At 35.5% G+C, this 130,666-nt stretch overlaps 7 protein-coding genes, 1 long non-coding RNA gene and 2 pseudogenes across 9 annotated transcripts; 5 read left to right on the top strand and 5 right to left on the bottom strand.

The window, feature by feature from the left end:
- Positions 1-2,332: 2,332 nt before the first annotated feature.
- LOC131014546 (uncharacterized) lies at positions 2,333-5,368 on the top strand. 2 transcript variants are annotated; one of them, XR_009098255.1, is made up of 3 exons: positions 2,340-3,527; positions 4,442-4,525; positions 5,129-5,368. It is a non-coding gene; the product is annotated as an uncharacterized LOC131014546 (long non-coding RNA). The 2 variants fall into 2 exon arrangements; XR_009098256.1 differs by having other exon boundaries at positions 2,333-3,527; positions 4,442-5,368.
- An 8,646-nt stretch (positions 5,369-14,014) lies between these two features.
- On the top strand, positions 14,015-17,605 carry LOC131014543 (sorbitol dehydrogenase). The gene is made up of 6 exons (XM_057942544.1): positions 14,015-14,206; positions 14,282-14,349; positions 15,011-15,247; positions 15,707-15,997; positions 16,946-17,133; positions 17,217-17,605. The coding sequence occupies exons 1-6, from the start codon at positions 14,116-14,118 to the stop codon at positions 17,407-17,409; spliced, it is 1,068 nt and encodes a 355-aa protein (XP_057798527.1). The 5' UTR covers positions 14,015-14,115; the 3' UTR covers positions 17,410-17,605.
- Positions 17,606-18,157: 552 nt separating this feature from the next.
- Positions 18,158-24,982, bottom strand: LOC131014548 (zinc finger CCCH domain-containing protein 63-like). The gene is made up of 9 exons (XM_057942552.1): positions 24,131-24,982; positions 23,810-23,905; positions 22,870-22,959; positions 20,670-20,771; positions 20,262-20,408; positions 20,018-20,137; positions 19,869-19,928; positions 18,773-18,870; positions 18,158-18,648 (listed from the first exon to the last, which is right to left on the bottom strand). Exons 1-9 carry the CDS (start codon positions 24,581-24,583, stop codon positions 18,507-18,509), a joined length of 1,308 nt encoding a protein of 435 aa, XP_057798535.1. The 5' UTR covers positions 24,584-24,982; the 3' UTR covers positions 18,158-18,506.
- A 9,112-nt stretch (positions 24,983-34,094) lies between these two features.
- On the top strand, positions 34,095-35,219 carry LOC131014549 (uncharacterized). The gene is made up of 2 exons (XM_057942553.1): positions 34,095-34,698; positions 34,768-35,219. The coding sequence occupies exons 1-2, from the start codon at positions 34,246-34,248 to the stop codon at positions 35,041-35,043; spliced, it is 729 nt and encodes a 242-aa protein (XP_057798536.1). The 5' UTR covers positions 34,095-34,245; the 3' UTR covers positions 35,044-35,219.
- Positions 35,069-41,334, bottom strand: LOC131014547 (ABC transporter B family member 28-like). The gene is given in 18 exon segments (XM_057942551.1): positions 35,069-35,387; positions 35,462-35,559; positions 35,561-35,752; positions 35,984-36,040; positions 36,143-36,199; positions 36,277-36,411; positions 36,721-36,810; positions 36,884-37,032; positions 37,304-37,580; positions 37,662-37,724; positions 37,870-37,998; positions 38,101-38,151; positions 38,245-38,345; positions 38,474-38,564; positions 38,831-38,932; positions 39,109-39,132; positions 39,393-39,580; positions 40,718-41,334. Coding segments are annotated over 17 exon segments (2,169 nt in total). The 5' UTR covers positions 41,136-41,334; the 3' UTR covers positions 35,069-35,387; positions 35,462-35,514.
- A 2,400-nt stretch (positions 41,335-43,734) lies between these two features.
- LOC131019028 (uncharacterized) lies at positions 43,735-46,639 on the top strand (annotated as a pseudogene).
- Positions 46,640-47,176: 537 nt separating this feature from the next.
- Positions 47,177-47,800, bottom strand: LOC131014550 (dehydration-responsive element-binding protein 1C-like; annotated as a pseudogene).
- Positions 47,801-59,076: 11,276 nt separating this feature from the next.
- LOC131019029 (uncharacterized) lies at positions 59,077-60,663 on the top strand. Its single transcript, XM_057947714.1, has 2 exons — positions 59,077-59,547; positions 59,638-60,663. The coding sequence occupies exons 1-2, from the start codon at positions 59,077-59,079 to the stop codon at positions 60,661-60,663; spliced, it is 1,497 nt and encodes a 498-aa protein (XP_057803697.1).
- Positions 60,664-62,639: 1,976 nt separating this feature from the next.
- LOC131014552 (ethylene-responsive transcription factor ERF025-like) lies at positions 62,640-63,565 on the bottom strand. Its single transcript, XM_057942554.1, has one exon. It carries the CDS (start codon positions 63,475-63,477, stop codon positions 62,914-62,916), a length of 564 nt encoding a protein of 187 aa, XP_057798537.1. The 5' UTR covers positions 63,478-63,565; the 3' UTR covers positions 62,640-62,913.
- A 22,950-nt stretch (positions 63,566-86,515) lies between these two features.
- LOC131014553 (ethylene-responsive transcription factor ERF025-like) lies at positions 86,516-87,433 on the bottom strand. Its single transcript, XM_057942555.1, has one exon. The coding sequence runs from the start codon at positions 87,303-87,305 to the stop codon at positions 86,664-86,666; it is 642 nt and encodes a 213-aa protein (XP_057798538.1). The 5' UTR covers positions 87,306-87,433; the 3' UTR covers positions 86,516-86,663.
- Between the last annotated feature and the right edge of the window lie 43,233 nt (positions 87,434-130,666).

Consider the following 130,666-nt stretch of genomic DNA (forward strand, 5'->3'; position numbering starts at 1 on the left):
ACTCACACTATGTAGTTGTCACAATAAGATCTTATTTTACCACGATAAGCACAGTAATGACTAGAATGACTTAGTTTGCTGTCAGTTCTCGAAGTACTAGAAGGTGATATTCTCACAGTTAGAAAGATACACTAAGCATCAACCTATCTTTTGACCGACAGTCGGTAGAAACAAAGCAACTTCTGGAATCCCAAGTGGAGAACCAGGGCAGATAACTAGTATGATAGAGTTTTCAACAAAATGTCAGGACGTGCTCCAAATGTGGTGGACACTTATGAGAAACGCGTGAAGGAGTTCGCAAACGAATGGCGTCATGAGATATTCAATTCCCCTACCAAGCCAAAGAAATATTACGTAGGAACAACCAACGAGCAAGACTCTCACCATCGAATCACTGCTACCAAGGGAGAATGGGAAGACTCCGACACAATCTGGATATACACCACCTCAAGATGTGGTGAAGGAAAGAAAATGGAATGAAGAAAACAACAGAAAATTCGAGAATAGAAAAAGAATTTTAGAATAAGACTTAAGATCCAACCCAACCTCAAAGCCAACAACCTCACACTAGAAGGGTGATTGTTTCGGCTAAAGTGTCAAAAGCTCCATCAATAGGAAGCAAGTATTTGTTTTAAACTTCAGAGAACTTGAGCACTATGTCTCATTAGCCCCAAAGTTGAATTACTTGACTTATGACTTAGAACTCGTTGTGGTTGTGCACGTGTTGGAAATTTGGAGATGCTATCTCTACTGAGTTAAGTGTGAGGTCCTTATAGCTGACAAGAATTTGAAGTGCTTTTTCGAGCAAAGAGATTTCAATGTAAGACAACAGAGACGATTCGAATTACTGAAGAATTATGATGGTACCATCAATTGGAAATTAAGATAAGGTGTTTCACCACTAAATATAAAGTACTGATTGGTGATTGCCTTATTCGGTTTAGTAATTGTCCACCATCCGGAGACAATATCAAGCTGTGTAGTTGCATCAATAGTTAAGTGTGAATTGCAAGAAAGGATTATGAAAGCACGAAATGAAAATGGATATTGGTGAGAAAATGTGTCTCGCCTCAAGAATAAGAAAAACGAAAGGATTCACGAAAGTCAGGAATAGTGCACTAATGGTTAGTGGAGGATTGTGGATGTATACACTGAATATTACGTCTCGCAGTTAAGAAAGTATGTGATTAAGAAAGATGAGATAGTCCAAGCTCAAGGCTTAAGTTATGGAGAGAAATCAGTTTAGTGACTAGATTGCAAGGTTTAAGTGTTACGAGGCAATAATATTGTTCTCGTCAAGTAGTGGAACCATCACAGGATGGAAAAGGCTACAAAAGAGATGAATGAAACGAATGACTAGTATCACAAGCTAGAATACCAGGTATGCAAATTTCGGGACGAAATTTATTTTAAGGGGGGTAGTATGTAATGCCCCGCTCTTTTAAATACATATTATATTAAATATGTGCATTAGTTATAAAATTCTTTTAATTATTTATTGTGATTATTTTGTTCAGATAATATTATTTCAGCAAAAGTCTGTATAAGAGATACAGAGCTGCGATTTAATATTCAATCATGAATCAAACCAATAATTAAATTATTGGTTTAGCTACACATTGAAACTCTGCATTACCAGTTGATTGATTCAATAGTATTAGAAATTTTAGATTTATAATCGATTTCATAAATCGTGTTATTTAAATCGAATTGTTAGAATTATAACTTGAGCGTATGTGAATAATAATTTTATTATTACATGATATGTGTGTTTAGTATTAAGTCGTGAATTAATTCCGACTTTCACGTATTAAATCCCAAGATTGAGGATTTAATTTATATAAATACGACAAGTATTTAATTAGCAGGAATTGGAAAATTATTACAGAAACGAATAAGAACTAGGAGAAACTAGATCACGGAAAATCAAAATCCTACTATACGTATGTCTCGATTTTTCATCCAACACATCAATTCCTACACTATTCCACCTTCTCCTTCAACGCAACATCATACTGCAACAAGTTTTTCAAGGTCTCAATATCTTCCATTGTTAGTCAAAAAGTTGCAGGCAGAGGCTTCAACTATTGTGGCTAAAGTGTCAAAAGATACTGCCATTATTTTCAACTACATTGTCAAAAGTTGCTGCTAAGTTTTCAACTCTTACGGCTCAGTTTCCCTATAAATGGAGCCTTGCAGCAACACAACTAATACACCAAACCAAAGAAAAAAATTCATCTGCAATCTAGAGAGAGAAAGTAGGAGATTGTTGGTCAAAAAAAAAAGGTGGCAACCACCAAGTCAAAAAGGGGTGGCTTCAAAACAACTTTCCTCCATCAAATGTTCAAGCATTGCGGATGACAATTCCAACTTTGCTACAACTATCTTTTCATATCTTTGCCTATAAATAGCAGCAGTATGTAAATCATACTACACCAAACCAAAGCAGAAAATATTCATCTGCAATCTAGAGAGAGAGAGGAGCAGGTGAAGGGTTGAGAGAGAAGGTGAATAGTAAAGTTACTGTTCAAGTGAATAGTGACAGTCGCGAATAGTGAAATTCGTGAATAGTGAAAATTAGATAGTAATTTTCACGGGGTATAACGGGTTGTGAGTTGAGTGTTGTGAGTGTTGTAAACACTGTGCATTTTTCTCCCTTTAAATATATCTGCAGCAGCTCCGGAGACGTAGGCATAATTGGCCGAACTCCGTTATCAAATTTGTGTCCTTATTTTTCCGCATTTATTTCGCTCTCGCATATCTGGTTAGAGGGAAATCGCATATAATTTCCCAACATCCATGCAATCCAAAAAGCCAAGATATGAGGAAAAGAAGATCACGAAAGAAACAAAATTTTCAAAGATTGCATGCTCAACCTTCCCCTCCAATTCAAGATTTCTGACTTCAAAGATTTGCAGATTTCTAGCAAATCTTATTTTTTTTCAAAAGTGTAGATTTGCAGCTGACTTTCCTTCCAACTCCCTACACAAATTTCAACCTTCATAATTTCCATTGTCTACGGAATCCACTTATAAATACATAGCATATCAGTTAACACACAGCTCACTCCACTAGCAATAACCACACCCGTGCAGAGGAAGTGAAGCCAACAAGCTTCAAAACAAACTTTGCATACTTCTTAAGCTCAAGTGAGCTCCCTTCGCCAGGCTATTTCTTCGCCGACCGGCCACTAGGCTCTGAACCGAGAACGTGTACTCGTTCCTCCATCTTCAGGCTACCAAACCCAACAATCGAAAGGCCAAAGCCTTCTCTATATTTTCCTGACCAAAGGCCGCAATATCCTTCGGAGGCCAACGTCGAATTCCCGACTTAGCCACCGGCCAACTTACGGCTTTCGTTTCTCACTATCCTTACGACGAAAAAGGATTGAGAAAACACCGTTGTGTAGCCTGATCTACCTCGCACGAGGAAGACTAAGTCGTAGACCTTCGCGGCTAAACACCATCGCGGAACGACGACCAGAAAACCCCGACGAACAACTTCCATTAGTGCTCACTTGGACAAGGGTAAGTTAACGCCCTTATTTCGATGCATTCCCGTTTCTATTATATTATGGGAAATTTCTGGGGTATATATGGGAGTGTGGTAAATATTTGTACAAAGTTTCATGTTATTTGAACTTCGTTTACCACCCTTTTAAAATTTGAGAAGTCTACTGCCCGTATCTGTTGAAACTGTCGTGAGGCAGATGATTAGGTTAATTATTTCAGTAACCATATGTTGATATTTAGCTCTCAAATTTTTATTGTATGAAGATATATGTGTTAGCTATCTTCATATAAAATTTGAGGTTATTCCGGTAACGTTTGCTATTTTTTCAAAAATCTGGACTTTCAGTTGGCAGAAACTGCCGAATCTGGTAGGCGATGGGAAAATCGCTATATCTCTTAAACTACTTGGAGTTTTTCAACATACTTTTTTTTCAATTAAACTAGACTCAAAGAGGTTTTTATTGATATAAAATTCGACTCCATACGAGTTCGGAGTAAAAGCAGTTTATTAGTTGAAGTTGAATCTATACAGTTTTGTTGAGATGGAAATGATTCAAAATAATTCCTATTAAGGATTTTAAAGTTTTATTGTTGATAAAATATCACTTTTAGATTATAAATGAGCTATTGATGTGTATATATATATATTGGTGATTGGCATTATTAAATGGGGAAAAGGAAAACGTTTTATGTTTATAGAATTATTCTTTATTTATAATAGATAAATAAATGAATAATATAAAATGGAATTTCCTACATCCTCAAAGGTACATGAAATATTTTGATAAAGGAAGAACGATTGTATATGAGTTAGATATAGTCGTTTAAGGAAATATGGGTAGTTAGAGAAATGAGTGAATAGTGATTCACTGCATTTGTTGTTATCTTTTCTATTATTCACTCGAACACATGTTTTCGTGTTATCAAAGGTTCAAATAAACAAAAGCGTCTGAGTAACCTATCGCGCTAAGGAAAGAGAATCATTGTCTTAAGTAGCAAAACACTGCAATCAGGTGGGCATTACTTTTACTATACGTATATAGAGATCCCCTGCGTGTCGTAGGCCTCTTATACGAATGAATGCATGAGATGATTTAACTGTTAATTTCAGTTTTATATATCTATCAAACGAATTTAATGTTACATTTAAACAAGATATTTCATTACAAAATCATTGAACTGAAAATTATTTCAATTGTTGTCTTGCCATAAATGTTTAAATTTTAGTATGATATCTATCTGCTTTGGCTTTGCCAATGATGCAATCGAATTCGGGTCCTGAGCAGTTGATAGCTATCCTGCCAGGACTAGTGTACACCAGTGACCGTGAGTCATCTAGCGGGTTGGCCGGTCAAGTGACCGTGAGAGGTGGCCACCTCTCCGGCACACAGTTTCAGATATGATAGATTACAAAAGAACTTAGTCTGATCAGACGAACTTTAAGAATCACAAATGAACTTAGTAAGCTTGGGCCTTTTTAGCGAAAAACTCCCTTGCTGTACTGTTTGTGATGGCATGACAATTTACAGTTTTAGAGCATGTATTTTTATACCTAGGCATACGTGCCCACTGAGTGCTTTTGTACTCAGCCCTGCATATGTTTTCTAAATGTGCAGGTTGAGCTGATGTGATGATGGTGCTGCAATGAGCGGAGTCTCCAGGGTTGTTAATAAATAGTTAACCTGTCTAGAATATGTCTTCATACATATGTCTAGCTACTTTCCGCTGCAAGATGTTGTTGATGTTATAGTATGTTATGTCATACTTTGAGTCTTAAGAGAATGGTTTCATATGATGTATAACTTGATTAATGATATTAATTAAGTTTTATGCTGTCTTTCATAGACTATTTTCAATTGAGTATTCATGAATAAAAATGACGAGTTTTATTAAGATGAGTAAGTTTTACGGCTATAAATGACGCCCCTTTTCTTCCCCTTCTTCTTTAACCCCATCCCTAGTCGTAAATCACTCGGCTTAACTATCCTTAGTTAGGGCGGGCTGTGACAATTTAGTACTTAATAGTAGTACTAGTAGTAATATAATGTAAAGCAATAACAATAAATTAAAGGAGCAAGTGAGTGTAGTGATAGTGTAATTGAAATATATAGTATAATATTTAGTACTTAATAGTAGTACTAGTAATAATATAATGTAAAGCAAGAACAATAAATTAAAGGAGCAAGTGAGTGTAGTGATAGTGTAATTGAAATATATAGTATAGTATAGTATTTAGTACTTAATAGTAGTACTAGTAGTAATATAATGTAAAGCAAGAACAATAAAGTAAATCAATTGAATAAGCAAGAGAATAGCTAAAGAATTATAGAGCAAGAGCAATAGCACATAAAGAATGGAGGAGAATTAGAAGTAGAAGAGAGGAGAGTGTAGAATTGTTAATACAATGGAGTAATTTTGAAGGTGGAAGAAGGGGGGTATTTATAGATGAAATTGGGTGGGGGAAATATGAATTAGATAAAAGTGTGTGGGGTAAAATATAATTATAATTTTGAAAATTTGAAAAAATAAAATACAAAATAAAATTGAAATGTTTGAATTTGAAATGAAAGCAAAGTTTGAAATTGAAATTGAGAGAGAGAGAGTGGCTGGTCAAAGGCCTAGGGACGCCTAGCCCACTGCCCCCCCCCAGCCTGCTTGCGCCTGCGCCTGTGCGGACTGCCCCCTGCGCCCTGCTCTCCTCGGTCCACGTGCCGAAACCGGCGGTTCCGGGCCGAACCGGGCCGGACCGGCGGTTCAGGGTTGGGGAAAATGTGAACCTAAACCGGCCCGGATAACTGGCGGTTCGGCCCTGAACCGGCCCGTCGGTCAACGGTCCGGGCCGGAACAGTTGACCGGCGGGCCGGTTCAGGGTCGAACCGCTGGTTCCGGGCGGCCCTTGGCAGCACTAACCCCTGCCCATAGGGTGCTAAACGTAATAAGGGCCTCCACGTTAGGGATGAAATTGATACTTAACCCTACCAATTATTTGTAGTTTAATTATCTAACTAATAAATTAACTATGAAGAAGCATACAAAAATAAAAATCAGGTATATAACATATCCCATATGTAGGACTGAGCATCGGTTCAAAATCGAATCGAACCGATCTGATTTATAAAAAGCAAAACCAAACCGACTTGCCTAGAAGTCGGACCGAACCGAACTGCCAAAATGCCTAAACCAAAACAATATCCAATCCTAACGTAAGCACCAATTTTTTTTAGTACTCCCTCCGTCCCAATATTCAAGTCTCCTATTCCTTTTTTAGCCGCCCCAATATTCAAGTCTCATTTCCTTCTTTAGCATAAATTAAGATAGAATTAGTTCAATTAATTAACAATTCTCTCTCTCTCTCTCTCTCTCTCTCTCTATTGCTAACCCTAGCCTATCTCGAATCTCTCACTCTCTCTCTTCGCCCTTTCTCTCTAAAATCAAGCGCCGCCATCTTCAGGTGAAAACCCTAAAGCTCGCCGTCTTCCTCCATTCTTTCAATCTGCCGTCTTTCTCCGTTCTTCTTCTCCGCCGTGATGAACCCTTCGTATGGTTGGAAGGAATATCTGAGCGATGAAGTGATTCCCGACACCGAAGATTCTCTATCGTTGTGGGGTGATCCATCACCCGTGTTTTTCCCTTTCTCCCTGTCGGAGACGTTGCCGGCGTCACCTGAGGAGTGTGCATGGTGGTGGCGCATCAGAGAGCGAGGGCGTCCGAGAGTATGAGGCAGATGAGAGTCTTTCTCCTCCGTTTCAACCTCCGATCATTCGACGCCCCGCAAGGATGAAAACGAGAGAGAGGTTCCCTAAATCCTCTGAAATCAAGAGAGATTTCGACCTTCTCTGTCATGAAACTTGGGGAACTGACTTTCTGAGCGAGGAAAACCCTAGATGGCTGGTGAACTCGGAGGAATTGGAGGAACCAAACGAGTGGTGGCCCGCTGCATCCAAAGCCCACCTTCGGATGCTCGCACATATGTTCCCAATTCTGTTTCCGGTGACTTATCCTCCTGTTTCGAATTTATATTTGTTTCCAGTGAGATCTTCCATGTTTCTCATGCTTATTTGGTTTCGGGTGATTCCCAATTCTGTTTCTTGGTGTTCTGGTTTTTGTTTCTCCTGATTAATTGTGTGCTTGGATTTCTTGGTGGCTGCATGCAAGAGCACTAGGGTTTGTTGGTTGTCAATTGGCTCTGAAATGATATAAACATGCTCTGATTGTACTCTATGATGGTTAAATGTGCTGTCTGTGATTTGTGTGTTCGTGTGCTTACATTGTGATGTGTAATTGGCTGCCATCTTCATTTATGTGGGGTGTGTAGTTGGCTGCCACCTTGTTGTTTGGTGGTTGTGTGCTGCCATTAATTGTGGGGTGTGTAGTTGGCTGCCATATTAATTGTGGGGCGTGTAATTGGCTGCCATTAATTGTGGGGTGTGTAGTTGGCTGCCATCTTGATGTTTGGTGGTTGTTCCTGCTATCTTGGTGTGCTGCCATTAATTGTGGGTTGTGTAGTTGGCTGCCACCTTAATCTTGGGGTGTGTAGTTGGCTGCCACATTCATTAATCATGTTACTTTGCTGCATATAGGCATTAAAGTTTTGCATGCTCTTGAACCTCAAGTTATGTGACAGCCTGTCAATCTCTATTGCATCTAAGCAAAACCTCAACCTTAACAACTTATTTTGGGCTGTAAGGTCAGGTTTTAGTGCACTCGTGTGAGCTTTTATCAGACCTTGATCTATCCACCGACTTACGGTGCTCTTGCTGCAATTTATGCCACTAGCTAGTCTCCTTATGGTGGACCTCTTTGTTAAATCTAAACTTGCAATTAGCTCTAGGTCTATTTCAACTCTTTTTCTCCTTGGTCTTGCTATCTTCTTACTTGATGAGTTTATGGCATGCCCTTGACTTTGTTGTTGTTTTGCCTCAGCCCAAATGCGCGAAACAGTCCCCCGGTAGACGTGGAACTTCTCCTCCATAGCTTTCATCTTCCCTCTTGGTGGCTTCCCATTTTTGCTTTCAAGAAGAAGGAATTGAAGTATAGAAGACCTCTCCTCTGTTGTTAAATCTTTTCTTCTCATCCTCCTTTTTTTGGATTCTCTTTTGGTCACTTGATTATGTAAGAATTGTGAGCAAATAATAGCTCTCTTTTAATAGCTGTAGTTGCACGAAAATTGATGTGTTTTCAAATTTTTTGGAATGAAATTGTTAAGTTTGGAGCCCAAATAGTCTCTCTCCGCCTTCCCCCCCTAGTTTTGCCGTTTTTTCCCTTTCTAAATGGGCAGCAATTACTTTAATTAACTGTAATAATTAAAGTAATTCTATTAAAAATAAAACAGATTCAATTTTTAATCTAAAAGGCATTTTATTAGTCACTTTAATTAGTTAATAAAATAACATTAAATAAAGCACTAATTCTGTGGTCCCTACTACTTTTACATCTAATTTAACTCTCCTTAATACCCGTGTCCAAAAGCAAGGAGACTTGAATATTGAGACGGAGGGAGTATTAGATATATCAAATTTTGAACCGGACAGGTTAGCCTGAAACTCAAAAATTTTAGACTAGAGTTGAGAATTTATAGCTGAAAAATTTTCAATTCAAATGACTCGTAACCGATAAGGCTAGCTCAAAACCTGATGAGTTGGTATGAGTGACATCCTTAACTATAATTAAAATATTTTTTTATTTTATAAAAATTATTATTTTCATAAATAAAAAAAGATTAATTATAATAAATATTACCCTAATAGTATCACAAAAATATCCTCAATATAAAAACAATATTAATTCACGTCCATCATTGATCATTCTAAAAAAAAGGAGGAAGAAGAAGAGTGTCACAAGTTCACAACCATATGTCCATATCCGCATTCTTTCTAATTCCGCCGCCTCTTAAATTATATGAGCATGGATTTACCTAGGGATGGCAACGGGCCGGATCTGGATCGGGTCTGGTCAATACCAGATCCAGATCCGTGGATCTGAAAATTTTGGATCCAGATCCGCGGGTCCACGGGTCCAGATCCATGGATCTACTATTTTTAAATTAAATTAAAAAAATTTCACAAAATCAACAACATCTAATTTCCATCATGAAAAATATAACACAAAATACTTTTATCTAATTACTTTTAGTTTTTATTCTTTTGAATATAATTTATTTATTATTTTTAATTTAGTTAATATTATTAGTAAACTACATATAAAACATAAAAAATATATATAAAATAAAACGGATCCACGGGTCGGATCTGGGCCGAATCCGGATCTAAAATTTTAAGATCCAGATCCAGAACCATTTTCAAAACTGAGATTCGGATCCAGATCCAGATCCGTCGGGTCCAAAAAATTAAGATTCAAATCCATAAAAATAGATTTTGGATCCACAAATCTGGACCGGGTCCAAGATCCACTGCCATCCCTAGATTTACCCAATAGGCCAATACACTCCGAGTGTAGTAGCTACGAACTTTTGCGACACGAAGACAAAGAAAACAAGCTAGAAAACCCCTCCACAATCGTATCTAAAATATAAAATTTGTTGTAAATATATATAAAATATATATTTCCCTATTAAATAACTCAACCCTAAACCCTAACCCTAGCTTTGTATCTCCTATAAATAGAGGCATTTAGCCCTTATAATAAAACGCTCCTGCAGATTTATTCTCTCTATGCTCTCTACGTTATTCTCTCTTCTTCTACTTTTCTCTCTACTTTCAACACGTTATCAGCACGAGTCTCTAACCACGAGTCTTTAATCAATTGAACCAATATTTGAAGGTATGTCCTAGGAAAGAATCGTGTCTTTTCATCAAGGTAATTCCTATTTGATTTATAGATGTGATAATCGAATTATTACTTTGCGCGCTGGAGTATTAATTGAATTAGTCTAACTAAATTTGTGAAAGTTTGAAGCATTCGGCAATTTGATTCTGATTATGTGTATATAATTGAGGATTGATACTATTAATTATTGTGTTATTATTATTGTCAGATAGTATATATTATAATGGATTTAGTAATTATAGCCGTTCGTCGGATTGGGAAGAACAATATCCCAATTCTCAAATCCCATGGAGATATATACGTATAATAGATTAGGATTAAGTTTCGTATAATGCAATAGAGGTGGGTACAATAATTAGCAATAATTAAAAGTTGATCAATTTATATTCAAACACGCATGTCTGTATAGTTTATACAATGTGTTGTATTGTTACCCTTTGGAATTTAGTAGCGCCTAAAAATTGTGTTAGTATATTTAACAGTGATAGAATGGAAAGAATCATTGAATAATTCTGTCCTTATTTCGAAAGATTTATGTTGTTCTGTTATCTCCAAATTTTGATTCTGATGAGCATATATTTGATTGATTTATTAATACAGTTCCTGAAGAATTGTTTTGTTCAATCAATTCATGAATTCATCCTTGTGGAATGAATTTATAATTCTTAATAATCTATGAGATTATTAAAAATAAATCGTTGAAGTCTTTAACGAAAACACAACGATATAGCTTCATATTAAATATGAAATATAATGTGTTTCCGATGAACATGTAAGATAAAGTTAATATTCCGGAAGAATATTAAAATATTGAGAATGATTTTTTTAAGCTTTATTTTGATATTTCCTTATTATTTAGTATTTAATTTATTATTAAATTGCTTTACTTTATATTGAATTAATATTGATGCTCCCGAAGTAGCACAATTAATATTCCTGAAGAATATTACATGTTCTTGAAGAACAATTTATATTTTAGGTGATATAACATAATTTAAATATTACAAGCTCTTGATGAGCAATTGATCTTCTCAATTCAATTGTTTTTTGAACTATTATTGAGAATATGAGTTATACAATTAAAAATTGATAACATTTTTGTATGGGCTCCGGAAGAGCTTCATTGATTTTACTATGAGAATTGAATAATTATACATGTCTATTATTTTTATCACATAATCATGTCAAGATGAATTTCAAATTCATACACCCAAATGATTTAAAAATAACTCAAGACTTGAGTATTTGAGTTGTCTACATTACAATTAGTGCGTGATTAAAATACCTCCCAAAGAGGATTTCTCATCTACTAAATTCTTTTATCACCATTCAAATGCACTCATAACTCTATGAAAATTATATGTATACTTTGTGAAAAATACATATATAGAGCCAATAATTGAGGATCAATTCATATGTTGATGCTTTGATTTATCCAACTTAAAACTTTTTTTTCGGCATTAGGGGGAGATATGAATGATGAATTGCACAATGCCGTAAATTTCTCGTTGGATTAATTATGTTAGATTCATGCATTAATGAACTAGAAGTTCAACAAGTTATTATTGACTGCCACATGAGTGAAATCTTATACATATGTCATATTGCACCACAAATAATTGAAGTCCCTGAAGGACGAAATTGATTTAATGCTTATTGACGCCAGAAGCGTAAACGACCTATTGGTGCCCAAGATAAAATATCCGCGGATTACAAATTCAAATAAAGAACTCAAATAATTCCGAAACCTCATGAAGAGGATCGTCCTGAAGACGATAATCCCAATACATTTTGCACGTGCACTAAATTATCGTAATATTGGGATTACGAAACAACTAGACCAAATATTATGAAAAATGGTGAAAATTTGGTTTTACTAAAGTTGCCATGAACTTTGTGAATACGTGAGAATCGTAATAGAAAAATCATAGTTGTCGACAACACTTTTGCCTCAACAAATTGCAAATTCAACTCGAAGATTATTTGGATCCAAAATAGTTATATTAGTGTGCCAGAAGCACTGAAAAATGTAGAAATAATCAATGAGGCAGAGCTGAACTCGCTAAATGAAAATAATTAAGCCAGATTAGTAGCTCAAGGGTTTGAGAAACCCAAAATTAATCAAATATATTCTCATGTTATACATGGCATTATGTTTCGTTATTTATATAACATTTATGGCAGTAATCATTGACATAAATATATCAAGTTTATGGACGTTATGGTTGTATTGTTATATAGGTCATTAAACATGGACATATATGTGAAAGTCCATAATCGATTAAGTGAATTCTTTCTGAAGAAAGAACATTTGTGAATATTCAAAACTTGAGGAAGTTAACTCATGTCTAAAGATGAGTTTTGAAAAACTTAGTTAAAACTAAGTATTGTCTCGACTTGTAGATCGAGCATCTTTTCGATAAAGTATTTCAAACTAATCGATCTGTATTTTATATGAATTAATCGACCTATCGGAAGAAGGCTTTGATGAATATGATTATATCACATTCATTCACCTAGACCAAAAGAAAATAACGAAATTACTTAGGAGCCGAAGTTCCTTACTTGTGTGCTATTGAAGCACTATCATGCATGATATACAATTCGAAGTTGACTTGCTAGCAAGATTTAATGTTTCTCCAAGAAGGAGAATTTTAAATGATATTAACCATGTTATTAGTTATATTTAAAGCAAAATACAATTGGTCTATGTTATGAAAGAAATCGAAATTCAAAATTGAGGGATGATGTTGATTATTTATTTAATTTCGAAAACTATATTGAACACATTCAAGATTGTTATCTTGAGGGGGAGCAGGATCTTTTAAATAGTTTTGAAAATTAGACTTTGAAGGTCAATGGCCCTGAAGGCCAAATGGTTGTACTCTTTTTCCCTTACTAAGTTTTTTCCTACAAGGTTTTCTTAGTTAAGGTTTTTAACGAGGCAACTAGTGTAATATATGAGTAAATATACGTCTTGTACTTTTTTCCTCTACCGAATTTTTTCCATAGGGTTTTTACGGAGAGGTTTTTAACAAGGCATGAACATCTAGACTCTAACATCAAATGAGGAGTTTCTTTGGAGTCAAATTGCATGCAATTCAAAAGATACATGAAGATTCGATCAAGCGATAACATGACGGACTTATTCACAAAGGCGTTACCAACATCAACTTTTAGAAAGTTAGTACACAAGATTGGCATGCATCGACTCAAAGATATACAATGATCATTTTCAGGGGGAGCAGTTGTACTCTTTTTCCTTAGACTAAGTTTTTGTTCCATTGAATTTTTCCTAGCAAGGTTTTAATGAGGCAGCATATTTTTAGGGTTAGTCATTTAAGGGTGAGTGTTGTAAATATATATAAAATATATATTTCACTATTAAATGACTCAACCCTAAACCCTAACCCTAGCTTTGTATCTCCTATAAATAGATGCATTTAGTCCCTATAATAAGACGCTCCTGCAGATTTATTCTCTCTATGCTCTCTCCGCTATTCTCTCTTCTTCTACTTTTCTCTCTATTTTCAACAAAATCAGAGACATTAATTATCAAAACATTATTCCCCTTAAAAAGAGAATCTTTAAATTTGAAACCATAAAAAAATGCAATGAGTATTAAAAAATTTGCGACTAAAAATTGATAAGCTTTATCCACCTCTTGTCTTCTGCTGCAACTTCATCGTTATCATCATTCATCTAAAAAAGATTATAAAAAGAATAAAATCCCTAATTTTAAAGACACCCCACCCCCTTACCAAACTACTCTTCATAACTTGATACTGTAAACGAGAAGGATTTTGATTTTTGAGACATGGGATCTCATGGAGAAGAAGAGAATATGGCAGCTTGGCTTCTTGGTGTTAACAACCTCAAGATTCTTCCTTTTAAGCTCCCTCCTCTCGGTATCTTCTCTCCCTCTCTCTGCTATAGTAACTCTCAATGTGTTTCTGCATATCACCAAGTTTTGTTTTTTTTAGGCCCTCACGATGCTAGAATCAGAATGAAAGCTGTGGGTATCTGTGGAAGTGATGTTCACTATCTCAAGGTCAATCTTTTTTCCTTATCTTAGTAAATCAATAATGATTAATGGGCGTGTGTTTGCTAGTGTTTGTCTATGTTGATCACTTTTTCCTTTAGCAGTTTCTATTTGCCATGTTTGGACCTGTTATCTGTAAACCTCTTGTGATCATTTAATATCTTCTAATCACTAAGTTTGAGGGCTGTTTCTTTATCGAATTCTAGCAAAACAAAGTTTTTCAATCTGATCAATGGAAAATATTATGCTCATTCTATTCTACTTTAGTTAATGATCCATGAGTATTTATTAAGAAGCACTCACCTCTACACTTGTGCTCATTTTGGTCATTTACCTTTGTTTTAGCTTGCAGTTGGTCACTTAAAAAATATATAGATTTTGCAATAATAATATAAATAGTCAAATGAAAACAGAAAGATACAATGAACAAAATGGAAACAAGCACAAAGTGAAAAGGCCAAATGAAAGTAAAAGAGTAAATATATCTTAAAAATTAACAATAGTATATGAAGAGTCTAATTTGAAACCTAAATTAAAAGTAAATGACAAAATGAAAAAGAAAAAAGAAAAAAAGAAGATAGTCACCAAAACAAAAATAAGTTTGAAGCTAATTGATCTTCTATATTAAGATCCTTGAAGAATCTTAAGTGGTGGCTGTATCATGCTTCAGGAAATGAAGTTAGCAGATTTTGTTGTCACGGAGCCAATGGTGATCGGGCATGAGTGTGCCGGTGTTGTTGAGGAAGTAGGAGCTGAAGTGAAGCACCTAGTGCCTGGTGACCACGTCGCGATTGAACCAGGAATAAGTTGTTGGCGTTGTAATCTATGCAAGGAAGGAAGATATAATCTGTGTCCTGAGATGAAATTCTTTGCTACTCCTCCAGTTCATGGTTCCCTTGCAAATCAGGTTTACTAGAGCTGTGCTTCTCTAAATAGAATTTTCCGATTTTGTCTAGTAGTTTTAGTATTATGGCTGCTAGGAAAAAGGTCATTGAACTGCTTTCTTCCAACATCATTGGTTAGTTTTAGCAATTTGCGTGTTCCTCTACTTTGAACAGTGAAAAGTACCAGGAATGAATTCGTAAACTTCTTTGATTCCCATTACTCATATTGTTCTATTGTATTTTTATATTCCGTAATTGCCTTATCCTGTTTTGGAGATTATGAATCCCAAAACTTTTCATTATTCTGTTTAGTGCTGGATATTTGCTTGAATTGGATCAGATTTTATTTTATCATGGCCAGAATTTTGAAAGATTCCACTGCTTCCTATTGCATCGTGTGAAGTTTAATTCAAATATGTGAATTTCTGTGTCATGACTTGGTAATGTTATTGCAACTGAATTCTCTTGACCGTTCCTCACAGATTGTGCATCCTGCTGATTTATGTTTCAAACTCCCTGATAATGTGAGCTTGGAAGAGGGCGCGATGTGTGAGCCCTTGAGTGTTGGTGTTCATGCTTGTCGCCGTGCCAATGTTGGTCCAGAGACAAATGTGTTGGTGATGGGAGCTGGACCTATAGGACTTGTAACATTGCTAGCAGCTCGTGCTTTTGGGTCCCCAAGAATCGTAATAGTGGATGTAGATGATCATCGTCTATCAGTTGCTAAGCAGCTTGGAGCAGATGAGACCGTCAAAGTTTCAACTAATGTAAACGTAAGTCTCTTTTGCATCAATGCATCCAATATAAATTAATCATATTATCAACTGAGCATCGCATATCAAGATTCCTCATAAGCTAGAGGAGAAGCAAAATATTAATCTTTCTATATATGAAAGTTTAAGCTCATTGTGTGGATCAGCTTTCTCCAACGGAGTAGTTGTGGGTCCCTTTTGGTCAAGTACATATTTTGTCTTTATATTTGTCCTTGAAGTTAGCATTTGCAAGAGCTATTCATGTGGTGTTGCAGTATAACCTTTGAAATTTCTAATTTAAGGTATTTTAGCAAATAAGTTTGCTCTTAAAAGATTTACTTAGGCATTTGATTCTGACAAAGTGCTATAGCTGTGGCTTCAATGGTGAATAAACCTCCAAGTCCCTCTTATGTTACTGAAGAATTTCCCATGGAAGAAAAATGTGATGGATTCACACCATTGATTCGTTGCAAAGCTACAAAAAATAATTCTGTTACTAAAAACATTTGAAATTGGACAATGTATTTATACACTGAATATACTTCAAAAGGAAAAAGTTTGAGAGAGGATCTTAGAGATTGAGGTCATTATTCATCAATAAACGTACAAAATTAGCATTCCATCACTAATTCCCAAACAGGCATATCCTCCTCTGATAATAAGGTTAAAATGTAGTGCGTATATAAATACTAGTACGCAGTATTATTTTTACTAGTAAGTGTTATGCGATTTGTAGTTGGAACCAAAAAGTATGAAATACTGTATTAATACTTTCAGTTTGTATATGTCTGGTCTAGAAAATGGAGTTTTACTTAGTCGTCTTGTATGCATGATATGATGAAGTTAATTCCAAAACTACTCGAACTCCTATTGGCAACCAATTGGTAGATGGTTTGAAACAAGTTGAATTGTTGGTTGGATATACTCAACATCATGTTGTGACAGGATATAGTGAGAGTTTTGTAACAGGATGTACGTGCAGAAGTCGAACGTATTAAGGCTGCAATGGGGGCTAGTGTGGACATAGCTCTCGACTGTGCTGGTTTTAGTAAGACGATGTCAACAGCTCTAGGTGCCACTTGTTCGGGTGGAAAGGTTTGCCTTGTAGGGATGGGCCACACAGAAATGACCGTCCCTCTTGCGCCAGCTGCAGTCAGGTACTTTGTTTTGTTGCCTAATCAAATTCCAGAATGCATCTCTTGCTACTTAATTATCCATATTACTCGGATATTTCATTCAGGGAGGTCGATGTGGTTGGCATATTCCGCTACAAGAACACGTGGCCTTTGTGCATTGAGTTTCTTCAGAGTGGGAAGATAGATGTGAAGCCGTTGATCACCCACAGGTTCGGATTCACTCAGAAGGACGTCGAAGATGCTTTTGAGACGAGTGCGCGTGGCGGGGCTGCTATCAAGGTCATGTTCAATCTCTAGTGCTTATTCTGTGGAATGGTGAAAACACAACTGTGAAAGCAACAAATTACTGTGGAACTGTTTTAGGCTTTTCATTTTTATACCTAGAAAGAGATTAAAGATGAATTGAATTGCGTTCATCTTTGGAAACCAGATCTGTATGTGTTGATGAAAGTCTTTTCTACTACAGAATATCTACTACTGCCAACTTTATCTACTTTATTACCACATTTAATGTCTGGTCTTTCAATTTTTCTTTTCATTCTTCCGTCATACAGATACCATCACTTTCTCATGTCCATGTAAAGGCCAAGACTGAGGTGAAGTTATCCAAATGCACCTAAAGTTCTATACTTCTACTACAGTATCTACAGAAAGTCAGAAAAAACCCAACAAAGACCTAATAATAAAATGGGTTAATTGCACATAAATAATTGAATTTTCAATAAACTCTCATTTTGTGCTGTAAATTACTCAATTATTAATCTTTTCTCATTTTATATATTTGGCTATTTTTTGGTCAAACTTTATGCCTAAAACAAGATCGTTTTCATCCAACTATACAATATGATGTTGGTTTTATTTTCCATGCAATCATATTTTAACCACACGAGCACATTTTGGTCACGTCACCACATCGAAAAATGTAAATGAAAAAAGAAATTAATTGAATAATTTTGATACAAATTTTAAAATTAGTGTGCAAAATAAAAATTTATCAAAAACTTAATAATTTATATGCAATTAATGCTAATAAAATTGTATAACATTGACATGAAACCCAAATTGGATTTCTATTAAAGAAATTTTATTCATAAATATCCAATCATGATCGCGTTACACAGACATTTGAGATACTTAAGCAACTAACAAAACCTATCAGAGTAAAGGGAGAATGACAAAAAAACTCAAAACTGGTTTATTTCTCAAACTTCAATTAGGTGAAGTTGTACAATTGACACGACAAGAGAAAAATGATACAATAAGTTGCTTCTCATAATGTTGGTTCTGCTGTCCACTTTCATATTCCGATCTTCTTCGTTTGGAACTGACACGCTCGTTTAGATTCAACACCGGTACTAAAATAAAACCGACTAGCATCCACTACAACCAGCTTCTCATGAAGTAGCGGTTGATTCGGCCGACCACTTCCATACTCTTACTTGACCCGATCCATCACCGGTGAAAAATAAACCACCGGGGCCAATTTGTATGCTGCGGACCTCCTCCTTAGAGTAGATCTTCCCCCTCTCCGAGAATCTAGAAAAACAAGGTGCAAGGAAATTCATATCGCCCGTTCAAAAGGGGTGCAATAGCACAATTTGTGACGAGACCAAAGCATGAATCTTTTTATAAGAGAGGTGACACGAAGTAAAAAACTCACGATGGCAAATCATAGACTCGAACAGAATTGTCATTGCAGGAGCAGAACAACACTGGTTTACTTTCTGAATCATGCATCCCGCATAGAGTGATTAAACCCTGCAACAAAACTTCTACATGTAAACAAGCAAATTTTGTCTCCTATCGACTGCACAAGTAAACAGTAAAATATAGTGTTGTTTAGGAATGTTGCTCTAATGGTTGTGCAAGTGACTGAATTCATTTCATTTTATTAGGATCCATCTTGGTTTAAAAAAGCGCGAAGCGCAAACTGCCCCGGGGCCTAAAGCGCGGGCTTTTCGTAGGCGAAACGCGCTAAAACCTAAAAAATTCTAATATATTTACCTACAATATATTTTATAGCAAAAAACACAAATACTTAAAACCACAAATACTTAAACACACAAATACTTAATTTAAAAGTTTAAAGTAAGCAAGTCTAAAAGTTCGATCAAATCTCAAGCAACTAATCAAAAATCATCATCATTAAGTGCATCATCCCCATCTCCTTCATCATCTTTGTCTTCACCAATGTCCTCTTCCATCTCCTCCCCACCCTCATCCTCATCTAAGAAAAAATGGAAACTTTACCTTTGGACGACGACCGGCGGCGGCGGCAGACAGCTGGCAACGACGGCGGCCGGCTGGCAGCGCCGGACGGTGGGCAGAACAGGTTAGGGTCGCGAGAGGGATGGGAGAAGAGGGGAGGCATGCATTTGTTTTAATGAAATAAAACCTAGTTTTTTTAAAATTTAAAAACCTAACAGTAACATACTAAAAGCCCGCGCTTCAGCGCTTCTCGCCTAGGCGCGCTTTTGTGCGCTTCTCCGCGCTTCCTGTAGGTAAGTGCGCTTCGCTCAGAGAAAAGCCCAGACGTGCGCTTCACCAAAAGCATGCGCTTTTTTGCGCTTAAGCGCGCTTTTTAAAACCAAGGGATCCATGAAGAAAAAATCACGCTCTGTAGGATTTTAACCTACGACATAGGGTTTTGGAGACCCCCGTTCTTATTATTGCAGTTGCTGACATCTTTATAATCATTTCCTACTGCAAAATAAGAAAGGAACTGAATAAGTGACGAACCAGGAAAAAATTCATACCTGTTCCTCTGTATGGGTATATGTTACTTCCAAATTACCAGCCTCAGTTGCAGCCCAGACCTACAAAATCACAAAAGGATAAAACTGCAACTTAGTAATAGTTTACCGCAACTAAGCATCAAAATTGAGGAAAACTAGGAAGTACAAACCTTTACAGTGTTGTCCAATGAAGCTGATAAAAGGAACTGATCCCAACACAAAACAGATGTCACAACATGGTTATGTCCCGCTAAAGTTTGGATACATTGCAAAGTTTCCAGGCTCCATACCTGAAGATAAACATAAAAGAGAAGGAACAATAAGCAATAGAAAGATCTAATATGTTACATGGAAAAACGTTAGCGAGAAGTGGCATACAATAAGAAGCATCCTTAGTTTAAGTGTCCAACTTACTTTAATAGTGTGGTCCATGGATCCAGAGTACATTCTGTTACCACCGACAACTAGTGTCACGACAGCAAGAGTGTGACCCTTGAGTGATGCAGCTGGTTCAAAGCAGTTGGTAGCTGCATTGAATTTCCATGCCAATATTGTCCCATCCTGTATTAGATAACAATGAAAGACAAAAAGGGTAACATTAGAATCTGTCTCCATAAAGTTAAAGCATTCATGCATAAATTTCATTGCCTCCTCTCAGCAACTCATTCAGAAAACAGAAGTATAATTCCACGAATCAGAAACTAGTAGTTGAATTACAACGGTAAAATTATTGGCATAGCACATGACATGACCATAAGATTAACATATACTTGGTTTAGAAAACAAGATTTTTCCAGTACAACCATAAAATCAGCATTATACCTTGTTACCGGCAAAGAGTAGATCATTTCCAACAACAAGGGAATACACTTGTCCAACAGGTCCGCTTAAACTGAGCTCCATTGATGTTTGGACATTCCATGCCTATTACAGAACAAGAAAATGAGAGAGAAATAAATAACACATTGACAACAAAGTAAGAAGCACAATCCGAACCCCACCCAGACCTAGCCCATGTTTTTTTCTGCATGATGGTGATGATGATGCAAAAAAAAAAAAAAAAGAAACAAAAGAGCACAGATGACATTAATTAAAATCAGGAACATGATGAGATAGATTGAGCAAGAAGCAGATACGGCACACTTGGCCTGGATCACGTGGCAGACTGGCCTGAGGATTGTCTAGCTCCAGCAATCTGGGGTTTTAGAGTGGCTGAGGTAAAACTGGAAAACTGAAAGGTGAGGTAGCAGCTGTTTATATTGAAGACTACACAGCATCAAGGGAAAAGGAAAAGGTGACAGTGCCATGTAAGAATAGAGAATCCCACCAGTGTTTAGCAGCTAGGGTAGGTGGCAGTCCTCAGTGGCAGAGATAAGCTGGTACATACTAGACACAGCAGTAAGGTAGCAGTTACGGTGCCGAGACTATGAAAATACGGCGATGTTGGTTTCAAGGAGAGGATAGGAATGGCTACGGTGCTAAGAAAGCAATGGAGAGGTAAAGGACAAAGCATAATGGTTTTGGTTTGACTTAGATCCACAAACACCGACTTAAATTAGGATTGTTATTTTCACAATCGGAAAGGTCAGCCCCGCTCCCCCCTCTAGGTTCCATTCCAGAATCGCTTTAGTACTTCCAGCATGTCCTCGGGTGAAACTATTCCCCTTGACATGTATGACAAAAAAAATAAGTTTGCATTAGCTTTATCTTTGTATAGCTTACATAGTATAGAAGTCAAGCTATATCTATTTCAGAGAAAAGGTGCAACTAAAACCCTCAAACTATTTTGCGGGGTCAAAGTAGCCCTGAAACTACCTTAAATCTCATCCAGCCCCTGAACATTTCAAATTGGTTCTTTTGGCCCCTTATTTGAATGGAAAAGTGAACACCTTTCATTAATGCTGAGATGGCAAAAAATATGTCTTGATAAAAAATTTGAGCCACCACCTCACTCTTTTTTCCCTCTTCACATGCATGCATGCATACATACATACATACATACATACATATATAGGTCAAAGTTCAATGAAGAAGGCCTAAATGCAAAAGAGAAGAGAGAAGTAATCTCATCCGTTGATCTTATCTAATCCAACGGACATGATTCACGCCATGTTCAACGGATTTTTTCGTTGAACATATGGGAGGTCGAACCCCAGAACCCCCAAAAATATTGTATATGTTCAATATATTTGATGAATGTTCAACGAAAAAATCCGTTGAACATGGCGTGAATAAATCATGTCCGTTAGATTAGATAAGATCAACGGATGAGATTACGTCTCTCTTCTCTCTTACATTTAGGCCTTCTTCATTGAACCTAACCATATATATATATATATATGAGGATCAAATGAGAACTCTTATTTAAAGTGTGAACATGAGAACCATTTTTAGCCCTTCGATCGCCAAGACCTACGGTCAATGCATCACCGTGATGGATGAATGCAACGCCAACACCTGGTTACTTTATAGGTTAAGTGCAACTGGTTTGTAGTGTGTACGTTAATAGAGGTTTTTATTTGATTCAATCCCTATATATGTATATATATATCGGGGTTAGTTATTATAAGAACTGCATTTATAGTGAAACGTGATAACAATGCATGGTATTCTTTGCACTAGCCAGCCATTAGCTCAGTCTGTGGTAGTCAAACCAAGGTTTACCAGACACAGCTCTTCTTAGCTTAGTAAAACAATAGCACTCCTCCGAAAAATGAACATCTAAGAGTTTTGGATCCTTCATAATGACATATTATCTCAAATCAATTTAGTAAGGTCTCGAGGTAGGTAGGTTGTCAACAGGTTGCATCAAAAGGAGATGCAATGAACATATTTCAAGTAAATACCAGTGGCTGGAGATCATACACTTTTAGCACAATTTCTAATTCATCTACATTTTCCAACGATTTCACAAAAATATACAGATTTTATGCATCATACCTAAACGAAAAAGAGATTGATAAATGAAATGCATATATAGTAAACAGAAAAAGAAGGGCAACAGTTTGATTCTTTGTCTTACCTTGACAAGATTTGTCAAACCCACGAACACCCATGGACCTTCACTTAGCATACAGCCTACTGAACATCCCAAATTCACTACGCCTGCCAGCTGTTATAAAAGACAACAAGACAGCTTACATTAAACCATTACCACTAGATGGGCCCAAACATAACTTGACTGAAAGCTTTCTGCACTCAATTTCACACGCCTCCTGAAAAGCTTGAGCCTTGTCATAGCAGTTTGAAACTCACAAGTAATACCCTATGTCTTTTATTTGTAGGCCACTTTGGTATTGGTATCATCATTTAGTTAACGATTTTTCCAATAATACTAATAGCATTGTTATTTTGTACAGCCTACCCATCATATAATCAATTAAAATGCTAATAATATATACTCTTATTATTTCACTGAGACAATATAAATATAAATCCAAATTTCTTGTTCTTATCACCCTAAAAAAGAAAACAGAAATACAAAATAGGATTTGCAATAAAATGATTTACATTGATTAGAAGTAAGATAATGACATCTAAATACAGGCAAATTCAAATTTGAGCTTTTATGGCCTAAACTGCATATGATATGAGTGCGGCTACAGCTAAATGGTTTTGAATAGCACTGATTCTGACTCTACGTATAAGCTTCACAAACTCAAGTTCAACTTTCTAGATATACGCATATGAGATTAAATTTTTGAAAGCTCAATCTGAATCTGATTGTTTTGCAACGCCGACGCGAAGAATATTAGTATAACTGCCAAAGTTTAGCATAGAAAATCTCATGCATTTATATACATTTAGACTAGCAGCATAAGCATGTTGGATGGGAATAAAATACACAAAAGTTGAGATATTATATTACAAGAATGGAACTATCCCCAATATTTGCAGAACGCAAACAAGAACAATGTAGAGAATCTTAAACAAAACATTCAGAAAATACACATGGGAACTACCTGACCAGATTGGCAGTCCCAAACTCTGACAGTCTCATCTTCACTCCCAGAGTAAAGCTTATCAGACCCCGAAGGCAAAGTAATCCCTGTGACAGCCTGACAAACAAGTTTTTCTATTAAGAGAAACCTTTGGATAAAACTGGCACCTGCAAGCTCTAGCTCACACAGGGCAACACAGAGATCAAGATATACATGCCTACAAAAACTCATAGTTACAAAATGAAAGGAAAGATCTAGGTAGCGAAGTACTACGCACACAAAATCAAGGTAACTTGATGTAGCATTCAGATATATGACTAGGCTCCATAGCAATTAACTGACCTGTTTGTGCCCCTCGAGCGGCGTCAATAAGGTAAAGCAATCCGTGGACCACTGATGCAAAAATTTACAATTCTCCCCGTATCTACAGCTCCCTTGCACATAATAGTTGCAGATTTTTTTCTCAACTTTCCTAACGAAATTCCTATTGCCACTTGCGGGGTGCTGCGACTGCGGCCTGCCCCATGAATTATTATTACTAAAATTATAGTTCCCGCTCCTCCGTAATCCGCCACCGCCACGGTAATTATCCTCCGCCCCGAAACCTTGGTGCCCCCTCTTGCCATTCGCCGCCGTCGGCAGCTCTGCGTGCAAAAAGGGGCACGGATTTCTCGTGCACTTTCCATTTTCCCAATGAAAACACACCTTCTGCTGCCTACTGTTGTTATTCAGGTTATCACTTGAAGACGACGGTCCGAGGCGGTTAAAAATCCTTCTTCCCCCATCCACATCCATAAGGAGTTACACTGTATAGATAAGATAGTTAAGGAAAAAGGGGAGATTTTTTATTGGGTTTCGGGAAATTTTTATGTGCGAGTTGGTATACGAATCCGATCATGTAAATTAGAATGTTGAGGTGATTAAATAGCGGTGAACAAGACACTAATGGGAGAATCTGATTTCAGGATTAGGGTTTTGAAGGGAATTTTATGAACCCTAATTTTGGGATTGCGGGACGCTGGCAGTGGGTATGGAATTCAAGATTTTCGAGAAAAAGGAATTATGGCGAGAGTAGGAGGAGGAAGAAACACGCCTTTCCTTTCTGTTTTTTTTTCATTTTAATATAAATGTGTGCAATTATTTTGCTGATGCTTAAAAAGGGGAAATTTATTTTTGCGAGGGGAAATTCGAACATTTTTTTTTTGATCAGGAAAATTAGAACAATTAAATCTCTTTCCCAGTATTTCCAATTTTCGCGTTCCTAACTTTTTTTTTTTTTTTGAGATAGCGTTCCAACAATTAAATTTCCTTCCCGTCCTTTCAAAATAAGATTGTAAATTAATTAAATATTTTTATTCTATTCAAAATTTTGATATTTATATTCAAATTTATTGGATTCATATTTGAATAGCTAGTAATCATAGTTGAATCTACGTACATAATAGAACTTAAAACTGAAAATATTACAAAAAAGTGTAGATGTTTTTTAATGTTCTTTATGTTCTCCAAAGTCTTCTTTTTATAGAAATCTGAACCCCTCTATCCTTCTTGAATTATTGATTTTAGATTCTCTTCTTCGTGACCAGCTCGTTGTGATTTTAAAAACACATTTCTTTCTCGGTTATAATTGCAAGGTGCCAAACAGCATTCGCTATCTTCAGATGTCGTCGGGCACCTCCTTTATTATGTAGTTAATAATACTCAGTAGGGGTCGGTGGTTGAGTTAATGGACCATTATTTGTTGATAGTGGTCCTCCTGTAGTTATACCCAATTTTATTATTTTAAGTGGGTATCTTCCTATAGTTTTTTACCCACCTATTTCTTTTTATTTTTAGGTGGGTCTCACCCTGTCTAGAGTCATATGACTATTTTGAATTTTCTCTTTGTCGGGCATATTACTTTTTGGTGCCCATTGTATTTTTGATGAGATAGTTTTCGTACCTTATATTCCTTGGATCAGAACTTCCTCATATCTTTTTGGATAAAAAGCATTTTTCAAACTTTGGTTCCTTCTGATTTTGAACAATCAGAACATATTTTATTGGGTTGATGGGTTGAATCATTGGGATTCTAATCCTCTTATCACAAATTGCAATATCAAATGGTAAATCTATCCTATGAGATAGACTTGATTTAATTTAAGGTAATATAGTTGAAATTATATTAATTAATCTGAATCATATTCTTCAATTAAATGTTAACCTTTTGTTAGAAATAATAAATATTCTTTGTATATAAATTTTTATTTAATAATATTTTAGAAAAATATCAATATTGAATATTTTATTTCATATGAGCATCATCTCGTCTGAATCACCTTGTAGGATCATATCATCATCTAAAGCCCGGAAGACGACATCTAATGTTTGAACCCAAACTTTCGAGCATAATCTCGTCTAGACCTTGCGTCAATTTTTTTAACATCACTATCTGGAGGTTTAAAAATCAAATTTGACTTGTGAGATTGTATGATTTGGAGCTTCTAATATCATAATTAGGGCTGTAAATTCGGGTTGCGGGTATCGGGTATACCCTCACCCGCCCCGATACCCGTGCGGGTATCGGGTACCCGATACCCGCAAAATTGAAGAGGAGGATCGGGCGCGGGTATCAAATCCTCAAAAATCGTGGGTAGAGGGTACCCTCAGGTATACCTACGGGTACCCGCATACCCGCAATATAATATGTAAAAATTAAAATTAAATAATTTTATTTATGAATTTTAGGATTAACCCCCAAAAATTTTATTTAGGAATTTTTAGGAATTAACCCTCGTTGTGCTTGTTTGTCAGCTGTTTATTTATTATTTATTCGTCACAGATTGTATGGATAATCGATGAAATAGAAAGGATATTTCAATTTCTTTTGTGAAATGCGGGACAAAATACCCTCTCGCGGGACAAAATACCCTCCAACGGGACCAAAAACCCGCAAAATTACAATAATAAAAAAAATTGCGGGACTGTGAGGGTACCCTCATACCCGCAGCGGGTATCCGCTGTGGGTATTCGGGTACCCGCAACATGCAGGAGGGTCGGGTGAGGGTGGGGTTTTAGGCGAATTTTGTCCCGCGGGTACCCGAATTTACAGCCATAATCATAACTAACTTGTAAACATCATTTTGTATGGAATTTGAAAAAATCTTGACAAACTTTTATGCATTATTAGCTTCAAATATTATAATTGGGTTCCAAGAATCATCTCTTTTGGAGTTTGAAAGAATAAATTTAACTTGTGAGTATCATCATTTAATTGGGTTCCGAGAATCATCTCGCTTGAAGCAATTCAAATTGTATTAGTCTCAATTATTCCATTAATTAAATATAGATTTTTAATTTGGAGAGCAAGAGCTTCTTCTTGTATAAGTTTTATTTTAGTGAAACCTTATTAAAAAAAATCAATGTGAAATGAGGTGATTTATATGAATTCTTCACACGATTGAAGTTATTATAAATTTAATACATAATTAAAGATTTATAATGTATTTTAACATCATATCCTCTATTGTTCTTTATCTAAATTCTTCATTTATGCATTACTAATTTCATGATTTATTTATTTATTTATTTATTTATTTATTTATTATTATTATTATTATTATTATTATTATTATTATTATTATTATTATTATTATTATTATTATTATTATTATTATTATTATTATTATTGACGAAACTGAAACAAATAAAGTTTTTAGATATGAAAAATATATTTTTCTTCCTTGTACAAATAAAATGTACGAATATGTTTTATAAAAAATAAAATAAAAATTTAATTATTTTGATAGACATAAAATAAGATTTTGTTTTAAAGTAATCAGGTTATAGAATTTGTGCCTTATTATTCAAACATGTAAATCAATGACCGAACCCGTTTATAATTTACATACACGTGCATGTCTCAATTCAAACTCATTTAAAATTGATTTTATTGAAAATTAAGAAGATAAATATTATATATATATATATATAAATTCATACAGTATAATATATTGCAACATATACATATAATATAGGGTTAATTACGTGAAAAATCATGAACTTTGGGCCGATTTCCAAACTTGCCTTGAACTTTTTTTTTTTTATCAAAAATTCCTTGAATTTAAGGACTTGAACAATTTTTCCATGATTTTTATCTCCGGTAATACTTCAGGCTGACATGGCAATTACAAGCTGACATGGCGCCAACTATAACTAAAAATTGACACATGGAAAATAGAAAAACAAAAAAAAAAGACCCCCCCATCGTCTCCCCAATTTTCCCCACCGGCCAAACCCTAATTTCACCTCCTTCCACCTGCCGGCACCTCTCCCGCCGCCGCACCAGTCACCGCCTGTTAGGTCCGGAGGGTCTCGAATAGGTGTAGGGGAGGGGGGAATACACTTATAGGCTATTTTTTACTCAAAATCAGAGGCATCTCAAGATAGAGATCAAAACGAAACTTTACACGCAAACTTAGACGCCTGTTAACTGAAAGGAGTTTTGACCAAACAGAGTTGACGACTGATACTGAAATACTCTTCAGTAAAGAGTTATCAGTTAAGTCACTGGAACTTAAGTGATGCACGTTAAGGCTTCAGTCGAGTTTGCTAAAACAGAGATGTTACAAGTCTTCCTGACTATCAGATGATAGATCAGTCAGACTGATAACATACGCAACGGAAATAACTTTGTTTCGTAATAGCCTTTGTTGAGCACGTTGTTAGTCTTAGGTTTCTCTTTGCATTTAGTCGGTGTTCAGTTTATCAATTGAAATAGCACAAGTAAAAATGTAAAACTGAAAGCTGTAAATAACACAAAGATTTTTACGTGGTTCGGAAAATACTTCCTACATCCACGGTCGGTTGATCAGACCAACAACTTTACTCCGCAAGTGCGTGCACTGCAAACCTATCTGTGTGCTTAGCCGGGTGCACACAACCGAATCAACTGAAGATCCAATCTTCAGTATCAATACTTCACTCGCGCTGGATTTCTCACTCCTAGCACAAACCTGCACTAGGATCTCACGGAGTCAGAGTACCTTCCTGAACTCCTTTTCAACTCAAACACTCGATTCTATCTCTCGAAGGGAGGTTTGAAATCTTGCCAACTAAACTTCAAAGAACAAGTTCTTTGGAGTTAGTTTTGACCTAGGCTTTGGGTAAACAAGGGTTTGCCTAAGGTCTAAGAGAATATATGTAATCAGCAGTGACTGATTTTTGGCTTTGGTATTCTCTTCTTCGATTCAAGCTTTGGAGAGGTTAAGCTTTGGCTGAGAAACAATTTTGGCAGAGTTTCAGCTTATGCCCTTGAATCAGTGAAGATTGAAGTGATCCTCGAGCGCTATTTATAGGAGAGGTCTTGAATAGATCCGTTGGCGGAGAACGTCTTCAAGATTTCTTCCGTTGGAGAGCTTTTCGAATTTGGATTGAGGCTTCAATCTTCGAGGTTCCTTGTTTGGTGAGAACGGCTATGTTGAAGAGCAGGAGATGCGACGTCTCTGATAAATAGGGCTGTCAAAATGGGCCGAGAATGGCCCGGTAGATGGGCCCGCCCGACCCGCCCGTAGTTTTGGCCGGGCTGGGCTTGGATTTCCAAGGCCCAAAAAAATCCGGGCCTCCCTGGCCCGGCCCATGCGGCCCGCGGGCCAAAAAGCCCGCCGGGCTTTCGGGCCCAAATCGGCCCGTCAGTATATAAGGTGAAAATTTCAAAAATTTATATCTCCTCCCAAATCCCAATGAACCCAACCCAATCTAAGTCCATTTCTTCAATTGACGACAATGACGAGTCGAAGTCTAACTTAGGATTTAAATTAGCAATCAACAATCAATATTAAATTATTTTTACTTGAAAGATTTATTTATTTTTGATTATATTTGGTGGTTGTTATTTGATTCCAATTGATTTGATTACCGTATTAATTCATTTGTGAATAAATCGTTTTCAGTTTTTGTTGTTTTTGCAATTAGTTTTTGTTTTTTACTTGTATTCATATTGTTTACATTTAGTTTTAGTCATATTTGTTTACATTTAATTTTAGTCAATTACGTAATTTAGATGTAGATTGTTTAAGGCCCTTTTTATTTCATCGAATTTGTCTTCAATTTTTTTCTATAAATTTGATTTAATTTATTAATTTTTGGAACTATATATATATATATATTAATTTATCAATTTTTGGCTCGTTTTGGGCCCGACCCGCCCGGCGGCCCTTATAGGGCCGGGCTGGGCTTCATTGTTCGAGGCCCGCTGAAATTTTGGGCCGGCCCGACCCGGCCCAAAAAATTGCCTAGGCCCGCTGGGTTGGGCCGGGCCGGGCCGGCCCGCAAGGTTTGACAGCCCTACTGATAAAGTAGCCACCAAATAGGAATGACCTCTGCAGAGAAAGGAAGATCCTGAGATCTCTGCATTTAATGCGGCTGTACTTTTGGAGTACGTAGCTTCCTTTGAACGTTGGAGGTTCAGTCTGAGGAAGAATGTTTAACTGATACTTGACTTTAGTATCAGTCCGCTGAATCCACGTGGCACGCATTAAGTAATCAGTTTCAGACTGATTCTTCAACGGATACTTCAGTTGGTAACTTCAGTCTTCAGTCTTCAGTCCTTCGTCCTTCAGTCTTCAGTCTTCAGAACATCAAACTAAACTAGAAAAGAACTCTAACACTTGAGTTCGAACAGTTCTAGTCTATTACAATTAAGACCTATGGATTTTGGTATCATCAAAACAAGGATTAGGATATTTCAATAAGTTCCCAACACCGCCCTCTCCGCTCTGCTCCGATTCGCGGCCTTTACCACCACCACACCAGATCCGCCGCCCTTATGCTGCCTTTCCCCACCACCACACAAGATTCGCAACCAACCCTACAGATCCGCCGCCTCCCTCACCACCGCCTCCGGCACCAAACGTCTGCTGGTTCCATCGAATTCCTATGCGGATGTCGCCGGTGGTAAGAGACGAGGGCGTGAAGGGGCCGGCGAGAAGGAAAATGGGTGCGAAGGGGCCGTTGGCTTTGGGCTCGATGAACCACCGCCGCTGTCCCCAATTTAAGCAGATGACTTAGTCGCGGAGGAGACGGAGGAAATCACTGGCGACATCACACATGAAAAACGACGTCGTTTTATCACACCTAAACGGCGTCGTTTTATTAATCGTCCGGCAATTCCACATCATTTTTCCAGTAACTTAAAATGTGCCATGTCAGCTTTGAATTTGGGGATTTTAGAAATCATGGAAAAATTGTTCAAGTCCTTAAATTCATTGAATTTTTGATAAAAAAAAAAGTTCATGGCAAGTTTGGAAATCGGCCCAAAATTCATGATTTTTCACGTAATTAACCCTATAATATATACGCTTTTGAGAAATATAAAATTAATAAATAAATATACATTTAATCACTAACATTCAATTAAAATCATTTATTGTATATAAATTATAGGTTTTTTTTCTTGTCAGACATGTAAATCTAATTTTTATCGAGATAAAATAAATAATAAAATTTATTAATTTAGATTATATGTAAGTTGTTATTATTATTATTATTATTATTATTATTATTATTATTATTATTATTATTATTATTATTATTATTATTATTATTATTATTATTATATACATTTATTATTAATTATATTTATTAAGATTTAGAATTTTTATATGAAATGTAATAGTTAATTAATTAATAAATGATAAAAATTATATATGATAATTATTGAAATGAAATAATTCTAAGTATGTCACGTAGGTTAAGGCTTAACCCTATTATAAAGAAGAGTTTAGGCCACCCTAAATTTGAGGGCGTTGGGCCTTTGCTCCCTCTTCACAATAGAACCGACTTTGAATATCAATAAAATCGCTCACCTAATTATCATGAGCATGAGTTAATGTATGGGTAATTCTATTTATAGCCCCCATTTTACTCTTTGTAGCCACTTATTTAATAAAATATTTAAAATATTTATAAAGAGACCATGTTACCCCTTAGCCCCCAACTCCTTTTATTTTCTGGCGTAAACCCCACTTCTTCAACACATTCCATAACCCCTCTTCTTCAACAGTTGTCAGAACAATAACTGACTCAACTAGAAACATCTCTAAGTTGACTTGCAATAGAACAAGGACATCCTACTGATGGTAAGTTGACCTAGTGTCATCTCTCAAGGAAAGTCTTTAAGGGCTTTTAGTAGTATCGTAGGAAAAAGCAATAAAAGAAAGCAGTAAAGAGTTTGATTATTAAACTAAAACTTGGAATTAAAAACTTAATTAAAAACCGAACTTAAAATTAACTAGGCGAATTGAATTATTAAACCATAGACAAGATTTTAAAGAACTTAAATTAAACCTACTTATGAAATTAAATACTTGTAAATTAAAAACCAACTAATCTAGGCGTGAAACTAAAGTGCATAATTTAAATTGCATAATTAAAAAGAAAGCATAAACATGAACGAAAAACGTAAACATGATTAAACAAAATAAATTGAATTGAATTACGAAATACCGTAAAATCCTTGAACGTGCAATTGCTGTCACTCAATCACAATCCAAGAATAAAAACTAAATAAAACTAAATTGAAACCTAACAATTAACATCGAAAACTAAGAAAGCAATTAAATCCTAAGCTTCGGATGCCAACAGATCTCCAAGATGGCGTCTAAAATTAGGGCAAAGTGTATTTTTACAATGAAAAGTATGACCCTATTTATAGACTTCGAATCCCTATGGATCACCATGGAAGTTGCCATGCAAAGTAGAACTCTAAAGGCAATAAAATTGTGCAAGATAAGGCAACTCTCCAGCTGTGACGCGCGCTGCAAGTCATCTCCATTCTGGCCGAATTCGCAGCTCTCGCCAGCGGAACGGATTCCGTCAGAGAAATGGCCTTCGCCAGAGAAACGACTTCCGTCAGAGAAACGGCATCCGCTCTGGCGCACTTGTCTGCTCTGACTAGTGATTCCTCTGCTCTGACTTCTATGCGATGACTTCGCTGTGATGACTTTTCTCCCCTCTGACTTGTGATTTCGCTGCTCTGGCGAATGACTTCTCTGGATCTGGAGCGCTTCTCTGCTCTGGAGAGCTTGGTTCCGCTGCTCTGGCTAGTGCATCTGCTCTGCAGCGCGGGGCTTCGCTTCTCTGACGCGCCAGAGTATGCACAAAAACGTAATTCTTAGCCCAAACTTCTCCAACATTTGCACTCTTCATCTCGAAATCCTAAATCTCCTGCAAAGCATAAAATACACCATAAAACGCACCAATTTCCAGAAGATTATCTTAAAACATGCATATGCAAACCCCTAAAAAATAGAACAATTAAGCATAAATCAATAACCCCCATTCTTCAACAGATTCCATTTTCACTTGCTAATGTGATCTTCAAAAATAAAACCCAGACTTTAAAGGCATACAACCCACAACAAAAGAAAGTTATACCAGAGTGTGAAATTTGTCATGCTTTCGAATCTGATCATGCTTCAACCTAAGGATCTAATCTGTCATCAGGACAAAAAGTGTGAAATTTGAAATGAAGAAATTAGAGTTCTCAACCTTTCGAATCTTGATTTTCCCAAACTACAAAAGAATATTGATTTTCCCAAACTGCAAAAGCTTATTTTATTTTACCAAGGTTGCACGAATCCTTTGAAATCCACTTTCTTGGCTCTACCAACTAAGGGCGAGTCAACTTAATTAGGGGAAGAGGAGTCTGCAACCACGACTCCTTCGAGCTAGCGGCGGAGACTACGCTCGACGATCGAGTTAAATCAGCCGGCGGTGGTAGCGGCAAATGCATTAATTGACGGACGATTTTCTCGGCAGAGTAGAAGTCGAAGGGGATCAGGGGCTCGAGGTAGTGGTGGCGGCACTAATTGAGGATAATTGAGGATGGTGGAGCGGTGGGCGAGGTTTGAGATGAACGGCGGAGAAATCAGGAGTAGCAGCACGCTGGAGAGAAGGGTTGAAGAAGAGTATTTTTATTAATATATTTTTAATGAGGGGCTACAAGGAGGGTGAAATGGTATTTTTATTAATATTTTAATATTTTAATAAATTATAGGCTACAAAGACTAAAATTTGGGCTATGAATAGAATCACCCTTAATGTATTCATCATTGACATGGCAATAGATAGAGAAATCAATTTATCTAGCCATTATATTTAACTACGATTTCAATTGACCTAAACTTCCAAATATAAATTTTTTCCTTATTTAAATAATGGTGAAAACCATAGCAATCCATTCACACCAAAAAGAGGACTCCATTTTTCGTTCAAGAATATCTGAATTTCACCAATAAATAGTTAATGATCTGTGTGTGTGTGAGAGAGAGAGGATGAGGACCTCAACTCATGGTCTCATACTGGCCTCACATTAGACTATCTAAAATGGAAGCTCCGATATATTCTGAAAAAATGTACTGTATTATAGTTTAACGCTCAAACATTCTCTTTTTGCAGAAACTAAACAACACCATATAATGGGGTGCCAAACCCTCCATCTCAATCCTCAATTTCTCTACAACGCACCAAACACAAGACGTTTCTCTCTCCAACCAAACCTTAAACTCCTCAAAACTACCTCTCTATCCTCCAACAACCTAAACGAACCACTTTCAACTGCCACAATCAATCAAACACAAAACCCCACAACTCATTCATCCAACGTTAACTTCAAAACTCTAGGAGATTGCAAGCTCGGCATTTCCCGATACCCTGACTTCGACTACAATGCTTCCGGCGGTGCAGGCTCCGGCACAGCCACAAAGCTTTCTGATGGCCAAGTTTACGTCGAGTTTGACGTAAAAAAGCTCTCCATTCCACCCCTATCCACGGCCACAACCACCTTCTTAGGGCTGCCGCTGCCGCCTTTCCTCAAAATTGACATAGTCCCAGTGGCCTTCCAGGGAGAAATCAACCAAGAATCCGGCAAGGTAAGGCTAACTTCGTCTCAAACTATGAAATACGAATGCCCCCAACCATTAATACTCCATGGCATGTAGGTTGATCTCAAGTTCATAGCCGAGTTCTGCTTCTCGGTCGGTAGCCTGTACAAAGCGCGGCCGCTGCTTGTGGAGACGGTGTTGACGTCGGAAGAATCAAAGGGAAAAATGAGAGAGGGAAGAGGAGAGCGAATGGATGGAGATGGGAAATGCAGGCTTGTTGGGGTGGCGACGGTTGAGCCCATCAACGACCTTTTCATGGACACATTTCTTAGCCTCCCCACGGAATGTCTCGCAAATTTGAATGCTGTTATCTCATTTTCAACCACAGAATAATACCCCCTTTATTAAAAGATACACATATCTCTCAAACTATACTCATGTATTTACCTTGATGAAATATTAATCTGTAACATATATATATGTATGGCGTATGTGATGTAAGCCATGTTCAATGATACAGCAATGTAGTTCAGATATAAAATGAAGAGTTGCAGGTGGTTTTTGCTGCATATATCTATACTATATATATATATCAAAAAGACTATATGAAATAACGGTTTTACGACGTTGTTTTGTCCAGTGTATCAGAAAGTGGCGTTTCACCTTCCATGATGTTAGTGCGGAAGCATTCGCGGTTTTTTCATTGGCGATCCGTTTCAAATTGCAGAAGCGAGTTTCTGGGAGGAAGAAAAGAAGCAGCGAATGAAAATTGATTGGTCTATAAACCCCCAAGAAAACAAGAAAGGCTTACATTTGCATGCTTTGGCAGAGAAATTTTGTGAAACGATCAGTGCATAGTGACTGTCACTCGAATGCAAGTCTTTGGGAGCCAACGAGAGAAGCATATAAGGCCCTTCTGTTCTAACAACTCTGAGTGTGTCCCGAGTTCTGAAATCTTCCCATCGGAGCACAGAGCAATAAGATCAGCATTCTGAACCGTGCTGAGTCTGTGAGCAATCACTAAAGTCGTTCTTCCCTTCATCAGACGAGTCAAAGCATCCTGAACCAGACGTTCACTCACAGTATCCAAAGCACTCGTAGCCTGTAACCACCGGGGTGAGTTAGGCTGTGGACATGATCGAAAGCATCCAATGATATAGAAATAATAAAGCCTTCATAAGAACAACTAAATCAAGATATACATTGCTCTGACATCGAGCAGCAGCATTTCAACTTAAATAGGAACATTCAGCAAAACGCGGCAAATTGAAAAGGTAGACTGTTTCATTTATGAAGAGAGATGAGGAAGAGCCTGAAGTTGGACAGATTTTACCTCATCAAGAATCAAGATCGGAGCATTCTTTAGCAGAGCCCTTGCTATGGCAATTCTCTGGAAATAGGAAGATGGGATCAAATGCTACATATCTGCTCATTGTGCGTGGGTGTGGCACAGAGAGAGGGAGAGAGAGAGAGAGAGAACCACATACTATACCTGCCTCTGTCCTCCACTTAACAACCCTCCACGCTCACCGACCAATGTGTCATAACCCTACAGAAATACAATCAATCAGCAAAGCACGACAAATGGGAAGGGTAGACTATTGTGAAGTACCACACTTCCATTACCTGTGGCAATGAGATTATGAACTCATGAGCATTAGCTGCTTTAGCAGCTTTTATTACATCGTCCTTGGAAACGTTGTCATCTGGGAGCCCATAAGCAATATTTTCTCCAACAGACACGGAGAATAGAACAGGTTCCTACAGCAGATCAAAATATACTGTGTTTAGTAAAGCTAACAAATGCTCTTTATTTGACATTAAATTACTGTCATGTGGGTTTAAAGTCTAATCTGAATCATTTAAGGATCTCCCTCATATGCGCTAGTTACTTATAACCAATAAATTACCCACATGTGTTGGTCTTTGTGGTTATGGTTCTTGGAATTTCACCACTATATATATCCTGTCAAGCTTCGAAATGGTACCAAGTATATAGAACAGATACTCAGACGTGTTATACTTTTGGATATAATTTAAACATTAACGAGGAAGTGTCGAGATAGTTACTTGGTTCACTATGGAAACCGCACGAGCCCATTCACTCTTATCAAATGATCGCAGATCCTCTCCAGCAACAGTTATGCGACCTCTTGTTGGCTGCAATGTCCAGTTACTCGTAAGTAATGATATAAACTTCCATCCACTACTAGAGCTGAACATCAGGTATAACCTCATAAAAGCGAGCTAAAAGCTGTACGACTGTACTTTTCCCGGCACCACTAGGACCAACCAGAGCAGTGACCGTTCCACATTTTAAAGTCAGATCAAGGCCTTGTAAGATTTCCACGTCGGGCCTTAGAGGGTATGAGAAAGAAACATCTGCAATATAACATATCTCTTACAGAATGATGCAAGGAAGGTGTGCATTTTTCCAGCACAAAAAGCCAGTGAACACTTAATGCGTAGCCAATGACCTTATTCAAACTAAAGATTTATGCAAAAGAAATTGTGATGGTAGTACTTCAATCAACCATTAAGATTTTGCAAGAAATATTTTACTAATTTCAGTTTCATCTTGTCTGTTATGCGTGTTATCGGTGCTACGAATTAACTCCAGCATGAAATAGAATTACTAACCCAAAGTCCGTACCTTCAAGGTGAATATCACCGGACTCTGCAAGCTTGCGCACATCACTAGCAGATTTTAGTGACGACATGTATCCCACACTGCTGGTTTGCATTTTCCCGTTGGAATTGGCCAATAGAGGTTCGAGGTTTGGATCATGTGATTTCCTTCTCTTCAAGTCTTTTTCTAGAGCATAAGCTAGTGCTTCATCAATTTCAGCACCAGACAGGACCGAGTTAATTCTTTCAACAGCAGCCAAGGCTCCTCGAAGATCCCCAAATGTGTTCACCACACCTTGAACCTAGAAATTTTGCTTTAGTTTTTAATATTTAAAGAAGGAATATAAGAGAAGATAAATGCAATCCCAAGTGAATATACTCACGGCAAATGTTAATGTAAAAGTGTATCCAATAAAAGAAACCATGGTTCCAACTGCAAGTTTGCCCTACACGCAACAAATCGAGTTCTTCAATATCAAATCAAATTTGCCCTAAATTGAGACATTAGACATGATAACAAGTAATATCCGTTAGGTATCAAGTGAAGATCGGATACAAATTTTCAGGAAGGTCGAAACTTGAAGTTCTTACAGCTTTTACTTTGCTTCCTCCAAGACAATACAAAGCCATTAAAGAGACATAGACGGCAACCCTTGTGATGGATTCATTTATGGACTTAAATACTCCGAGGGTCATGCCACTTCTCTCATAGTCAAGAACCTGACAAGTTCCAATAGCATGTTGAGAAATTCCAGAGATTCTACACTTCTTCCATAACAAAACTTTCTCAAAACATCGGAAAACATAAAACAAAAGCACTACCTGCCGACCAAAAACTGACATTTGACGTTTTTCACCCCCGAATGATCTGACCTGCAATAATCACCAACTCACTATAATTACCAAACACACAATCTCTTGGATGCACAAAAACATTCAGTTTCGATCAAGATTTCAGGAGCTCACAGTACGTATAGCAGCAAAAGTTTCAGTAACACAATCAGCTATAGTGGCTAGTGCAGATCCATGAACTTTAAAGACACTGACGGTTGTTCTCTTATATACAGCTACATAAAAGCATAGATGTCAGTTGAGTGCCCCAATATAGAATCCATACCAAAAAGCCAAACTGTAAATAGGACCCCTTCTCCCATTTGAAGAAAACACTTGGCCAAACTCTATGAGACAATCTTACCAACTACTGCAGACACTGTTAGCATAAGTAGGCCTAAAACTGGCGCCAGCTGGGGGGAAAGAGCAAAAAGTAAGCAAAGTGTTCCAATGACCTGCATAAGGGACGACACATATATATTCTCAGAGTCATCATTCGAAGCAAAGAAAATAAGATTCATTGTAAAGGGCTATTAGTAGTTGCTCTTGAACTTTTACGATTAACACTTAGTTTTTCCAAATATCCATCAGGACAAATAATTGAGAAATACAGTGAGAAAAATGAGGAAGCTTTCTTTGCTACTAAGTCTCCCATTAGAGAAGGTGAGAAATGGTGTCAATATCAATTTAGCTCACTTTTGCTTAGTGTAGAGTAGCTTGCCTCAGAAATTGCCCTGAAACCACGGTCTCTTGATATGTTATCACTAACAATGGTCTTCAGAGAACCCAAATCCGATGTTAATAAGGAAGTCAGTTCGCCAACCTACACGGAGAGCACACAAAATCAGTTATAAAACACAGGGGTCAGTTTATATAAAGTGGAATGGGCTTAGAGAAGAGAAACAATAGATGAATAATGTAACATAAGGTTTAGACTAGTATCATTATTTGCCAATTAATTGCGGTGATGAATGAATAACATGGAAGAATGCTTCATACCTTGTACTTGTCAAAAAACTCCACCTGCAGAAATAAAATAAAACGCTTATTAGGAATTGGACAGAAACATGAATATGAATGCAGTATGTTGTGCATAAAATAGAGGGAGACAGCTCTTCAACAATTTCATTTCACTTCTTTACTGATGAATAAGTATAAGAAAGTGATTTATACAACTGTAAAAGCCTCCAAAAGTACATCATAAATTCTTGAACAACAACTGCTTCTATTTCACAAGCAGTAATCAATTATAATGTCAGCATAGCGCAAGAAAAACGATTTACCTTCTGAATCAACACCCTCTGAAAAATTTGAGCTCTTAAGCTCGACATAACTTTCTCCCATATGCCATTCATGTTTACCACAAAAATAATTGTGAAAATGGGTTCCAATGTATACAGTATTCCCACTTTACTCAGCAGCTGCCAGATAGGTTCTGGTCTTGCCCCAATCAATACTTCGAAAAATTTCCCTGTAATAGTAATATTCGTGTATATCGTCACGATTGACATACTCTGCCCCCACTGATTATTGTGGAAATAAGGATAGAGTTATTTTCATTTATTTATTCATTTATTGGTGTTACTGCATACAGTGTTCAACTTTATTCGACAACAATTCGGAATAGAAGTTCATATTAACAGAGCAGTAAGATATATTGATCACAAGAATGGCCTTTCTAATTCTCCATGGCAATAATGAATCGAGGAAAGTATGTAAAAACATAGGAGGGACATTTTGGAATTGAAGCTCACGTAAATTATATGCTAAAACTGTTCTATAAACAGAATTACACTTGTATATTTTGAAGTATCTCCATGAATACATATGACTGCATTCTAGCTTCCCAAGTCTCCAAATGCATAAAAAGATGTGATACATAAATTCTTAAGGCACATTTGTTGACTTCTTCTTTGACAATTTTCAGATGCACATCTATCATTATGATTTATACTTATAATTCCTGTTCTATTAAAGCATGCACATGGTTTGTGTTCTCCAATACTCTAATAACTGATAGAAGATGTCATTGCTGTGGAAAAATCATGGGTATAACTATCATAATAGAATGGTGCATAACTGTAAAATATGTTAGTAAGAGAAGTCACAATTACAGAATTACTAAGACCTAGTTTTACTCGTCTTCCACAAAGACTACCCAAACTATACATTCAAACATTTGATTAAACATATATGATTAAAACTAGCTTTTATAAAGTAGAGTTACACATTTAGATTCCCTTCCAACTACATTTCATCTAAATGTCCAAGAACTATATATCCGAAAACACCATCATCAAGCAATGCCGCAGTCGACAGACCATACAAGAACGCCCTAGGAAAAACAGTAATTTGCTGTTCACAAAAGCTACAGAACTACATCACATGAATAGGTCTAAATCATGTGAAAACAGATATCACATCCTTTTCTCAAAGCTCAGAAAACATAGAATAGCAAATGTGAATGTGATTAACTTGGACTCGCTAACCTAAAACAACATCCACATAGTTATGATGCATCACAACAAAATCCCCTAATCTAAGAATCAAGATTGCAGCCAACTACTTCACAAGTAAAATTCTCCGAAAATGTACAACTCCCACATACCAGAGTACAAGGGCATGGCCAGTGTACAACTCGTACAGCCGAAAAGGGTGAGAACTGACGCCAAGGCTCTCCATTTATGCCGCGAAACAAGTTTCCACAACAGCCCCCAACTAATTACATCAAGCGGCTGCAGCTCCACAATATAGGTGCCGTCGATTTTGGGGTCAACCTCCGACACGATTGCGTCGAAAGCCGGGCCCGAAACATAGGCCCGTCTGATGATACTTGATGCTGCTAAAGCTCTTGATCCTTTAACAGATACTGGCCGAGAAAACGAAGCGGGCAAGCAAGAAACAGACTGCCTGTTTAGATTGTTGCTGAGCTTGAGCTTCAATCTTGAAGTTTTGAATTTAATCAAGTGTTTGGGGGAATAGAGGTTGAAGGAAGGTGCAAGAGGCGTTGCTGCAGCTGCTGCCATTTTTTTGGTGGTTGGAGAGTGTCGAGTGTTAGTTCATGATTTATAATACAACAAAAAGGCTTGTGAAATGCGTGCAAGAAAAATTTTCTTGATTATCTTCTGAATTTGATTGCAAATTTGATAAAGCAACAACAACGAGTTACTAATTAGATTTTGGATTCTAGTCCTTATTTCGAAGTTCGAACACACATTCATGAAATTAACAGTGAAATCTCCCATTATAGGATTGTATTTATTGAGGAAATGTAGTTTTTTTAGCCACTTCAAATTGAGAAAATTAGTTATTAATTTGATTTCATTTTTTCAGTTCCAATTTTCCATTTTCAAATTTCTTTTTTTTTTTTTAAACAAGCCATTTTCAAATTTCTAGACTTCTTTTTTTTTTTTTGAGAGAAAAATTTCTAGACTTCTAGTGTAGCTTCAAAGTATCTGGGTTTACTAAAGGTTTTGTTTAAATCTAAATAATTTGTTCAGTGGTATTTATGTCATTTACAAAGGTCATTAAAATCTATCTATTATATAAAAACACAGTTTGTAACAAAATGACAATTAAATAATCATATTAAGAGTATTTATAAAACTCAACAAATCCCATAAAATAGAAATACTCAACAAATCTCATATATTTTCTCTCTCGTATTCTCTTTTCATATTTTTGTGATTGTTTTCTTTTTAAAAATAAATTTTATTTATAAAAATTATTCAATATATATATATATCTTAAATTAAAGATAAATGAAGGATCTTTAATTTGGTATGAAAATTATCAAATATGAATTTAAAACAAATAAATTACTCCCTCCGTCCCATTAATAAAGACCTAGGTCTTTTGGGCACGGAGATTAAGGAAAGGTAGATTAGTTGTTAAAGTATTGTGGCCCACCACTATTAGTGTAGTTGATTAATGTCTTTATTAAACCTCAACTCTCTCTCTTATCTGCTCCGACCACCGCCGACCACCAGCGCCGCCGCCGCCGTCGACCACGACCGTCGATTCCCTCTGTTATGCCGCTGAAAATCGAACTCATAAACAATTGCAAATAGAGGATTGCAGAAACTGATTCAAAAATAGAGGATTGCAGAAACTGATTCAAAAATTGAAAAATCGAACCCAGAAACAATTGCAAATCGAACCCAGAAACAAGTGCAAATCAAACCAAGAGATAATCGAACCCACAAACAATAGTAGTGACGCCGGCCACGGACGTTGGCGGAGGAGGGAGGCGGTGGCAGAATTGGGGCGAGGAGATGGGTGGCGGCTGTCGAACCCAAGAGATAATCGAACCCAAAATCAAACCAGAATTGGGGCGAGGAGATGGGTGGCGGCTGTCGAACCCAGAATTGGCAGAATTGCAAATCAAACCAAGAGATAATCGAACCCAAAATTGAACGCTTGCAAACCCTAGCCCCCAGCTCTGCCGCCCTGCAAACCCTAGCCACTAGAACCAGATCTGTCGGAGAAGAGAAGAGAATGGGTGGCGGCTGTTCGGTCGGAGAAGGCGGCGGCGGCAAACACAGAGGTCGAGAGAGAGAGATGAGCGAGAGAGACGAGGAAGAACCGAGAGGGGAAGAGAGAGGAGTCAGACAGAGAGAGATGCGAGGGGAAGAAGGAAGGCGGTCGCGGCGCGGCCCCAGAGCCGCCGTCGGCTGGAGAAGGAGAAGCAGGCGGCGGCGGAGAAGGAGAAGAGAGGGGGAGGGGCGCCGCGCTGTTCGGCGGGGCTAGGGCTAGGTCTCGGCCCTCTGCCCCCGTCAGTGGTCGGAGAGGCGAGGGGTGCTCGGCGGTGGTCGGAGGCTCGCCGGAGAAGCTGGATTGAGAGAGAGAGAGAGACGAGAGAGTGAGAGAGGCGGAGAGGCGGATTGAGAAAGAGAGAGACGAGAGAGTGAGAGAGGTGGAGAGGCGGTGAGAGAGTTTGATTAATTAGTGTATCTTATGCCCTAATTATTTCCTTTTTTGGAAATGTGTCTTTATTATTGGGACAGCCCAAAAAGGAAAGTGTGTCTTCATTAGTGGGACGGAGGGAGTATTATACTTTAAAATTTTGTGTGTGCTTCTGTGTGTTGTGTGTGTGCGTGTGTTTGTGTGTGGAGTTGTGTGTGTGTGTTTTCTTTTAAGTAAATGAATGGGTTGTGGGCTTAGGAATTTAGTATGGGCTTCAGCATTTGGGCTGATTAATTTCACCTTTTGGACTTGAGTTTTGTTTAAATGGGCTGAGATTAATATAATCATTGAACTTCAACCTTGAACTTGAGCCTAGATTCATTAAATGGCTGATTTCTATTAATTAATTTGAGTTTGAGATGGATTTTCATTTTTAAATTATCTATATATAATTTATTTTGTTAATTAGGCTGATATTTTCTCATGTAGAATAACTTTCAAGTTCTTATTAAAATATTTCAAAGCTTGATTAGGCCCTTATATTTTGAACTTATTTGACTAGGTGCGGCGCGACTAGGACGTAACTGTTAATTTGAATTATTCAAGTTATCTTCAAGTGCTAATTTTCAGGTGTGAGATTTATTTAGTACATGCTGTGGTTAATTATTGTCAATTTTAATATTATGTGTTTACCATATGTGAGTTAATTTAAATATCGATATGGGCCAGCATAATTGGTCTAGGACGTCACAGTCCTTGGTATGCCACAATGCGATTTACGTGTTAAAATTTAGGTTGCAACCATAGTCGCCAGGGGCCAGCATAATTGGTCCAGGACGGAAAGGTCCTTGGTATGCCACCGTGCGAATAAATATTATAAATGTTAAGATCGTATGTGTTTACCGTTCTATTAACTTGGACAATTATTGCATGAATTCCACATTTAGTATACTTTGTATGCTCACCCCAAAGTATTTTTAACATTTTCATGAAATTGAAGTTGGAGACGCAGTGGAGAGTCGAATGGGCACATCTAGTCATATTTTGAACAATGATGTCATTTTGAAATATATGTAGTAACTAATATTTTGTATAGTATAAGTTTAGCATCTCAAACCATGTTCTCTTGAACTTAGTTTTGTATCCAATATTTTTGGTGTAGCATAAGTCTTGGATCCTAAACTATTTGTGTATCATGTCCAACGTTTCAAGTTATAATATTAGTTCTTTATGTTTATGTCATGTCTTGAAGCTTTTAAAATTCAAGTTTTATTTGAGCATTTTATTTATTAGTTTATTTACTTTGGAATTTGTTTTAAAATGAGCAAAATTATTTACTTTATGATTTTCCGCGTTTAAATGTTTCTTTAAATTTATTTATAACACTTTAAATAGATTAGGGTGTTACAGAAAAGATGGGTATAAATCTGACATTTCGTTATTAAGGAAGGGAAATTTTGGCTGCAAAAAATAAGTGTGAAGAAATTTGTGGCTTATCGATTGCATGAAAGGCGTGGAGAATTTTCTATATTGTTCTATTGTTGATGTTTGTTTCAGCAATTTGTTGTTGATACTTATACTATGGTGGAAGCTGGTAGATTAAACTTTGTTCGATTTAACCAAAAACAGTTTCGATGTGATTTGTATAAAGGTTTGGCAGATGCTTTGATGCGAGGTGACACGGATCCAGCTATGCATGGACAACGAGTTATTTTGCCATCTTCATTTGTTGGAGGTGCTTGATACATGATTCAAAATTACCAAGATGCTATGGCTATTTGTAGTTGGGTTGGATATCCAGATTTGTTTATCACCTTCACTTGCAATCCAAAGTGCATGGCCAGAACTAAATAGATATCTTGATGTTAAAGGTTTGAAGCCAGAGGATCGGCCTGATATAGTTTCTTGGATATTCAAGATTAAGCTAGCCAATCTAATTCACAGTGTTTGTTATGATCGAGTATTTGGTGTGGTAAGAGCAGGTATGTATATATAGTATTTATATATATATATATATATATATATATATATATTTACATTATTTAAATTCATTGTCTAATTAAATTTTTTGTTTCTTTAGTTGTTTATACGATAGAGTTTCAAAAGCGAGAGGGTTACCTCATGCACATATTTTGTTATGGCGAAAGAGGATAAATATCCGGATGCTGAAGGTATAGATAAGATCATTTCTGCAGAAATTCCTGATCCAATTACTGATCGTAGATATTATGAAGCTGTGAAAGAATTCATGGTTCATGGTCCATGTGGTGCACTTAGAATTTCACCGCCATGTATGTTAAAGGTCGTTGTACGAAGTATTTTCCAAAGAAGTATGTTGAAGCAACAACTCTTGATGATGATGGATATCCTGTGTATAGGAGGCGAAATGATGGACGTGTTGTATTGAAGAATGGTATATCTTTTGGATGTGTGGGGGAAAAGTGCTTTCAACACTGTAATTTTTCCTCTGATGGAAACCCCATTGATGGCCCATGGTATCTGCAGTAGCCACTTTACATTCAGTGGAAGCAATGGGACTGCCGTAGTGACTGTCGTTACCACTGCATGCTCTCTAGAGAAGAAGAAAGACAGGAACTTGGCTACAAGCCTGTAAACTACCATGGGAAGTGGCCATTCAGGCGTATTTATGGGATCCAGGTAAAATGACGCGTTACTTTGTGCAGAAAATGCTCTCCCTCAGTCCCTCATGTACTGTTGTCTTCTAGCCATTATAGTGTTCATGAGTGATTAAGTACACTAAATCTAGTCAATCTTCAAGAACCTGTTTCGGTTGCTTTCTCTGCTCTTAATCTTGCGGTACAGTTTCATGGATGGGTATCATTCTACATCCTTGTAAACTACAAACTGCCCTTTAGACCGAACAAGAAGACATATTATGAATACTTCGAATTGAGTTCCGTTTGTTTTTACTTCAGATAGAAGTTTTTCTTAGTTTTTGAATAGGATGGTATAAGCAGAAGTAAAACTCTGAAAAAATAAAAAATACAAATCTGAAATGGAGGAAATCGGGTATAATTTGCAGTATTCTTCTATGATGATATTACAGTATCCTTTTATAATAGACTGTCTTACCTCCTCTTGATGACTAACAGTAAAATACAAGTGATAATACTGAAACCTTTTATGAAAAGGATGGATATTTGTCTGTCAATGTTGCATAAAATTTATACAACACTGTGGAGCCCAACGAAGATGTGCGTTTTGCAGGATTGAACATGAAAGTTTGCGTGGCAATGGGTGTCATACAGATAGCTATCTGGGTAGTCTGGGGTGGTGTCTCTGGCCACCCTTCTCGTTGGAAGCTGTGGGTGGTTGTACTCGGAGGTGCTCTTGCTTGGGACTTGTTGACGCTCATGCCCTTTGGCATGCAACCACAATTCCGCTCACTTACCTATGGTGGAGTTTCGTAAGGGACGATGCAGAGCATAGAACCTCGGTTCTCCTCAAGAAGACCAAGTAGTAATTCTATTGACCTATTTGTGACGCTTCTCCTTGATTTGCCGTTGTACGTTATTTGTTTTTTCTCACAGTTGATGCATTTCCCTGAAGTGCTACTAATTGTGGGTTTGCTTTGGCTTTGGTTATCTGAAAATATTGAGTTGGGATACTTGTGATAAGGTTAATTGATGACATTCAAGAGTTTAGGTAAAACTCGTGTGCATTCGAGTATAATACATACTCCTTCTGTTTTTTTGTAAGTGTCGTATGGAAAAAAAATACGTATACCAAGAAAGTTGGAGTATTCCTTTGTGCTCATATAATCGTTAATGCATAAAAATAATTTCTAATTTGTGATATTAAAGAAAAAGAGTAAAATAGGAACTTGGTCATTTTTTTATTCTCAAATTTTAAAATAGGACACTTAAAAAGGAACAATAAATTTATCTTAATAGGACACTTAAAAAACACAGGGGAGTATACTCTTAATTAAATTCAATTAGGGGTTCATCCGTTTTCAATAAAAAATTATTAAATCCTTAATTATAATTTCATTTGGATGGCTGCATTGGAATGTGTTTATATTCAGGAAGCCTAAACAATTAAGCATAGTAATATCATTTGTTTTATTAAATGACATTTACAATTTACAATTATTAGATCACCTTATTTTTTTTAAAAAAAATAAAAAATATAGTATTAGATGAGCTCCGCACTTGCCAAAAAAATTATCAAGGTGTGAAATAAAAGAATATTCCTAATCCACCTATATATCAACTTAAAAAGCTCCATAACGACACGTCAGCAGAAACTTCCACGTCATCAGCGTAGTAGTGAGGTGGCGGCAGCATCATCCCCTCCGCCATATTGGTCAGCAAGCCATGCATCCCAAACACTTCCTCCTCGTCCACAAACCACACATTCTCCGGCGACTTTGGCCGGAAAGCCTCCGCTGCCTGGACCGCCACCCTCCTGATCTCCTTGGCGTCCGTGGACGCCGGGACGGGCAGCCACCACGCGGAGTCGGCGAAGTTGAGGCACGCGGGCCGCCATGTCGACGGTGGGGAAGGTCCCCAGCCATATCCTGGACTTCTTGTTGGGCTCCCTCACCTCTTGTTGAGCTCTGCCGCCGCACGCCGCGGTAGACAGGGTGGCGCGTCTCCCGGAACTTCTTCCTCCCCGCGCGCTTCTTCGGATTGTCGGAAGCAAGAATCACTTCGTTTTCCGACGTGGAATGCACACGTGGAAGGTGATTGTCTGAGGCGAACATCTGCTTTCTTTGCCGAATAGTAGAATCTTGTATTATATGCATTGAAAAAGTTGATGAATCGTGTGCAAGTGCAAATGATGGAGAAATGTGTAATTTATATGTGAGGGTGCAAGTGATTAATCATTAAAAAATGATAGATAAGTCATAAATGATACACGGAAATGTAGATAATGCGCCAGGCTAGCTAACTGCCTACGGTTTGTATCTTTTAACACTGATAAGATACGCGAAAGAGTGATTAATTGATTAAAGGGCCAAGTTCTGGAAGCGGATTCATGGGCCACGTGACGAATGCGTTTGGCCCATACCGGTGTTTATTTCTAATTGACTAATGAGGGCAGTATTTAATTAGATAGTGACACTTGTAGTTCACTGCATCACTTTTTAAAGCAAGCAAGAAACCAGAAACTTCCTCCATGCACAAAACTACTATCTTAATCGCACAAAACTAAATTCAAAATTCGTTCATTTTCTATTTTTGTATAGTTTCAACATTGAAAATTTTAATATTGACTGATTAACAGGGAAAATAAGTAATTTAACCCTATAATAGAGATCACTATAATCTTTGGCAACTTATACTCAAAATTCGATCAATCAAATCTTTTATGTTTCAATTTAAGTGCAATTAAGCCTCTTCGCCTTATGACTAACTAACGTTGTTTATTAATTTTTTTTTTGTTATTGTTGCACTGCACTGCACTTCCTTTCTCTCACTCTGTTCCTCGCTCTCCCGCCATTTCAAGCTCGACCTTTTCATGGGCAATGGCAGACTCGAGTAGTTGTTGTTGGAGAAGCGCAAAACAAGGAGTAGTTAGACGACAACGGCAACTTCTTGTTGTTGTTTGCTCCCGGGGCCAAGAATGAGTCGGTGAGGAGGGACCCACGACTGTTCCTTGTTGTTTTTCGGTGGTGAGAGAGAGAGGCAGAGGCAGTGGCTCCTCGCGATTGTCGGCCGAAATAGGAGAAGAGGTAGAAGGTGGCAACCCTGCTAGTTCTGTCGCTAGCGAATAACGATAGTGGAGGCAAGCAGTGGATTCCACCGGAGACGGAGGCGAAAGATTAAGAAAATTTGGGATTTATTTTCAAAAGGATAAATTTTTGTTGGAGAAGAGAAAATGGGGATCAAGAGGTTAAGAGTTTGGCTACGCCAAAAATATTTCTAGTCAACTATAGCAAATTGGAGTCGTACTGCGATGCATCACACATGACGACGGTGGAAGAAATTTCATTGTCACCTCAGATGGGACTCTGATCGCATCATAAAGTCTAGCCATGATGTTGGCAAGATCCTAGGGGTCCTTAGCTCAAGCATTGAAACTCAAAGTGTGCACATCTAATCCAAACCATCATCCACAATTTCAAGTTCATAGAGAAAGAAAGAAAGCAACTAAACTTGGGGAAAAACTCCAACAATAACAATGATACTACATGCTCAACTCAAACTGGTGCAACATCATTTTTTTTTTCTTTTCTTCTCTTCTTTTTTTTCGATTTCTTTTTCTCTTTTTTTTTCTTTTTTTTTTCTTCTGCAGCACCTTTCCTTTTTTTTATATCATCAATCAACATGCAATCATCATCTACAAAAATATCCCCACAAATCGTCTCCCAAAACTGCTCCCGTCCCAAAAACTGAACTGATCAATGCCACTGTTTGGCCACACGGATCACAGATCCTTATCATTTTACACAAGACAGCAGTTTGGGCAAACATCACATAAAAACTCAGCTTAACTTTCTCTAGTAAATGATGGAATGAGGTTCAAGATTAAACATGCATCACAGGGTCAAGAAAAAGTCCAAAACATGCCTTGGTTTATTATTTAGTGACTATTAAGAACAAAAAGGTTCAAGGCTTCAAACACGGCTCACTAGGGTTAATGTTCAGGTAGGAATTCAAAAGCAGGCCAAATGGCTACCCTAGTGCCTTCTATCATGCATCACCAATGACTCACAACATGTCACAACTTCATGAATAACAAACCACTCAAAAAAGAAAAATAGTAGAGAGTGCTCTACTCTACTAAGAGCAATTCTCACTTATATGTGGCTTTTTACTCATTGTTGCTCTTGCTTGTCATTCCAAATTTCATCCAACAAAAACACAAAATTTTCAATCTCAAAATCCCAAATCTCAAGTTCATCACATAACTCAACCGGGCAGCATGCTTATCACTAATATTTCAACAACACAAAGCTCAAAACACACAAAAACAACATAACAAACGGACTCGACAGAACACAAACTCAAAGACGCCCTCCTCACACTTAGATTTTGCTTGCCCTCAAGCAAACAAACAAAGCATAAGCAAAGGAAGGAAGTCACCACAAGTATATAAAAATCGTCTGCCAAGTCGAAGATACTCCAGCCGCAATCCTCTCAATTTCCAAAGCTAGAAAAAGTAATAACATAAAACTAAAACTTGCATGCATAATATAAAACGTACTGAATGATCATAAAAAAGGAATCAAAAAGTCAACTCCTAATTCCCTACTTAAAAATTGCGGCTAAGTCTAAAAAACAAGATAATAACCTAACTCCTCATGCCTGCGGCTCTCTCCCTTAAGAAAATATATATATGGGATTAAAATCCCTAAGTGCCGCCTCTCTCTAACAATATGGGCTTCGGCCCTTTAATAAAACACAACCCAAAATAATTAAAATAAGAGTTTTGGGTATAATTAAATCTAGACTAATTAATCCAAGCTCAATCTCTAATCATCTCCAAAATCAATCAACTTCTTCCATAATTCTCGACTTTCACCAACCTCTTCCATCCACGAGCACCCATCTCCAATCCATCTAATTCCTGCGCCAAAATGTCATAAACTATGTAAAATCATATAAAATCATGGCGAAACACACACCAAACTAAGTAGCTAAAATACACACATCAGGGATCAAGAGGTAGGGGTGAAGGAGCGGCGACGACTATTCTTCATCGTCAATCATTTCATCGAGAGAGAGAGAGAGTGTTACAGAGAGAGAAACATGAGTTTAAGAGATAGAAGTAAGGGAGAAAAATAATTTGGAGGTTTTGCATGACTTAGAAAGGAAAATGGGAGAGCGAGAAGAAGACACTGGTGGGTGGCCGTAGTGACGACACCATTCGTCGGGCAGGAGGTAGCGGCGTGAGGAATAAATGGGAGAGAGAGAGAGAGATTTTTCATGAAGGGAGAGAGAGAGAGAGCAGTACAATAACTAAAAAAAAGTACAAAAGACGTCAGTTGGCCGTCAGAAGAAGGGGTTTAATTGCACTCAAATTGAAACATGAGGAACCTGATTGATCGATTCTTGAGTATATGTAAGGGTGTTTGTGATAGCGGTTAAAAATTGCTACTTTTTCCACATTAATATAAATAATTTTAACTGATCAACTTCATTTGTTATGCATATATATATATATATATATATAAACCTTAGTTATCTAATAATTATTTAATGTGGAATATATAAACAGAATATATATTATAAATAGTAATATTAATCTTAATTAATAAATTTGCTGAAATGGTTATATTAAGTAAGTATGAGGGACCATATAAATATCATGTTTTAATTCCAAACTAGTCCCAAAATAGGTTATGCAAAAAGTTAAAGTAACTCACTAATTGTGTTTTACCGAGCTTGTGTGTTAAATTTCGAGTAGTTCGAAAGTTATGTCACGGTGGACCTTACTTTAGAGCACTCTTTTATGTTTGCGGGCTTTAAAATCAGAACCGGTCATGATATTAAGGGGGCCTTAGATGGAAAAAAAAATACTCGTTAACACATGACATGATTGTCTTTCATACTTATAACTAAATTGGACAATTTTAACATTAAGGCCACGTTTGATAGCCTGTATTAGGCTGTATTAGCAAAGGTATATTGCAATATATGTGTGTTTGATATCCTCTGCACCTATTCCATATGGCCCGGAAACATGCATGGGCCCGGAGATAAATCACTGTTCACTTGGGAAAACGCAACTGGCACCCCCCCTCGGATACGTTTTCTAGCCTTGCAAAATGACACCCAATACCGAATTTGCCCTCGATTTTTTACTCAAAAATTCGTCAGCATCGAAATTTCCCCCACATTTTCGAATCTCAAAAATCTGCTGAATCTCCCTTCAAACTCGGCGAAGAACCCTATCTCTGCAGCATCAACACACGGTAAGAATGGATTGGATTTGTGGATGAAAGATGCAAGAATTGAAAAAAAAAAATAAAAAAATCCAAGAACAGAGATTGTTATGTGTGGTTGTGTGTGTTGTTGTGGCCACGTAAATTCTGTTGGAGTTGATGGAGTCGACGGAAAACGTGAATTTTTTTGGAGTCGACGGGAACGTGAATTTTTTTGGAGGGCAGCCCAATTCTTCGCCGGGTGAGAGATTGGGAGGAAGACAGTTTATGTTGGAACTTGGAAGAAAGGGGATGGGGTTGGGAAGCAAGACCACGTCATGTTCTATGAATAAAGAAAGGAGTTGGAGGTGTTTGGGTTGGACACGTGTTCAATATAAGTAGAAGTGTATTGTTGAACTTTTAATCTCTTTATTTATTTATTTATTTATTTATTTAAGGTTAAAATGGTAATTTATTAATTTAATCTAGAGTAATAAATTATCTACCAAACATATATAAAATAATAATAATCTCACCTAATCTATATAATTTATCTAAGTTTTAATTATCACACTTTATCTCAATTTAGATATCAAACGTACAATAAACTATTACAGAATACATAAACAATTATTGAAATAATTTAGATTTTTAACATTTTGATAAACAAAATCATCAATAACATCTTCAAGATCAAGTTTTTCAAATACCATATTTCTAATACATGAAATTGCTAACCTATTTAATATTTCTTAAAACATAGTACTTGAGCAGAGCAGTGAACAGAGATCATAGAGAATCCAGATATTGAGACTTGAGAGAGGGATATAGACTGACAACTATTTTTTGTTAATAAATCCATTATCCATTAAAGTGAGATATATCTTTTCACTCACAATTCACTCTCATATAATATTTCTTAAAATTTGTGTCACCCACTCCGCCACATATTTTTAAGAAACGGAGGGAGTATTGATTTCACAAGTAAATAAGAATCTTAAGAATGAAAAAAATAGATTACCTAATAAAAGATAGGAATAGGAATCTTGAAAAGATGTGTAATATTCTTTATTTTTAACATTCTTAGCATTTAATAAAAAATTAATCAAACATAAAATATTAAATTCTAAAATCAAATTACTTCTATAAAATCGAAGTCATACTAAACAAATGAACCCAATAAGATAAAATTCATGCTAAATAAAAGCGTCCAACAGTACAACAAATATTCTTATATCTCTAGAATTAATCTACCAAAAAAAAAGTACAATAAAAATGAGAAAATAACATAGACAACACTATGACTTCCTAGATCGTTCATCTCAAAAGAAAATAATACTAGTATTTTTTTTTGAAACGAAGAAAATAATAGTAACTTGATTAGGAAGATCAGCAAAATTGTCTATTCCAATAATGAGTAGGGCTACCAGATGAGCCGCACACGGGATAACGGTTAACACCTGCCAAACCTTCCATGAAAGCGCGTGAAACACGTGCTAAGGCCCATAAGAAAAAACACATTTTTTTAGAGAGAAAAAGACACATCTTAATATTCACTTCATCCACCAAATAACTACTCACAATGGAAGATACGAGTTTTAAGATGAAAAGATAAAAATATGAAAAGACACATCTTAATATTCACTTCGTTCACCAAACAACAACTCACGAGGGAAGACACGAGTTTTAAAATGAAAAGATAAAAAATCCCAACGATACACACACACACACACACACACACACACATATATATATATATATAAGAGGTTAAATAAAAATACTTCTTAAAATATACTCTTTTCGTCTCATAAAAAAATATGTACTCCTTTCGTTTCATAAAAACTTGCACAATTTTCATTTTTCGTCTATCCCATGAAAACATGGATAGCCATTTATGGTAATAATTTTCCACTAAACATCACAAACAATGCGGAACTATTTCTTCACACGCACCACACTTTACAAGATTTCTTAAAACTCGTGATATCCCATATTATGCATGTTTTTATGGGACATATGAAGTATAATTTTCATTTTTCGTCCGTCCCATAAAAACATGCATACCATATTTATAGTAATAAGTCTCCTATTAAACATCACAATCAATATGAGATCCTTTTTCAACTCAAACTACACTTTACAGGATTTCTTAAAACTCGTGTCGTTCCATACTATGCATGTTTTTATAGGATAGAGGGAGTAAAATAGAAATCATTTTCAACCCTTATGTTATCAAGATCTACGGTTGATTCATCACCTTGTTGGATGAATCAATGGTCCTAAATTATAAGTTTGAATCTCATAGGTAGAAAAAAAAAATTAATTTTCAAAATTCATAATTTATACAGCGAATTCATACGTGTTCTACATAAAATTTAGACATTTACACACAATTTTTCAAAGATTAAATCTCAACCGCTAGATTATGAGTAAATTAATAGTGTAAATTTGTTCCGATTTTATAATATAAGGATGATTTTCAGCCTAACCTTTCTCTCTCTCTATATATGGGTGAACTAAAATAAAAATACGTTTTAGAATATAAAATAGAAACTATTTTCGGCCCTTAAATCATGCATATATTTTATTTATATATACACTGCAGATTTTAAATATATGAATGAATAGTCGTTCAAACCTGAGTTCGAATCATATAGGGGCTTAAATTTCACCATATATTAAGTGAATATGTATAAATATTGCATTACAAGCAACGTATTCATGTATTTATATTGACTTATTCGTTATTCTCATTTTTCACGAAAATATTTTCAATATATATATATATATATATATATATATATATATATATATATATATATATATATAGGGAAGAGCTACCTTGAAAACACTTCTTAAAATAAATAAAAACATTTTTCAATGTACGAATTTAATGTAGAACACGTATGAATTCATTCAACATGGTTACGAATTGTGAAAAATAATTTTTTGCTATCTTTGGGATTCGAACTCAGGACCACGAATTCATCCAACATGGTTACGAATCAACCATAGATCTTGACGATCTAAGGGCTGAAAATTATTTATATTTTATATTTTAAGAAGTGTTTTTATTTTAGCTCTCCCCTATATATATATATATATATATATATATATATATATATATATATATATATATATATATATATATATATATATGGGTGCACTCAAGTGATATTTGCTATTTTTCATGAGATCATGAGTACAATGAATAATGCAATATATATTGCTGAATAATACAGTATATACTGATGAATAACGATATTAAAAAAATTGGTAGAATTTTATCTCGCTCCAGGATTCGTACCCTTGTAAAAAATTTCGACATCTAGGTAAATATCAACCATAGGATACATAAAATCAACACCAACAAATCAATTTAAGATCTCACCACATATGAGGGATTTCATTGGAGCGCTCATATATATATATATATATATATAGAGAGAGAGAGAGAGAGAGAGAGAGAGAGAGATGATCCAATGAGAATGGATAAATGTGGTGAGAAAAAAGAATGAATTGGAAATGTTAGATTTTCAAAACCGAAGATTGATATTTACCTGGAGGGGGAAAAAATTTACATGGGTTCAAATCAGGGAACAAAATTTTATCTATTAACTTAATAATGTTATTCAACACTATATATATGGCTGTAAATGAACAGAGCTACTCGCGAGCTATTCGAGATTCGGCTCGAAAAAAGCTCGTTCGGAGCTCGATTCGATAATAAACGAGCCGAGCTCGAGCCTGATTTCGAGCCTGAAATTTTTATCGAGCCGAGCTCGAGCCTGACAGTGCTCGGCTCGTAGACCTCGCGAACATGTTCAAATTCGATTGTTCGCGAACATGTTCGCTAGCCTGTTCACGAACCTTCAGTCGAGCCTTCAATCGAGTTAGTACACGAGCCTTAAACGAGTCGAACTCGAACTCGAATAACATATTAATTAAGAAGATTTTCTTAAATTTATAACAAATTCGAGCTTGAACATTATATATACGAACATCTAACGAGCCGAGCTCGAGCTCAAGCTCGAATTCGACATTATCGAGCATCACCCGAGCCGAACTCGAACCGAGCTCGAGCTTAATATGTGGGTGACGAGCCGAGCTCGATCATCAAGATAAAAGCTCGAATCGAGCTCGAGCCGAGCTCGAACACCCGAATATTTAAACGAGCCGAGCTCGAGCCTGCTTGTATTCGGCTCGGCTCGGCTCGGCTCATTTACAGCCCTAACTATATACCAACTATTATTCAACATTATATACTCCCTCCGTCCACAAACAAAGTCTTACTTGCCCAATAAATATTTGTCCACCAAATAAAATCATATTCTGCTTTTTGTACATTTACACTCTCCCTTCTTTCCTATACTTAATATCCTTTTGTCAGTAAGGCCCAACCCAATTAACTAACTAATACTCTCTCTAATTACCCAACCCAATTAACTCCCCCAAGAACCCAATTTTCCCCCTAATTCTATCATCTGCAACCCTAGCTCATTCTTTCTCTCGTTCACTCCGCCATTTTTCTCATTTACTCTGATGTCTAACTCTCAATCTCGCTCACTGCCTCTATCTACAACTCCCAATATCTTCTATTTGCTTCTATTCAACTCAAATATATCGGTCGAAAATGCAACCCACATCTCTCTAATTTTAATTTATTCATGGGAGTGGGAGACTGTAATCTAAAGGAGATTGTACCGGGAACAGTATTCACGACCGTGAAATCTAGAGTGGAGAGTTTTCAATCCTCTCAATCGAAGAAGATCACTCATTTCTCTGAATCAAAGACAACCACTGATGATTCTATGGAGATTTGTGAAATTGTCATTGAATTTGAAACGATGTGCCAAAACGCCATTGACGGTCATGGAATCTGAACCGGAGAATGTTTCTCTTTTGAATCGGAAAATTTTCATTCTCTCTTTGGCCGGTGATGCCATTTTTGTGAGTGCGTTTTTATTTTTTCTGCTTTACTTTAAATATTGACATTCAAATATTCAAAAATAGCTTAAAAAACAATTTGAGTTAATAAATCAAAAAATATTGTGAAACATATCCATTTGTGTAAAGTGTAACATAGGTAATCAAATGTCATAATCACTACTCCATCCGTCCCACTAGACTTGGCACACTTGCCTTTTTTGTTTGTCCCACTAGAATTGACACTTTCCTAAAATAGTATGTGGTCCCTACTTTCTTTACTCACATAAAATAAGTGGACCATGCCCAACTCAAAAGTGCCAAGTCTAGTGGGACGGAGGGAGTATTATTTTATCTCACTCACAAGTCACAATACCTTTATCAGTTTTTTTGATCTTCACGCTTAGCATGAAATGAGACTTAATTTATTTTGTGGACGAATGGAGTACTACTTTATTCATTATTCTCATTTATCACGAAAAATAATATTCTCACTATAACCTATACATATATGTGAGCATTTGAATTAAATAGAAATCAATTTCAAAATATAAAGGGTTAATAGCCAGAAAATACACGAACTTTCATTGGAATTGCATATTGCACACGACCTTCAAAAATAGCCCCATAATACACCACCTTTTAATTTAGTCGCAAATTGCACCCGGCGAAAGTTCCGACCACAACTATGTTTGACCGGCGATGACGTTGTAATTTTTTTTAAAGACGTGGCATTACGCGTGGCTTTTTTAAACACGGTGGCAAGCCACGCGTATAATACGACGTCGTTTGACTTTGTTATTCCATTTTAATTAAATGAACTCTGATTTCCCAATTATAATGCCCTAATTGTTAAATTAAAATTCATAATTTAGTAGAACACGAAAGGTCATTGTTCATTTGAAGTTGGAGATAAGCGAGAAAGGAGAAGGATTTTGACGGAAGAAGAGGAGGGCCGATCGACTGATCGATTGAAGTTGGAGAGCACAAAAACTAGAGCGCAGAGATAGGGGAGGTATTGCTAACATGGGTGACAGGTAGGTGCTTTCAATCGGTGGTTTTAAAATAACAATTTTGTTTGAATAATCGAATGTGTTTTTGAAATTTTTTCTTTCTTTTTTGCAGTTGCAATTTCACTATCTTTATACATCACGGTGGGACATTTAAGGAAGTACAAGGATTTGATGCATATTCGGGGGGTAAAAAGGTAGGATTTTCTGACCTTGAAGTAGATAAGTTTGGGTTTTTTTATTTGAAGGAGTTAGTCGAGGGTTTGGGTTACTCAGGATGGGGCAAGTTATTATATGTGGAGCCTATGTCATATACATTTAAGGTGATCAAAACTGATAAAGAGGTCATGGAGATGTTGGGTTTCCTAAGTACCAATAATAGATGTTTAAACGTTTTTGTGGAGGGTGGGATTAGGTCAGATGATGGGGCAAATGAGGAAGAAGATGATGGGGAGGGTTTTGGGGCAGCTGATGGGTTAGATGATGGGGCAGATGAGGAAGAAGATGATGGGGAGGGTTTTGGGGTAGTGTCTGGGGCAGATGAAGATGAACATCAGCCTACTCTTAAAGAGTTACTCTCAAACGCAAACTTACCTACATATGATTTTAGTGGAGGGGATTGGGTACTTCAAAGGTGGGATGGAGGAGTGACCACTGATGAAGAGAGTGATTACACTCCATCTAATGAGGAAGAAACTGATGAGAGTGAGCAACCTAATAGAGAAGTTGCAGATGATGAAGAATATTTGGAAATTAGGCAAAAGCAGAAAGAAAGAGGTCCTGCTACTTGGGTTGGGGAGTTAATAGAGAAGTGTCAACCTGAAAAAGAGGAAGAAAATGTATTAGAGTACGAGGATTCTGATGAAGATGTTAACTGGACTGAGAGTGAGGATGAAGGGGAGATGGCTGATGACAAACCTAAGAAGAAAAAGATTAGGTATGATCCAAAGGCTGATGACAAACAGCTTGAACTGAAGCTGGGGTTAAGGTTTGCAGATGGTTATGAATGTAAAGCAACGTTAACAAGCTGGGCAATTGCAAATGGGTGGTTTATTCAATTTAGGAGATTATCAAAAGACCAATGTGAAGCTAGTTGTAAGCCTCCATGTACATGGAGGGTTTATGCCTCTGTTGTGAACAAGGATAAGTGTTTCATGCATGATTAAGTCGATACGTGGAGAGTGTACCTGTAAGAGAGCTACAAGGAACAAATTATTGAGCTCCAAATGGATAGCCAAAAGGTACCTTCCTGTGTTTAGAGTCAAACCAGATTGGGATATAAATGAATTGATGAGGGATATATCTGATAGGTTTGCTACTGATTGCAGTAGAGACAGGCTTTACAAGGCAAGGAAAATTGCCTTAACATTAGTCAGGGGGTCAGTTGAGGATCACTATGCTTATCTCAGAAGTTACATAGCTGAGTTGAAAAGGGTAGATGAGGAGGGTACTTTTGAGGTTGTGATGGGAAGAGATGGTGTATTCCAGGGACTTTACATAGGTCACAGTGCATTGAGGAAGGGGTTTAAAGAGAGTTGTAGACCATTAATTGGGTTGGATGGGTGTTTTTTGAAGACCTACCTAGGGGGTATATTGATGTGTGCTGTTGGGAAGGATGGGAACAACCAGATGTTCCCAATAGCTTGGGGAGCAGTGAGTGTTGAAAATGAGGTCAATTGGGGTTGGTTTGTGAGTTTACTTGTTAAAGACTTGGAGATAGGTTCTGGAGAGAACTACACATTCATTAGTGACCAGCAGAAAGTAAGTCCTATATTAATTCATTGTTCGACATTCATTTGATTTGTTATTATCCTTAAATGCATTGATTACTTATGTTATTCTTGCTAACAGGGACTTATGAATGCTGTGAGTACATATGCTCCTAGGGCCGAGCACAAGAATTGTGCCCGGCACATATACATGAACTGGAAGAAGGACAACAAAGGAGCAACACTGAAAACCTTGTTCTGGAGAGCTGTTAGATCCAGTACAGTCCAGCACTACAATAAGGTGATTGAAAAAATGAAAGCTGAGAGTGTTGGAGCTTATCAAGATTTCATTGGGAGGGAAGTATCTAAATTCTGTAAGGCTTTCTTGTCTTTCAATCCTAAGTCCGACATGGTAGATAATAATATAAGTGAAACGTTCAATGGATGGATACTTAGTGCTAGGGGTAAACATTTGATTCATATGATGGAAGAAATTAGGACATCTATCATGGTAAGGCAAGTAAAGAAACTGCATAATATGGCCGAGATAACATATAAGATTTGTCCTATGATAAACAAAAAGCTTGAGAAATTGAAGTATGAGGCTAGGAATTTGAACCCCCTACCTGCTCTTGGTGATAAGTTTGAGGTTGAGGAAGCTGGGGATAAGTATGTGGTGAACATTCCATTGAAGACATGTTCTTGTAGGATGTGGGAGCTTACTGGGATACCATGTAAGCATGCTATGTGTGCCATTAGATTTTTGAAGGAGGATCCATCAGCATATGTCAGTGAATACTACACAGTTAGTAGGTATTTGCAGGCATACAAGTATGCTTTGGAGCCCCTAAATGGTGAGCTACTGTGGCCACAGTGTGAGGGTGAGAAAATTAAGCCTCCAGTTGTTAAGAAAATGCCAGGGAGACCTAAGAAAAATAGGGTTAGAGATCCCCTAGAGGTTGATCCAAAGAACCCTAGCAGACTGAGAAGGAAATGCCTTGTTATGACATGTGGGAACTGTGGTGAACAAGGGCATAATACCAGGAGTTGCAAGAAGGAGAAGGTTGAAAAAACTACAACTGAAAAGGGAAAAAGGGGAAGGCCAAAGAAGCCAACTGCTCCAGAAGTTGACAAGGGGAAAAGCCCCATGCCTTCGAAGGCAGAGTAGAAGCAAATTGCACTAGAAAGGGCAATTGCAATGTCTGGAGCTGGACTTTATATCAACGAAGGCAGTGGCAATTAGTACTTTCGGGTAAGTATCACATTAATCAACATTAATTTGTCTTAATATCATTGTTTTACTATAACAAGGGCTTTTACTGCAGACACCATCTCAAAGGGGTTTTACCCCTTTAACTACAATGGGCAGAGGTCGTGGTGGTGCACGGGGCAAGGGTCGTGGTGATGGAAGTGGCCAAGGCTCGGGGAGTATAGTGATCGAAGGGCAGACCACACAAGAAAGTTGCAACAAGTGAAGCAAGAATTTTAAGTTTTTGTGTTTTGGATGTTGATGTAATAGCAGGTTTAGGGATGAACAATTTTAGAATCCCTCATTTTGTCTTGGCATTTGAAATAGCTTATAGCATATAACTCATTTTGTAATAGAATGCTAAGTACTATGATTATAACTTCTATATACTTAACAAGTTCAATGAAGATTATGGTTTTTGCCCAACTTGTGTACTCTTTAATTTGTGCAATTCATTGACTGCCATAATCAAGGAAATGTGACATAACTTCAAACCATAACTACATACTTCATTCATATCCAAAGGGAAATCCATAACTACATACTTCATTTCAATCCAAAGGGAAATCTAAGGAAATGTGACATAACTTCAAACCATAACTACATACTTCATTCATATCCAAAGGGAAATCTACAATTTCGAATACAGAAACAAGATGACCACAGCAATCAAAGCAAATGTGAGAGCCCTAATTCTACGTTCCATTGTTTGCAACTTAACATCAATTGAACTTGGCAAAGCTTCGTTCTTCACCATGGAAGCTTCAACTCCATCACCTTCAAAGCCTTCAAACCCACTGGAATTGTCCAATGCAGCATCCCTTTCCCTTCTCATTTTGTTAAAACAACTCTTGTAATATGGTGTGAGCTCAGGATCGACCCACACCCAAAAACCACAATCATCGGTATCTCTCAATCGACATTCAACATACCTCATCTCTGGATTCTTCTCAGTGTGGGAAGTTTTCATAATTCCAGGGATTTTATGCACGCATCTCCTTTCCGTGCCATAACTCGACCTTTCCATTGACGATTAGCTTCGAGAATAACTCATGCTTCTTCGACTCTATTCGCCCCTTTCTTTTTCCTTTACCTCTAGCGGTTTTGCCTTCAATCTCTTCGCCCCTCATATAAAATGTATGGGAGAGTCTGCAGCAAGAACCCTAATTAAAATGGGGAAGACACTTTAGATTTTGATTTTAACTTGTAAACACACGAAACGACGTCGTTTTGGGTGTTGTAATGTAACAACAAAACGGCGTCGTGTTCTTCATCGGAAAATCGTCCACGTCAACAAAATCCGACAGCCACGTCACCACCGATCAACGTGGTGGTCAACGCGGGTGCAATTTGCGACTAAATTAAAAGGTGGTGTATTATGGGGCTATTTTTGAAGGTCGTGTGCAATATGCAATTCCGATGAAAGTTCGTGTATTTTCTGGCTATTAACCCAAATATAAATTAGGAACTATTTTAATTCTTAAATTGTGAATATATATCGATTGTGAATTTAGTATTTTACTAAATGAATTCATAGTCCTAAATTCGAATACTATAAGAGGCAAAAAAAATTCTTTCTAAATTCAATATTGACTACGAAATTTGTAAAACTCTCTCCATCTCATTTCAAATGTCTCAAAATTATAGTATTTTACTATAGTTTTGAGATATTTTAAATGAGACGGTGGGAGTAAATTAAATAATTTTGAGAGATTTGAAATGAGAGGGGGGAGTAAATTAAATTGTACTTTAATTAATGCTTTAAGGGGGACTTGTAATATAACCTTACCTACTACCATAAATGTATATATATGCATTGACAAATGACAAGGAATTTGCAACAGAGAATATATAGAATCCCGTTGTTGTCAAGGAAAAAAGTAGAGTGATAGCCATAATGCAATCATATAACTTACTCACATTGATACTTATAAATTCGTAAAACATGACAGCTCTGCTTGAAGCAGAAATATCCTTCTGTACATTTCCTCAGCTCTTATTCATATAAAACGGGCCGCTACCAAAGCCACATTTAATGCAGCTGTCTGAGGAAATTCAGTGCCGGCGGCAAAAAGACCAACTAAAAACTCACAAATGGAGGATTTGGTCATAAATATTGCGGCCCAACCGCACACATACATACATATATCTATATATATAATACCCTGATCATGGATATTTCCAAAGACTGTCGTTTTTGGAGTAATCCTCCGGCGACTCCTCGTCCTCCGCTGCGGGCTTCATCCGCGGCGGGCTGACCAGCATGCCCTGCGCCATGTCGTCCAGCAGCTTCGGCATTCCAAACAGCGCTTCCTCGTCGACGAACTCATGCGCCTGACTGCTCGACGACGACGCCTCGCCAGCCGGGGGCTGCGCCTGACGTCCGGGGCCGGCATTCCGTGGCGCGATGGCTGAGGCGGAGGCTGCGGCGGCCGCCCTTATGTCGTCGTCGGAGAAGGAGGCCGGCATGGGATACGTCGGAGCGAGGCCGGGGAAGTTGATCACGGCTTCGGGGCCTCTGAGGGCCAGCGCCGCCACGTCATAGGCCGCCGCTGCCATCTCGGGGGTGGGGTACGTGCCTAGCCAAATGCGCGCTGTCTGACGCGGCTTCCGGATCTCCGACACCCATTTACCGCTCCGGCACCGGATTCCGCGGTAGGTGGGATGACGGCCTGACCTCGGCGAGGCAGCGGCTGCGGCGGGCGGCGGGAGGGAGCCGTCTTCAGCAGCCATGCACTCGAATTTGGAGAAAAAAGGGATGAGTGTATTTAGATTTGGTGCGACAATGTAGCCTAAGTTGGACACATAGGATAAATTAGTTGGAGGATCCTTGGGGTATATTATATAATGTAAGACAAAGAGAGAGAAGGCGCGGGAAAATCGTGGACCCTTATTTCGTGGGACAATTCTTGTTTAAGGTTTGCTAATAATTAGCTGTGTATATGATGATTGTCTCACTCTCACTCTCATTTTCACCATCACTCGCACACCCGATCTCTCCCTAACGCGCATACACGGGTGGGACAGACACTTGACACTCTCACTACCTTGAGCATTTAATTCAATCCTTCTTAGAATTTTCTTCTATGTTGTTTGATTAATTTTTTATAATATAATCTTTGAGTCGGTGCTCTAGTGCCATGTGTAGTTCGTCTGATTTATTTTTATTTTTATTTCTATTTCCTCACGTTGGAATAATTCGTTGCCGTATTTGGGAGAAATATTTTAGATCGGTGGGCTCCATTATTCTTATATCACTAAATATAGAGTACTAGTATTATTGTTGCACACGAATTCCAACAGTTGGATTTGCGATTTATTCGTTAAGTATAACCCGAGTGTCGGTAAATTAAGAAAAGTCCGTCTAAGTTCTTTCATGTTGTTTTGTTTTAATATGTGTATACCTCGTTTTGTTTTAATATGTGTAATACCCCTGGCTGAGTTTTAAAATAATTTTAAACTTAAAAATATAAGATGATTCACGCTAGAAAAATAAAAATATTTTTTTATTTTAATTTTAATAAAATAATTATATAAATTTTTAGTTATTTAAATTCTTATGCATTGCATATTTATTTAAGTTGAAGTATTTAATTCGTAGATAATATAAGCCAAACTATTTAATTAGCGGAACCAAAAATATTTATTACAGATTCATAAAACAAGTAAAAAGATTTTGATTGGCATGTCATGTTATGTGATCACCTCCTTATTTTCGGCAACTCTTATCATCATATGATCAATTCCTACTACCACCTTATAAGTATCTAGTGAAAGAGCTCAAGTTCAGACAAGTTCTCCATTTTTTATTCTACACACATCATTTAACAATTCATCACATTTCACTCTTGCATGACAGAGCTCAAGTTCAGACAGAAGCAACAACACAACTTAACCAAAACTCTTCAAGGTTTCTTTCTAACTCAATAACACTTATAAATCTGATCATGGCCCTTTTCGTTTACAATATGATGCATATATTATTGAATAACAAATCTATACATATTCGAACTTTGTATATATAAATGAGCAAGAATTTTGAATGATTAATAAGAACATATATGACTTGAAACGACTAGAAATTGAGCTGTGATGCTGTAGTGAGTGTCTAGCCGGGAGTCGGGTAGAGACGAGGTGGTCGATGATGGCTTGGTATACGGGCAGAAATGACTGAAATTGAGCGGTGGCGGAGGCACCACCTGTTGGCTGTGTTGTCACCGGAGCAGGGTAGGAGCGGGGGACGATTGTGTGGCTTAGTTATGGTTGCCGAAAACCAAAGGACGGCGACGGCGCTCTTCGCGGTTGAAGAAGATATAAATAGTCGATGTGTTTGTTGTGATATGTGACAGAGGGAGGGGTAGAGTTAAGCATGAAATGATTTGCATTAAGTATTTTGTAAATAAAAGCATTTATGATTTAAATTGGTTTACATAAATAAATTCAATTATCAAAGAAAAGTCGAGTAGGGATATTGTTGGTGCCCTTAATCGAGAATTTTAATTTTCAAGATTTATAATCTAATTTTGAAAATTCAGCGTGATGAATCAAGAATAGATAACCTTCACTTTGACTTAAGGCTAGCTTCACGAGACTTATTAACAATAGAATTTCTTGTAAGCTTTGTTGACCAAGAGGATTAACACCAGTTTTTCGAGACTAGTTACGTTTGAACTTCAGGCTTTGCCTATCCAGGTGAGCATATTTTTCAAATGCATGATTGAGTTATATAAGCTCTAAATGTTTCATGAAATGCAAATCTGTTTAATCAATAAAATAATTTGTGCACTACTCTAATTAAGGCTTGTAAATGAATCGATTGAAATTCTCTTTTGACCTAAAAATTCTACAGGCTCAAACCTATGGGACTTAAGGAATAATAAATGATATAAAAAAAAGAGGAATAAAGAAATTAATATTAAATAAAAATGAAGTAGAAGAACCCAGATTCCAAATGAACAAATTCAAACTTGAAAATTTCTGATTCTCGAAGAATGAGGGGCAAGGGGATTTCTATAGGGTCTTTTCCTATTCCTGCTATGTCGCAGGGTTAAAACCAAAAAAAATTTGTTTTTTTTTTCTCGATGTTTTCTGACGTTTTCGATAAAACCTTCTCGGAAAAGTATTTTAACTATATTTTCGGTAATATTAGTAGATGCTATGCGAACAACTCTTTTTCTATCCCCTTCCAAGGGCAGATTCTTACGCGTTACTCACCCGTCCGCCACTGGAAACACCACTTTCCATCTGGCTTGCATGTTCGTGTTCCGTGTACCGCACTGAAGCTTGTGTAGCTTATGCGAAGCAAGCGGGTACAAGATCGAAAAGAATGCATTGGATGGATGCCCGGGCATTGAGAAGGAAGGACGCTTTCACAGGTGAAAGGCAATGAGGAGATACCGTCTGTGATACATAATTATTTGATTATTGTGTAGGTTATTTCCATATTTGAGAATCAACCTTGATTTCAACCTACTGGATCGGGCCTAATGAGAATAGCATAATATTATTCACATTATCAGTAAATTCATATATAGTGAGATCTAGGGCACGATCTCGTGCGTTTATTTTATCAATCCTATGGCTGATATTGTAATTGGAGGAAGAATTTTTTTCGCAGGGTTCGAATCCTGGAGGGAGCAGAATATTTTAAATTTTGTTATTCATCAGTATATATGTCTTGTTCATTACCAATTTTTAAAATTTTATTTTTCATCAATATATACATCTTGTTAGCTAGATATACGTCTTGTTTATTAGTATTATATGTCTTATACTCTTATTCTGTAACATGAGGACAGTGAATAAGATATATAATACTAATGAACAAGACGTATATCTAACGAACAAGATGTATGTACTGATGAAAAATAAAATTTTAAAAATTGCTAATGAATAAGACATATATACTGATGAATAAGACAGTATATACTGATGAATAATGCAATATATACTGATAAATAACACAATTTAAAATATTCTGCTCCCTCCAGGATTCGAACCCTGCGAAAAAAAAAATCACCCTCCAGTTACAATATGAGCCATATGATTGATAAAATAAACGCACTAAATCGTACCCTAAATCTCACTAAAATTAGGGGGTCTCACTGGAGCGCGTCCCTATATATATATATATATATATATATATATATAGGTTCAGGAAAGAACCATAAATAAACGAAGACCGGAGAACCATTTTCAGCCATTCGATCATCAAGATCTACGGTGGATGCATCATCTTGTTGGATGAATGCAGATCCTGGGTTCGAATCCTAAAGGGAGCATTTTTTTTTATTTTTTTGAGTGCATTAATTTTAACAGCGGATGCATTAATTTTTACAGTGAATGCATTAGATTTGATGGTTCTCCCGTTCTCACAAATAATGTAGTTCTCTCTAGAACCACACCCTATATATATATATATATATATATATATATATATATATATATATATAGGGGGCCGCTCCAATGAGACTCCCTAATTTTAGTGAGATCTAGGGCACGATCTGGTGCGTTTATTTTATCAATCCTATGGCTGATATTGTATCTGGATGGTGATTTTTTTTCGCAGGGTTCGAATCCTGGAGGGAGCAGAATATTTTAAATTTTGTTATTCATCAGTATATACTGCATTGTTCATCAGTATATAGGCCCTGTTCATCAGTATATATGTCTTATTCATTACGAATTTTTTAATTTTTATTTTTCATCAGTATATACATCTTGTTCATTAGATATGCGTTTTGTTCATTAGTATTATATGTCTTATTCATTGTCCTAGTGTTTCACGAAAAATATGGGGTCTCACTGGAGCGCGCCCCTATATATATATATATATATATATATATATATATATTATGTATACATTAATTGTTATATTTATTATTTGTTGAGGGACCAAATAATAAATATTGATAACTTGAGAAGTTATAAATTAATAAGGGGTTTGGTCCCTAGGAAACGATATGTTCTATTCTGTATTTTTTTTCCATCAAAGACATACGCTAAACAAGAAAGGTATTGTATTCTTGGAAGATCACACTGTGTCTGTGTCAATCGATTTTCAATTATGGCTACAGGTTAGTGAGTTTGGTCTAAATATTCTTAGATTATCGTCATAGAATTTAGGGTTAATTGCCGTTAAATTCAAAAGCTTTTTGAGATTTCGCGATATTCTCACCAACTTCAAAATCGGCGTATGAATACACGAATTGAGAATCCGTTCTTAATGTTCCCAAAATTAAAAAAATCCGGCGAGATGACATGGCAAACACCTGTGACATGTCAATTAAATGCCAAATAGATATAACATGTCATTTTTTATTTTTTTTAATTAATCTTATTTTAATAAAATATTAATAAATTAATTTATAAAAAAATAGAAAATACCTACCCCCAACCCCAAACACCCCCTTCCCCACCCCCTCCCCCTCCCCTCCCCTCCCCCCCGACCACCACCTCCAAATCCAAACCCCCGGCGCCACCCCAACCAACACCGCGAGAAGAAGAAGGCCGCCCAAATCAGTACACAAAACCAAACACCTTCGACTCCTCCATCTACCCCATCCCCAAACACCCAGAGCTGCCGCCGCTGAAAATCGAAAGAAGTAGTCTGCAAGAGAGAGAGATTTGAAGGAAGGGAGGCAACGATTTGCAGAGGGATTTAGGGTGATGATTTGAAGGAGGGAGGTCGCGATTTGGTGAGCCGGTTTGCAGAGCGGCGGTGAAAGGCGAGAGAGAGATAAACCGGCCGAGATGGGCGGTGGTGGTGGTCTGGTGGAAGTCCAGAACTCTGGCAGAGATGAGTAAGGGAGACGGTGGGAGTCCAGAGCTCGGCGGCGGTGGTGGTCTGGTGGCTGGAAGTCCAGATCTCGGCGATGGTGGTGGCTGGAAGTCCAGAACTCGGCGGCGGCGATGGCTGGAAGTCTAGAACTCGGCGGCGGTGGTGGTGTGCGAGAGAGAGAGAGATTTCTGCATTTTTTTTCCTTTTTTTTAATGTTGTTGGAAATCAAAACGACGTCGTTTTGATTTTTAAAAAACGACGTCGTTTCCTTACGCCGCCGACTATGCCACGTTGTAACTACGGTAGTCCATGTCAGCTTCAAATTTTGGGGATTTTTTAATTTTGGGAACATTAAGAATGGATTCTCAATTCGTGTATTCATACGCCGATTTTGAAGTTGGTGAGAATATCACGAAATCTCAAAAAGCTTTTGAATTTAACGGCAATTAACCCTAGAATTTATAGTAATTATATGACATACTTCTAACACAATGCTGTGATCAATTTCACTCGATCAAAGGGGAAATGCAAGGATGTTTGCTAACAGCCACTATATATTAAAAGTTTATTTGCACTTTAAATTACTTGAGTACTAATGTACATGCACCTTAGCTTGCAGAAATCATAAAAGGTTTACTTAACCTTTTTCCGTTAGTATTGTATAAAAAACTAGTTTGTAGCCCGTCGAGTCGGGATACCATTTTATATTGTAATTTTATTATTTTATATATTTTTTATATAATGAAATTATTTTTATATTTAATATAATAGATTTTAAATTATATTAATCTCAATCACTTATACCAACTAAATGTTAAGAACTAATTATTGATCACATCTGTCTTATGAGCATCATATCATTTTAACCCTGTAAGACCATATCATCATTTAGAGTACGAAAGATGATATCGGACTTTTGAGCATAATCTTGTTTGTACCTTGAAATTTTATCTATGACTTATGATTATAACTGACTTATAAAACATCATCTTATATGGAGCTGATCATGAAATAATTGTGTACATCATCTCATGTGGAGAGCTTGAAAGATCATAATTGAGTTTCGAGCATCATCTTATCTTGAGCGTGAAAGGCGCGCGTAACTGACTTGTGAGTATCATCTCATTTGAAGTTTGAAATATTATAACTAAATTATGAGAATCATCTGGTCTGAAGTTTTAGAAAATTAATTTGGAATTCAAATCATATCATCTTATTTAATATTCCAATTAGTAAATTTTCATTAAAATTATTTGGAATACAAAATTCGTTTTAAAGAATGGTCAAAAAAATCTTATTTTTTTGGCCAAATTAAATTGAAGAATTGATTTATCTAGTCACAACTATTTATTTTTTTTAAAAAAATAGATTAAATTAACTTTTTATTTAACCAAATAAATTTAATCAAATTAAACTGACCATGTAATTTAAATTGTATTAATCTCAATCACCCTACTAACTAAATGTGAATGTTTGGTTTGAGAAGTAGGAGCATCCTTTTATATAGATTTTGTTTTGGTGAAATCTCATAAAAGATTAATATGCCATGATATGACTTAGATATATGAGAATGAATAAATATGGAGATGTATTTTATTATTATTATTATTATTATTATTATTATTATTATTATTATTATTATTATTATTATTATTATTATTATTATTATTATTATTATTATTATTATTATTATTATTATTATTATTCATTAAACTAAAAGGAAAAACAAAAAGAAAACGGATGAATTGTGCTCAACAATAAAAATTCATATGTGCAAATTTCATCAAATAAATAAATTCAAATTTTGTATGAAAAATTATACAAATCAGATTGAAAAAATAATTTATTTTGTCAAAGTATTAATCTCAATCACTCCACCAATTAAACATAGATTTTTGGTTTGAAGAGTATGATCATTCTTTTATATAGGTTTTGTTTTGGTGAAAATCTCATAAAAGATCAATGTGGAATGATAAGATTTAGATAAATGAATATGGAGATCTTTGGAGAATTATTAAGATAAATAAAAATGCAAAAATATAGTGATGCCACATAGAACTATTATTATTATTATTATTATTATTATTATTATTATTATTATTATTATTATTATTATTATTATTATTATTATTATTATTATTATTATTATTAAACTATAACATATTCGATCACAGCTAACTAAAAAGAAAAAGAAAATAGATAAATTTCGCTCGACTATAAAATTTCACAAGTTGTTAGTCCATCTATTTCTTTATCTTGAGCTCATTGAGCCTCAAGAAAATTAAGAAGCCGTTAGACTAAATTGCATTATGTGTCTGCATATGAAGGGATTTTCTTGTTGAAAGTGCCAACAAAGCTAGAGTCGAAGGAGCAGAGGAGTTTCTTGCAAATATACGAACAATGGGCTGAATGAGGTAAAGTTTCCATCTACAAACGAATTCTCTTGTTACTTCATCAACCCAAGCTTAAACTTGCTCTTTTTTTTTTTTTTTTTTATGTTTAGATTAATGAGGAACTTAAGAACTATCCATCCAATATGAATGGAGTCCCTCATTATGTGGTAAGTCTTGCTTCAAATATGTTATTTTTCCTCCGTCCTTCAAGCATCTTCCTAAAGGAGGAGGAGTTTCAATAAAAATTAGTTATGTTATTTGATTAGTGGAGAATGGATCCCACAAAAAGTGAAGATTGTAAAGATAATAATTAGTGAATTTTTTTTCCAAAAATAGGTTAGGAAGATGTTTTGGAGACGAATCAAAATAAAAAGAAATGAAGATGTTTGAGGGACAAAAAGAAACATTTTATTTCCAGTAAATGTTAAGTAGCATAAACATATTATGACAGAGTAATGGCAAGCACCAGTTGAGTGGAGGGCAGCCTCCTGAGGTCTTACTAAGAGCATTTCAGTCTGCTGCTGGCGATTAGCGTCTCGTTTACAATTGGAGATGAGGATGAGAGAAGTATTATGTGTCTGTTATTGTTGTTGTACTAAAAAATTTTAATATGTAACTGGTGTATGAATAGTAAATAGTACTAAAGGGGGAATAATGTCGCCCTCTGTTCTTAATCATATCGTCGTTGTCCATTTATAAAACTATCTTCATAATCATAATTCATATTGGTAGAACCGCAGAAGATATAAGATTAACTTCTTAATCATAATCCAATCTAAGCCATCAAATAATCATCAACTCATTTGTTGCCAAATGACACCATTTTATAGGTGCGTTTAATTTATACTCCATCACTTCCTTAATAATAGTGTATGTTTTTTTGTTTTTTTTGTTTTTTTTTTTGTTTTTAAAACACTATCCCATCACAAATTCCTTACCACACCTTCTCAATTTATTTCTCCACTTATAATGCACTTGTTCAATATTTATTAAAATTTGTGTCATTAAAAGTGATCACATCCTTAGCGGATAAAGGGGGTATTTTGATAGATTTGAAATGCATATATATATTAGAATTCATATATATAATGCATATATATATTAGATTTTGATGGATGTACTACTAAATTGTTGTGCTGAACAGCCTGAACACCATCAACAACACATATAGAGAGAGAAATCTGGCTACACATCAGCATATATACAATGACTTAATTTACACTTTTTTTAGGTTCAGATGTGTTCTTCTTTGTTGTAGGTGGTAGGTTTCATCCACCACCGATTACTTCATGGCTATTTCTTCCTTCAATTGATGCTGGGATGTACTTTGATGTTCAGATAAATAATATCACAAGCAAAAAAATAAAGATTAACAACTATGGTATGCAATGGCAAATTCGAATAATAAACCTAAACACAATGAAAGTTCCCCTACCGGCAGTCTCACGCCATGAAATACAACCAACAATTTAGCAGCACGACCAACAATTTAGTAGCAAAAATCGAATATCGATGAACCGAAGATGACATGTGTTTGATTGTTCGTATATGCGTCGGACTGGAAACAAGTGTGGGGAGGTAAAAATAAATCTTTGAAATCATGATTTATAGTTAAACGTGGGCCATAATCAAGGCTGATTATTGATCGGCGTTGATGAATATTGATTATTGATAATGGAAAGGCTGATAAGGCTGAGATTAAATGCTGAGACAACTATGAAGACTGAGATTACAGAGATGTTAAAAGGATAATGGAGAATTGTAGAAATGCTGAGATTAAGGATTGCCACGTAGGATAGGCATATTTTCGTATTATATAGAGGATAAAGGATTTGCAGTTGTCAATTTGAGAAAAGAAACGGCTCGGCTGATTGTATGAATTTTCGAGAAGAATTTTGAGAAGATGATGTAACTTTTGAGCGAGTAACGGCGGATATGAAATCTTAACTCGGCTGATTGTATGGCTTTGGAGAAGATGAGTTTTGAGTAAGTAACGTAGATTAATGATTAAGAGAAGATTATATGACTTTTGACTTTTGAAAATCTTAATTAGTGATTAAGATTGCCTTAAATAAATAAATACATAACTAAACGGTACATTACAAAGAGAGGAGATAATAGGCGTGAATAGTAGATTTCAAAGAGTAAAAAATGAAGATTTTTTAGAGCACACGAGGGATAGAGAAATGAAGATTTTTGAGAGCGCCATGTGGGATAAAGAATAACTGTGAGCTCTCAAAAATGTAATAGATAGATAGGTTACATAGCTTAGTGATTAATACGCATTATTAGTCCCACAAGACAATGTTAGTAGCAAGAATTTTAATGGTAGAGAGGGGCATGAATATAATGTTTGACTGTTTGTATTGACATTTTGTACGTACCTTAAAATACTTGGCAGATTTATATGTATCACGAAGGTAAAAACAATAAACGCATAATCGACCCTCCTTCAATATAAGCAATTAATAGTGGGAAATATGTAAGCAATTAATAGTGGGAATGGTGGAGTTTTTTAATTAATGGGTTTTGGGTTGGAATTTAAGTTGATATTGGGTTTGGGTTTGAGGTTAGTGTTGAATTAAGTTGGGTTTGGTGATGGATTATGACAAAGTACTATATGGATTGCCTTGATGGGTTTAGGACCGTAGAGAAACGTTGGACGAGCTATATCGGGTTAGAAAATTGAATAACGAGTGGTTGGGCTCACTATTCAGTTACATGAATCCACATATTATTTTTATTTTATCGTAATAGGAGTATATATTAATAAAGGTTTTTGTTAATTATAGACGACCCAGGTGCGTTTAAGTTATCAGTCATAAAAATTAATGGCGCATGCCGGCGAGCCACATCACCGCCACATCATTTTTGAATTGGGGGAATTGAAAAACGAAGATAAAATTGAACAACTGTAAAAGTTTTTAATAAAAAATTAAAAATGAAAATTTCAAAGTTCATTGGCCAAGCATATTTTGACAAAAAATTATGAGTTTACATGCATTTAACCATTCTTTTTACCATGTCCCTAGACGTTTTTTCCTTATGAGGACCGTAAACAAACCAAATCGCTTGCAAGCTATTCGTAGTTCAACTAGAAAAAAACTCGTTAGTGAAGCTCGAGAAATAAACAAACTAAGCTTGAACTTGGTAGTATTCGATTTGTTAACTTGTGAAATGATTTAGCATGAAAATATAAATTATTTTTATGTGTGATTTATATACTATAATATACTATAATTAGTAATAATTGTATTCAATTTTTTATAATAAAATAATGAATATATTATGTTATTAATGGTAATAAAATAATTTATTTTCGAAATAAAATATATAATATGTTGAATAAAAATATAATTAAATTTAGAAAATTCATTTAGACTCGATTAAGTTCGTAAGCGTTGAAGTATTCAATAAATACAGTTTGAGATTCGACTTAAATTAATAATAAATAAATCAAACTTGAGTATAACGGTATTCGACGCAGCTGAGTTTGATTACACCCCTATTAGTCCTCATACTTATTTCATTTTTATGACCCTCCTTTTTCCTCAACTCCCCAAACTTATGCTATGTCGGCATGCTTGTCATTAGGGATGTCAATTTAAATATTCAATGTGAGAAATGTAGGTAATCTTTCTTCTTTCTTTCTCTGACTGCCCAAATCATGGGAAACAACACAACACTTGTAATTATGATAAACATCCCCAACCACAAAACCCATTTTGATTCCCTTTCATTGAATAGTGCATATACCTTGTATATGAATTTTGCAATTGTGAAAAGAGATAGATCTACGATTAGTATCGATGAATAAGTCATTATATCATATAACATAAGAATCAAATTCCATACTATTTGGGAAGGTGGTGACTATCGGGAAGTCGATTAGCTATCAAGTAAAACTATTAAGCTTTGGGACTGCTGGTTCTTCAAGTTCAGTTCCATGGTACTATGATTTTGGCAGCATTGGACTGCAAATTTGTTTGTGGAAAGTTATTTGCAGAGATATAGATTAATTTGGGCGATGGCCTATACGGCAAAATATTAAATTTATAATTATATATCTTTTATTTTTGTTTTATGTAAGAGGTTGTAAATGAGAGTTATGAATAAAATCAGCCGAATAAAAAAGGTAATTTAATGGACCATGTAATTTAAGTTGCCTTACCTCCCAGGGTTATGTTTTTGCTAAGAGATCAGGGCAAAGAAATATATGGACTTTAGCATATATAAATGTCATGATCGTGTTCATACATTTTCCCCAGCTTTATTAATTATTTGCATTACCTTTTTCTATAATAAAAGGTTGAAGATATATGTATATCATAACTCAGATTTTCCTATGCTTAAAATTCAAAAAACCCACTTCCGGAAAAAATCATTACACAAAAATATAGTACTAATATATTTAAATATGTACATATATATATACCAAAAACAGAGAGCCAATTTTGCAAGAAGCAAGATATCATACCCAATTCAGCAATAAAGGCTGCCAAACACAATTAGTATATCAATCAAGAAAATAAAAAAGGCTAGACTCACTTGAGCAAGTATGGTCAACTAGTTATTAAAAAGGTATGATTTTAAAGCAGATATTCTCCCAAAGTGCACAAGATATGCTTTTCTTACTTTGTCGTTTACCGTATGACCTCAAAGTTTCCCGACATTGCTATTTTCATTCGTATATTATTCATGTTCAATTTTAATCCAGCCCCAATCAAATAGTACTGTCATATTCATAATCTTCTCTAATAAATAACTATGAAAGTAGATTAATAAATTCCTTATCATATTCAAGTCTCAAATGAATAAATTAACTCCTAACAGCACATAAAGAATAACCTACTATATCCACATTCAAGTCTCAAGGTAAAACTATATCATGTATTCCTGAATGAACTGAACAATTATTAAATTCAAATCTCAAACTAAATAGCTAGACATGCAAATTCTTGATCAGGTTATTCACAAAAAATAAGCATCAGGAATCATGAATCACAAGTTAAAGGGTAAATTAATATCAATAAATCAAAAACACATATTCAATCAACTATGTACAAACCCTAGCTAGGTTCAGATACAAAACTAGTTAGACATCATGTAATAAATTAAAAGCTTAATAAAGAAGAAAACAATAAAAGAATTGAAATTAATAATTCCTGAAAATAATGAATGTTGAAATCTTCAATCTTGCAAGAAAAGAAATCTAATCTATGAAAATAATAAAATTCCAAACTAAAAATGAAAAATATGAAAAGATGAAGAAGAGAGGTGAAGAGATGTCAAAAGGGTTGTGTCTAATAGGTCAAGAAAATGACATATATATAGACATAGGGGATAAATACAGTATAGAACATGAAAACACCGATAAAAACCAAAAAATCTGTAAAAACGCATAAAAGACAAACGAGTTCGGCGACCCATCCGTTCATCGCTGCCAGGGTCGTCGGGAACAACCAAATTTTGTTCATGAGGCGGTGGTTGCCGCGACTTTCTTGTTTCGGACATATCTCCCTTGGTCGAACTCCGATTTGCGATCTGTTTGCATCCACAAACACGTATCGAGATGATCTACAACTTTTATTTTAAACTATTCTTCTAAATTATGCTTCAATATTTCTTTAAGTTCCATTAAAATTCGAACAAATATTATATTTCACAAGATAAATCAATATAAGCATAAAATAATTATCAAACACTCAATTTCCTGTTAAATTTACATAATATGAACATTAAAATCATGGAAAAATGAGTTTTATCAATGCTAACATTTGAAAGTCATATGCTAACATTTGAAAGTCACAGTTAAAATCAAAATTCACCAAAAGTTGGTGAACTTTAACGTGGCTTGTTTTTTTTATTTTTTATTTTATTTTTGGTGTGTGTGTGTGTCTTTTTAAGGGAAGGAAGGATCCTACTCGTACTAGTCTAAAATTGGAAATATCTCGACCCAGCGTACCTTTATGGTTTTGCCTTTTTTTTGGTCTCTATACCATATCCCTGATACTATGTGCCACCCTCAATCATGATTAATTTATTCTTTGTTACAATTACAGCCGGTAATCATTGATTCCATTACCATATAAGGATATTATATATGATGATTCATTTATTCTTTGTTAATTGTAGCTGGTAATTATTGATTCCGTTACCATATGAGAATATTAAGCAATATATATATATATATATATATATATATATATTACTAGCATTTGCATCTCGTGCACGGGAGAATATTTTTGATTTTTATATTTATATAAAATTAATACTAATTTAATTATTATGTTTATAAATATAATAAAAAAAATTAAATTTAATTGATTATATTTGAATTGAATATTAAAAAATAAAAAAGAATTCACAATTATAAAATTTGATATTATGAAAAACAAAAACAAAAAAAAAGTTAAAAAAAATAAAAATAAAATACTAATTAAAAAGAATTAAAAATATATTTATTCAAAAAAGATGAGAGAGGAGAGAGAAACTTATGAAACTTTAATATTTAAATAATTTTAATTTTTCCATTGTAAATCAAATATTTTCATAAAATATATCATATTAAAGTTCTTATCACGATCTTTAATTTGATATGCGTATTAAATATTTTATAATTAATCGAATTTCATAATTTTGGAAAGAAATGTAACAACAAATAAGAAGTTACAGAAAATGAAAATAAAAAGAAAAATATATAGTTTAAATATAAAATTTCAATTTTATTATAGCTACAAAATTGTCACTCAATTTTAAAATTAATTTGATATTGATTTCAAATTAGAAACTCTTTTTCTAATATAGTATAGATGTATGCCAATACATTCAATGTTCCAATATAGAATTTCTGTATATGCGATGACGATTCCACTTTCGAAAACCATCCAAGTTATCCTTTTTTTTTTTTTTTTTCAATTGGCGTCATAATTAGTTTATTGGGGCTTCTAAAATTTTCTTTGAGTATAATAGTAATTTAAATTCTCCGTCTATAATACTCATTTCGTCTCATAAAAAATATGCATAGGTTGGGACGACACAAATTTTAAAAAAATCTGTAAAATATAGTATCTGTGGAGAAAGGGTCTCACACTAATTGAGATATTTAGTGAAAAAAATTATCATTATAAATGGACTATGTATATTTTTATGAAACTAACGAAAAAGAAAAATTATACATATTCTTGGGACGGAATGAGTACAAGACAAAAAATTCAGGGGAAGTGAAGCATAATAATTGCTATGAATATTTAATATATACTCCGCTTAGAGACATTTCCTCTTTTCCTTTGTCCCTTTTTTCCTTTTGCCCTTTTTTCCTTTTTTTTCCTTTAACATACATGTCTAGTAGTGGTCCTAGATTCTGCAACAACGTCTGATTAAAATAGGCCAATTCATGGCTAGTCAGAAGCCTTTTCAATTTGTTGAGAAAAATTATGTCTTTGGATTAGATAGAAAGATATCTCCTGCAATTTTAACTTAACGAATAACGAGTATTGAGCGAATAATATACAGTTCTGCAAAAACTAAATGACTTTTCAAGAAAAAAGAAAAAGAAAAAAAAATGACTACTTTAGTATACAAAAGGGATAATAGCAGAAAAATACATAGAATTTTTTAATTTTTTAATTTATATCAATACACTAATTTATAATTTATTCGCAATTATTCCACGAATTAGAAATTCACCGCCAAATCAAAGCTGGAATGCCAATGTGGTAGCTGGAATCACCACTCTCTCTCTCTCACACACACACACACACACACTTCACTTTCTCTCTCACACGTCACCTCTCTCTCTCTCTCCTCCTCTCACACAGCTTCACACACACATAGGGCTGTAAACGAGCCGAGCCGAGCCGAATACAAGCAAGCTCGAGCTCGGCTCATTTAAATATTCGGGTGTTCGAGCTCGGCTCGAGCTCGATTCGAGCTTTTATCTTGATGATCGAGCTCGGCTCGTCACCCACATACTAAGCTCGAGCTCGGTTCGAGTTTGGCTCGGGTGATGCTCGATAATGTCGAATTCGAGCTTGAGCTCGAGCTCGGCTCGTTAGATGTTCGTATATATGATGTTCAATCTCGAATTTGTTATAAATTTAAGAAAATCTTCTTAATTAATATGTTATTCGAGTTCGAGTTCGACTCGTTTAAGGCTCGTGTACTAACTCGATGGAAGGCTCGACTGAAGGTTCGTGAACAGACTCGCGAACATGTTCGCGAACAATCGAATTCAAACATGTTCGCGAGCTCAACGAGCCGAGCACTGTCAGGCTCGAGCTCGGCTCGATAAAAATTTTGAGCTCGAAATAAGGCTCGAGCTCGGCTCGTTTATTATCGAATCGAGCTCCGAACGAGCTTTTTTCGAGCCGAATCTTGAATAGCTCGCGAGTAGCTCTGTTCATTTACAGCCCTACACACACACACACACATCACCTCTCTCTCGGCGCTGCCCCCATCCTTTTTCCATCGCCTCCCCGTCTCCAAAATAGATCCTTTGCCTCACACAGAGTCTATGCCCATCTCTCTCTCCCTTGACGAAAGGGCAACAAGGCCCTCCTCAAACCCCCCGGCCCCGCCGCCCTCCCCACCAACAAAGCTCCTCCTCCGCCGCCACACCAACAACCTCCAAATTATAAATCGAAAATCCAAAACAAAATTAATTTTTTATAAACCAAATCCAAATAAAAAACTAAATTAATTTTCTAGAACCCAAATCAAGAATCCAATGCTGGAACAAAGTGGAGACGAGTGAGAGTTTTGTTGTGGGTGAGTTTCTGTGTCTGGGGTTAAGTCAGGGAGAAAGAGAATGATCGCCAATGGTCGTCAGTGTCGGATGAAATAAGGAGAGGGGCGTGCGGTCCAAAATCAAAAACTAAATTGATTTTCTAGAATTTGGTGACTAGGCTCGACATTGGGTGAAAGCGTGGGTGGGTGAAGGGGAAAGGTCCGCCGTGCTGGAGAAGTGCCGACGAGGGGGTGTGAGAAGGGCCAAAGGGGGAGGGTAGCGGAGGGGGCGAGGAGGGAGGGTGACGTGTTTAGGATTTTAAATATAATTTAGGGTAAATATCACTTTAAACTCCAAACTATTTTCTCATTATCAATTATATCATGAATTATTGAAAATAATTTTTTAAACCTTGAACTATTAATTTTGTATCAATTGTACCCTTTATCCATTTTTCATCCTTTGAATTTTTAAAGAGTAATGTATATAATCACATCGTTTTATATAATATATAGGTCAAAAAAAGAATGATTTTACATACATTGTGGTATCTAGGGAGCCACGTCAAATTTTTGAAGCTAAAAAAAATGAACGAATGGTACAATTGATACAAAATTAATAGTTCAAGGTTTTAAAAATTATTTTCGATAGTTCAGGATATAATTGATAGTGCGAAAATAGTTTGGGATTTAAAGTGATATTTACCCTATAATTTATTTTTAACTCTTAACGAAATGACGTCGTTTTGCCTAATAAATTGACACATCAGTTTCGATTTTGCCACATAGGAGACTCATCAGCTTTAATTTGGTCGGAGGCTCTTAGTCGTGGGATAATTGCGAACAAATTACAAATTGATATATTTGGAAGTCAATTAAAAGATAGTGATATAAATTAGAAAATGAAAAAAAAAAACCTATGTATTTTCTTGCTATTACCCCTGAACAAAATAGAATTTAAGACCTAAATAAATAAATTTAGAGGCCCTGAAATAAATTTGGAGTGACGAAACAATTTGTTTTTGGGTCAAGCGGAATCTTAAGGATTTAAGATTGATGATTCAATTAGTAATTGCTTATAAATAATTGTTCTCTTATTATATTTTGTATTCGAAATTATAGTAAAACTAAAAAATTATAACTTAGCATTGCCTTCAAACATAGTTTCATGGAGGTGATTGGGTAACCAATTTTCATATATTCTTTTTATTTTTGTGAATATGTGTGTATTATGTCCGAACAAATGAAAATTTGTGAGTCACTAGGATGAAATAAAAATGCATCACTTTCTATAAGCAAAATTTTAAATGAGCTCATTTTTTTTTCTTTTTTTGAGAGAGAACAAAAATGAGAGGAAAATAAAATTAAAACACTTCTATAATAAAGGAATTATATTTGTACATGAATGATATTTGTACATGATAGAGGAACATATTTCAACCTAAAATCCGTAAAGAAAATAATATATAAAAACCTATATCACATGAGAAAAATAGTAGTAGCAATTAAGTCGTTTCTTTTCTTTTAAATAATTGTTTGTCCTAATTTTCTGGAAAAACTAACTAGGACAGAGATTTATATATATATATATATATATATATATATATATATATATAGGGGAGGACTATAATAAAAAAACATTTTATCTTATAAAATAGGAACCATTTTTAGTCTTAGATCATCAAGATCTACGGTTGATTCATCAACTTGTTGGATGAATTCATGATCCTGAGTTTGAATCTCATAGGTAGCAAAATAATTATTTTTTACAATTCATATCTTTATACAGTGAATTCATACGTGTTCTACATAAAATTCATCCATTTTTGCTAGTTTGTAATTTTTATTTAAAGAGCTATTTTTACTGTAGCCCTTCCCTATATATATAGGGGGCGCTCCAATGAGACCCCATAATTTTAGTGAGATCTAGGGCACGATCTGGTGCGTTTATTTTATCAATTCTATAGCTGATATTGTATCTAGATGGAGATTTTTTTTCGCAGGGTTCGAATCCTGGATGGAGCATAATATTTTAAATTTTGTTATTCATCAGTATATATTGCATTGTTCATCAGTATATATGTTCTCCCTCCGTCCCTGAAATAAGTTCCTATTTTTCCTTTTTGGGACGTCCCCAAATAAGTTCCTATTTCTTTTTTTCCATTTTTGGACAACTACCCCACCACTAATAATACTTTATTTATTCTTACTTTTCACTTTTTCACCACTCCCAATACTAATTATAACACTTTTTCGCATTTTCACCTCTCAATACTAATTATAACATATTTTTCTTCACTATCAATACACTTTACCATTTTTCCTTACCCGTGCCGTCCCCAAAGAGGAACTTATTTTGGGGACGGAGGGAGTATTATTCATTACCAATTTTTAAAATTTTGTTTTTCATCAGTATATACATCTTGTTCGTTAGATATACGTCTTGTTCATTAGTATTATATGTCTTATTCATTGTCCTCATGTTACACGAAAAATAGGGGGTCTTACTGAGCACGCCCCTATATATATATATATATATATATATATATATATATAGGGGGCCGCTCCAATGAGACTCCCTAATTTTAGTGAGATCTAGGGCACGATCTGGTGCGTTTATTTTATCAATCCTATGGCTGATATTGTATCTGGATGGTGATTTTTTTTCGCAGGGTTCGAATCCTGGAGGGAGCAGAATATTTTAAATTTTGTTATTCATCAGTATATACTGCATTGTTCATCAGTATATAGGCCCTGTTCATCAGTATATATGTCTTATTCATTACGAATTTTTTAAATTTTATTTTTCATCAGTATATAAATCTTGTTCATTAGATATACGTTTTGTTCATTAGTATTATATGTCTTATTCATTGTACTCATGTTACACGAAAAATAGGGGGTCTCACTGGAGCGCGCCCCTATATATATATATATATATAGGGGAGGGCTACAGTGAAAACACTTCTTAAAATATAAATATAAACGTTTTTTTATGTACGAATTTTATCCAACATGGTTACGAATTCATCCAACATGGTTACGAATTGTGAAAAATAAATTTTTGCTACCTTTGGGATTCGAACCCATGACCACGAATTCATCCAAAAAGGTTACGAATCAACCGTAGATCTTGATGATCTAAGGGCTGAAAATTGTTTATATTTTATATTTTAAGAAGTGTTTTTATTTTAGCCCTCCCATATATATATATATATATATATATATATATATATATATATATTGTATCTAGAGAGAGAATTTTTTTTCTCAGCGTTCGAATCCTGGAGGGAACGAAATATTTTAAATTTCGTTATTCGTCAGTACATACTGCCTTGTGGCTCTTATTCATCAGTATATACAATTTATTCATTGTAGTCAGTGTCTCACGAAAAATAGGAGGCCTCACTGGAGCGCATATATATATATATATATATATAGGGGCGCGCTCCAGTGAGACCCCATATTTTTCGTGAAACACTAGGACAATGAATAAGACATATAATACTAATGAACAAAACGTATATCTAATAAACAAGATGTATATACTGATGAAAAATAAAATTTAAAAAATTCGTAATGAATAAGACATATATATTGATGAACATGGCCGTATATACTGATGAACAATGCAGTATATACTGATGAATAACAAAATTTAAAATATTCTGCTCCCTCCAGGATTCGAACCCTGCGAAAAAAAATCACCCTCCAAATACAATATCAGCCATAGGATTGATAAAATAAACGCACCGGATCGTGCCCTAGATCTAACTAAAATTAGGGGGTCTCATTGGAGCGGCCCCCTATATATATATATATATATATATATATATAGGGGAGCGCTATTCAATGAACTCCCTTTAGACTATAAAATAAGACCCAAATCTGACCATCGATCATGGTGAATAAACGTCTACAATTAAATCTGAGGAACAACATGTAGTTCGTGGAATTAATTAATACAATGCATACCCATTTACATTCGAAGGGTATAATTGATAATTGTATTTGACCTTCCGTATCTCCAATGACACTGTTTCCGATTTAAATGCTATTTTATTATGGAATTTATGATTTGATTTGAGGTAATCGAGTGCCTGCACACCAGTGAAGATTAATTAAATTAAAAATGAATTTAAGCCAAATCAATAGAAGGATATAAGCACAATTTACGAATGAGATTTAATGATTTCATTAAGAAAACAACCATATGAACCAAATTATTTTTATATATGAATTTTTATGTCTATTGCATGAATTATTTTTTATTTATGTATGATTTTTTATCTGTTGCATGAATTATTTTCGATTTATGTATGAATTTTTACGTTTTGATTATGAACCAGCTATGTCTGTTGAATGAACAATTCATATAAATTCATATAATTGATAAATATAATAAACATATGAATGTCAAGTATGAATTTAAATCAATATACAATCAGATTATGGCATGAATCAGTTGAATGTCAAGTATGAATTTAAATTATTTCCTTGATTTTCAAAATTATGCCGATACCGTGATCTATATCAACATATATATCAAATTTATAAATTCACACCAGTGAAGATTAATTAAATTAAAAATGAATTTAAGCCAAATCAATAGAAGGATATAAGCACAATTTACGAATGAGATTTAATGATTTCATTAAGAATACAACCCTATGAACCAAATTATTTTTATGTATGAATTTTTATGTTTGTTGCATGAATTTTTTTTTATGTATGAATTTTTATCTGTTGCATGAATTATTTTTTTATTTATGTATGAATTTTTATCTGTTACATGAATTATTTTCGATTTATGTATGAATTTTTACGTTTTGGTTATAAACCAACTATGTCTGTTGAATGAACAATTGATATAAATTCATATAATTGATAAATATGATCAACATATGAATATCAAGTATGAATTTAAATCAACATACAATCAGATTATGGCATGAATTAGATGAATGTCAAGTATGAATTTAAATTATTTCCTTGGTTTTCAAAATTATGTCAATACCGTGATCTATATCAACATATATATCAAATTTATAAATTATCTTCTTCATATCAAGAATCTAATCGAGTTTGCTTTTAAAAATAATGCTAAAAGAATAGAAATGATAACTATAAATTGTTTAATTACGGAATGTAATATATTAGTCTAAACATAATCCCTTCATTTAAGGGGGGAAGATAGTTATTAGAATTTTGAAATTACTTCTCTACCCTAGACGTTAATTAGTTAAGAAAATTATAATTAAGATCTGTCCGTCCAATATAGATAATCTAATGACTCATATTGGTTCTTATTTTATAGACTAAATTTGGGTTTTATTTTAGCGCAACCCTATATATATATATATATATATATATATATATATATATAGGGTGCGGTTATAGTAAGAACCACAATTATCGTGAGAACATAAGAACCAAAAAAATTACTGCATCTGCTATACAAACTAATGCATCCGCTATTAAATTTAATGCATCCGAAAAAAATAATTTTTTGCTCCCTTCGGGATTCGAGCCCAGTATCTGCATCCATCCACTAAGATGATGCATCCACCGTAGATCTTGATGATCGAATGGCTTAAATGGTTCTCCGTTCTTATTTTATTAGTGGTTCTTATTTGAACCTCTCCCTATATATATATATATATATATATATATATATATATATATATATATATATATATGGTGTGGTTCTAGAGAGAACTACATTATTTGTGAGAATGTGAGAACCATCAAATTTAATGCATCCACTGTAAAAATTTAATGCATTCGCTGTTAAAATTAATGCACTAAAAAAATTTAAAAAAAATGCTCCCTTCAGGATTCGAACCCAGGATCTGCATTCATCCAACAAGATGATGCATCCACCGTAGATCTTGATGATCGAATGTCTGAAAATGGTTCTCCGGTCTTCTTTTATTTATGGTTCTTTCTTGAACTTCTCCCTATATATATATATATATATATATATATATATATATATAGTTAAGTTCCATAGAAACGAATAGATAATTAGAGTATGAAGAAATATTGAACATGTCAATAAATGCGGTTGAACATACCAATAATTTGTTTTACATTTGGGGGGTTTGGAGGGTTCGAACCCTGTATAAGTTCAACACAATTCCGCGTTGAATGTAAACGAACGAACGCTGACCGTTGGATTAGATAAGATCAACGGTTGAGATTAAGACCCTATACTTTAAAAATATTTGTATTTCTATTGAACTTTCTCCTCTATATTTATATAATCAAATTTAGAAACTAAAAATACGAAATCGATGATATACATATTATTACTATATTATTATTTTTTAAAATAATCAATAATAATTTTCTATTTTTCTCCACCTAAAATTCTCTATTCGCACCAAGTCAATATATATATATATATATATATATATATATATATATATATATATATAGGGGAGGGCTAAAATAAAAACACTTCTTAAAATATAAAATATAAATATATTTCTTTTAATCCCTTTTAACAGATCTTACCTTTAGTACTTATGTAGAAAACTTCATGAAATAACAATCTTTAGACAGTTTCCACGGTCTGGATCTTAATTTCTAAATAAAAATCCAATAGTTAAGATATTTAAAATACATACATTTTTGCCATGATAAGTAAATAGATGTCTAATGGTGTATTCTCTTTGGTCGTAAATTTATCATGAGAAAAAAAGAGATAAACAAAATTTCACCCTTTAGATCATTCCAATCTTTTCCTCGTTTCCTACTTGACCCTTACTTATTTCTCATTTTCACTACAACGGATTCCTACTTGACCCTTAAAATGAGGAATAAGTAAGGGTCAAGTAGGAAATGAGAAAAGAAAAAAAAAATTTAAAAAGTAAAATTTTGATTATCTCTTATTTTTTCATTCTAATTTTACAACCAAAGAGAACACATCCTAATAGCGAAAAAAGCAAAGCAAACCTCAAACTGGTGGTGCTTATTTTAGTGTACACGCGGGCAGACATATTTGTTATTCTAATTCAGAAAGAGGGATAACTCCAAAGCCTTTCGTCTATGGAGTAATTCTCCGGCGAGTCGCCGCGGTCTTCGGCGGCAGTTTTCATCCGCGGTGGGCTGAGCAGCATGCCCTCCGCCATGTCCACCAGCAGCTTCGGCATGTCGAACAGTGCTTCCTCATCAATAAATTCGTACACATCCGCGCTCGATGAAGATTCCTTTAGCTGATCAGGCCGCGGTGGATCGTCGCCGCCGGCATCTGCCGAAGCTATAGTGGCCGCGGCATTGGCCACCGCCACACGTATGTCCGCGGCGGAGAGAGAAGCCGGCGGAGGATACGACGGAGCAAAAGCGGGGAAGTTTATGACAGCTTCCGGGCCTTTGAGCGCCAGCGCCGCCACATCGTAGGCGACCGCCGCCATTTCGGCAGTGGCGTACGTCCCAAGCCATATCCGCGTCGTTTTCCTCGGCTCCCGAATCTCCGAGACCCATTTCCCGCTCCGGCACCGGACGCCGCGGTAGACGGATGGAGGCGGTTCAGTGGCGGCGGCGGAAGGCGGCGATGGTTTTTTCTTTTTAGAAGGTTTTGGTGAAAGTGCATTCGGTCGGTTTAACGATGAGTACTGTTGGCTTTTGTTGACGTTTTCATCACTCATGCATTCCATTTCCGGGAGAGAGAGCGAGATGAAAAATAGATTAATGGTGTGACAAAATCATTTGTTCCTAATTTGGATATGTATCAACAAAAAGGAACCAGCACAATGCTTAATTAAGGCCGCTATATATTATATACATATAAGGTTAAGTTTTATGGAGAAGAATATATAAGTTGAGAATGATGAAACATTAAACATGTTATGAATATATCAGTAGAAACGGTTGAACATATCAATAATTTTATTGAATGTTTGGGGGTTCGAACCTTGTATAAGTTCAACATAATTCGCGTTGAACATTAATCGAACGAACGCTGGTCGTTATATAAGATCAACGACTGAGATTGCTCCTCCTTTCTTTGCAAACATTTACTTTTCCATTGAATATTCTCCTATATATATATATATATATATATATATATATATATATAGGGGAGAGCTAAAATAAGAGCATTTCTTAAGATATAAAATAAGAATCATTTTCAGCCCTTATATCATCAAGATTTACGGTTGATTCGTAATCCTGTTTGATGGATTTATGGTCCTGAGTTCGAATCCCAAAGGTAGCAAAAATTTATTTTTCACAATTCATATCATTATACAGCGAATTCATACGTGTTCTACATAAAATTCATACATTAAAAATTGCACTTATTTCTTATTTTAAGATGTGCTCTCACGGTAGCTCACCCCTATATATATATATATATAGGGAGTGGATCATGTAGATCCACCCTCTTATAATACTCCCTCCGTACGCCAAGATTATGGCAAATTGCTTGGGCACGATATTTAATAAAATTGATAATGATTTTGATGTAGTGGAGGAAGGGTCCCACCACTTTATAAGATGTGTGGTTGAGACTGAATTTAGGGTGAGTTTTTTGTAAATAAAGAGTGTTTGTAAGGATAAAATATAAAAGTAAATGGTGGGACCATTGCCATAAAAGGAAAGTGACATAATCTTGGCGGACGCCCGATATAGTAATTGTGCCATAATCTTGGCGGACGGAGGGAGTAGTATATAGATCTAAATTATGGACTACATAATGTGTGTATGTGGCGCTTTAGGAGAGTGACACGTGGCATATTTCTTCCAAGAACTTTCAAGGTAAAATACACAAAGGGGGTAAAATAGGAATAAAATTTTTTTGTAAATTAAAAAAAATTACTCCCTCCGTCCCGCCGAGCTTGAGGCGTTTCTTTTGGACACGAGAATTAAGAAGTTGTAGATTAGTATTTTAAGTGTGTAGTATAAAAGTGATAAAGTAGGACAGATAATGTAATAAGAGGTGCAATTAGTTTTGTAAATTAGTGCTTTAAATTGCCTAATTTTTGCCAAAAAAGGAAATGATTCAAGCTCGGCGGGACAACCCGAAAAGGAATACGACTCAAGCTCGGTGGGACGGAGGGAGTATTTTTTTTACCGAAAATTTATTTTTTTCTGCGGTCGTCGTCTAAATTTTGCATATAATTGAACACGAATATGTATAAAAGGTAAACACAAATATGCCCGACGCTGGATAGAATGGAAAAGTGTCAGAATGTGATCCATTTGTAAAAGTATGATCCGTCAAGTAACCAACGGCGAGAGCTACCTGACGGTGTCGCATAACTATGCATATAGTTGAACACGAATATGCATAAAGAAAAATATAAATATGCATAACATTATTCGACTATATGCAAAATTATGGGAGCGACGAGCATCAACGAAAGGCCCCAGAGGTGTTTCATAGTGATACTTTCTGCATGCATGTTTCCATCCAACGTTATGCATATTTGAGTTTATGTTTATGTATATTTGTGTTCATTTGTATGTATAATTTTGACGACAGCCAAGGGAAAAAAAAATCAGTATAATTTTTTTTAAATATATATTTTTTTATTTTCGAAAATTACTATTTTATCCCTCTATGTTTTTGCCTTGGAAGGCTTTGGAAGGTCTTAGGAGGCATCTGTGACGTGTCACGCTCCTAGTGAGCCACGTAGTCATATTGTATGATCTAGATTTGGACCTATATATATTCAGATTCTGATAATATCATATCTTTAGTAGTATGTAGTATTAAATTTTGACCATATATTTAATTCATATGACACACTAAAAATGTGATACGTGGCAAAGACTTTTAATATAAAAAAATACTGAGAGGTAAATAAAAGTACAATTTTTTTTTAAAAAAGTACTCGGCGCTTGCCGGGTACGTCTTTCGCTGCTCCTCATGCGAATTCCATACTTCTGCATATTTATGTTTAACAATATGCATAATGAAGATGGCGAGCGGTGAACTGCAGCGAGAGATGTACCCGGCGAGTGTCAAGTCCTAATGGAAGTCGGGTTGCCTCTGCGCAAAGATGTTGCAAGAGTTGCGTTCGGTGATTGCTGAGTTGTCTAGTGCAGCTCTTGCCGAGTTTGGGTGGCCATCGGGTAGCACAAATTAAAAATTATTCATTTATATTTATGTTGAACATTATGCATTTTTATGTTCAACATCATATATATTTATGTTTAACATTATGTTTCATATTAAAAACGCGTTAAACTAATTTAAAAAATGCAAAAATCCTAGACCATCATATTATTACGGGACAATAATATCCCTCCATATTTTTATGTTGGAAGTCTTCTGCCATGTGTCACGTTTCTAGTATATTCACGTGTAGGGATGCAATCGATCAGGCTAATCGACTCGAGTTATCGGGTTATTCGAGTGTGGGCTAATCGGGTTGAAAAAATTTCGGGTTAGAAAAGTTCAACCCTAACCCTAAACGTCCGGGTCTCGGGCTAGCCCATTAGTTAGTCGGGCTCGAAAATTTATTTTAAAAAATTTAACTAATATATTTATCTTGACAATATTATACTTGTAATAAACAAATGCATTTATAAATAAGTAACATTTGAACATCGACTTACATAGTAACCAATATTCAACTCTTAGAGATATAAAGATTCAATATTTTTATTAAATAATTATCATTTTTTATTTTTTACATCTAAATATTTAATGTTAAGTATTAAATTAAAATAACATAAAAGTGAAATGATGAGCATAACTTTCTAATATTGAATCAAAATATATTTACAAACTTTTGAAAAAAATATCTTATTATACTAATTTTAAACAGCCCGATTATGGACGACACAGTTGTTGATCTCGAACGTGACCCAACTTTGGACAAAAGAGGGGGTGTTTCGCATGAAGGTAACAAGGATTTGTCCGCTCTTGGCCCGGACAATATTGCTAGTCGCATTAGTCGGTTAGAAGAGCAGGTTAATCAGGGGATGCAAATGCTCTCGGACAAGACGACCAAGCGGGGACGTGGCCGCCCAAAGGGCACGGGAAAGGGCATGGGAAAGGAGCCGATGCAAGCGGTTCCGGAAGGTAGCATAAAAGGTCGTCTCAGGAATGCGGGTGAAATGAGCTACAAGCCGAGGGACTTTGTAGTTGATTGTAGCAATAGTGATAGCATGAGGGCAATGAATAATATAGTAAATAGACGTTGGTCAGATGAGATGGACGACTATCCTGAGTTATGGGATTGCTAGTGTCTTCAGGATTCTTAGCTTAACGATCTCTTTTCGAGTTTCGTGCCCTTAGTCTGCGTTTTGTGCTCTCAAGGGATTTTTTTCTTTTTCTTTTATAATAAATCTCAATTAAAAAAAAAAATAAGCAATGTAATGAAATTGAAAATCAAATAACAACAAAAAATTCATATAATCAAGGCAACACATATTTTCGGATCAACACTATAAGATTTCGGGTTATTTTCGGACAAGTCCTATCAAATTTCGGGCTATTCGATTACGAGCTATTTGGATTATAATTTTTATCGAGTTGAAAATTTTCAGTCCTAATTAACCCTTTCGAATTGAAAGACTAATTGGACCGATCCACGAATTTGGGGCTGAATTAATATTTCTATTCGTATGAATATAATATGTGATTCCAATTTAATACAACATACTACATAAAATTTGGGTGATACATGACATCATTCCTATATATATATATAAAGATTTTGGAGGATTAAAATCGGATTTGTAATCTTTTATTATACACTATATCTAATTGATGGTGTACATAGGTGGTGTGAAGGATGCTGGTAGAGATTGAGGCCCTTAATAAATACTCTCTCTGTCCCATATGGATAGACTGATTGAGATTTTCACAAGAATTAAAAAAAATTATTGAAAATAAAAATATACAAGTAAATTTCATAGTATGCCCATATTTATTATTTAATGATATATTAAAATGGGAGTAAATTAAAGAATTAAATAGGGATATAATAGTAAATGAGTAAAAAAAATATTGCTTTTTATGGAAATAAGCCTATATAAATGGGACATTCAAAAAGAAAAACAAGCCTATATATATGGGACGGAGGGAGTACTTTCTCCATTCACAATATATATATATATATATATATATATATATATATATATATATATATATATATATAGGGGAAGGCTAAAATAAGAACGCTTCTTAAAATATAAATTAGGAACCATTTTCAGCCCTTAGATCATCAAGATCTACGGTTGATTCATCACCTTATTGGATAAATTCATGGTCCTGAGTTCGAATCCCAAATGTAGCAAAAAATTATTTTTCGCAATTCGTACCATTATACAGTTTATTCATGCGTGTTATACACAAAATTCATGCATTTTCACTGGTTCGTAATTCTTAAAATAATGGTGGTTTATTGAATAACTGGTCCCTATATATATATATATATATATATATATATATATATATATATATAGGGAGAGGTTCAAGAAAGAACCATAAATAAAAGAAGACCGGAGAACCATTTTCAGCCATTCGATCATCAAGATCTACGGTGGATGCATCATCTTGTTGGATGAATGCAGATCCTGGGTTCGAATCCTGAAGGGAGCATTTTTTTTTTAATTTTTTTAGTGCATTAATTTTAACAGCGAATGCATTAATTTTTACAGTGGATGCATTAGATTTGATGGTTCTCCCGTTCTCACAAATAATGTAGTTCTCTCTAGAACCACACCCTATATATTTATCATTTTAAAATGTTCATAAAAATTAGTCTCTTTCTATTTTTAAAACTTTTTATCACATGATGGATCCTTTTCTCCATTCATAATTTAATTAATTAATTACTATTATTAATATTATCTTTTATGTGGGATCATTTTTTTACTCATAAAAAATTTATTTATTTTATTAAAATTTGTGTTGTCCTCTATTAAAATTACTCATTTTTTATGGAGGAAGGGAATAGTAATTAATCATCAATGGTGTGCGTCTGGATGGTAGAGATCGAGGTAATTGATAAATATTGATTAGTCATTACTATTAATTAAGAACAATAATCACTCGCTCCCAAATCAACGCCTAATATTTAAAGAAGCTTCGCTATTTTTGTTTTGTTATGGGATAAAAAGTGGGAGTCAATTATTGATGTTCCTATTTATTTTGTTTGCTATTTTATTTTATTATATATGGGTTAAAAAATGTGGGGCTTTTTTTTTTAATATATAAAGTATATATCATATCATATCATGAAATTAACTATATATCATAATAAAATACTCAAATATATACAGTATCGACAATGAGACTTGAATCAATAATTTTAGAAAAAAGGATTTGAGTGTATCAATTTTGCTAACCGTGCTAAATTCTCCTTGACGTTATCGTTTCTCTTTTTTATTAACTAGTGTATAACCCGTCGAAATTCGACGGGACTTTAAATTTTGATTTAAATTATTTATATTAATTTCAATTATATTTGTCAATTAAATGTTCATTTTTTGCTAGAATAATAAAAATACTCTTTGATATAAATTTTGTATAATTTTTTTATATTGACGGATAAAAATTAATTTAAGATCTCATATACAATATAAGCATCATCTCATCTCAACTCTATAAGACCAGAAGATCGTCAAGAGCTCGAAAGACAATATTTAACTTTTGAACGCCAAACTTTTGAGGATTATCTCGTCTGGACCTTGAAACAATATATCTGACTTTTATGCGTCAATCGTTTGAACATCACTATTTGATACTTTAAATATCATAACTTACTTCTAAACATTATTTTCATTAGAAGCTTGAAAGACCAGGACTGACTTGTGAGATTATACAATCTGAAGCTTATAAGATCATAACTAACTTTTAAATATCATCTTGTATGGAGCTTGAAAAATCATAGCATGATTATATGCATCATCTCATTTGGAGTTTAAAATACCATAACAATAACTTCTAAGATCATAACTAACTTCTAAACATCATCTTGTATGGAGCTTGAAAAACCATAATTGAGTTATGTGCATCATCTCATTTGGAGCTTAAAATAGAATAACTGAGTTTCAAGCATCATTTCGTTTGGAATTTGAAAGAATAAAATTGGCTAGTAAGCATCATCTTGTTTGAAATTTGAAAGACCATAACTAAGTTTTGAGAATCATCTCGTCTAAGGCTTAAAAAATTGATACGATATTCAAATTATATTATACCAATTTATTTAGTATTTCAATTGGTAAATTTTAATAAAAAAATTCAATGTGTAATCTAACTTTTTAGAAAAAAAAATTGTGCAATATATCTTATTTTATGACCAAATTAAAATAAAAAAATAATTTATTTAATTACAAGTATTTATTTTTAAAAAATTAAAATTAAATAATTTTTATTTAACCAAATAAATTTGATCAACTTAAATTGACAAAGCAATTCAAATTATTCTAATCTCAATCATTCCACCAATTAAATGTGAGTTTTTGGTTTAGAAAGTAAGAGTATCCTTTTATATAGGTTTTATTTTGGTGAAATCTGATAAAAAATCAATGTGGGATGAGAAGATTTAGATAAATAAGAATTAATAAATGTGATTTTTTTTGGGAGAAATTGGATAGATAAAAATGCAAAAATATGGTGATGCTACATAGGAGTATTCCATTTTTTAATTATATATGTGATGATATTAATATTGTTATCGTCCCAAACCCATATATATATATATATGTGTGTGTGTGTGTGTGTAATATCAATGAATTTCTTGAATTTATTTAAATTTATAAAATATGTATATAAATAAATAAAATATAAATCAATAATTGGTTAATAATCTCGACAAAATTTACACGAATAATCATCTCGTTGGTAACTCCAAAATATCTCTATCCTTAAAAACTTCTGGATTGAATGCAGTATGCAATATATATTGTAATTTTTTTCTTTTCATTATATCAATTTTTATTATTGTAATTTTTTTATTTTTTCAATATACATTTCAAATATATTAAGTTAAAACTATTTTTTAATTATATTTATAAATATGATAATTGAGTTGATATCAATTTTATATAAATATAAAAATTTAAAGTTTCCCGTGCATTGCACGGTGTGCAAATGCTAGTATTACTATAAACCTCAAATTATTTTTACACTATCAATTATATCCTTAATTATAGATTTTTTTTTTCAAACCTTGAATTATTAATTTTGTATCAATTGCACCACTTGTCTTTTTTTTTTTTGCTATGAAAATTTGACGTGGCTCGCCAGATGCTATGATTATTCAAAATCAATCCTTTTTTAACATGCTTTATACTCCATAAAACAACATCATTATATGCTTTATTAATTGAAAATTTAAAGAGTGAAAAATGGATGAAGGGTACAATTAATACAAAATAAATAGTTTAAGGCTTAAAAAATATTTTTCAATTGTTCAAGATATAATTGATAGTGTGAACATAATTTGGGGTTTAAAGTAATATTTACCGTAATATCTAATCCTTATATATATATATATATATATATATATATATATATATATATATTCTCTAGTAGTCATAGACTACTATAAATTAGATATAGGATTGAAGAATATATGGATAAAATTATTAAAATAAGGACATAAGAAAAATAAAAATAGAGAATAGAGAAAATCGTATAACCATCCATGACAATTTCTAAAATCCGAAAAATATTTTCAGCCATAAATAAAAGAAGACCGGAGAACCATTTTCAGCCATTCGATCATCAAGATCTACGGTGGATGCATCATCTTGTTGGATGAATGCAGATCCTGAGTTCGAATCCTGAAGGGAGCATTTTTTTTAAATTTTTTTAGTGCATTAATTTTAACAGCGAATGCATTAATTTTTACAGTGGATGCATTAGATTTGATGGTTCTCCCGTTCTCCCAAATAATGTAGTTCTCTCTAGAACCACACCCTATATATATATATATATATATATATATATATATATTCTCTAGTAGTCATAAACTACTATAAATAAGATATATGGATTGAGTCGGATTCCACATACATTGTAAATCTGCTTCAAGCTCGGTCGCTTGATGTTCCTTGGCGATTTGCAGCTCGTTGGAAGGAGATTTTGGCAATTCTTGCTGATTTTAACCTCCATATTACGCACAATTTTCATGAGGGAAACAAAGTGGCTGACATTTTGGCGGCGAACAATATGCAGGAAGGATGGTGGCCGATGGAGATTGAGCCTAAAAAGAAGGCGGTGAGGGCGGACATGAACTGTCATAGCCATCTTCGGATGGTGCGGTAATGGCGGTTATGGGCTTGGTTGCGTTCGGTAAAAACACCTGGTGTGCAAGAAATGGGCTTGGCTTTGTTGTCAGCCTTCTCTCAAACACCTGGCGTGCGTTAAGGTGGGATAAAGCTCCGGGGGGTGCTACTGGTTTGAGTTCGGCGCTGACTGAGGAGGAGATGAGTGCGGTTTTTGGGGCGACACTTGACCTTCTTTTCAGGCTTCGGGTGTGCTCGAGTCTGGGGTCGGGTAAGTTGATCCCCGTTGGTTGCTCGGCGTTGGCTCATGCCTTCGGCCTTGAGTTTTTTAGCCATCAATTGAACTGTCATTGTAGAATTGATGGTGGGTTATTTTGCCCTGTTCCGATTGTTGTTCTCTGGTAACATGGCGAGCGGCATGGGACGCCGGTGGTTGCTGGCATTTGTTCAAACTTTTGGTGGGTGGAGAGTGATTTTCGTGCTGGGCTTTTTTCAAGCACTTGGTGTGCGTGGAGGGGGAATAAGTTTAGGACTAGCGCTGATTTTGGTTTGGCGCTCGACGGCTGCGGGGTTGTGTGGGATGCAGGGGAGGAGATCGGTGGTTGTGTTGGGGCAACACTCGGTCTTTTTTTCAGGTTCCGGGTGAGCTCGGGCTTGGGGTCGGGTAAGTTGATCCCCGTTGGTTGCTTGACGTTGGTTCATGCCTTCGGCCTTGGTTTTTTTAGCCATCTTTTGATCTGTCATTGTAGAATTGATGGTGGGTTGCGTAACCCGGTTTCTCTTTTCTGGTTTTGTGTTTGGCGACATTGGGTTCAGGTCGCTCTTAGGGACGATGGTCAGGCCGGAGTTCTTGAAGATGCGTCCCCTCAATGTCTGCCGGCGGATTTCTTTGTTGTCTTTTTCTTTTTAGACGGATACTCTTTTTCCTTGCTTTTGGTTTTTCCCACTGGTTTTCCTTAGCAAGGTTTTAATGAGGTCCGGCCCTTTAGTCAGCTTTTCTGTGCTCTCAAGGGGTTTTTAGGTTTTTTATTTTTTAATAAAATCTAATTTAATAATAATCATAAAATTTACTCAAATATTTAGCATATGGAGAAATGCAATTCTACATTTCTTCAAGTTACGCCAATTTGATAATTTTATTTATTAATCTACTTTTATAGTTGTTCATTAGTATAGTGATATTTCATTAGGGCTGGATTAAAATTGGTAGTTGAATTAATAGGTTGAATGCATGTATTTAATTAACGATAGTACATTCCCTAGGGTCAGTGTCTTTCATATTTAATTTGTTTATCTGATTTTATTTGCTTAGTATTGAGTTTTCTTGTTATTACCCATCATCTTGGTGTTTTGCTGAATATTGCTCGACATTTATTAGGATTATTTAGGGTGATTTCGTTTATCAGTCCTCGTGGATACGATACTCTGCTTATTGGCTATAATTACATTGTTATAGTTGCAATTTTTGTTGCTATTAAATTAGTGACCATTCAAAAGTATCATTGTATGGATATTATCATTTTCTTTTATTAAAAGTGTCATTTGTAATGTAACATTTATTGTCTTTTAACAAAAATATCATTTACGAAGTATTATTTACATACATTAAAAGTATCATTTTCTGTTATTAAAAGTGTCATTTGTAATGTATCATTTGCATTCATTAAAAGTGTCATTTGCATGCATTAAAAATAGGGTAAATTTGATTTAACACCATAATAAATTCTCATATTTTGGTTTTTCCCACAATTTTCCATTCTTGCTTCATAATACATAATAAATCGGCTTTTTTGGAATTTCCTATATTGTGACTTTCCGGCCATTTTTTTATGGGCAAATTTGGAATATTCCATAGCGTAATTTTCATAATACATAATGTTGGGAAATGAAAGATATATCCAACCCTTGTGTTTTGATGATACCAAAATTGATAGAAGACACATTCTAGCTAGAGGTTATCTTTCTGGACTTAAATGTTTTAGTCCCTCTAGTAGCTAGATCAAAGACTGATGTCTTGAAGACTGAAGACGACAACTCAACTGAAGAACAGTTCGACTGAAAGCTTCTTAGAAGTCCTGAATGGTTCGGAGTTGCAGATCCAACTGATGTCCTGACTGATGGAATATACACTGGAAACACTTGAAGAATCCACGAGTCATAGCAAGCAGTTCAATTGAAGACAAGTACAGTTACACTTGTTGGAAATTGGAAGAAATATCCATCCTAGTTTTGATGATACCAAAACCCGAAGCTTTAACATCTCAATTGAAGATTATAGGAGAAAAAAATAACTGAAGAGACTACAACTAAAGCAACTACAACTGAAGCTCTCAAGACTGAAATTCAACTGAAGACTGAACAACTGAAGGAAGATACTGAGATAACAACTAGTCGACTGAATCAAGTCAATGATTGGTCAACAAAAGGACGGAAGCATACTCGTCTACATTAAATGCTTCTGCAACAACATTTAATGTACCAAATAAGAAGATGTCCTTATACCTGAGCAAGAATAAAGGCGTTATCTCCCAACGGTAGGATTTGAAGAAGAAGATCTCCGCCAACGGATCTATTCCTCAGAGACGCCTATAAATAGCTCAGAAGATCTCTCAAGAAACGAGGAGAGAAAAGAGAAGAAAAATAGAAGATTCTGATTCAATCCTCAATGCCAAAGCTACATCAGAAAATCAAATAGAGCTTAAAATTCCTTAAGCATTGAATCGATGAAGAGAGGATCTAAATGTTGTAAAATCAGTTTCACTGATTACTTAAACTCTCTTATTGTAACTAGGATTTTCAAATAGATAAATCACTAGAAAAGTTACTGATTACTTGAGATTCTGTACTCAGTAATCCTAGTTGGTATATTACAATACCCCTTTTCAAAAGAGCGAGAAGAGTGTTTGTAATCGAGCTTGAGACTTAGACCAATCTCAGTGGTTGTTTAGTACTAGTAAACTAAACAGTTAGGTTACTTAGCACCCGCAAGCTAAGTGTGTAAATCCAACTCAATGAGTTGGTTGCTGTAAGGAGTTTCCTTTTCAGTATAGGTTGCTTTGCATCCGTAAGCATTGCAGATAGATTTGCGTTGCACCCGTAAACATCGTGGTTAGGTTTGCTGTGCACCCGTAAGCACATGCCCAGAGTGTTTGTCAGACTAATCATCTGGTCGTGGATGTAGGAACGTTGTTTTCCGAACCACGTAAAAATCCCTTATGTTCTTACTTGCTTTTATATTCAGTATTTATGTATATCTCTGTTTCCCTAATACTGACTAACTGAAAAGAGTAACTAAGGGATTCTCTGTGAAGAAAATCTTTCAAGCCTATTTCACTAAGTTTAATATTCCGCTGCTAGAGTTATAGGTTTAACTGATCAATCTTTCGATAGTCAGTTGAACAAGTAACTCTACTCTGTTTTACTTACGACTGAAGCCTTACTTGGACTGAAGTTAATTGACCAGCTCAATTAACTGAAGTCACCCACTGAACCTCTGTTTCAGTATCAGTCGCCAGCTCTTATCAAACTATCTTTCAGAACAAAGGTGTTGCTTTTGTCATAGTCACTAAACCGCTCTCTCTCTCCGAGATCGACTCAATGACCGAAGTCAAGAAGAAAGTCGACTCACACTGATGACCGGATCAGTCATCAGAAAGAAATCTGTGCTTTAAAGATTTTATGTCTAATAAATTTCTCATATTATTGTCATCCAGATGAGATTGTTCTAACACTTGAAGGGAAGATCAATAATCAAGTTTAGGTAAAGGAATGAGGAAGAAAATTGCTCCGAGTCCATTCACACACACTCATTCAGCCGGAAGACGTAAGCTCCATCAGAAGTCAAGCTTCATCAAATCTGAAGGAAAATGAGCTGACCAAGAACCATTTTAGAAGATGTCAGAAATGCAACTGAAGGATCAGAAACGAAAGTCAAAACTACCAGCTGCATTTTTCAATCATCTAAAGAAGTTCATCAACTGAAAGAATGTTCAGTCACCGCAACTGAACGCTCATCAGTCAAAATCACCCCGTCATCAGTTAAGGGGGAACCCGAAAAAGCCACCTAGGATTTCATAAGAGGTATCGACTGATTACAACATTCAGTCGACGAGTAAGTATTTCTATTCCAAATATCCTAAGTGTTGTTGCTAAGTTGAAAGATATATGTTCAACTAAAAAGTGTAAATTTTATATTAATATCTTTAACCCGCCATTTTTACAACTTATCGGATAAAAAGATTTTCAAAATCTTTCCACTGTTCACCCACGTCAGCACGTATTAACTAGCTCCACCTTTTTAGACTCACAATTTAGACGGTTATTTAATGCGGACGTGAAAAATACTCTTTAATCGAATTTAATGGTCAAATCTGAACCGCCTCCGTCTAATCGAAAATAGCAACAGTTAATGTGCAAAATAGTTGTAATTTTCATTGATAAATAACTGTTCATCCGATACACTTGCATCTGTTACATGTGATTTTTACTTGCTTCTTATATTGTTGGAAATTAGAAGAAAATCTATAATTAAAATAATTCTTCCTCTGAACAAATCATATGACCCTGCAGTAAGATCTCACTTATCTGACTAGGAATGGAGATTGTACTTTTACTACTTTTTGATTCCATCACGATTTCTCCAGTGACGGCGGATGTGAAAAAGGATTAACTTTTCAAAGGCACAAAAACCAATTAGTCTTCATATTTTTGGTTTCTATAAATATGCATCTGGCCTTGATATTTCCTTACAATCTCTACTAACCTTCTTCCACAGACATCTCTGTGAGAAAATCTCTCTTTACAGAATCTCTCTCTCATGAGTTATATCAGAAGGAAAATGGCACTAGTGGCCTTGATTTTCACTGGACCATTCAAATGGAATGAAGTCCTTCTTCAAACTCCGATAAAAAATCAAAGTAAAGCTCATTTCTTTTCTCACTTTTATCCAGAGATTAAAGTGTCTTCCATCATAATGTCTAGCGCAAAGAAGCTTTTAAAGCTTCGGGAAGATAAAAGTTGAAGTAACAAATCTCAATAGTTTCTTCAACTGGTTATCAAGCTTATCTCGTATATCTTGTACACCTCCCATAATGGCAACAACAACGAGCCTTCACTCGTTGTTCGCCGGCATCCCTCGTCGCACACGGTCTTCTCAACAAAGACTTAATGCAGGCGAATCGGTAGTGTTAGTCCTCCCGACTATCACTGATTTGATATTCCCTTCTCATACCCATCCCATGCTTGGAGACGTCGAAGGCAACTGATCCTGAGACTCCTCCAAGTCCGTATGCTATGCCACGATTTGCTCTACTTCTTTCACCAAAGGCTTAGCATACCCACCCACATACTCTCCCTCTTCATCTCTCTTAAACCCTCTTCCCCCCCTAAGGTCCATATGCATAGCCGCTCTATCATAGTTCTTTTCTCAAGAGCTCTACATACTCACCGACATCCCCTACCTTCACCTCCACAAACACTTCTCTTCTCCTTCTCCCTCTTCATCTCCCTCACCCACTGGCGCCTTCTGAGTCCTATCTGCTTAAACTCTTCTTGAATCTTCTTACGAGCTTCTGAGAAATAGAGTTGGGTATCAATTGATCACTACTTCCAACATCAGTCATCCTTCATTTTTTATGTTGCCAAAAAGGAGGAAATAATGTAAAGAAAAACCTTCAGAGACTGAAGCTGGTAAAGCAAAAGGATCACCAGAAGATCAGGAGGAAAAATAGCCAGATGACATCAGATCAACGGAGAACAAGTGTGAAAGAGTGAGCTCATCATCAAGAAGATGGAGATGAAGACCAACACCAAACAGAAGACTGATGGAAAGCAGAACAGCTTTTTCACGTTGTAACTTTTCTGTATTTACCTTATGATTGTATCTTTTGAATATTTCAAGGTTATACAAGAAAAGAATTGCTTCATCTGTCGGTTTGTGTTGTATGTTGTTCAGTTACGTAAGTTGTGTTGACTGATGGTTGCAGGAATATAGTGTTCAGGGGGAACTGATTTAATTCACTTAGAAACCAACTTCAGTCTCTTGTTATTTGTTTTTCCTGTGTGGTTTTGGCATCATCAAAAAGGGAAAAATTGTTGAAAATTGGAAGAAATATCCATCCTAGTTTTGATGATACCAAAACCCGTAGCTTTAACATCTCAACTGAAGATTACAGGAGAAAGAAACAACTGAAGAGACTACAACGGAATAAGGGTGTAAAACTTCGGAAGAAGAACTCATGGCATCTTGAAAAGACGCTACTCACAAAGATATATCATGAGAAATCGTCGAATAAATCAACTGAAGTCAAGAAGGATGTCGGCACATTGAGATGACAGAAACAGTCATCTAAGTGAAATCCTCACTCTAAATGAAAGAATTCTACAAAAAAAAAAAGGATTTCACGAACAATTATCATCCCAGAAAGGAAAGACGTTAACGCTAAATAGGATGTTCAATGATAAAGCTCTGTCTAAGGGACTAAAACTGGACTAAGGCTGCAAACGAAGGAAGCACCTTACTCAGTCTGAAAATAATAGTCCCAAAACAAGACAAAGCTCAACAACCACCTCAAAAGAAGATGAAGCAGATTTGAATCATTCCAAGAAGAAACCAGAGATGCAATCGAATCAGACTGAAGGACCAGAAGGAAAAACTCAAGCTATCAGTTTTGTCAACCTTCAGTTGGTGAAAGTCAAATAAAGGATGAACACTCGTCCCGACTGAACTATCATCAGTTGAATGATCCTGTCACCAGTTAAGGGGGAACCAGACGAATGTGTTTACAGTCTCATACGTGGTATCAACTGATTACGACATTCAGTCGACCAGTAAGTAATCCTATCACAAAGTTCTCGTGACATCAGTCGGTACTTACTGCTTGCCCTCATTTGATTGTTGTTTGTTGAATGTTGATTGTTAATTGTTGAAAAACTGAAATATATATCCATTCAACTACTTTCTATAACTAGAATGTTTATTTTATCCCGCCTTTTTCATATCCATTAGACAATTTTTCAAATTCCTTTTACTGTTTACCCACGTCAGCACATCATTACGATTTACGCCTTTTTAGGTACGTTTAGGACGGTTATTTAATGCGAACGCGAAAAATTCTATTCATTTCTCTTTAATTGTTGAATCCGAACCGCCTTTGTCAAATTAAAACTCCTAAAAATATTTTTACCCTTTACTCTATTCAGACATGCATTTTGTTAGGTCCGGAGGGTCTCGAATAGGTGTATGGGGAGGGGGAATACACCTATGGGCTATTTTTCTTTCCTCTAAAAACAGAGGGATCTCAAGATAGAGATCAAAACGAAACTTTACAAGCAAACAAAGACACATGTTAACTGAAAGGAGTTTTGACCAAACAGGGTTGACGACTGATACTGAAAAACTCTTCAGTAAGGAGTTATCAGTTAAGTTACTGGAACTTAACTGATGCACGTAAAGGCTTCAGTCGAGTTTGCTAAAACAGAGATGATATAAATCTTCCTGACTATCAGAGGATAGATCAGTCAGACTGATATCATACGCAGCGGAAATAACTTTATTTCGTAATAGCCTCAGTTGAGCACGTTGTTAGTCTTAGGTTTCTCTTTGCAGTTAATCAAAATTCAGTTTATCAAAACTAACAACACAAGTAAGAAAGTAAAACTGAAAGCTGTAAATAACACAGAGACTTTTACGTGGTTCGAAAAACACTTTCCTACATCCACGGTCGGTTGATTAGACCAACAATCCACTCCGCAAGTGCTTAACTAGTGCACTGCAAACCGAACTGTGTGCTTTTCGGGTGCACACAACCGTTCCACTGAAGATTCCACTCTTCAGTACCAACACTTCACTCGCGTTGGATTTCTCACTCCTAGCACGACCTTGCACTAGGATCTCACGGAGTCAGAGTACCTTCTTGAACTCCTTTACCACTCAAACACTCGATTCTATCTCTCGAAAGGAGGTTTGAAAACTTGCCAACTAAACTTCAAAGAACAAGTTCTTTGGAGCAAGTTTGACCTAGGCTTCTGGGTAAACAGATATCTGCCTAAGGTCTAAGAGAATGTGTGTAATCAGCAGTGACTGATTTTGGCTTTGGAATTCTCTTCTTCGATTCAAGCTTTGGGGAGGTTAAGCTTTGGGCTGAGTAGCAATTTTGGCAGAGCTTCAGCTTGTGTCGTTGAATTGGTGAAGATTGAAGGGATCCTCGAGCACTACTTATAGGAGAGATCTTGAATAGATCCGTTGGCGGAGAATGTCTTCAAGATTTCTTCCGTTGGAGAGCTTTTTGAATTTGGGTTGAGGCTTCAATCTTTGAGGTTCCTTGTTTGGTGGGAACGGCTATGTTGATGAGCAGGAGATGCGACGTCTCTGATAAAGTAGCCACCAAATAGGAATGATCTCTGCAGAGATGGATGATCCTGAGATCTCTGCATTTAATGCGGCTGTACTGTGTGAGCACGTGGCTTCCTTTGAACGTTGGAAGTTCAGTCCGAGGAAGAATGTTCAACTGATACTTGACTTTAGTATCAGTCCGCTGAGTCCACGGGGCACGCATTAAGTAATCAGTTCCGAACTGATTCTTCAACTGATACTTCAGTTGGTAACTTCAGTCTTCAGTCTTCAGTCCTCCGTTCTTCAGTCTTCAGAACCGCAAACTAAACTAGAAACGAACTCTAACACTTGAGTTCAAAGCTGTTCTAGTCTATTACATATTAAACCTAAGGATTTTGGTATCATCAAAACAAGACACGATATTCCATGGGGTTCCCAACACATTTTCACCCCTTGACCTTCATTCTTGATTCAATTTTTTCCATACTTAGAAAATTTATTTTCTTCATTCGAAAACTCTTCTCTGCTACTAACCTCTTCACATCTACACTACATGTGAGATTTCCTCCAATATTTCATAAAAGAGTCATCATGGAATCTGAAGACATGAAAATTTTAGTTCGACGGAGTAATGATCTGCTACCATCAGAAGACCGTCATCTCATCAAGTGTGATGAAAACTCCTCAATGCAAATGACAGAAGCATTAAATCTCGGGGATCCGCACTAGTTGTGTACGTTGTGGTCTGGAGGTGATTCAGACAAAGGTATAGTGCCCATCCTAATGACCGCCTCAAGGTCAAAAATCCTTTCTAACATACATCCCATGGATAAACTAGCTTCAATCGATTTTCCTGGGATGTCAAACCTTTCGACTACTGAACAATCCAATCTGCAGAAGTATCCTACTCAGTCGGTGCCTGGTAAAACCACTTTTTCATCTCCAAGAGAGTATGAAATAAGAGTGGTTTGGGAGGAATCATTTTCCCAGGTTGTAGGGCAGTAGGATATCTCCAATCCATCTATTGAGTCGTCCTTACATTTTTCTTTTCACAACGATCCTTCTGCTGACACATTCATTTTTTCTTTTCCAAATGAGAGTCAGCAGAGAAAAGATTATGTGGATCCATCCTCACAGCAGAGGTTGCAGCAGAACCCTTTTGAGTCAACTGCTAAGCTGCAACCATCCCAAACTCAACCTTCCACCTTGTCTTTTCACACCCATCATCTTCATCCCACTCGTTTGTTCTCACTGCCTCCAACTCAAATAGTGTACCAGATATACTCTAAGGAATTCCTCACGAACACCTCAGCTTCCAAACCATCCATTTCATCATCCTCAAAGTCTAGAGTTCTTATCTCTAAAGAAGAACCATCGCAGTACGAGGCTCTCTACAAAATATTCCTCGACCGTGCTCATCATTTCATCCATCAGTGCATACCCTATCTTCATCCCGAAGATCACCCTGAGATTCATTTCGATGTATCCAACTTGCTTCTTCATACATACATCCAAAATGCTGCAAGGACTCAAATCCAAGATCGCTATAGCAAAAAGTCTAAGTCTGACATTGACTCTGAGGATTCAGAGATACTTAGAAAATTTGGCATCACAAACATGTAGAATCCTTACATGATTTGGAGCAAGTGATCTCTGCGTACCTGAAACGCCAAGGAACGGGAAGCATTGGAGAAACAGATCAACTTCAGCCAACTGATGGTGCTGTAACCAAAGAGCTTGAGGATTGGCAGCAATCCGATGAAACTACTGCAATTGGAAGAAGAAAGCTTCAGTCAAACTTTGAGACTGAAGAGAATCAGCAAAGAAAAACACATCAATCAGAAGCTGTTGCTGCTAATGATGATAATGTTGCCCATGAAGGCACATTTGATTGGTTCCTAGAGGTGACTGAAGATGCCTCAGAAGAAGAAGAAGAAAATGTGGATGAGTTTCCACAAGATGAAAAAGTCGTGGAGAATGTCTCCACTGAAGAAGACGTGGACAGGGACAGAAATTCAATTGGAACTATTGTTTCAACAGTGGATGCTGCAACTGAAGGTTTGACTGGAATCCCAAAAGTGGTTGTTGCTGATTTGCCCACTGAAACTGAAGCCACAACGTTCGAGGCAATGCCAACTATCTCAACTGATACTGAACGGAACCTTCCTGAAGTCTCAACCTCTACACGTGTTGCTGCTGAAAAAGTTCCTACAGTTGAGGGGAAACCCACCAAGCTGAAACTGGCATTTGGTCCCCACATGCCAAGTGAGGAAACTACCCCAGAGAAGATAGTCTTCTCTCATCAACAACTGATCAAAGATCTCCAGATGAAACTTAATGAAAAGACCATCTATGCAGTACAACAAATTCAAAAGCTACGCCACGTAGAAATCCTTGTTGACGACTTGTACAAAGATTCCTTAAGTGAGAAATATTGCATCTATCAGTATCTACAATCACTGAAGGCACAATCAGACGTCGTGCAGGTGAGCCTTCACAGTCATCTTGAGACCATGCTACCAATCATCCAGAATTTTCCACAACTTGCTGATCAACTGAAATACACTAACAGAGAGTACACGGAACCAAGTCAAAGGGAGAATGAGAGGTTCATGCAACTCAACTCACAGCTCAGTCAACTTCGCCTCAGGATCACTTCCCTAATCATTGGAAATATTGTCAACCAAATGATAGGGAGTGATCTTCGCACCTTTGTCGAGCAAGAAATGCAACCAGTGCATGAGAGGCTACACTCTCTAGAACGAAGAGTCACCAAACTTCATCATGTGACTGATCATGCTGCTGCATACATTGTACGAAGAGAGCTCGACACCCTATGGGATCTTATGGATCATCTTTTTGATGATGCCAAAAAGGGGGAAAGATCATATAAAGGAGATTCTTTAGCTCGAGCAAATCAAGAGGTTGAAGAAATGATGGAGTCCATCCAGACCAAGATCAGAATTAAAGACAAAGGAAAATCTGCAGCTACTGTTACTGCTCCGCTCTACAAATCAGCATCTCAAGATCTACTGTAGAAAAGACCAAGGAGTGATGATGGTGATAATTTCTCTCAGCCAAGAAGACGACTGGAACTAGGTACGCCTGCCTCTTCGTTCACACCGAAGCCATTTCAAGAGCTTCAAGCTTATCGGAACTTAGGGATTCTGATATCCCATATTCATGGGAACCAACTGAAGAACCCTGATACTTGGGTTCCAAGAGAGATAAGCGACTGGTGGGTGTCAGAGTGAAGGAAATCTTCACCAAATGGTTTCTAGCTGCTAAGCTCGATCAGAAGAAGCATTGCTTTGATGCTTGGAAACATTTCATGAGAAATTGGGATGAACAAACTCGGTTCAAACAGATTGAACAATCAAGGAAAACAGCTAAGATGACTTTTGTTTCTCCTCCACTGCTCAACACCATCACACCACCAAGAAGAAAAAGTCTGACTGACCGTGTCGCCATTGAAAGAGAAGTACGGAACATCAGTGAGATATGGAGAATCACTGAAAAGTTTGATCCAGACTTATATACTCAACGGAGAAATGCTCTGTAGCAACTCTACCATGTCAAACCGTAGAGTTCGTAAGGTTGTATGAACGTTTGCATTAGGTAGTACTTTGCTTATCTGCTAAGTACATTGTAATCCTCATCAAAGACTGATACCTTATCAGTTTCTTGATTGATATATAAAAATATCATTTCTCTCATAATCCACCTGATGACAACAACTTTTTATCCAAGAACTGATATGATTTTACTTGTGATGTGTTATCATATCTCGTTGAGTTTTGCTGATTACAGGTGACTAACTATATTGTTAAGGGGGAATCTCAGTCTCCTGTGTTTGTTCCTGTATTTCAGTTTTGACTGTTATTCTTACCTTACGTCTCTTGTAAAGGAAATTATTGGGAAATGAAAGATATATCCAACCCTTGTGTTTTGATGATATCAAAACTGTTAGAAGACATATTCAAGTTAGAGGTTATCTTTCTGGACTTAAATGTTTTAGTCCCTCTAGTAGCTAGATCAAAGACTGATGTCTTGAAGACTGAAGGCGACAACTCAACTGAAGAACAGTTCGACTGAAAGTTTCATACAAGTCCTGAATGGTTCGGAGTTACAGATCCAACTGATGTCCTGACTGATGGAATATATATACACTGGAAACACCTAAAGAATCCACAAGTCATAGCAAGCAGTTCAACTGAAGACAAGTACAGTTACACTAAACACTATGACGGACTGAAGAAAGAAAGTATATCTTACTATTCCCAGCCACGCGGATAGATTCCAAGACACGCCGCATTTAATGCTCAAGTCAGAGCATTGACTTTAAAAGGACAGAACTTCTTTTTCCGCATAAAAGTCTGCAACATCTTTTCTGAAGGACAAGAAGACCAACTCTCCATTCATCAAAGGAGAATGAAGACAAAAAGAACCTGAGCAGATTTAGACTACGTCTCACAATGGTAGAATTTGAAGAAGGGGTCTCCACCAACGGATCTATATTTCAGAGTTGCCTATAAATAACTCAGGAAAATACCCCAAGAAATGAGGGAAGAAAGAGAGAGATAAAATCTGATTCAATCATCAATGTTAAAGCTACATCGAAAGATCAACTCGAGATTAACCTCCATAAGCATTTAATCGAAGAAGAGAGCAATCCCAGATTATACAATCAGTGCAACTGATTACATAAACTCTCTTAGAACATCTAGGCAATTAATCAAGATATATCTTTAGCCTTGTTTATGATTACTTGAGAGGTTGTTCCCAGTAATCCTAGTTGGTTTATTACATAACCTTTTTCTTTAGAAATAGAAGAGCGATTGTAATCAAGTTCAAGACTGAGACCGAACTCAGTGGTTGTTTAGTACCAGTAAACTAAATAGTTAGGTTCTTTGGCATCCACAAGCTAAGGGAGTTCAGACCAGTGTTCTGACTTAGAGATCTTAGTCAAGTACTGGAAAAGGCATTTGTGTGTTTTAGCGTGCTAAGAGCGAGCGAGAAATCCAACCCAGTGTGTTGGTACTGAAAATTTGATTTTTAGTTGTAAGGTTTGCTGTGCACCCGTAAGCATTAGCCCAGAGTATCTGCTAGACTAATCATCTGGCCATGGACGTAGAAAATTGATTTATAAACCACGTAAAAATTCTTGTGTTCTTTATCTGCTTTCAGTTATTCTTATTTGTGTTAAACTTGCTTTCAACTGAAACTGACTAACTGTAAAGAGCAACTAAGGATTTTATAAGTGACAAACCTTTCTAAAGGCTATTTGGATTAAGTTTGAATTTCCGCTGCTGAGTTATTAGTCTAACTAATCAATCATTCGATAGTCAGTAAGATTAGTAACTCTACTCTATTTTACAAACTCTAGACTGAAGCCTTACGTGGATATTAGTCAACGCTCTGTGCTTGACTGAAATCAAAATACTGAAGACACTTCAGTATCAGTCTACAACTATTTTCTAACTGAAGTTTGGTTTGCTTGTTTTCGATTCGCAAAAATAGCCTATAGGTGTATTCCCCACCCCCCGCCATACACCTGTTCAGTTAACCCTCCGGGACCCAACACATAATATTTTTTATTAATTTTCCTAAAAATGTAAATGATGTGGCAATTAATTGTGATTACATATCCAAAGTGTTATCATGAGAAATTTCAAAAAAAAAAAAATTGTATATTGAGTATGAAACAAGAATTAAATATTGTGGGAAAAACCAAATGAGAATTTATTAGGGTTTTAGGAAAAATTTACCGTCTTTAATTAGCCACATCATCCAAGTCTAGCGCCGCGTCATTTAAAAATACGTCGGAAAGTCACGCTATGGGAAATTGATGTGTGTGATTTAGTTATCTATTTTCGTGTCGTTTTGCCGTTGATTTTTCCTTGATATTACCCAAGTTGTTGACATTTGGCGCATGAATTAGATGGATTGGAGATAGATCTTGTGGAAGGAAGAATTTGGTGAAATTCCAAAAAAAATATTTATTATGTATTAGTATGAAACAAAAATGAAAAATCGTGGGAAAACCAAAATGTGAGAATTTATTATGATTTTAGATCAATTTTTTCCTTTAAAAATATCATTTATAATAGTATCATATATTTGTATACAAAATATCATTTGATTTTATAAAATTTATCATTTACATACATTAAACATTTTATGTTATTAAAAGGTCAATTTGTAAAGTACTAACATTTATCGTTTCATTCAAAAGTATCATTTGCATGCATTAAAAGTGTAATTAATTTGTGTGCATTAAAGTGTCATTTATCATTTATTTTTATACAAAATATTATTTGATTCTATAAAAAAAAATATAGTAGCATTTACGAAGCATCATTTGTATACACTAAAAGTATTATTTTCTATATTAAAAGTGCCATTATAATGTACTATCATTTATTTTAATTAAAAATATCATTGATGAAATATCATTTTTATTAAATAAACTACTATATCTCTAAACCAACACAGGCATGTGCGATGCATCGGATGTATCGAAATTGAACGATATTTTAAATAAATATATATAAATCTTAAACAATATAAAAATATAAGAAAATACGAATTATTTTTAAAAATATAATCCACACAAATTATTCAATAAATAATCTGAAACTAAAATTAATTTTTTTTTCAATTTTTTATTTTCAATAGTTTAAATAACAATTAAATTTATTAATAGATAATGGGTGTAAATATATCAATTCATCAAAAATTAAAAGCAAGTATAAATAATATATATTTTAAGATGTACAAAACTATTTAATATATATATATATATATATATATATATATATATATATCAAAATTCTAATATGATACATAATACATATGTTAAAATTGTGAATTTTAATTTTAATTCTATAAAAAAACCAATGTGATCGAGGCCAAATTAATAACTATTCAAATCAATTTATATTTTATCACATATAAATTATACTACTAACATTATGTAAATAATTAAATCTGACAATTTTTTATGCAGTGAGAAATGACTACTCGCCGTACGATACGATGAGGGTGAATGGAGGTTAATATCAGTTTCTCAGTATTTTCCCCTCTTGTTATAGATTGTGTGTGTGTGTGTGTGTAAACAGTAGATTTTTATGTTGACCTATAAGAACGATTGCGATTTATGATGGTCAAATTTGCAATGTGCAACTTCACAAAGTTGTTTGGTTAGGTTGGCTAGTCAATATTTCTCATCTTTGTTTTTGAGATACAATATCTCTCATTTTATTTTAGTTTTAGAATTACAAGAGGTATATATCTATTATTTAATCAAATAAATAACCCCATGTAGGCGGGGGTCTCTACACAGAAATGAAAAATTACACTTCATGCACGTGAGATTGAACACAAATATCTCGCAAATGAGAGTCTTTAAATGTCTCAACTTTGCCACTTAAACTAGGCCTCATCGGCCAATATCTCTCTCATTTTTATTCTCTTCTTTTATGTAACTTCTCTCTTTTCTATTTCCTTTTTCTTTCTCTCATTATTTATTTTCTCTCATCTTTTTCTACTTCTAAAATATTATCCTCAGTTAATTTAATAATTGCAACAATACCAATAAATTAGCGGCAAACTTTTTGATAAAAAATTCCTTCAATTTTATTGATAAAGAAAAATATTAATTCATAAAAATTATTGCTTATGTATGACAAATCGTAAGTCGAGTGGTCGCTCGATCGTATACCGAATCGGGTTCATAGTCGAGTGCTCGTTCTGTCATATATGGGATTAGGTATGAGGCATGCATATCGTCAGGGTGCACACATGTAAATTTTTGTCTAATATATAGTTTTATCCACATCTAATGAAATTTGTTTTCTTCTTCGTTTATAACTAATTTCAGAAATGCATAACTTATATAATTATATATAAAATTTAAACTAGAGTTCATGGCGCGGTTGAGCGCATAAGAGCTTTTGCTTTAATTTGTTCATCGATTTCTGGATAGCCATACTGACATTAGTTTTCACATTGGTCAATTTTGTGAGACTATGATACGTCCAATATATCCACAGCCCAGCCAGTAGTCGAAGCCCAGCAAGAAGAGCCAGACGAGCCCAACCTAGCCCAACGTCGGACGCGCCGCGAGATTAAGAAGCCAGCCCGTTTCAATGTTTAAGGGCCCATTTTATTTTCTTTGTTGCGTCGCCTAGGTCATATATATTAGACTAGGGTTTTGTTTGTTGCTTATGTTATGAATATTTTGATTGAGAACTGATTCTTGCGTGATCGTGAGAGTTTGATTTGGAGTTTCACGTTATCCTCAACGTGATTATTAATACATCTCGTATTAATTGGTGCTTTCATTGACGTTTCCATGGCCTCCGAAGTCCCTGCTTGGCAACGACATCTCGACGCCCAGAACGCCGCCCTCCAGAAACAGATCGACGAACTCGTCGCTCTATTCAAGTCTTCCCACCAGTCGTCTTCCTCACATGACAGCCCCAACAGCGGCCGTCTTCCGCCGATCCGCCTCGAGGTACCACGCTTCGACGGCGAAGATGTCCACTCATGGCTCTTCAAGATCGAACAGTACTTCAGTTTTCATCACACCCCCCACGATCAACGCCTCCAGATCGTGGCCTTTCATTTCGATGGAAAAGCATCCACATGGTTCCAATGGTTGCAAACGCAGGGCATGCTATCGACTTGGCCAGATTTCCTGTCACGGGTTCGTGCCCGGTTTGGTCTTTCCCAGTTTGAGGATCCCGAGGGTTTGTTGGCAAAACTCATGCAACAAGATTCGGTGGCCGAATATCAAACTACTTTCGAATCTTTGATGGGTCGCGTCTTAGGTATCTCGGAGCCCTTACTTATCTCTTTTTACATATTCGGCCTCAAGCCGGCGATTCGCAGGGAACTCCAGATGAATCGTCCCTCTTCTCTGGATGAAACCTTTTCTCTTGCACGTATTTTTGAAAGCAAGTTTCTGGATATACCGCCCGACTCTCGTAGTTTTGCCTGCCCATTCTCTCGGTCGGCCACTACACCGCCAGCGCCCCCGCGCCCTCCTTCAGCCAGCCCCACCGTCCCACCTCCATCGGGACCCCCAGCCACCTCACCCAGCGTATCACGCCGTGACTCGCCCTCCACCATTCCAGTTCGCCGGCTGACCCCGGCAAAGACACGTGAGAAACGTGAGAAGGGGTTTTGTTTTAATTGCGACCAGAAGTGGAACCCGGCCCACCGCTGCAAATCCAAGAGCCAAGTCCTGCTCTTATATGGTGAAGAACCCGACATCACCGAACCGGACGTTGATCCAGATCCGAGTCCTGTTCCGTCCACGGAGGACTTTATTCTTGCGGATGTATCCAGCCTACACACTCTTTCAGGCTCCTCTCAACCGCGCTCTCTCCGTTTATGGGGCACTTTATGTAACCACCGCGCCCACGTCATGATCGACAATGGCAGCACACATAACTTCATTTCTCCTGCCCTCGCGGAGCGCCTTCGGCTCCCTCTCACTCCGATTCCTGGTTTTCGAGTATATATTGGCAATGGTGATTCGATCAATTGCCAACACAAGTGCGTCGCTACACCCCTCGATCTGCAGGGAACAATATTTACCATCGATCTATTTGTGTTGCCCATCAAGGGACCCGATATTATCCTCGGCATGCAATGGCTCCAAGAGTTGGGCCGTGTTACACATGATTATAGTCGCAGCCTTATGGAGTTCACTTGGCAAGACACGACGGTCATTCTCCAGGGCGACACCTCCCTCAGCTCCCGGGAGATACGTTTTTCTATGCTCCAGTCTATGCTGCAGTCCGACGAAGTCCCTGCTATCTTCGAGATTTGGCTCATGCATTCCGAGTCGCCGCCTGACCCAGCACCACCGGCTCTGGACCTCCACAGTATTCCACTTGCTTTTCAATTTGTTTTGCTGGAATTTTCGGATGTTTTTGCAGCGCCACGCGACCTTCCCCCTCGTCGCTTGTTTGATCACCGTATTCATTTGGAGCCCGGTGCTAAGCCGGTCAATGTTCGACCATATCGTTATCCTTACTTCCAGAAGACTGAAATGGAGCATTTGGTCCGCGACATGCTCGACCAGGGCATCATCCGCCCCAGCCACAGTCCATTCTCTTCACCGGTGCTCCTCGTCAAGAAGAAGGATGGGTCCTATCGCTTTTGTGTGGATTATCGTGCCCTCAATGCCGTCACTGTTAAGGATAAGTTTCCCATTCCCACGGTAGACGAGTTGATCGATGCACTGGGCAGTTCCCGCGTCTTCTCTAAACTAGATTTGCGCGCCGGCTTTCACCAAATCCGGGTGCACGACAAGGACATCTTCAAAACGGCCTTCCGTACTCATGATGGTCATTTTGAATTCCTCGTCATGCCGTTCGGCCTCACCAATGCGCCCTCCACCTTCCAGGCTACAATGAACTTCATCCTTAAAGATTTCATGCGCAAATTTGTCGTCGTTTTCTTTGATGATATTCTTATTTACAGCAATTCCGAGGCAGAGCATCAATCTCACTTGCGACAAGTCCTCCAATGTTTACAACACCACCAGCTCTTCGTGAAAGCCTCGAAGTGCACCTTTGGCGCGTCTTCTGTTGATTATTTGGGTCATATTGTTAGCGCCGGTGAACTACGGGTCGATCCTACTAAGATTTCGGCTATGCTCGACTGGCCCCAGCCCACTTCTACTAAACAGTTACGGGGATTTCTCGGCTTGACAGGGTACTACAGAAAATTCGTTAAGCATTATGCGGCTATCGCTGCTCCCTTAACTGATCTCCTTCGTAAGGATAGCTTCGTTTGGTAGTGGCATAGAGATCAATTTATGGGTCAAAATCTAAAATACCTATTTATAAATTATAAATATATTTTAACGATATAAATTTAGATTCAAATATAGATATCGGTAAGACACTTTCACACGAAATTTTTGTGCTACTTAATATTGAAGCCGGTTTTTAATAGCTATGTTCTTTGGGTACAGATCCCACGGGAAGTAGTTTGAAATATGGTATGATGAAAATTTCTCAAAATTGACATTATTCATGTCAAATTCAATTATTCCACGGAACCTCATATCTTAATTATAGTATGCTATTTGAAGTGAAATTGAAAAGATAGTGAAGGTAAGTTGAAAGTTGCCGACAATTATCAGAATTATTTAGAATATTCAGAAAAATTTATAAGTTTTTGATCAAATAATATTCAGAATAACAATGGGAGTTTCACAACATGATTGAATTTATTAATCCAGATATACTCGAAATGCAAGTATTGTTTTTCCGTTTTTTTCACGATAAGCTTAGTGAGGCTTCTGTGATTAAATAAAAGATTAAAAGAATATTAATCATGAGTCTGCTAGTAATAAATAAAAGATTTAATAGAATATTAATTATGACACTATATATATATATGAAGCCTAACGCAAATTCTATTTTGGCGTCAATTCTTGATCCCACGTACGGAAGAAAGTATATAGGTAGCCAGGTGAAAATTGAGGGAATTCCATTCTTCCATTGTTATGGCTTTCTTTTTAGGTCTTAAAGTATAACGAATTGATGGATCCAATTAATTAATGAGACGCCCCATAATTAAAATATGTTTTCAAATCATTCATTGTTAAGTGCACAAAAAAGGTTGTCACCACCTGCAATATTAAACGCAAACAAACTTGGATAAAGTTTGATAATGATTGCGTTCTAATTTAAATTTTACAGATACCGCTGATCCAATATCAATTGTCTTTAAAGACAATTATGAAAAATAACTATTTTGATTAAACAAAGGTAAAATCTACATAAACTTTCTTACCGTTCTACTCTCTCTGTTTTTTTATAAGTATCCCATGAAAAAAAAGTATGTATACCAAGGAAGTTGGAGTATTACCTTTGTGCCCACATAATTGTTAGTGCACAAAAATAATTGCTAACTTGTGATATTAAAGAAAAAGGGTAAAGTAGGAACTTTGTCATTTTTTTATTCTCAAATTTTGAAATAGGACACTTAAAAGGGAATATAAATTTATCTTAATAGGACACTTAAAAAAACAGAGGGAATATATATTTTTGAAAATTTATTTTTATTAAACAATTATATTAAAAAAAACAATGATTTATTGTGTTGGAGTATTTGATTAGCTTCAATTAGTTAATGATATTAGTAAGCGGTAGCAGGGAGAAATATTTATTGAAAATAGTGAAAATTAATAGTTATTAATTAAATATTATTTTAATGAATTATAGTCATATTTTAGTGTTATGAATAAATTTATCCCTACGCACTTATACGTACAAAGCGCACATCCCTCTCTTTCAAATACTAAATCTTAGATATTTAACTATATATTTCTCTGTATTACGGATGAGCTCCTCTCTCTTTCTTTCTCTCTCTTCGATGAGCTATTCTCTCTTTATCTATCTTTGATGATCCTCTCTATATATATATTTTCGACGACCTCTTTTCCGATTTTCTTCTTCATTGTAGTAGCCATCCTCTTCTCTATAATTTGACGAACTACATCACCATGTCGTCGTCACTGGTTGTACTTCCCTTCTCCGATATATAGTTTCGGGTGTATGAGACCTATGAGTTTCAAGAGTTCCAATTGTACGAGAGATCTGAGATCCAAATCTATCTACGAAGATTTGGAACAAAATAGTAAGAATGGTTACTTTTGTATACCGTATGTTTCAAGATCTATCACGTCAACCGGGGAATAGATGGTGCAGACCTACCCATTAGAACTATCCATTATGTTCGTTTATAGATCCTTCACACAAATATGCGGCACAAATGGTATGAAAACACTAATTCGCAATACTTTTTGGGGTGGTGGTAAAGCAATCTTAAGGCTTCATCATTATACGTGCCTAGAATAAGGATCTACCGTTGTAGCCAGTGGTATCCATTTCAAATCATTCAAGATTTAGTTAAGATATTTAGTTAGATTTGTGTGATTTCGTTTTATTTTGTGTTATTTTGTGATATTTGTAGTTAGATTTGTTGTAAAATGAAGAAGATGAATCAAATGTTGATTCAAATTTGTGTTATTTCATCTTATTATATGTTGCTTCAAAAACTGCAAGGTTATTGTACGAATAGGCCGATTTGTACCATTTGTCCCAAGGTCTGTCACGCCAAGTGTTAGCACGAATGGTATGGAATTGCCTTTTCGCACCATTTGTTCCAAAAGATGTCTCAAGGTCTAGCACTTGGGACGAATGATATGAAAGGCAAGTCTCACCATTTGTCCAAATGTCAGTTGCGCCAAGTGTTGGCACAAATGGTATGAAATGGCCTTTACACATTATTCGTTCCAAAAGCTGTCGTGCTAGCACTTGAGACAAATGGTACGAAAGGGCTTTTCGCACCATTTGTTGCAAGGTCTGCCGCGCCAACTGTTGGTACGAATGGTACGAAAGACCCTATCCACACCATTCATCCCAAGGTCTATCGTGCCAACTCTTAGGACGGATAGTAAGAAATGGCTTATTCGCACCATTCATCCCAATGTTTGTCGGGCCAAGTGTTCGCACAAATGGTACGAAATGGTCTACTCGCACTATTTGTACAAAATGGTACGAAATAACCCATTTACTTGGTACGAATGGTACAAATATGTCATTTCGTACTATTCGTCCAACAAAATTACGCAATTTGTTCCAATACAAAAATCTTAAACTTGTAGTTTATTCCAACAAATCCAAATACAATTGATGAAAAAAAAACTTAGAATCAATATATATATAAAAATACAGTTACAAATCATATGAGCAAATCAACATGATCTGAAAAATCTCACAACTAACACAAAATATAACAAAATCCCTAATTAAATCTTCAATTTTCATCATTTTCTTCACTTTCTTTCATTGGAAGAAAGTGTTGTGTAAGGGCAGCGGTGGTGAATTGGGGAAGGCTGGCGATTATTTTCTTCTTCATCCCAATACATCTCCGTCTGTGCGCTTGGCACGAATGGTACGAATTATTTTTTTCGCACCACTCGTTCCGCGTATATGTGGGACAAATCTTGGAATGACTGGCACAATGGTGCTATTGTCTCCATTGGCACCAATCATACTAGCTCTTGCCCCGACAACTCTCGGAACAGACAGAATGGATGGTCCAAGTGGGCAAGTTGGCCCATTTCATTCCTCGATTTGGCATGATAAATCTTGGAACGAATGGTTTGAAAGTAACCATTCGAACCATTTTGTTCTATATCTTTGTTGATCTAGATTTGGATTTCATAACTCTCATATATCTAAAACTCATGGAACTCATAGATCTCTTATATTTGGAACTAGGTCTCAAAGAAGAGAAGTAGATTTGGTGTCGACGGCGCTATGGTGTAGTTCACCAATTTCTGGAGGAAAGGACGTTGACGACGGTAAGAAAATTGAAGAAGAGGAGTCGTCGGAGATAGATAGAGATATAGGGGATCGTCAGAGAGAGAGAGAGAAAGAGAGGGAGAGAAAGAGTTATCTGTCTAAGATTTAGAATTTGAGAGAAAGAGAGTGTGAAAGAAGAAGAACAAAGAGTTTCAGGGACACAGAAAAATAGGTCGTGTTTTGTACGTACATGATATACTCAATTTTGATTATATATTATTGAAACTATATTTATGGATAATTTTTTATTTGCACTATGTTGTTTGGCTATTGCAAAATCCACCCTCTATTGTTAATACCATCGTAAATTAATTTAAATTAGTTAACGAAATTTGTGGAATTACTATGCATAAATTGCTCAATAGCTATCTCATGTGCACGTAAGCGCATGGTGAGATCAGCTCTGATAATTATTAATTAATATTAATTATTATTTAACTAATTTAATTAAAACTTAATTAATTGTAAATAAATTTAAAGAAATTAATTATTTTTATTTTATGAAAGAACTCACGGAGAAGTAGAACTTACACAAGTTTTTGTCTTTGTTCAATTCAATTTATGAATAAATTAATTGATTGATGTGTGCGTGTGTTGGCCAAACGGTAAAGCCTTAATGCATGTAGTTAAAGGTCTTGGGTTCGAGTCCCCTGTAGCGTGTGATCTTTAAATTTTTTATTTAATATTGTTTATTTATATAATAATAATAATAATAATTGAGTGATATGCACAAATCATGCTTCATGTTACTAGAAACATAATTATGGACATATATTGGCAAACTTTTATTGGATTTTCACCCATAAACTTTATTTGAATAAGTAATAAAGATGTAAGAGAGTTCCTCTAGAAAAAAATGATTTAAGAAGGTTGTGTTAAAGATGACGAACATTTATTTTCAAAAAAGATGATGAAGATTTTGACTTCGCAATCACATCAATGAATTCAGAATTTTATTTGCAAATTTCCGCCAATAAAATTGATGTTATTATAATAAATTGAGATTTTTTTTCTTGGTTAATTTGATTATGTCAAATACCTGGAGGAAGTTCTTTTCATACAGGGACAAAGGCAGAGAAGAGCTGGAGTGAGCTAAACCCCCGCCAATAGAAAAAATCATTTACTTTTATTTTTGTTTTAATAGTTTATATAACATTTATTATTTGTATGTATATATTGACTGTTGTTGGAATATTATTTTATTTTGAAAGCAAGAAATGAGTAATTAAGGTACATTAATATTAATCAATTTAGTCAATAAGGCATAGCTCAAATGGCAAGATTGAAGTACCCAAAATTTCTCCCCTGTGAGAAATTTTATGTTTGTTGGGAACTTAATGAAATATCATATCCCTAGTTTTGATGATACCAAAACTCCCCTTTCCTATTGTAATAGATTAAAACTTTTCGAACTCAAGTGTTAGAGTTCATGTTTACTAGTTAGACTCCTGAAGATTGAAGACTGCTGCGAAAAGACAAAGTCAAATACTGATGTATTGACTGGGCGAGAGTTTCACTGAACGATTAGTGATAACTGAAGTATTAATGCGGACCACATGGAATCAACGGACTGATACTTATGACAAGTATCAGTTAACATTCTTCATCAGACTGAATCGCTAAAACCGGCGTTAAATGCAGAGATTTAGAAGATCGTCATTTCTCTGCAGAGAGTTCCTATTTGGTGCAAGCTTTTCAGAGGCGCCCTACCAGCCGTACCTTTGAGGTGCTGCCCTTCACCAAGACAATAACTTCGAAGATTGTAAACTCAGCCCAAGAAGTGACATTGTCTCACAACGGCAGAAATCCTGAAGACTATCTCTCCAACGGATCTATTCAAGACTTCGCCTACAAATAGAGCTCGAGGAACACTGCAATCTTTGTCGATTCAAACGCACAAGCTGAACCTCTGCCAAATTTGCAACTCAGCCTTCAACTGCATGCAAAAGTTTGAATCGAAGAAGAGAATCCTCAAAGTCTAAATCAGTTCACTGATTATCTATATTCTCTTATCACCTTAGGCAAATCCTTGTATTATCCAAAGCCTAAGTTTTCGATTACTTGAGAGCCTGTTCTCAGTAAACTTAGTTGGAAGATTTCAAATCCCTTTTCAACCAGCGAAAATAGTGTTTGAGTAGAGCGGAGTTCAGACCAGGGTTCTGACTCCAGAGATCTTAGTGTAACGCTATGAGGGCACGAGTGTGTCTAAGAGTGAGCGAGAAATCCAATCCAGAGTGTTGGTACTCAAAATTTGATTTTTCAGTTCAAGGTTTGGTGTACACCCGTAAGTACACTTCGGTTTGCTGTGCACCCGTAAGCATTAGCCCAGAGTGTTTGTCAGACTAATCCTCTGATCGTGGACGTAGGAACCTATTTTCCGAACCACGTAAAAGCCCTTGTGTTCATTCTGCTTTCAGTTTTTCCTTACTTGCATTTAATGTGTTTACTACTGAGACTGACTAACTGAATAGGGTAAATAAGGATTTCATTTTGTAACAAACTTTTCTAAGGCAACTTGAACTAAGTTTAATTTCCGCTACTAGTGTTATTAGTCAAACTGATAAATCTACGGATAATCAGTAAGATTCATAAAACTCCTCTGTTTTCGTTCAAATTCAACTGAAGCCTTTTCTGGACTGACTGATCATAATAACTAAAGTCATCCACTGATAATATTATCAGTATCAGTCGCTTGCCTCTCTTCAACTGAAAACTGTTAAGTTCTCGTTTTCGTTCAAACATCAGTTTTCGTGAAAAATTAGCCTTCAGGTATATTTCCCCCTCCCTCCCCCCCTCCAATACACCTGTTCAGTCAACCCTCCGGGACCCAACAGAGTTCAATTTCGTCGTTCTGTGGGTAGTTTTTCCACTTTTTGTGTGGATCGTGATTATGCCTGCATACGGTTATTTTTCTAATTTTATGTGGTGTAGAGTTTTCACCTGGTGTAAATTAATTTATTTGATTAATTAATATATATTTTTAATGTACCTTTTTTTAGATTGATTAATATATATTTTTTTCCTTTTAAAATTACAATTCATTAATGAATTTGTCTCCTTTTTTGAATGTGTGACGATATTTTTCTATTTATTTTTTGAGAATAATGTGCGACTATATTTCACTAATATATTTATTAAAAGGGGAAAAAGATTGACAAAGGCCACCATTATGGCATTATTCTTATTAGCTGAAATCTTTTTTTTTTTTTTTTTTTTTTTTTTTTTGCAGCTAATCCACCCCAACCCCTCCCTCTCCCCCTCTCCCTCTGTCAATTATTTTTTGTTGATTTTTATAAAATTTTAAAAATAGATATATTTTTCATTTATAAATTTTTCACGCAAAAATGCATAAATCTACACACCAAAATACATTAAATCGTATAAAAAATGCATTGCATTTTTTAAGAAATTTGAATTTATTTTTTTCGCCGCTAACCCATCCCTCCCACCCCCACCCCCACCCCCACCCCCTGTCAATTTTTTTTTGTTGTTGTTGATTTTTTTAGATTTTTAGGAAAATAAATGTTTTTCCGCTGACCCACCCCACCCCCATCCACCCATCCACCCACCTGATCGAAACTTTTGTGTGCAATGTTATGCATTTTTATGTTTATGCGTATGCATTTTTGTGAGGAAAGTTATGCAAAAAAAAAATAATAATAAAAAATGCAGTGAATTTTTTGTACAATTTAATGCATTTTCGTGTGTATAGTTATGCATTTTTGTGTGAAATCTATGCATGGAAAACATATCTGTTTCAAAAAAAAGTTTAAAAAAAAATCAACAAAAAGTATATATATATTTTTTAAATACCTGATTTTTTTTTTCCAATTTTACCCCTACACAGATTTTGCCTTGAAAGGCCTTGGAAGCTCCTTTCTACATGTCACAAGTTGGACATCATGAGAAACATGATTGATCGAATCTTGAGTATATAATAGAATACCGGAGACCATAAAAGTATCTGTAATAGGAGGCTAAATTGCTACTCCCTCCATTTTTTATCAAGTGTCCTATTTTACTATTTTTCTTGTTTCTTAATAAGTGTCACATTTCAATATTTGAGAGTATAATTATGACATTCTTCCTATTTTATCCTTATTTAATACTTGTATGAATATAATAATTAGTTGTATATATGCATTTATTATGATAATTACTAAGGTTACAAATGTAAATATTTTATTTTATTGATATGTATATTTTGACGCCTGTGGACACTTAAAAAAAACGGAGGAGTATTTTTCCCTTTTATTTTATCTGAAATTTGTAAGGTGTGTAAACAGCCGCAGGAAAAAGGATGACAAAGACCTTATTGACTTATATTTCTAAGGAATCAAAATCAATTAATACTAGTGTATTACCCGTCGAAATTCGACGGGTACATAGTTTTTGTAATTTATAGTATATTTTATGTTATTCTTATGATAATTATATAAAATAATTTTTTATGTAAATTATTTATATAATTAATTAAATTAAATTAAATTAGTAATACATTTTAAATTATATTAATCTCAACAACTTTTAGCAATTAAATTATTAATTTTGTTGAGATCATAAAAATACCCATTAGTTTTCATATGAAATTTTATAAAAAGTTAACGCGTAAGTAAAAAAAAAGAGTAGAAATACATATAAATTTGACATAGGTATGATGACGGATTGATTTGTTGCATTTGTTGTTACAAGATTTATTAATTTTGTTCAATTTTTTTTTTTTTGCCTTTTGACCATAATTTTATATGGAGTTTGAAAAATCATAATTGAATTGTGAGTATCATATAATTCAGAACTTCTAAAAGCATAACTAATTATGAAAATAATCTTGCCTGATATTTAAAAGACCATAACTGATTTATCGAACATCGTATCATTTGGAGTTTTAAGACCAACCAAGTTGTGGGCATCATCTCGTCGCAAACTTGACAGATCATCTCTAACTTCTGAGCATTATCTTGTCTGAAACTTGAAAGAGAATCATCTCGTCTAAAACTTGAAAGAGCATCATCTCGTCTGGAGTTTTGAGCATCATCTCATCTAGAGTTTGAGAGAGCATCATCAAATATGAAATTATATTCAACCATGACTCCAATTGTCAACTATCTAACAAACAAAACTCTAACAATTTAGATATTTTATTTATATATGTAATTTTATTAGTTCAAACTCTAGAGAGAAAGGAAAGAGAAGAGATCTTAAAGCAGTAAAAGAGAGAGCGTGTGCTTTATTTCATCATCGTAGGTATTTATAAGCATTACAGTCGGGGTAAAGTAGTAAATTCGTTTGGTCATCTATTCCGCATGCTCGCCATTAAACTAATTAAGACTATTATTAGATTATAACTTGTCAGGTCGTTGTCCCCTAATTACAGAGCTGGATTATGTCCTCATCAAACCGCTCTGTCTAGTAGCTCTGGATTTCCTTCCTTGGGGCAGACTTTTACTCTTTGGCTCCGCTATGCTAAATAGCTCCGCCTTATGGCGAATTGTCTCTGGCGTGTGGCTCCGCGCTCTGGCTCCAATAGCTTAGCTCTGACTCTGGATCTGGTGATTTGGCTCTGGCTCTGACTCTAACGACTTAGCTCTGACTCTGGATCTGGCAACTTGGCTCTGGCCCTCTGGAAGCTCTGCTCTGGTTAGCTCTGGCTCTGGCAGCTTTGCTCTGGAAGCTCTGCTCTGGCAACTCTGCTCTGGCAACTCTGCTCTGGAAGCTTTGCTCTAGCATCTCTGCTCTGGTTAGCTCTGGCTCTGGCATCTCTGCTCTGGCTCTGGCATCTCTGCTCTGGTAGCTCTGCTCTGGCAGCTCAACTCAGCAGTGACTCGGCAGCGGACGAACCGCAAGCTCAGCGGCGACTATTTCGCCGGAGTTTAGAAGAAGGAACGACAACGGGTTATAGGAAAAAGAAATCTTAGGGCTCTTGTATTAATTACTTCGAATGGAGAATTCTCATGGGTTTAAGAAGTGGAAATAGAATCGAACTAATTAAGGATTGGAAGAGGGAGTCAGAGATGAGGCGGAGCAACGCCGCCCTTAGGACGGCGGCGACGCCTGAATTTAGAGGGAGAGAGAGGCGGACAGTTTAAGGGGGGAATTAGGGCACAATTTGAGTGTGCAATCGACTTTAGAGAGATAAAAGGATTGAGAGAAGAGAGAGACAGTGAAGGGGGAGACGACGCTGACCTGATTCAGGGACGACGGCAATGGGGTGAGGAAAATGGAGGCGTGAGGAAGAGGGAGGCCTGACTTTTGTTTTAAAAGTGAGATATGAGAATATATAAATTGGATTCTCAAATGCCACGTTGCAGATTGAGATTGAAAAGAAAGAATTTGAGGCCTGCCACGTAGGCTAAGGCCTAATCGTATTATAGAATAGATATTATTATTATTATTATTATTATTATTGTTGTTGTTGTTGTAGTAATGGACAAACAGAAGCAAATAAAGTTTGCAGAAATGAAAAATATATTTTTCTTCCCTATATAAATAAAATGTATGGATTTATTTTATAAAAATAAAAATAAAATTTTAATTATTTTGATAGACATATAATAAGATTTTGTTTTAAAGTAATCAGTTTATAGAATTTGTGCCTTATTATGCAAACATGTAAATCAATGACCGGACCCGTTTATAATTTACATATACGTGCATGTCTCAATTCAAAATTAATTTTATTGAAAATTAAGAATATAAATATTATATATATATATATATATATACACAATATAATATATTGCAACATATACATATAATATGTACACTATTGAGAAATATAAAATTAATAACAAATATACATCTAATCACTAACATTCAATTAAAATAATTTATCGTATATAGATTATAATATTTTTCTTATCAGACATTTAAATCTAATTTTTATCTATAAAAAATAAATAATAAAATTTATTAATTTAGATTATATGTAATGTTAATATTAAATATATTTATATATATATATATATATATTATTAATGATATTTATTATGATTAATGAATCTTTATATAAAATGTAATAGTTAATTAATTAATAAATGATGAAGATTATATATGGTAAATTTTGAAATGGTGAGATTTTAGATATGCCACATAGGTTAAGGCTTAATCCTATTATATAATAGATAAGGTTATTCCTCGCGCCCATAATGAATTAATATTATTGTGTGGCCTCCATTTTATATGAGTTGAAGATACCTTAATCAGTTTTGCATTGAAAAGCCCACGGCTCTTGTAACTACTAACTAGTGGTGATTAACACTTGAGATGAATAGGTAAGGATATAACTACATTGATTAGACACAAAATAAGGTTTGTGAGTTTCAGATTTGATCGACATGACTACTTGTGTGGGATTATAGGTTCATCTTTTTCATGATTGTCTCTATTACTCATCGTTTAATTTTTATGCTGAATGAATCGGTGCATTTCCCTACATAAAAGGGGGTTTTAGTGTTGATAATCTTGAACATGCTCGATTATCATGATTTTATTGTCTTCTTTTTTACTTTTGAACTGAAAACAACCCCATATTCGATTTGTTATGTCTCAATTGTGGTCCTCAAAGAATAGTTTATTAGTTTTTAATTAAATTCACCTACAGACATACTTTAGTCAAACGTAAAAATATTTTTCACCTATAATTATTGATGATTAGTTAAAATTATCTATTTAAGCACCTCCATTAAATATTTGACAAAACTTTGTAGATCAGTGAAAAAAAAACGTAACACTATTGAACTCGAAAAATGATAGTTTACCCGTAAAAAAAATTAAATAAATAAAACTAAAATTTTATACAAAAAAAATGTGTGAGGTATATAAACACGAGATCCAAATTATAATCAATGACATTTTTATTATTACAAATACTAAAAGAATTATAAATATACCATTGAAATATGGCTTCGGATTCGAATACTCGTTCATGACTATATATGGTTGCGCACAAAATTTTGCCAATATATTATTATATAGTAATAACACCTAAAATTTAATGTATCACTTTAATTACTGAAATTTGACGCTTTAATTATCGGTAAATTTAAAGTTGTAGTTTTGATGATATTGCATGAAAATCAAACAAAAGAATTGGATGGACATGTGGTCGCACCATTATAATTATGGCATGTGTCAACGTCAAATATGGCCACTAAAAGTTGACAACATCATAACCATTCTGCCCAATTTTCCCATCCCAAGTCCAATTCACTTTTGTTGCATTTAGCAAACCTTAATAAAAGTTAACCAATCGTTAATTAAAATTTATTAATGTTTAATTAAATTTTATTAATTGTAATTGTTGAAAAAGAATATGTTTTGATTCGAATATCAAAAACCCGGATCTGACAAAATTGAACCCGATATTCTTAAGCCCAACAATATCATGCATTCAAAAACTAGACAAAATTTCCGCTTGTGCATCAATAATTTAGAGATCCATTTTGTCTTCCTTTCCCACTCTGTAGATAAACAACTCTTAAATGCAAATCCAAAAGCCTAGACAATTCTCTCATTAATTGGAAAACTTTATTCTTCATTATAACAATTCTGTCATTAATTGGAAAACTTTTATTATCATCCATACTCGAACTATAATTTAAAATTGTGAGTCAAGTGAAAAATTGTGAGTAAGTAACAAAGTATTAGTCACTGAAAGAAAATGATTGCAAGCAAGTGACAAAATGTTAGTAACAAAAAGTAAATGAGCGTGAATAAGTGGCGAGATTACAATCTGTTGGGAACTTAGTGAAATATCTTTGTCCTAGTTTTAATGATACCAAAATCGTTAAGGTTTCTTTGTAATAGACTAGAACTTTTCGAACTCAAATGTTAGAGTTCTTTTTCTAGTTTAGCTGTTGTTCTGAAGACCGGAGGACTGAAGATTGAAGACGGAAGAACTCGACTGATGTAGTGATTAAAGGCAGAGTCAGACACTGATGTTTGACAAATTGAGTTTCTCAATTAAAGGATCAGTTACGAACTGATTCATTAATGCAGGCCACGTGGATTCAGCGGACTAATACTAAAGTCAAGTATCAATTAAACATTATTCCTTAGACTGAACCTCCAAAGTTAAAAGGAAGCCACGCACTCCCAAAGTACAACCGCATTAAATGCAGAGATTTCAATGGTCGTCCTTTCTCTGCAGAGCATTCCTTTTGGTGACTACCTTTTCAGAGATGTCCTATCTCCTGCTCCTTAGTAGCCGTTCTCACCAAACACGGAACCTCGAAGATTGAAGCCTCAGCAAAATTCGAATTACTCTCACACGGATGAATTCTTGAAGACCATCTCCGCTAATGGATCTATTTAAGACCTCTCTTATAAATAGAGCTCGATGATAACTTCAATCTTCACCGATTCAAATACATAAGCTGAAACGCCGCCGAATTCGTTACTCAGCAAATCAAAGCCTTCCAAAGTTTGAATCGAATAAGAGAATCACAAAGCCAAAATCAGTCTACTACTGATTACACACATTCTCTTAGAACCTTAGGCAAATATTGTATATCCAAAGCCTAAGTAACTGATAGGGCTGTCGATCGGTTCGGGTTCGGTTACCCGTACCCGAATTTTCGGTTACCCGAACCCGAAATTGCCAAATTTCAATAACCGTTCCCGAACCGTTTTAGAAGTTCGGTTACCCAATACCCGCTTCGGTTAACCAATTGGGTTATTTGGGTATCCGAAATACCCATTTAAAAAATAAAATTCAAATAATTTTTGCTCTATCTACTCTAAAAGAAATTACAAATATATAATATATATGTAAATTTACAAATATATAATATATTTGTAAATATATTATAATATATATGTAAATTATTTGTAAATTTACAAATATAATATATTTGTAAATATATAATATATATGTAAATTTACAAATATATATATATATATATATATATTAAATAATTTACAAATATATTTATATATTAATTTACAAATATATAATATATTATATATGATATATTGATAATATATATATTAAATAATTAATAAAATAATTTTCGGTTATTCGGGTTAACCGATAACCGAAATTTCCAAAAAAACAATAACCGAAACCGATCCATTACCCGAAATTTTCGATTATTGGATACCCAAACCCGAGAATTTCGGTTCGGTTAATTGGATACCCAAAACCCGATAACCATTTAGACAGCCCTAGTAACTGATTACAGAGAACCTGTTCTTTGTAATCTAGTTGGCAAGTTTTCGAACCTCCTTTCAACAGACCGAATCAAGTGTTTGAGCCGAGAGGAGTTCAGACTAGTGCTCTGACTCCGTGAGATCTTAGCAGTCGCAGGGAAGACATAGGTTTTGTCTCAGCGAAGTTAAGAGTGAGAAATCCAACCCAATGTGTTGGTACTGAAGATTAGATCTCCGGTTATTTCGATTTTGCTGTGCATTCCGTGGATAAAGTTTTGGTTGGAAAAGTTTTCTAGAAAGTGATTCTGCTTTTATGTATAGATATACAGATAGGTTTGTAAGATTTTTACACTCTTTTTTTTCTTTTTTCTTTTTTTATATTGATTTTTGGTACCTTTGGACGTCATTTGAATTTTGCTGAAGTAATTTGTTGTGAGCTGTCTAATCTTGCATGGTTGTATGTGTGGGCTCAAACTCAAATTGTTGTTTGTTGGGCCTCATTATTTCAGTCGCATATACTAGTATTTGTTTATTGGGCCTCTATCCATATTTCATAGTGAATTTTGAAAATAGTCACTTTACAACAGTAAATTTAAAAATTGACCATTAAGATAAAAAATTTAAAAATTGATCACACTTATTATTTTACCCTTCATATAAAAAAATTAAAAATTATCCTGAATTCATAACCAGTTGAATTCACAACTAGCATTAATTTTAGTTGTGGATTCAAGTTTTAAAACTCGAATTCACAACTGAATAAATAGTGTTGGTTGTGAATTTGAGTTTTAAAGTTTGAATGGACAACTAAAAATAGTGTTAGTCGTGAATTCAAGTTTTAAAGCGTGAATTTACAACTATAAATAGTGTTAGTCGTGAATTCAACCTTTAAAACTCAAATTCACGATTAGCATTATTTCTAGTTGTGAATTCAAATTTTAAAATTTGAATTTAGAACCAACAATAGATTCATCAAATTGGTTGTGAATTTTAGTTTTAAAACTCGAATTTACAACCAAAACAACTAGTTGTAAATTCGAGCTTTTACACTCAAATTCGCATCCAACACTAACGATTCAGTTGTGAATTTATCGAGCTGGTTGTGAATTCATAGACCTGGTTGTGAATTCAAGAACATTAAGTTGTGAATTCAAAAACATTGAGTTGTGAATTAAATAACATTAATTGTGAATTTATAGATCTAGATGTGAATTCAAAAATATTAATTAATTATCCAAGATCTTTTTTTTTTTTTTCCCTCTTTCACACATTTTGAAATGGACTTATTCGCGGTGGCGAGCAGCGACTTCCGCATATCAGAGTTCTGGCACAGCTCTGTGAGCTCCAAATCATACACATCAAAATTCAAATAATTGGCTAATTCACCAACAATTGGAGAGAAAGAGAGAAGACGCCACTTTTTATAGTTAATCAAGTCATATTTCTATATAAATGAGTCATCTTCTTCTCGTCCATGACTTAGATGATTCCCAATCCTTTGTATCTGAGACGTTATTCCAAGTGGATTCAAAGGAGATTTCATTTCTTGTCCCTTCCATATCAGATGTTCAATTTCCGATTACGACCTAAATCAATGAGAGAGATGTGACGCTGCTGCTGTAAGGGAGAGAGAGAGAATGAAGTTGATGATGTTGTGTCGGAGAAAAGAGAGTGGCCAATTTTTTACTATATTTTATGTTAGGGGTAATTTTGTATTTTTACACAAAAATTAGCCAAAATTTTTAAATTTACTATAAAAAAGTAGTCAATTTCATACATTACCTCTTATATATCTCATTATTTGTGTCTCATTATTAATTTAATTATTTTAATATTTATTAGTATAAAATAAAATTATTATTATATTACTAACTCTAATTAACATTTATTACAAAAACATAGAATTTAAAAAATTAATATACCCTAATTTAAACAATCATTTTTA

The sequence above is a fragment of the Salvia miltiorrhiza genome, chromosome 3, assembly GCF_028751815.1.
Source record: "Salvia miltiorrhiza cultivar Shanhuang (shh) chromosome 3, IMPLAD_Smil_shh, whole genome shotgun sequence".
Taxonomy (NCBI): Eukaryota; Viridiplantae; Streptophyta; class Magnoliopsida; order Lamiales; family Lamiaceae; genus Salvia; species Salvia miltiorrhiza.

What these genes read in the sequence shown, in the direction of transcription:
- LOC131014543 (XM_057942544.1), top strand. Translation starts at nt 14,116, where the DNA reads ATGGGATCTCATGGAGAAGAAGAGAATATGGCAGCTTGGCTTCTTGGT. An exon ending in GTGATGTTCACTATCTCAAG is followed by an intron (nt 14,350 to 15,010) that starts GTCAATCTTTTT and finishes ATCATGCTTCAG; the next exon opens with GAAATGAAGTTAGCAGATTT. An exon ending in AAGTTTCAACTAATGTAAAC is followed by an intron (nt 15,998 to 16,945) that starts GTAAGTCTCTTT and finishes GTTTTGTAACAG; the next exon opens with GATGTACGTGCAGAAGTCGA.
- LOC131014548 (XM_057942552.1), bottom strand. Translation starts at nt 24,583, where the DNA reads ATGGATGTGGATGGGGGAAGAAGGATTTTTAACCGCCTCGGACCGTCG. An exon ending in CGCTCGAGGGGCACAAACAG is followed by an intron (nt 23,906 to 24,130) that starts GTCAGTTAATTG and finishes CTTGTTTGTCAG; the next exon opens with GCTGTCACAGGGATTACTTT. An exon ending in ATACCCATACAGAGGAACAG is followed by an intron (nt 18,871 to 19,868) that starts GTATGAATTTTT and finishes GTTTTGTTGCAG; the next exon opens with GGTTTAATCACTCTATGCGG.
- LOC131014549 (XM_057942553.1), top strand. Translation starts at nt 34,246, where the DNA reads ATGGGGTGCCAAACCCTCCATCTCAATCCTCAATTTCTCTACAACGCA. An exon ending in TCAACCAAGAATCCGGCAAG is followed by an intron (nt 34,699 to 34,767) that starts GTAAGGCTAACT and finishes CATGGCATGTAG; the next exon opens with GTTGATCTCAAGTTCATAGC.
- LOC131019029 (XM_057947714.1), top strand. Translation starts at nt 59,077, where the DNA reads ATGAGGGATATATCTGATAGGTTTGCTACTGATTGCAGTAGAGACAGG. An exon ending in TCATTAGTGACCAGCAGAAA is followed by an intron (nt 59,548 to 59,637) that starts GTAAGTCCTATA and finishes TCTTGCTAACAG; the next exon opens with GGACTTATGAATGCTGTGAG.
- LOC131014552 (XM_057942554.1), bottom strand. Translation starts at nt 63,477, where the DNA reads ATGGCTGCTGAAGACGGCTCCCTCCCGCCGCCCGCCGCAGCCGCTGCC.
- LOC131014553 (XM_057942555.1), bottom strand. Translation starts at nt 87,305, where the DNA reads ATGGAATGCATGAGTGATGAAAACGTCAACAAAAGCCAACAGTACTCA.